The sequence below is a fragment of the Embiotoca jacksoni genome, unplaced genomic scaffold (genome assembly GCF_022577435.1).
Source record: "Embiotoca jacksoni isolate LCO1_2020_lvr unplaced genomic scaffold, fEmbJac1.0.p SCAF_24, whole genome shotgun sequence".
Taxonomy (NCBI): Eukaryota; Metazoa; Chordata; class Actinopteri; family Embiotocidae; genus Embiotoca; species Embiotoca jacksoni.
Window position 1 is genome coordinate 3,254,989 of NW_027185375.1, and position 144,179 is coordinate 3,399,167.

The following is a 144,179-nucleotide window of genomic DNA, read 5'->3' on the forward strand; positions in this document are numbered from 1 at the left end:
ATCTCCTGTTTTCAAGCACGGTCAAGAGTGACGAGACAACAGAGTAACAGAAGTAAACCTAAACCATACTGCCATCTGGTGACCAAAGCTAAACTCGCCATGTGGTGTGACGAGACAAAGTCGGCTGGTTCCGGCTCATGTCTTGTGGTCAGGTAAGGTTTAAGGATGTCAAATTTAAGATATGTTGGATGACATCTGGAAAATTACTATATAAAAAAAAAACACTGAAGGAAAAAGCTGTCAAACCAGGTCAGTGCCTGAAACTAAAGATTTTGGAGTTGTACTCTATGTTGGGCACATCAATGTTAAAGCATTTTGGCTGTTTTATTCAGTAAACGAAGTAAAATAAAAATTTGTATCTATTCAGATGTAACCGCTTTGTAATCAACAACATTTTGAATAGTTACTAATTTATTTACATATTACATTTATTTTGTAATTAAATGACCTAACTCTGTAAATGTAGACTAGTTATTACCCAACACTGGATACATGTACATACTGTACATCAATCTAAGAGGTACAGAGTTGACAGTAACAATGGATAACAGTAGCAGGTGTGTATATTGTAGATGATCTGACTTCATGAGTGTTTTCCTGCCATCTACAGAATAAATCCAAAGTTTGGCTGCGAGTTCACCAAATAAATGAGAAATCGAGGTCTATTTTCACTTCATATTTACTTTTTTATTCTACAACAACAGCTGTAATCATTGTTAACAAATAGAAAATAGAAATGCCCATCGCCCGGGATTATATAGCTGACGAGACATAGCACGACCGCTGAGGTCACACAGACTGAGCAGCCAACTTCTTTGCTCGGCGAGCTGCTCCAGACTTCCTCTTCCCTTTGGGCTTCACGAGGGGACGACGGGATACTTTTTTACCTCCAGCCTTGGCTTTGGATCGGAAACTGGAGGAGGAAAACACACACACACACACACACACACACACACACGTACACCGTGACTCAGAGGAACAGTTTGGAACATGCCCGTATTAAATAATGAAATCGTGCAAGGGGAGAGAAGATTTAACATCTGACAGCAGCGTTTCTCCGGCTCACCTGTTGCTCCTGTGCGTGTCTTTGAGAGGGCAGGTTCTGCGTTTGTGCTTCAGGCTGCCGCAGTTAAAGCAGCCCTGCTTTCCTCGATCTTGGCCGCACGGGTGGTCGGGGAGGGCACAGCGACCACAGGACTGGCAGTGTTTCCAGGCTGCAAATGAATGCGCACGTCAATACCAAACACTGGGTAAAGAAGTCACGCTCAGACTTTTACTATATTGGACTCGTCGTAAGCGTGTAGCAGTGTTCACCATGTCAGATGCGATTATGCAAAAATGTACGTACATGGTTTCACACATTTCTCACAGGTTGAGCAGTGCTTCCATTCACGGCCGTCCTGGAGACACCCGAGAGAAAATATGAGTCGTAACATGGGAAAAAAAAACAACAACAACAACCTTATGCACTGCCTTAAATACGATGACATGTATGTGCAGTGGTTTTATACCTTGGATGGGCAGAGGCTGCATTTGGCACAGTGTTTGTTCAGGGACCAGACGTATCGCTCACACGCGGAGCAAAATCTACAAGACAAAGGGATAATGTGAACACAATTTAGGAATACACTTTTGCACCGGCCCGCAATCGGCGTTAAATTTGTTCAACTTCTTTTTTTAGTTCATGAAATAAATAAATAAATTAAAAAAAAAAAATGCTCAAATGGATCACCAAACACGCCAGGCGGCCGTTAGCGAGCTACTCAGAAACGGGTAATGAGCTACTGGCAGCTTGCGAGTGATGAGTTAAGAGATCCCTTGTTTAAAATGGCTCAATTTTATACGACCTGAAATTCTGTTTAAGGTTTAGGACGAGGATTCTTTCACCTTACAACTATTCACACTACAGTCAATTGAAAATCACCAATGTGGGAGGGCTGAGCTGGGCACTCGGGAGGAAGGCCTCGGCTGAGGTTTAAACCCAGAAACCTTCTTGCTTGTGAGGCGGCAGTCAATCGCTGCACCATCTCGCCACCGCCGACCTCAGACATTTCTTTGCTATTTCTGGACCAGGACCGATTGAAAATCAACAAGTAGTTCAGAGCTGACAGAGCGAGCGTGTTTTACCTGTAGCCCTCGTCTTTGGGCAGGACGACGTCTCTGGCTGAAACATTGGTAAAGAGTCTGACAGGCGACTGCTTCCTGCCCGTCTTCCCATGTTTATACAGAGGATGGTTGTCATAGTCCACCTGGTTAGGAACAAAAGCAAATATTGGTTTATGGTCCATTCTAATCGTGTGTAAAGACGACGTCAGCTTATTAATAGTGAGGCCTCCAAAAAGAAGCACGGCCTGGAGCTTCTTCGTAGTTGAATAAAATCACAGTCAGGGCGCGAGTCACTGCCACTGTGCTGCAGCTGTGAGGCAGGTGTACCAAACATATTTATTAACAATGAACTGAGGAGAATCATCACTTATGTTCTTCCCTTTAATAACGGTCTAATTTGAACTCGGAAAAAAAATAAAAAATCAGTTTGCACTTTCGAATAAATCTTTTTAAACCAAACGCTGGTGGCCGTGTCAGCGTCAGAGAACTCGTAGAGTTCCCAAGCCAATCGGATTTACAGCTTTTTCCAAGCAGATGTTGCGACACGTCACACTAATGAGGGCCGTGTTTCAGGAATTATTGCACTGCAGTCATTGGTGATGTTATTAGTTTTAGCAGTGTATTACAAATCCTTTTTAAAAGTCTTTCTCAGTCGCTTAGGCTAATATTAGCCGGGAGCTGACGTTACTGCTGGTACCTGGTAGTCCAACATGGTGAACGAAGGGAGACACTCCAGAATGCGGGGCTCAAAGAAGTATGGGAAGATCCACATCATGGGCATGTCCTTGTTACAGTCGTCTGCACACGCACAAACACACAAACACACACACAATCAAACACTGGACTTACAATTTAACACAGCGGTTGAGCTTCTTTTAGCTCATTGTTTCGGTTTTGCAAACAGTACGCCTCGCCGGTTTGGTTCACTCTCACTGCTCGAAATAAACTTCCAGTTGGTGGCCAGCTGGTGAACATAGTGGAGTATTTTAGCAGAACTTTTTGATTGCCCCTTGCATGCTCGCTAACATGTTAGCCATACCCATTTTATATTATGAATGCATTTAAATGATATGTTTAACCCCGGTGTCCAAAAATGAATTAATACAACTTTAAATTGTTGTAAGTCAGCAAAGTAAAGCGGGTCTTGCTGTAGTTAGAATTGTGTGCGTTGTATTCCTTATTTAACACTGCGTTATTGCTGCGCCGTTTTGAAATCATCTAACTAAACGTATCGGGGAGCTGAGAAAAGAATGTGACAAACACATGAATGATAACGGCGATAACTCCACCGCGATGCTGACCAGAGCTCTGCAGTGTCCTCCACGTCTGCGATATCAGAGAGAAACTGTTGGCCAGAGGCTTCACCAGGCCGCCGAACGGCGGGTCAGCCACCATCACCGCCTTCTCCCCGCCGGTCTCTCTGAGGAACGTCTCCAGGACGGCGCTGGATGCCTGACAAGAGACGCGACCGTATCATACAGAGCTGAAAACTGAACGCTGTATTATACGCGGCCGGGGACGCAACTAAACTCTTACCTCTCCACCAAAGAAGTGATGGTTGAACATGTTGTAATGACAGTACTCATCCTGACTGTAGAACTGTCCGTATCTGAAACGCAAAGAAATCCTATTATGAGTGTTTTTTTTGTTTTTTTTTCTCTTTTAGCAGAATGGGAAACACAAACAAGTTTGAACGTAACTACTGTGTGCGCACTCCGAGCGAGCAAACGCACAGCGGATCCTGGGGCTGTGTATCCAGGTGACAATGAGTTGTCTGAGTGTGTGCAGCAGGCTGAAGCTTGTTCCACAGAAACACACCCTCCTGCATTTCCAAGACCGCACATTCTTTACAGAAACAAAACAGCAGAAACATCGTGCAGAGAACCCGGGTAAGAACGGCTTAAAAACCTCATTTAAATCACGTTCAGAGAGTATAATATATTCTGGATTTGACTATTTGTAATAGAAATGCGGCTTTTGGAGGGTGCAGAGAGGTCTGGAGGTTGTTCGAAAGTAAACAATGAATTGTTTGACTCGAGAAGAAACGTGGTACTTCGCAGCTGTACACGATATGTGCAACTTCTGTACATCGGAGGGCAAAACAGTCAGGAAGCTGTCGAAGCGTCTTCTATTTGCAAAAGATTCGGCTGATAAGCAAGACCACGAACCCGGACAGGGTTTCTACAAAAAAAAAAGCTTGGCATGATCAGACGAGGTTTTCTCAAGACTGCCCAGAAACCCGAGGAACCGGTTCACTCGGTGTACACAGCGAAAGCGAAAAGGCAAAGCGCTTTAAAAGAAAGTAAAAAAAAAAAAAAAAAAGATCGAATATCTCCGGGTAGAAGTCTGACGCGGTTGTCGTTTCGTTTCAGCCCTCAGAAATGGCAGAGAGAGAGTCACTGTCCGTCGGCGGAGGACGGTCAGCTGCGGCGAAGTCGGTGGAAAGTGATCTGGCGGCGCCCTCCGCGGGCATCCGCAGCCTACTGCAGGATGTGTCGTGCTTGACCCCGCTGGACTCCAACGGCGACGGCGTCGTTCAGCCTTTCCCGCGTTCGCCGAAACTACAGAGGAAGGCGGCCAAAGCCGAGCAGCCGTCTCAGGTAGAGGCGCGCGCCGACGGGCGGGGGATACCGCCTCAGGGATTTCACGTACTTCACACACGTTTCCGGACAACGGCGTGGCAGAGCTAACGGTGTGCAATACTGTCCCAGTCTGGAGGCACATGCACTCGCGTGACGTGGAACATCCACCTCCGGAATAGTTTAGGATGAAGAACGAATGAGATTGGATGTAAACAATCGTTAGGGCTTTGTGGAATCGTGTGGGACACTTCTCATTCTCTTTTCCCATTTTACCGACCGGGAGATCAATACGTTTAGGACATCGCATTAATCAATAAGTAAAATATGCGTCAGCTGCACGCCTAGTGTTCACCTTTTATTAATTCCTTGCAATTTTGTGGTTTGCGGTCACCTCCGTACACCGCGTTGCTCAACAGACGATTCGTCTGCTTTTACTTTGAAAATCAAATCACGTCTTTTTGTCAATTTTTTTTTTGTCAATCAAAAAAAACGAGGAAATTTGCAACACTCTCGACTGTGAGGATTTTATGCTTTACTGTGCAACGCGTGACACTTAAACTGAACGCCTGTCGAAAACAATCGATAAAAATAAAACCGTTTTTTGTTTGTTTTTTTTTGCTGGCCACAAATTTATCGTCAGCAATTCTTGAAAATTGATGTTGTGATGAACAGCTGATGATGCGATGACGTGAAAATATTCTCCGCAGGAGCAGTTAACCAGACGCAAGGAGGAGCTGCAGACCGAGAGATCCAAGACCGAGGCTCACATCCAGTCCCTGAAGAAACGCAAAGCAGACCTCTCCGTAAGTACAGAACCGAGCACCACCGGCACACGGGCTGATGGCATGCGGTTTCTGAAGTCCTTTTGTTGCACCTCCCGTCGTTCCCCCTGAAGAAGACCACAGAGGTGATGAAGCAGCAGGTCCGAGAGCACTTCGAGAACATGCGGCGTTTACTGAAGCAGGACGAGCAGGTCGTCCTGGACTCTCTGGAGCTGGACCTGAGACGGACACGGACCAGCCTGGACCTGGTTCTGAAGGACTGGACATGCCACCGGGACCAGATAAACAAGAGCATCAGCAGCACCGAGAGAGCGCTGGGCAGGAGCGCCTCGCCGGCGGAGGACGAGAAGGTCCGGTTCAAATCCTGCCCAACAACACCGTTTAAAAGTAGACACTGAAGGCAGGTGCTCATCTGCTGTGTTTAACAACTGCTTCCTCTTCTGTTTCCTTTTAAAGGGTCACGCTAAGAATGTGAGGTAAGACCATCCAAACGAGGTTTAAAGGTTTCTCAGCCTTTCCTCCTGTACGCCCGTACCTCGCTTTCATCTATGCGATCACTCTTCCAGTCCCAAGAAAGCAGACGCCTTCGAGGAGGAAATCAAACTGAACGGCGAGAGGTTCGAGAAGCTTCTTAAAACCCTCTCCTCCATCTCCAAAACCCTGAGGGCCCAGCTGCTGAGGAAGACTCTGCTGCTAGGTACGAAGACCATTATTTCTACCTGCTATCGGGTTCGTTCACTTGCAGCAAAAAAGGTGAGTGAGTCGGGTTCATTTGGGCAGGTGGCAACCGTGTTACACGTTCAACCGTCATCGAAACCCCACTATATTCAGTTATGTTGTGTTCTGTTCAGACAAACCGCAACGCTGCAAATGGTAGGTCGTAACAGCTGTCACTCATTCACTTACTCTGTGGTTGGCTAGAATTAAACCCGTGATGTCTGGTAAAGAGAACAGCCTTGTCAAATCATTTTTGGGCTTTCATTCTGACAGAAACCAACAGGAAATGAGTGAGAAAGATGGTTACCAGGTAAAAAAAAAATAAATAATAAAAAAAAAATCTCTGGATTCCCCGTTTCATTTCAGATTCCTCCTCCACTGTGATTGACAGGCAGAGCTGCCATACCCAGATCAAAGTGACCCCCGAGGGGCGGGGCCTGTCCTTCTCGGCCCCCGCCGTTTCAGGTCCAGAGCACCCCCTCCAGTTTGACAAGGTGTGCTGTGCTCTGGGCTCGTCTCCCGTCGCGGCAGGTCAGAGTTACTGGGAGGTCGATGTCAGCTGCTGCTCCGCCTGGGCTGTGGGCGTGGCCTACGGCAACCTGGCGAGGAAGGGCCGGGACAAGGGCCCCAAACTGGGCCGCAACAGGAACTCGTGGTGCGTGGAGCAGCGGGGCGGGAGTCTGACTGCTTGGCACAACGACCGGCACGTGGCGTGTCAAACTGTCGGGCAAGCGCCGCTGAGCAAAGTGGGAGTGTGGGTGAATTACAATAAAGGTCAGGTGATGTTTTATGATGCAGACACCATGGTGGTCCTGCAGAGGTTCTCGGCAGCCGTTACGCCGGTGTTCGACAGGGCTCATCACCAGTTCACCGAGCCCCTGTACCCCGCTGTGCGCTTCCTGAGGCCACCGCAGGACCAGATCTGGCCAAACCACCTGGAGTTCAGTCACTTCAACTCCCCATGAAGGTACAGTTGTGCCACGGAGGAAAAGGACCAGGACTAAAGCTCCAACGGTAATCTGGTGACATGTCCGCGTCACTTTCAACGTGGAACAAGTCTGAATGAATGCAGTAACTCTGATGGACGGGCGTGAATATTAGGCCTGCCAATCACAGCAGCCGAGGAAGCGACACACCAAAAATCTCTGACATTAATCAGAGGTGGCAGGTTTTGCAAAGCTGTTTCGGATAATTTGGAAAACAACACGTTAAAACTTTGGCCCCCACAGAGTCCTGATCACCTGCGTCCCCCACAGAGTCCTGATCAACTGTGGCCCCTACAGAGTCCCGATCAACTGTGTCCCCCACAGAGTCCCGATCAACTGTGGCCCCTACAGAGTCCCAATCAACTGTGGCCCCCAAAGAGTCCTGATCAACTGTGGCCCCTACAGAGTCCTGATCACCTGCGTCCCCCACAGAGTCCTGATCACCTGTGTCCCCCAGAGTCCTGATCAACTGTGTCCCCTAGAGTCCCGATCAACTGTGGCCCCAACAGAGTCCCGATCAACTGTGTCCCCAGAGTCCCGATCAACTGTGGCCCCAACAGAGTCCCGATCAACTGTGGCCCCTACAGAGTCCTGTTCACCCGTGTCCCCCACAGAGTCCTGATCACCCGTGTCCCCCACAGAGTCCTGATCACCTGTGTCCCCCACAGAGTCCTGATCACCCGTGTCCCCCACAGAGTCCTGATCACCTGTGTCCCCCAGAATCCTGATCAACTGATGCAAGTTTCCCTCGATGATGGAACAACCAACCTGCTGAGTGAATGTGTACTTAAAACCACTTTTACGGCCTAAAGCTTGTACACAGTGGTTTGTATACAGCTTTTACTCTGAGCAGCTACTTCGAAGAATACAACATGATATAAGAGAACAAAAAAGACAAACTAACCTGAAGTCAATGTCCAGCAGCAAACTTTTCATTGGCTCCTGTTTCTGCTCCTGGTTTCTCAGCTTGATCAGCTCCTGTAGTCTGACACAAACAGCAACAATCATTACTGATGAAAACATGAATATTTGTTTGAAATGACTGTCGTTTATTGAGATTTGACCACTCAAAATATTTGACTTGTATTTTGTTACCATTAGTTAAATAAAACAACTAAATCCAAATTGAAATGTTGAGTAATTTGTTCCAAAAAGGAAAACTGTCCACTGACCTCAGAGGAATTCAATGTTTAGATGTTTTAAAACAGATTTGTATTGATATTATAATGGGCCACAAATTATCAGTGTGACACATCACTGGTCCTAGTTTTGACTAAGAGTTAAAGCCTTTTGTCAACCATTTGAATTAAAAAAAAAATAAATCTCCTTTTATGCAACAGGAAGTATTCGGACCTCTTCATTTTTTTTAACCCCGTGTTGTACGTTTTTAAAAATCAATAATATAGGTATTTTATTCAACTGGCTTATACTCAATAACAAATGAAAACATTTATTTAAAATGAACCAAAAATCCAAAAGTGAAATCTGTCTTTGACTAAAGTATCCGGGCTCCTTGCAGTGACCTCCTACACGTGTTCAGCTCCATCCCTTTTCCATAAATTATCCTTGAGTTGCGTCGATAACGTGACAGAAGTTCGTCTGTTGTGAACTGAATGGATTGGACAGTTTAAAAATGCACACAGACACATCAGATCCCCCAGTTCGCGTTGCATGTCAGGAAAAAAACGGATCCATTGTAGACCTCTGAGATTAAACTGTCATGAGGCACAGATCAGGTCGAGGGTTAAAAGCCTTTCTACAGCTCACAGGAGCTCAGTGGCCTCAATAACTGCGAGATGGAAATGTTTGGAGACACCAACGATTCATCCAAGAAAACTCAAAGCTCTAATTGCTGCAAAAGATGCTTCTACAAACTACTGAATTAATGATTTGAATGTTTTTGCACATGACAGATTTCAGTTTTTGATTATTAATAAATTCATGTCGTAATTGTTATTCAGTGTTTGGTAAGAAGTGCAGTTTCATGTAAAAGCACAAAGTGTGCAAAAAAAAAAAAATAATGAAAGAGTCTGAATACTTTCTGAGTGAATGGTGACACTGCAGAAATTATATAAGGAACATGAATGGGTGAATAACAGAGTGGCATAACTAGATAGGGAGAAGATTCAACTACAGCCATCCAGAGAGTTCCAAACATCAGTGCTGTGTTTGTCACAATCTAATTACCTAGTTTAAATAACCTATAGACTCTATTTATGTTTTTAAGGTACATGTGTGGCCTGCAAATTATTGAGAGACGTTTCTGTGATTTGGGTGGACTGACTGGATATTTCAGATAAGACTCAACACCCTCCTCACCTGGGTGTCCCCACACACAGCACCTTCCTGTACCCCAGGCCGGCCAGCGTGTCCAGGAGAAAGTGTGCGCTGTGGTCGGTGAACAGGTACTGGGCGTTGCTCTTCTTGTTGTCCAGCGGACGCAGCAGCACGCTGGGCCTCCTCAGCTGAGCCGCGGTGACCGCTGAGGACCTGTGAGCGGAGTGAGCGCTGTGCTCCGCTGGCAGGAGCAGCAGCTGGCAGTCCTGACAGAACTTCTTCTCATGTAGAGGCAGAGAGGCAAATTTACGAAACCTGACGGACAAGTGTGCGAAAAGTTAGTAAATATTCTCAGTTTTGTGGCTTCTGAATTTGCTTGAGGTTAAAGTCGGTCCACAACAAATCAAGGGCGAGTATTTTGTCACGTCGCAGGCATAATTAACAATCTCCCTGTTCTTGTTTATCAGTGAACAACTGACCAGCTGCTTAAAGTCAGCATTCGCATGTGTAAAACTATATTTCTCTATGAAAACAAATCAAGTCCCTGTTACTTTGCAGGTAACCGACGTAGGACGGGTCCGTTAACAAGCCTCCTCTTCAGTCTGCAGCTGACTCCCCTCACCTGTTCGAGTACTCCCGCTGGGTGAAAGGAGGCCTCTTTAACTGGTTCTCCGCCCGTCTGGCCAACAGCCTGACTTCGGACACCTTTGAAGCAAGGAGGTTAAAACGAATGTGTCAATCAGATCATTCAAACGTCACACATCATATTATAGGTTCCTGACAGAAGTCCAGACAGCCTTACCTTGTCGTCTTCCCACTGGAAAAAGTTGCAGTCTTTTCTGTCACGACAGGCTGAGCAGGCGTAGAACCTCCTGCCTCCCTCTCCTCCTTCACAAACCTTCTCAAACAGCAACGTTGGACCTTAAAGGACGCAAAATGTGATGAGACCGTCGGTGCTGCCCTGGCATTCAAAAGGTGAGCCGAACACAACGATATTCATGTTTAACCTTAACGACCCTAAACACAGTCACACAAGAAGAAGTACGTGTTTAGCTACAGCTGGGCTCACATATTAGACGCACATGTCGCACGCGTGGTGTGGCGCTATCAAAACACACCCAATGACCGGGAGTGTTAATCTGGTTTTTTTTGTGGACACGCCAAGTTGTTTTATGTTAAATCCGTCCGCCGAATTTATGAATAGGCTTTAATTTACTCGTAAATTGAAATTGATCTTCTTGTTCGAAGTGTTATTAGATGTAGGAACCAAGCAGCGTTAAAACAGGTAATTTCCTAACGCAGTTTGGCGTCACGCTGCTACTTATCCCCGAGCTAACGTCAGACTTACCATGCGGACAACATGGCGCTGTTTTACCGCCCTCCGGAAGAACAATTTCTATTCCCAAGTCTTCTTCGTGTGTCTCGGTAACGTCCATGTCGTGAAGTTTACAAAGTTGAGGATTTTTTAACTTTTAACCTTTTAAAACGACAGAAATTCAGCCTGTCGATCGGAACATGCCGACATGTCAGTCGCGCAGATTTGACGTCATTGGGCAGCAAGCGTGTCGCACGAAAAGCTCACTTGGCCAGAATGCAAAACACGAACCGGAATCTGTAATCATAATTATTTGTTGATTACTCTGCAATTCAGGAATTCAATTTCAATTAAAATAGACATCCTTTTGTATCTTGGGGAAAGGTTATTGTAATAACATTGTGATAATTATTATTTAAAATGATTCTGTTTTGAAAGTATTGAATCACCAGTCATTGAGTATCCTGGCTTTTTTTTTTTTAGTCGTGCGGGGGCAAAATAAGATTACATTTTGCCTTTGACTGCTGAATATGCCTGTATGTACATTTCATTTAAAAAGAAAGAAAAAAAAAAAACTTAAAAATGTAGATTCAAATAATTTCGACATACATTTATGAACACTGTAAACACACAGATTTAGACCGATTGGCTTTATATGCGCAAATGTATTCGTGTATACAGTCCTATGACGGCAGCCACAGAATAATGCGCTTTGGTCACCGAACAGGATCGAAATCCAAAAGCAAGCAGCATGCTGCTCATTAAAAGTCGCTGTTTTGGTTTGTTGGGACTACAGTTCCCGTGTATCCCGCGCCAGGAGCGCAGTGGCGCTGTCAACCCGAGGACTCTGCCCAGGAGCAATCTGCTGGATGCTGAAGTGACAATATGCCCGCTGTTACCGAACCGAAAGGCAGGAAGCTCTGGACTTTTTTCCCCCTTCAAAGTAAAACCATTAAAATAAGCTTAATGCGCGAAAACACAAGATTTCTAAATCTTTTTATATTTTGTTTTGGCGTTGTAACAGATTTCAGATTTTTTTTTTTTTTTTGACTTCAATCAAAATCAAATTGTGTTTGATTGATTTCGGGCATTTTATATGAAAACACAAGATTTCTAAATCTTTTTATATTTTGTTTTGGCGTTGTAACAGATTTCAGATTTTTTTTTTTTACTTCAATCAAAATCAAATTGTGTTTGATTGATTTCGGGCATTTTATATGATATAGGGTATTTTACTTTTACTATTTAGGCTAAATAAAACTAGAACAGTAAGAAACAAGTAGGTTTGGTATTATTATCTATAGCGTTACAGTCATATCTGGGATTCTGTGTCAAAATAGATTCCAGTTTTGTTATTACGTTTACATTGTGCGTGTGTGTTCGAATGAACACAAATAAATAACACGGACTCGGTGGGGGGGAATCAGTCGGGGCACCAATTTACAGCAGATCTTTGCGCCTTGGTCCCTCTTGATAGTTTCTAGACTTCTCCGGTCCAAACATGTCCTCGCTTTTAAACTGACATTTATTTTGAAACGTCCCACCGTGAACTGTATCCTCTCTTGTTTCCAGCTTGACTTCAGTCGCGTCCCTCCACCGTGCGCCCACACCCAACCTGCACCGTCTGCTGTATAGGGAGGCAGCGCAGCAGCCCTGCAGTGTATGCGGGACATTGTCTTCTCAGTGCGGCGGTGTTTGGAGGTCTGCGCGGCCTCAGCAGCCAGGGACAGCCGGGCTTTCCGCAGCGCTCCCCCCCGGGCGAACATCTCTCTTTCATCCTGCTGGCTGCCACTGAGGCTCGTGTGCTCTGCGGCTGCTGGCATCATCCATGTACTGTCAATGTGGATAGAGGCTTATTTACTGTTTATCATCTGACTGGAGAAGACATCTGACTGGCACCATGAGCAGCACTGGTAAGACCCTTCTATTGTACAGCACACTGCCTTTATTATTGATAGTGATGGGGACGATCCCCGTAATGTCCTCTGGAATATTCTTAAAAGAATCCTTTCCTGTGAGTGCTCAGCTCATGCTATTTTTCATTTATTGTTTCATCACTATAATATCATTGTGCGGGGATTGTGTAATATAACATGCATTTTAAATAGGTTTGAGCACTATGTAATGCAATGCTAGTTGAAGGCTCATCTGGATGCACCTAAAAAAAAAAAAAGATGACAGTTATTTTAAATGTCTGATATTAGGACACAGTTTCAAATTACACCATGTGGGCTAATTAGACAGGATGTAGAGACGCCCACAGTGGCTCTGCAGTCACTCCTGCTATACTGAAGCATAGCCGTTAGTCTACATCGGGCCTGACTATTGGTGGGCTGCTGCCACAGCTGGCTTTGTCCCGGAGGAGGATTCAACTAATATAACAAGAGGCTGATCTTCATCCAAAGCCTGTGTACTGTCACGTCCTGCACCAACTGCACTGCACTGTGTTTTACATGGGCAAATAAATATCCGTAGTAAAACTCACAACAGGAATTCCAAACTTCTAAATATAATTTTTTTTATTTTTTTTTATCATGGGGCGTGGTTGTAAATAAAATGTCATTAAGACTTATAATATAGTATAGTGGCTTAAGACTGGACTCTAGATTAAGGTGTTTATGTTGAATAACATTGTAGTCTATGAATGAAGAAACTTAATACCAATGTTAGACGAGCTGACATTCCACCAAGGAGACCGAATGGACATTTTAAAGGACCTTAGGGGAGCTCCACATGGGCAATAGAGACCATTGTTTTCTACAAATGTGCAAAAGTACGAGAATTTGATTTTATAGAGGATAATATTATCATAAATCAAAAATTCAATAATAATCTCAGTCCAGAAATTTCAACATCGGAGCTATAATGTACAATGCATTTTACATACTAAATTAGATTACATCGTATGTATATTATCAATAGAGATTTGTGAGTCATTACCACATAAACTCAAATACTTGTGCCACACATTTCTAAAGATCCAACTTTGGATCTGATTTAGCAGATGACATTCACTCAGGTTGTATGCTAACGAGCTTGCTAACGATCTTTACACCATAAATACAAACAGCTGAGCTGTAATGCTGCATTGGAGTAATCAGTAATTTCTGACAGCTAAATCATTTTACCAGAAGCAAAATGGCTGCAGGAATGTTTAAATACTTTCAAGTTAGAATACCAGGAGCTGTTTCCGTTCTTCCTGGCATGCTGACATTGCACAAATATTGTGTAATATTGGCTGTTGTTAGACAATAACTTAAACTAAATACTTTTTTTTATTTTTAAGTCAGTCTCCCAGACTGCTGTGCTCTGTCTTTGCAATAATTCTAATCTGCAAACTTGGAATCAAAAGTCAGAAGTATAAAATCAGCATTATTAAGAACAGAGACTGCACTTCATCATAGATCTAGTTCTGATACAGAAAAGCATGGACAGCACTCGGTTTAATGAGAAGGCCGGTGCAGTTGTAGCTACTGATGAGAGTACTGCGGTGTATCTGTGGGTTGAGACAGAAGAAAGTCATTAGCACACCCCTGTAAACTGCTATAAAAACAAACGTAGCAGTTTGTTTGTCTGGGACTTTGTCTCCTGTCTTTGTGAAGCCTCACGTACGTTCGACTTTCCACCTGTTGAAGAATGTTGGCTGGATGTGTGAGTGGATATGAGAAGAAAAATAATTTCAGATGTCCACCTGTGTGTGATGACCGCTGGTCTCCACATGCCGGGCCAGTTTGCTCCAGATAAACAGTATTACCTGTTAGACAGATCTCACAAAAAAATTTTTAGTTTTGCAGACACGTCGATATTAATCCATAAAGTGGGAGTGTCTGAAAACAAGTACAGCAACTTATACATAGGTGGTTCCTTCATTTGGAAGCTTAGTGGTGCTGAAAGGAACTCTGGCAGCGTGTTTCGATGATTGATCATCTTGTTAGCTTTGGAAAATGTTGTTCTGGGATTGTTTCCTTTCATTAGCTTCAATTCAGTTTCAGATTCCTTGGGGGGAAACAGGACTTAACTTCACATTCTTTCAGGCCAGATTCAGAACTTTCCTGAGCCCACACAGTCCCGTGTCCTCACACTGGCCCCACCCTGTCCTGATCATTCCCCAATTCTGTCGCAGTTGTTTTGTCAATCCTGTTCTGATTGTTTCCTGGTCCTACCCTGATATTTTTCCAACCTTGTACTGATTATGTTTCATTTGAGGGTATAGCAATATAATAAACCTCAAACCTTTTGTGTGACAGAGACAGAAGTTTGATTCCCTCACAATTCTGTCTTCATAAATTTTCAATCCTGTTCTCATCTTTTTTATATCTTGTCAGAGTTCTGTCACATCTGGCATCAAGCTGGTCTGTTTCATTCCGGAGTAAAGGAATATCATTAACTACAAACAGTGTATAAGAATGAGGCTGCAGTTGAATAATTGAATGATTCATCCATCGTAACCCACTGTGCATCACTACTTCCATTGGCTGACTATGCAAATTAGCCACTGTTCACATATTACTGAAGAATCAATTTGGCAAATAAATGTTACTATGAGTTTCTTGTCCACCTCAGAGGCAGAATTTTCCTGATCCTGATGCTCACAGCTATATAGTAATATATAAGTTATTGACCTGAGGCCAAGATCTCTGTGATCCCTCGGGACTCTTGGATAAAGTACCAGCCCTGAGTTCAGATTATGTTTTCCATGGAAACAGACAGAGAAGAGAGGAGAGAGTTCAGTATTTACAGCTGTCTCAGTGTGGTTGTTTTGTGCCACTTGAGTTTGACGTTGTTTACCTGGTTAATCCACTGCGGTGGTGGGTTCACATTCAAACAAACCTTTAAGAACTGCCTTGGTATGATGACAGAACGTAAGCAGTATAATCAACCAGCAGGCTTGTTTGCATTCTTTTATTTCCACTTTATCTAAATTATTACCTGTTCGGGGAGAGAAACTGAAGTTACGTGAGATAGTGTTTAGTTCCTAGGCACGAGTTCCTAGTGTTTAGTTCCTAGGCATGTTCCTAGGCATGTCCCTAGCTGAGACACATTGACAGCACTGAGCCCCTTCACAACAGGAAATAATTATCAGTGACTAATAGAGAGGGATGGTTGGATAATCGCCTGTTAATTCCAGATCTGATTACTGCCACAGGTCACATAAGGAGAGGCCTGATCGATACTATTTCTCGCTGTTTCCTGCATGTTTGTATACATTGGAGTTCCACAGTGTGAACCTGCTGACCTCTTGGTGTTGTCCCTATGACTGCCTCCCTAAAGGAAGACAACTGGGATCAATATAATTACCATTCAGTCGATCTGTGCAGCCCTGTGGCCTCAGAAAACACCCAAAGAAAGATGATGAAAAATGTCCAATTAAAACATACTGAGACTGCTGGAAGTTTCTTTTAGGTCTGATCAGTTCACAATCCATGATATTAGTGAGATGATCCCAGCCCAGAGTTCTACAGAGGCTTAAAACCTGACTGGTTCTACCAAATACCCCGACAGAAAACCCAGTCGGAGACCTCGCAGCAATATTTTTTGCATTCTGTTTCTGAATACAAAATATCTAAAATAACTAGTTCTAATCCTGATGTATTGGGCTGGAACGAACATCTGCAAAGCCTTCTGGTGTTGTTTGCTTATCGCTTTTAGTGAAATTGGAATTTAAAGAAATGGCTCAACGTTTTGGTCGTTCAGCTTATTTGCTGTGTTTCAGAGTGACATGAGGTAACATGTCATGTTTAGTACTGTACCACGAATGCTGCGGTCCCAGGCCAAAGGATAAGCTGTTGTTGGTCAAACAATACCCCCATCATATTACTCATTTTCTAATTTTGCTTGTTTACGCAAAAAACAGTCATTAGAACATGTTACTTGTATTTTTTTTTTTTACTTTGCACAAAGCCATGCTAACTGCTGACACCTTCCTCCAGTCTTTATGCTCAGGCTAATCATGTACGGATCAAAGCTCTGTATTCAACGCATAGTCATGATATTAATATCCATCACATTATTTCATGTTTGCAAAGAAAATAAATACGTAATTCTTGATGATGCTGCTGTACACTTAACTCTATATACTATTATAAAATATATATTATATTATAATATCAAAATATTCAACCAGTGGAGTGACTATTACGACCAGGTATGAAGCTGGAACTCCTGGTGAAGTACTAGTTAGTGACCAAACACACACTCCCTCAAACACACCTGTATGATTATCTTTTGTCAGTTGTGACTCTGTTGCAGTAATGCTGCTTCCCCCTGCCTACGTGCAGGTAAATAATGTGTGTCACAAGTCAGAAGGTGCAGCAGTGTGCAGGAGTTTTGCGCTCAAAGGCATGTGCCTCCAGGGTGTGTGTGCACTTCACCTTGTGTGCTGCTGTGTCAAGAATGATTATCTGTGTGTTTACATATGAGCAGTTTGTGCTTGAGAGTTTACTTGTGGTGGTGGGTGGGAGGCAGTGTGAGCTGTGTGCAGACAGAGACTCGTGCACTTTACAAGGGGAGAGTAAACTGTATATATATGTATATGTATATGTATACAGATATATATATATATATATATATATATATATACATATGGATTGTGTATATACGTATACATATATATATTTCTCTCTCTCTCTCTCTCTCTCTCTCTCTCTCTCTCTCTCTATATATATATATATATATATATATGTATATATAAAAATATATATATATAGAAAAAGAATAGAGGCATCATTAATGTAATTAGTAAGATATGTGCTTCCCCTACTGTCTGCTGTGAAAGAAGCCTTTGAAGACATGTTTGTGGGCTGACAGCTCTGATCATATACCATCATACAAGCTGGTGGTTGTTTTAATGAAACTATCCCATACGAATTGCGTCTGACTGATGGATTTGCATGTTTTCCTTCATTTGACTTGGGCAACACATTTGGACAGACAAAGGAGTTTTTGCGTTTTGGCAAATCAGGCATACTGCACTGTAGCCATTTCTATTTCTTTCATTTGCATGTGGCCTGTTGCTGTAGAGGGGGACCACTGAGAGGTATTCAGCACAGCTTACGTGAAGCTTTCATGAACTGTGGGTTGTAATTTATGATCAGAGCTGTCAGCCCACGAACATGTCTTCAAAGGCTTCTTTCACAGCAGACAGTAGGGGAAGCACATATCTTACTAATTACATTAATGATGCATCTATTCTTTTTCTACTAAGCCTTTACAGTGAGATAATGAGACAACATGTGCAATACTAGGACTGAAACTGAAGCAGATTAATGGAATTAAGCCATCATTCCTGTTATTTACAGCAGTGCTTTTCCTTCTCTGACATGTTCACATGTATTCTGAGATAAAACGTGTTGTCTAAACATCTGTTACATTGTTTATTTAATTTTATGTTTTTATATGTTTCTCTGTTATGATCATGTTCATGCTGCATACTGCTGCAGTGCTGAATGAAATAACAGAGTCAACAACTGGTGGGCAGATCCAGAGTGGACACCGCAGCTCTTCTTACTGGGATAAATACTGGCTGACCTCACTGGTCTCTCTGCACTGGGGCTACACACACACACACACACACACACACACACACACACACACACACACACACACACACACACACACACACACACACACACACACACACACACACACACACAGTAATTAAGCCTGCAATGTGGTGTGGGCTCGTGACATTTCCCTGCAGCCTGCTGTTTTATATGGGCCTTTGATGAAGGCAGGAATGGCATGCTGTTTATCCTACGTGACCCCACCGACTGAATAGTTTGGTCACATCTCAGTTTTTGATGACCATTGCTGATATTTTTGGATTGAAGCTGATGTTATAATACTCTAATCTCATAGTACTGTGTAGAAATAATTCCACAGTTTTATCATGCGAGCCCCAGACATCTGACTTTGGATGGAAACTTTCTGTCGTTCTATGAAATGCTGTATTGTTTTCATTTCTGCATTAGACCATCGAGGAACTAGTTGCTATTGACCAGAGTAAAAGGATAAAAAAATATTTATTCTGTGTTGAGCATAAACAAAATCTTTGCATAGCCTGAAGACAGGAAGCACAAAAGCAGAACAGGACACTTGAAATCTGTATTACAAGTGAATATGAGTATACAACTAAAACAGAAATGTGCCTTTTCTTTCAAAGGGAAACCAGTAGCCCGAGGCTTTTCTAGCTTTGCTGCAAAGATCTGTAATATCCATTCAGTCATACTTTATTCATGTCTCACACACCCAGTATGCAGCATGGAGTTCATTAATTGAGTCCTTGTGACATTTAGGTGTGACAGCAGTCATCAAGCTCAGCCATGCATTTCACAGGGAGCTGTGCGATACAGTGCACATATATTACAAGCTGTGTTCAAGCGGCCGTAGCATGTTGACTAAATAACTAGGCAGTGTTAAATGAGCTGACAGTGTAAGGTAAGTGTCCGTCCATGAGATGGCTACTGCCATGACATAGACAAGAATGATCTTATTTTATTACATGAGTGAATTGGAAGGTTTTATTCAAAAATCTTGTTTTAAGTGGGATCAAATATGGTGGACATCCACTGTGTGATTTTGGAAAGTTTTGTTCACGTGTGCTCTTGCTCACTGAAGCCACAAAAATAGCCCTATGACACTTTTCATAGCGCAAATGGCTGCTACGCTGCCCTTTGACCCGGTTTGAGCTGGTAGAAACGCAAGCAAAATATTACCTTAAAATTGACACCAAAACTGCACCACACCGACTCATCTTTAAGGACCCTTGTTGCGCTGTCCTGCCCATCTCAAAGCAGCCGGATTCATGTAGAACCACGAAAATAGTAACTTCACGCAAATGCAGAAAAAAAGCCCCTTGCACTGTACCAAACTGCAAATATGGTTTTGGATCTGCGCTTAGACCAGCTTTGCACCGGCACAAAAATAGTAGCCTGGTGCAAAACTTCACTCCGTGAAGATGGGTCCTACCTTCCTCCACAGGGAATCGTTTGCAGATGTTCCATCCTAATGGGCGTAGACTTCGGATTCATTTTAACCAATCAGCCTGCGTCAAAACCGGCCGACTCTCCCACCATTGCAACTAGCTACAGTGTCCACCAAAGCGTTTTTCCTGAGCACAGAGGATTTTAACATACAGTGATGTATGGCACAGACAGACTCTTAATGCGACACTATTATAAATTACAAATAATGTTCCCTCTACCAATACATAAAATAAAATATATTCTCACCCCCATGCTTTGCTTATTGAACATGGCTGATATACTGTAAATCTGAGACCTCAAAGTGTTTGATGTATGAGATATTGAAGCTTTCATTTAATACCCGCACTCTCAACATGCAATCTGACAAACATATCCATGCAGCAGAGGTTTCTCTCTGGCATTAGAGGCACCAGAAAAAAATATTTTTCAGTAAACCATGTGGGTCCTGGTGGCCACAGGCTGAGCAAGGCAACTACAGTAGAAGAGCTTTTCCCCCATCACATAATCTCGTGACTATTGTGAGATCCTTGGGAGATGCTCCCATGCCAGATGAGTTATGTAACCCTTCCAAGGTGTTTTGCATTCGTTCTGGGGTCTTTGTCTTTCTGCTGGGCATTCCCAGAATATCTGCACAGGGAGGTGTCCAGGGAGCATCATGGTGGGACATTTGCACTCTCTGCCCTGGGATAAAAATGGCTAAAGACAGAAAAGAACCAGCAGAACCAAGCAGGCCTGCCTCATTGCGTGATAAAATCTTTGTGAAAACTTGCTCTCTATTTTCAGCATTGTACATTGCTGCATGGAAGTTGTTGTTGTTGTTTGCCGTTGCGGCAGGGATTGTGAAATTGGCTAAACACATAGAGGCAGGACAGGAAGAGAACATCACCTGAAATAGTCGGCCAATGGCAGGTTTATACCAACATTAGTTAGTCTCACTAGGCACATCGTCACTGTGTTCAATGACGATGACGGAACATTGAGCTTCACCTCTCAGCAGTCCACTATAACCGCTGCAGACATCACGCTAATCATCAATGTTGACCTAACTCTTCGTTTCACCATCACTTGTGGTTATACCTTGAGGCACTCCAGTTTCTTTATGCAAAACTTGTTTAAATGCTGTCAAGACTCAAACTGGAAAAACCTTGTGACTTGTTAAAACTTGTATTGTACTGAGTTTACCTCAGCAGGGGAGGAATAGACCTGTGGAGATGGTGGTTTCATTTCTTCTTTAATTTTCTCTCAATGTTAATGCCAAGGTATTATTTGGTCTCTAAAGGAAATATATCATTCAAAATGAGTAGGCATGTCGATGGTCTCAAGATACAGTATTTGAGTGTATGACTAAATTAATTTTGTTCACCTTTTTTTTTATTTATAAGTTCAACAACTAAACTGGTAGGAAACATTGAAAGCTCTTCAATGAAGGCCGAAATGATAGAAAAAGTCTCAAAGGTGAAATGGACCTGGAGAAAGGAAATCCACGAGCATAGCACTTCCTTTTCGGATCTTTGGTGGTTTCCTGAAAGTGACCTTTGCTAGAACCTGACTGAGACTGAATTTTGAAAGTTGAAATATTAGATGAAAATATATTACACAATATTTTTTGTTACAATAGAAAAAAACATTTTCTTCCTTGAATCTGATTATTAAAGAATTGTGTCCACTGAACATTCATCAGTACTTATCAGTACTGTCTGGTAGAGTAACTGAACGTGGAAAACAGTGTGTAAATGATCTCACACACGTCATTGTCATTTCTGCGCTGCAAATTTCATATTTACCTTTTAAAGAATTCACTGATACCAACATATTTGTGATAACCCAAAGTAATCCTTAAACCCTGGTCCTGCTGATACAATGGACGCCTATAACCATTAAGACCCAACCACAAAGCATTTCAAGGAATACATTTTCTGAGCAAAGTTGCTGATAAGCAGATTTGCTCATGGGGGAAGAAATCAGTGCTAACCTTGTTTTATCAAACCTCGTTGATAGTGCCAACCTTTGAGGAGTAGGAGAGCGATCTAGACAGCCTCAAACAGAGGAGCCTAGAACCACCTGTGTTTGATCCTACTCTGCCTGAGTATGAGTTGTTCCACAAAAGAGACATTGTTCTGATGAGAAAGAAGTCAATGGTCCAAATATTTCTCGAGAATAAACTATGTCAATTTACTATTCCATCAGCGACCGAGCTAGCCCGTTAGCATGGAGAGCTACAGCACCTCACTAGCACTAACAATGGCTGTGTCTGATATCACCCCTTTGTTAACGCATGCATCACTCCCTAGGACAACCAATGGTTTAATAGTGTGCAGAAAAATTCGATTTTGGACACTTACTAATCATCATCATTTTGCAGTCTCACTGAAAGCTGAGCGTTGCATTATGGGATTCTTAGCAGAAAGTAGCGTCCATGCCACAGACACTACTTTCTTTGTCTGATTGTGGAATCTTTGAGAGCACTGTTTAGTACACAAATTTGCAGCCTCAGAAACTGGACACTGAAATAAAATGGTTGACAGTAATGGATTTTGGACAGTACAGTAGTTCACCCACAAACCACACCAGTAGTCATTGTGCCATCAAGCGTAGTCATCCTGCTTTTTTTGTCAACTCATTTAACCTTTTTGGGACTAAGGTGGATTTCTGATTTTAAAAGAATGGCTCCACAACGATGCTAAAGTGAACGAACCTGGCTCTGTGGAGAAGGGACACTTAAACCAACACTTTAAATACAACAGGCCGGAGGAACAGTCCTTGCTCCTTAAACTCCAGCGAAAACAGAAGATTTAACTTTTATTTTATTTTTGATGAATCAAAAAAATTCTAAAGTAGATCGTGAATAATTGTCTTATAACTCATGTTGCTGAATCAGTAGGAATGAAGCACAACTTGCAGTTGGTGACCTCGATATTCTAACCTTTTGGAAAACTTGGCTGAACCAAGTGCACTGTGCTCTGCCACCGTCTGTAAATGGTGGCAGTAAAGGGAAAGTAAGAAAACAGACAAAAAGATCAGTGTTGTCAGAACCAAAATCTTAGTCAACAGTAAACACATTGTTTGTTGTGTTTGTTTTTAATAGATTTTTTTTTTTCTGACATGTTCATACTGTCACAATGTTTTCTAACTCAGCTCTTTCTCTGCAGTTTGTGGTATTTTGGTCTTAAAGAGCCCGTGGTTTATGATGTAAGTCTCTATAATAACTCAACTGTTTCAGGGTGAAGAACAACATATACCTGCCTGAGCTATTTGTGGGGACTGTTAAGAGGAAAGGACATGTTGTCCTTTGTTATTCAAATGCATCATGGAATGTGTGCAGCTACCTTGAGAGCTAACTCCACACTTTAAGTCTGGATCAGATTCCTGCTATGTGGGGAGAAGCAGAGAGACGCAAAGATCAATGAGTTCAGTGAATTATTCATTAATTCACCTTCTCCTGAGTGTGTGTGTGTGTGTGTGTGTGTGTGTGTGTGTGTGTGTGTGCTGTGATTGATTATTTGTGGAGACTGCATTGCTGTCTGGGGCTGACCAGTGTTACTCACACTGCTGTGTGCTAATATGTATTATAATATAGACTAGGATATACATTATTGTTGTGCTCTTCTGCCAATTAAATAAATAAGCCCTAAACACGCATTTTTCCTCCAAACCGTTCTTCAGCAAATTAAAGAAAGAAGAGCAAATTATTCTCTTTCTCCTCCTACTTTCTTCTCTTTTCTTTTCATATCCTCTCCTTTTCTTTCCTCTTCCCCCATTTCCTTTCAGTTCCTGAAGTTTCTTCAAACATGCCACCCTCTCCTCTATTCTATATCCTTGTATCCTTTCCTTTCCTCTTCTCTCCTCCTCCTTTCTTCCCGTTCTTTGCCATCCTCTCCTTCCTTGGAACTTTCCTCCAATATTATCTGTTTTAATCTCATCTCCTCCACTCCTTCTTTTTTTTTTTTTCATATCTCCTCTTATCTTCTATTTAATGTTATCTTCTATTTCTTTTTCCTTTCCTTTCCTTTCCTTTCCTTTCCTTTCCTTTCCTTTCCTTTCCTTTCCTTTCCTTTCCTTTCCTTTCCTTTCCTCTGATCTTGTCTTGTTTCCTCCCTTCTGCTCCTTTTTCATCTCCTCTCCCTTTCTCTTATTTTTCATTTCCTTTCATTTCCTTGGTCTCTCTGAGCATCCACACCTCCCCTTTGCATGAGCCAATTAACCAGAATCGCATTGTGCGCTGTGCTTTTCTTAAGCAGTTTTAAAATAGGACCGTAAATGTGGGTCAGACGAATTATTTTTGTGTCTGGTGTTAATTCTCTGCTTCAGACTGGAGGAAAAGTGTTGCGAAGACAGAGATTTGCTTCATGTTGCGGCTCCCTGGGGGTCACTAATCCTGAACATCAGCTTTAGTGTGCAGTACTGTATCCCAGTGATGCTCCACTGTGTGTGAGCAGTAGAATTTCTACACTTAGGCAGACAACACAAGGATTGAAATATAGTTTAGAATCCCAGTTTGAGTTTACTGTTTTGATTCTGGAAATAGACTTTGTCAGAATTTCTTCATGTCGTGTGCGCAGTGAATTATTTTTATATGCTAAATATACTGCACACTTAATTACACACTGCACTGCAGGGTGTTCCCCTGATTATAAGCACATCTCAATTAAGAGAGCATGTGTACACACACACACACACATGCTGGGGTGATGTTTTTAGACAAATCTACTTTATTTTTTTTTATAGGACTTGTATGTAAATCCTGATAACCACTGATAGAAATTTTAATAAAATTTTTCCTGGTTTGCATATTAGGAAAACAATATTTTTACATCAATACAACAGGGCATTGATATTACTCATAAATAGACATGAATATGTTAATACAGTCATAGCCAACATGCCATAAATGGAGTGTTCATAAATTTCCAAAAATCAAGCAACCAATTTTAAATATTTTGTAAGTACAGTTTATGATCAATAGATTTCTTTCTAACATTTTACCAGGCAAGTTTAATGACAGTAAAGTTAAACAATTTATACTATTTTTTTCATCAGTGATAATTCGCTATTGATGCTTTTTGGAAACTCAACACTTCCTGTTGTTTCGTTGAATTCTTGATTTTTGTGGCATGATTATACGACGTAATCATCTTCTACCCACTACTTTGTTGTTCTGAGGTTCCCTTTCCAACGCAAAAGCAGTTTTCACTCACTATTTAATTGCACTCTGTTCTACTTTGCCTTTTTTTAATCAGGGTCAAGCTGTGAAGTGAAATGTAACACCTTAAAAGCTGGTCAGCTCAATAGACATACTTTTTCCCTGATAGGCTTCAGAATCGTATTAATTCATTTCCAGGCAGTTATTATACCGTAGGACAACATTGCAGATATTTCACATTAAAAGCCTTCCAGCATTGTAAAACATAAGCAGAGAGGGATGACTTTCATTGATGGTACCTTAAAAAATGGCAGTGAAGAATGAATGCGATAAAATAGTGAATGAGCAAAGTCATTCTTTATAAAGGGAAAAGATACATCAGCAAATATGACCTTGTTGTTGTACTAATATATACCGAATTTAAAAAGCAATCCATTTTTAAAGAAGCAATTCCAGCCACCATTTAGAGTTTTGGACCCGGCCTTTGGCAGGACTTGGCTATTATGTTTGTACCAGACACAGCTATTATCTGGTTATTGTTGAGGAAAATTATGAAAAAAATAGGAAGAAGGATAAAGAGGTCAAAAGGAAGAAAAAAAGGATGATGAAGAAGAAGAAGAAGTGAATTGGGACTCGTTCCAGGTCACCTGACATTTGCTGTAGTGAGTCTTGTAACTCCTTATTGAACATTGATATGCGGTTGCTTTGTTGTCTCACTTGAACACACATCCACACATCCACATACATCCACACGCACACCACCGAACCACCCTGGGTACAGTGATTGTAATCTTGGAAATGGAGCTGGTAAACGTCCTGAGCTCAATTTCATGACATCCATTTATCGCTCCCATTTCCCTCCTTCCATTCAGTTTAACAGATATATAGACTGCAGATCTCCAAATCACAACAATTACTATTTCCTACAAAACTTCAAGTAAACATTGGGTTATCTAGTAGACTATCCACAGCAGCAAATAATTCAGATGTTTTTCACTTGTACATTTTGAGCCCATATTTATTTGCTTAAAATGGCTGAAAGTCAGATTGGGTTTTTTTACTCAGTCTTTGGAAACTCCAATTGATTCTGAACAGTGGTCTTTTGATCAACGTCAAAACGTAACTCTTCTCGGAGTTGTGACCATACACTGTACAGTTGACGTAGCTTCTGGGTCTGAAAAATGAGGTTGATGTTGAAGTGCCTCCAGTGGCAATATCACAGAGTGCCACTAGAGGTTGGTTTCAAAAGGTCGCTCCTTCTTATTAGTTTTCTAATCTTAGTTATCTGAAAATAATCCCTCCATGAGTTCGAAAATGAGACTCAAAAAGCTGTGTTTTTGGGGGTGCATCAGTTTGATTGACAGGCCTGTGGTGCAGTCAGGTTACAGCTATTGGCGGGCGAGACGTAGTATCTTTGGGTTCAGATCAAGTCAGATCCACCGTTTGACCCTCCCCCCCCAAACACACACACACACACACACACACACACACACACACACACACACACACACACACACACACACACACACACACACACACACACACACACACACACAGTTGTGGCTTCAAACTGCTCCAAACTAGCAAGATGGCGACGGCCAACATCCAAACTCATAATGGCTGTTCACAATACAATGGGTGATGTCACTGTTGGTTGCCACTTGGTTGTAACTCAGAGGAGGGGTGCAATTTTGGATTTAGGTCACCTTGCGTGGGATCTCTGCTGGCCCCTGGTGAAGCTTTTTTCTTTTTTTTTTTCTCTCATTTTGGTGAGTTAAATTACAAAGTAGAACATTGAATATTGTATTCCCCACCTGTCCCTGTAGTTTTAATGCTGGTCTTTTATGAGTCAACCAAGTACAATCAGTATCAACTCTTTCTTCAGACATCTACAGTATTGATTATATCTTCCACATCATCCCCATATACATATACTTTTTAACACAATGTGAATATGACCTTTATTTTTTTAGCCTTACAGTATATAATTAAAAGGAAGAGAATACAATCTAAAGTTAAGTAGCATTTTGCTCACTTAAAAAGACCCTTTTGGATGTCTGAATCTAAGCTACTTTTTGCTCAGTATGTTTTAGCTCAAATTGATGACCAGGAGTTGGACTTGGGATTGGGGTCAATGGTGCATTGCAGAGGCACACACACACACACACACACACACACACACACACACACACACACACACACACACACACACACACACACACACACACACACACACACACACACACGTATGCTCACAGAAAGAGAGAGCAAGCCTCTGTGATCCGTCAGTGGGGGGGCTTTTAGGGCTCCCATCACACTCCGTCACCCTTTATTCGACCCACCAGTATTCCCACTGATATGGTCACCTGAGCCTTTGAAGTGGAGCTTTTTATCATAGAGTGGTTCACTTTAGTGCTGCAGGCTTGTCAGGTACTAACCTGATATATAATGACCCAGTGCTTTTCTACTAGGGTTACAACACTGCAGGGTGTAATTGATTAGGCCCAGAATGCTTCCACATACAGTATGTTAAAAGGTACGTAGTGACTCTAGGAAAATGCTGGGAGTGGTGAGTGATATAGATAAGGCCAAGGTCAAAAGGGAACTCATTAGAGCAGTATTATAGCTCTCGTCCGTCTTTCTTTATCTACATTTTGTAATCTCTGCATGGTTGCTGTCAAATGTTTTCTTTTTAATTACTAATTGTTCATTTGTTTCTGAAATAGTATTTATTTATTTTATATAATAGCGCTACTGTACTGAAGTCTGTTGCTGAGATCTGGCTGTGCGGTCACATTGAAAAAAAGAAAGTCTCATACGGAAGACTATCACACAATCTGATATCACATCAGAGCACGTAATATACCATCAGTCCACGGCACGTATGATTATGTGTTAGTATCATGTTTTTTGTGTGTTATAACAGGTTGAACATACAGGTTGTAAGTAAACCTTCCGGTTTTCCAAATGTTTAAAGAGAAAAAGAAGAGAGGATTTAAACATCCATCTATTTACAGACCTACTTCCAGTTTCAACTTTGACTTGCCTGTTACCATCGAGATCTATTTTCCAAATTGGACTTCAAGCTCTTGTTTAAGTCTGGTTTAAGTCTGGTTTAGCAACACGCTTGCAATAAGCTTCATCCATACGGACAACTCTACATTTTTAGCTTATGTTGACATTTTACAGTCGATTTTTACAGCATTCACCAAAGTTATGACTTATGTTCAACCAGAAGAGCAACTTCATAGCAAAAAACATAAGCCACAGTTGTAGTATTAGTTATGGACATTGTAAGATTATTGATGTGTCAGATGTTACCACTCAGTTTTTGTCTTTCTTACCCTCCTGGACGTTGTGGCAGTGACATCACCATGTTCCCACTTCTCATCCTTTAATGTGGCGAGTACAATATTATAATAAATCAAATTATTTTGAACTGGAGTTGTCTTCTTTCCTCTTGTTCTTCTCCAATGTGTAGCTGTCCAGATCAATTTCCCCACACGACTCATTAAAGTACTCCAAAATCACAATGGAATTAAGAAGGCAATTTGTAATTTTACCTCCTCTCCTGTTAAGAGGGTGGAGGTAATGCACATGATGCTTTTGAGAGCTGCCATAAAACAGCTAAGAGAGAATCCCTGAGACAGAATCCCTGAGTAATATCTTACTGCTACCCTTTCAGAACAGTGGTCTGAGTGATGTTTTTTTGTTTGTTGGTATGCCTGTACCAAATATAAATATGGGAGAAAGTTTTAGATGCTAGATTCTGATATGAACTCACCCAAAACATTCTCCCAGGTGAGTCAGGTGTGGAGGAAATGCATGCTTTCTCTCCTTCTGTCTCCTTCAGTCCCTCCATGTCCCTCTGTAGAAGTACAGAACAGCGCATATGCAGGATGACAGATTGGACTGACAGCAGCATCCTGCAGTGTGCACAAATCTTACCTCTGCAAAATAATCTGCATGTAGAAAAGTGAAGTGCAGTGAAGGTTTAGAGAAGAGAAGGGAAGTTAGAGAATCTCTCTGTGACTGTGAAGATGTTTTGTGCTAAATCTAAGTCTCTGCAGATACTGTATCTGTCTCCCTGACGCTCAGTGATGTATCTAGCTATGAAAGACGCCACAAGCTGAGCTGCTGCTTTGTTACTGTATTTGCTGTCTGGCAGATGCTGTTTCCTTTTTCAGCACTTGTTTCAGTGTGATGCCAAGACTCGCTTCTCAGGAGTACATTGCAGAAAGCTTGCACACCGATTATTGCACAGCCAAACCCAGACAGTCATTGATCGCAGCCGGAGGGGAAAAGCTGCTGAGTCATTGTTTTTGTAAGTTTTGTAAAAAGCCTAAAGTGTCATTTTTGTTGTAATATTTGGCGTTTTGATCCTCGTAAATGTCATCATGGCTTCATTATTTTGGCTCGGCTGGAAACTGCAGCGTTCTGTTTTTTTTGTCTTGCATTTGGATTCTGTTGTAGACGCTGCTTGGCAGCTCGGGCTGGGTGATTTGCAATTCAGATCCTGTGTCTTTTTCTCTCACTTGCAAACACACACACACACACACACACACACACACACACACACACACACACACACACACACACACACACACACACACACACACACACACACACACACACACTGTTGCGTCACATGACACAGTCCACCACGCACGCTGTTTCCCTGCAACTTCCTTCTATGTACTGAACACTTCCTTTGGGTTGTGTTCTAGAGACGATCCGTCACAGCTTCGGACGACAGGGAAAGAAAGAGGAGAGGAATGGAGGATGTGTGAGAAAGAAGGAGGCAGTGTCACAGATGAAATGAGGACATTCTCGGTCTGTCTGGCATGTGTCTCTACTCTCTGACAATCTCAGTTCTTATACACTCCTCTGGTACATCCTGTCTGGTATTTCTGGTAGTTTTTAATAACGTCCTCAATGGGCTCCTGCAGGGTTGGCAGGGTGGGAACCATTCATCTGCCATGCAATGACAGCTCGTTCTATCTACCAGGGTTTAAGAGACATTTTGTGTTTGTAGGCAAATCCTAAAACCCCCAAAAGCTAATGTAGTGCCGTGACCCCAAAAATCTACAGCCATGCTACAGACTCTGTGAGGCTAATGTCACTTTCTAACATGCAAATGTTAGCATTTTAACATTTGCTAATTAGTAATTCAGCTGAGGCTCATGGACATGCTTTTATTGCAGGTACTGGGTTTGTAAACCAGTGACCTGATGATGCTATTAGTCTGGGGAGGATGTTTAATCTGAGAATCATGAATGTGTTCAGAAGACGTGGAGATATTTGACTAAATAAGTGAAACCCTGATCTGCATTTAGACCTGAGAAGTGAGGGGTAGTAACCATAGTAATTAGAATTCATCCTCTCTTGACCAGAACAAGACATTTTTTTAATCAAATTTACTTTCTATCGGTACAGCAATAGTCAAAATGTTTCACTCACAGCCACAAATTCTGAGCTGGTATTTGAAGGACAGTCAAGATCACCCATATCTTCAGGACACATCTTCTGGGAGCAATGACTGTTTGTACCAAATTTTGTGTCAGTGCATCACTTAGAGATATTTGCTTAGATAACTAATAACTCACTCGTTGCTCCTAGTGAACATTTTGTGGATTCCCTAAGTCAGTGCAAGATTCATCACGAATGTCCGTACCATTAAATAAAATGTAAGTCCATTTTATTTTTGTCAAGATATTTTAGCGGACATTTCAGGTGGTCACCAAAGTCACTAAAATTCATCCTCTGAGCAACGTGTATTTCCGGACCAAAGATGTGGACCAACCAACCAGTGTTGCCATCCATAGAACGTCAGCGCTAGAATGTAATAAAAGTAATATTTAGGAAGATCAGCTTTAAGAGGAGTTAATTATTTACATCATGGCAGAATATTTCCCATCAGGTCATCTGGTTCAGTTATGTTCTGAATGCCTGGCTCGGTGCCTAATGAGTCACGGTGCCTGATTACTTCACCGTTGTGGAAGTGGCCATTGTTTCATTGGAACGCAGAACATGGAGAAGGTCCAGCATCATTACCGTTAACCTGAGGTGACCTTACACCAGCTGATTGAAGAATGTCCTCATTGTTCCTCTACACTGAACATACAGCGTTCAGTCACATGACGCGCCCATTCGCTGTACGCGTTGGCCATCGAAATTGTTTGAGAGTAATGGACAACTTGAGAGTTAATCACGCATACATGATGTGGAAAGACTTTTAGACCATCATGTTGCCTCATCATTGTATAAATACAAAAGTATTTATAAAAAAACAAAAATTCAATTAAATTCAATTCAACTTTATTTATATAGCGCCAAATCACAACATAGGTTATTTCATGGCACTTAACACATAAACGTCCTTACAGCAGGACGTTACAATATTATACAGAGAAACCCAACAAAATGAACACTGTAACCATAGTTACGCTTACAAAAACTACCAGTAACATTATTAATGTGGACCAGGATCAGAAGGACAACAGGAGCTCAAGGCTTGAAATAATTTGGATGGACATGTATTGAACAGATTCACTGCAATTCACTGCAGTATTTTTATCACAACATACGTGTTTAACACACATGAATCCCAAAAATACAAAAACTAACATGATAAAGTGCACCCAAAAAAAAAAATCCAGTCAATGTCCCTGAATTCTGTCTTTAATCATCAAATAGATGGCTCAGTTCTTGGGGCCCCATTAGTGTTTGTAAAGTTTCAGTCCTGCGTTGTACTCATGGAAATGAAGTGGAGGGATTTCCCTCCCCCACTTCACTGAAGTGAAGTGGAGAGGGAAACCCATCCTCATAAGGTGATAGTCTGTTGGATCCTCCTGTTGGCTGGCTCGCCATCCGGTTAACTGTATACTCTTCAGTGGGTGTTCTTCTTGGCATTGGACTTCCTCCAAAAATCCTCTCTATTTCAAAACCTTAGCGCTGAACAGTTTGAATCCCTGTAGCTCCTGACAGGACAGGAACATTTACTTTAAACCTCTTAACCCACTTTATGCCACTTACAATACTGCAACTTCTTCGTTTTATGATATGTTTGCATTATTGTTGTTCACATTGTCCCTGTACGGTATGTCAGCTCCGTATTTACCTCTTTCTGTAAAGGTCTGGTTTGATTACCCCAACAGCAATTAATCTCTAAGCCTACGTGTTGCCTTCTTGGATATTGATTAGATATCACCTCAGGTCAATGGGGGGTGGGGGGGGGGGGGGTGTTAAAGGCTGTCTCCAAATAGCAACAAACACACAGCAGCTCAATATGAAGTAACCTTGACCGTGAATCAGATATCGGTACAAGCTTCAGTAAGTCTGTGTAGAGCTGTACTTTATATACATGTGTAAAGACTGCAGAGCAAAGCAGTCTTGTTTGTTGTTGCTACAAAAAGTGAGGCCACTAGCTTGGCTACATTTCTTAATACTGTGTTCTTTATTTCTAAATGGAATATATTTATTTTTATTTTTTTTAAGTTGAAGTATCTGCATTAAGCGTGTTCCCTCTGACTGTTTTTGCATTTTAAAAAAAACAGTGAGTGGAAATATAAAACAAGAAAAGACAAAACATCACATATTTTTTCCTTGTCTGAGGGGAAAAAAATGATGTTTTGTTAAATGCAACTAAAAGCACTGGAACTTTCTTTGAGAAGAAGTGATGAAGGAGGATGTATCAGCGTGATGGAACAGGAGAGAAATGATGGCAAACAAAAACATTTCCACTGTTTCAGGTTTGACTCAAGGACTTTATTTACGTCATCTTGTTGTACTTTCTCCTTCTGCCATCGATTAACGGCAATGACTGCAGAATTAGCAACGCCAGTGTTCATTTCATCGAACCAACTGTAATATTCTCAGAAGTGGACGGAAATGTGCACGAATTAGAATCTTCTTTTGCTGATTCCCTGAAAATTTTGTAAACATTTTTGCTCCTGGCTACTGTTACATTTATTAAGCTTTCTCAAATACAGAAGATAAATATCTGTAACTGTGATGTTCTTGGATAGTTTTGGTATTATGTTGTTTTCAACAAATGTCTAGCTACCCGTCTACAATGACTTGTTTCACGATTCTATTCTGGATCTGGTTCATTTTGTGCTGCTTCAGGAAGATTGCGCATTTTCATAAACTTTTTTTTAGAGATGCCTGTTTGCTGTTGATGTCATGAAGTGATTAGCTTAACGTTTACAAAGTGTCCCACACTAATGTTATGTTCAGAACAAACGCGAGGTGAATTTGACCTTACTCGCTACAACTTTTGCGTTACGGCCGCTCAAGTTAAATGTTTTCACGTCGCACGGACGCCAATTTCTGTCCTTTCACATTCGCTGACATTCACGTCTTTGCATTTACTTTGTATGTAATCAATACGCGGGAATAATTTGCTTCGCGTTCGGTCTGAACACACCATAAGATTGAAGATTTCGCTCGGTCTGTCAAAACCATGTCAAAGTCTTTCAAATAGATCTGTAAACTTCCATTTTTTATTTTTTTTTTTGGGGGGGGGCTCTCCTGAACAATAAGCCTCACTAAAGCTCAAGGTATTGGAAACTGAGAGTCAGATAGTTCATAGTTGAGTTAGCTACTTGTCTCTGCAGGACACCTTTGTGACGGATATGTAGTCCTGATATGTAGCAGCCAACTTTCAGCAGCCAGATGGTGATGTCACACACACAATCAAAGAGTGACTGATGACATTGACGTTTGCCATTCAGCATTCAGGTGTGTAAATGAAAGTTTGTACTTTTGGGAGAAAGTTATTCTTGTGTCACATTGTGAACTTATTGGCAAATCATTTTTCATATTCCCCACTGGCTTTCATTATTATCCCCTCACTTTTGAGAAGTGACCTTCAAACTCTGGTCAGCTGGCATGTCAGTCCAGAAACTGGTCTCTCTTCAGGTAGATGTGTAACAGCTAATCAAGCTAAATTACTGTGTTTTAATTTCGTCAGTCTCAAAGACAAGGACATTTTCTGAAAGTTGAGCTATATAGTCAGAATGGACCCAATTATCAGAGTGAGGCCCAGGCTTGAAAATATTATAAAAACATGTATTATTGCTGCATAAAGTAGATGCTCAATCTCTACTACATATTTTTCTCTTTCAGAAAGTATGTTGTTTTTACTTGTAGAGGTTTGATCCAAACATTAGTATTAATGCAATGGGACGCTTTGGAGCAGGTACTGAAAATGTATTTATGAGCACAATTTTCCATATTCCCAATCCTGAAACATACAAAGAGGAAAAACTAATTACTGTATTATTTTCCCTCCAAAAACATTCTGAACACCAGGTAGGTAATCACTGAGCTGTCAGAGTTGGACTGGGAGGACTGGGACACACCCAGTGACAGATTACCAGGAAGCGGTGTCGTTCCCTTTGAGTTGCACATGTTTCTATTTATAACAGATAGCTGCAAATAACTCAGAGATGTGGAAGAGAGAGAGAGAGAGAGAGAGAGAGAGAGAGAGACATAGGGAGTCATATGACCTACAGCTCATTCCAGAGATAGTGACGGACAGGGCTCTCACTCTGTGCTCCCATCTATTATTACACCAGAGCAGCAGCGCGTGCAGAGGATGTGTCGCAACACTGCCAGAGGACTCTGAAAAGATTTCTGGGATATTCTCTGTAATAATTAGCAACAAAGGACACAACAATATATCCCGTTTGGGATAAACAACAGAGTGACAATGCCAGAGGAGAAAGGTAATAATCCACTTTTAATAACCTTTAATGAGCTATATGTGCTGTGTTCACCTGCCAGAGAGATGAGAGAGTTTATTTCTTGATTTATCTTTTAACACTGTTGTTATTCTGACTCGACACTTTTAAACCAACGACTCAGAAATGTGAAACTCATACACGTGTGTTTAAGGATGTGTGTGTTTCTGTGTAAATTGTGCAAGAACTACAGCTGAACCTGTTATATAATCCCAGTCAAAAGCTTTGGTCAGTTTTTGTGTGAATTCAAATGTCAATGACAACAACAAGCCTGTGGGAGCGAGCTGAATGCTTTTCACTGCAGGTTCATATGATGCCTGCCTGCAACATCCCTGGCAACAACTCTGTTGTCTTGGTCCCCTGCCTGCATCTCTAACACTGGGAGCTCAGCCATTTGGGCTGCTGAGAATGGGGTGGAGGCCAGTTGCTAAGAAGAAATCTGTGATATCCCTATAGTTATTTACTCTGTCTCTTTGGTATTACACAACAAGGTGACCTTTTCGGGGATTTCAATTTAAAATTTTTACTGCACCTTTTGTATAAACCTTATGGGACTCATGTTTCTTCACCCAGTATATTTAAGCAATAGCTCATGACAGGCTGTGTATAGTGTAATTATAGTGAAGCGGAGGCCTGGAATGAGCTATTGCTTTTATAAATTGGTGACCAAGTATGGGAATATGAACTTTATAGACACATCCCCATCTGAACTATTTTAATTAACGTGTTCATACCTTACGCTATGTGGCTGCCCACACCTAGTGTAAGGTGGTTGGTATGCAACATACTCATCATTTGGCTTGTTATTTATATTCATTTGTGTGTTAACATTTATTGTCCGGCTGGACAATGAAAAACTGCCCGGCATCAGTTGTATGGCTTTGAAAACTGCTTGGCTTCCATTTTTGTTATAGGTACAGATGTGCCGCTTGGCGTGGTGTATTCACCGAGTTGTAGTTGCCAATAAGCTCTGAAGGTTTTTACACTAGTGGCCTTCTACAGCCATGACCACTATCAAGACTATAATGTCAAGACCATGAACAGATCATTTCTGAATGGCGGACCTGTGGAGGCAGTGGTTGGTGTATTTCTTCTGCGTTCCGGTTTGCTGGGCAAAGTTGTCGCAAGATGATTAACTCCCATTGGCTCTCGAGTGTACCTTTAACACACAGCAAATAATTTTGTGTTTCATTTTAGGCAATACTTTAACAGCAAGACTAGCTAATAGACTACCCTGCATATGGTATAGTTATACAGAATTTTGAAAAAGCTCCGTGGTTATAGTCTTAACCAAAAGAGTAAGCACTAAGCCACCTTACCAAACATTGTCGAGACCGCAGATAACGTTTGTTTTTAGGTGAAGTTTGACGGACAGTGTGCTTTGAGAGGTTTTAGTCTCGGTGAATCAAAGCAGAAAGAATCATCAGTCTTCTCAAACAAATCGTCTTGTACTCTATTTATGTGGGTAATTGTGATTCTTTGTATCCTCGTTGAAGGCCAGTGTTGCATACTGGAGCCCGTTTTCCTCTCTTTTGATGGTGAATGATGCAGGTTCGAGCTGTCCACTGTCTTCATTTCTCCTGCGGCCGAAATTAATTTAAACAACAAAACCACACTTTGTTTACTCGCCCTTCCGAAGAGTTAATTATCGCTTTGAAGTCATCTTCTGATATTGATGCATCATGAACTGTCGTGTCGAGTCCTTTCTTTCTGAGGGTTTAAAAAAAAAAAAAAAAAAAACTCAATCTGAAATTGCACATTACAGAGGATAACACAGAAGCACCTTTGGCCGTCTATTACAAGCTTGTTTAGTTTGAGCTATTTTCAACCAGACGTCAATAAAAAGTGTACTTTGAAGTAATAGCATTGTATTTTATAATTATATTTATATTTTGGGGGATGTTTAAATCTAGCAGAAAACTAACTAGTAGCTATAGCTGTCAAATAAACTAGACTAGGCTGTGGTATGCGAGTACTTACTTTCCACTACTGACCCCAACCCATCTGGCTATAAAACCTCAGTCTGGGTCTGGTTGTTGTTTCCAAATGAGAGCAGGGAAGTGTGTGCGCCCCACAATCACAACGTGACAAAGCTCGTTAAGTTTGGTGGTGATGATATACAGGCGACACACACACACACACACACACACACACACACACACACACACACACACACACACACACACACACACACACACACACACACACACACACACACACACACACGTGCTTCTGCACACAAACATACATACTGTCTAATGATTTCCAGGAGAGAAACATGTGTTATAAGCTGTAGCATATTGAAGTATTTTGTCTTCTACTTAAATGAAAGTTGTACATTATGTTCTGCACGTACACATGCATGCTCACACACTTCCAGGTATGTAGGCTCGATGCTGAGCTAATAAGCACACACCACTTCAGGCTAGTGTCTCAGTCCCAGCCAAGAACAGTGTATCCTGGGCGTGTGATGTAATGGCTGGCTGGTCATCAGCAGTCACAACGACGCCCGTCACTATTTCAGAGCTGCCAGTAAACAAACCATCTGTGTGTCCGTCTGTTTACTGGCACTGCATGTTGTCATTAAGAAGGAAAAGTAATTTATAAAGCTGGTGTTGCTCCATATTTTTGTCACTGTCATCACTGTCCCACGTAAAGACTTAAACCAATTATGTGTTTGTCTCTTCATGCTTTCTAACTGCCAAACTCTGTAATCTTCTTACTGAAGATATTAATCAATCAAATGTCATTTTAAAAAAAAGCTTCAACATTTCCTAACATGGCACTGTAGTATTTAGTAAATACTACTAGTAGAAAATGGTGCATTTGTTGGGGACAGTTTTTAGTGTGGATTAGGACACATTTCATGTGTGAGTGAGTATTTGGGGCAGCAGGACAGAGTGTGTGGGATATGGCTCCCTGATTGATGTGCTTTTAATCGTTTTATACAACGATGAAGCTCCAAAGCACAGATACACCCGGCTTTGGATACACGTACAGGAATTTTGAGTGGGTTGTATCCATTGCTGATTTGGGTCTTGTGGGATTTATTGACAATAAAAACATAAAGAATATCATTATCACCTTTTTTGCTTTGCTTTTAGGATCAGCTCCAAAGCAATCTATACAATTAAGTCTCAAAGAAGTGCTATTTTGATATCATCTGCTGCCATGGTTTGTAATTTCTTTTAAAACATGATATTGGGTGAGGATAACATGTGACGAAAGATCAATCAAAACCAGTTGGAAGTAAATTGATGAGGAGGACTGAAATGGAAATATGTATTGTTTTGATGCTATTTGTTTCATCCAGAGTTTTCTTTCCCATCTGAGGTCAATGGAACAACCCTGTAAACCCAACATGGACATATTCTCATCTTAAATTCTTATAGCAAATAGCATTAGCATTAGTTATTTTTGTTTACTTGACAAATTACTTCAATACGAGCTCTTCAGCAGCTAAATGCTGTGCTATGTTCACCAGCCAGTTGATACATTTTTCTTTTTGCTGCTTAGCAAGTACAGTTGGTTTACCATGTTTTTATTTATTTATTCTTTCATGAAAACAGCTGTCTGCTGTGACAGTCTCCAGGTTGATGAGAGTGATGAGATTAAGCAAAACAGTAAAACTCTGAGCCATGAAACCAAAACAATAAGCTGACGGGTACTTAAACACTGCAGAACAGAAACCTTTGCTGCTATGAGCAACCTCTTTCACATTGCTCAGATATTTGACCCAGTATTATTAAAAAGATAAAATTTAGTGCAGCGTTAAAAATTACAGTTCCTCAGTCATGAACTACGGCCTTAATGTGGCATTAATTTACTTCTAACTCTAAGTAGCAGGTGAATTATGTAACAATCAGTAATTGGGGTCACTCTGTGTTCACTTACTGATTGTATAAAGTACCTTTGTGCACTTCCAGGTGGAATGGTTCCTGTGGATGTTGATAATGGGCTGTGTGTAAATCCAACTACAGCTGTACTGCCCCCCTCTCCCTTAGGTGAGAAAGCTGCTTGGCATATGCCCGTGTTTTTGCACCAGCTCTGCTCAAACCGCTGACAAAATGCTTTCTACAGAGGGCCTCTATTCATGAGTCATGCCGTTTCTCTCTGGGTTGAAATAGATGGCCCGCAAAACAAATGCAGCTCCAATTGCTTGCCATCTATTTACTCCAACTCTTTCAGTCCTGCCTACACTGCCCTTTGTGTTCCTCCCGAATCAACTCTTCTAATCATGAACAGTTATTATAGCATCGTTCACGCTCATTTTCAGTGTAAACACACTGACTGTATGCAAATGCACTGTGACATGTTTAGCTGTTCATTCAGTTTCAGCAGCCTAACAGTAAAGCCTGCTATTATCAGCCTTTTTCCCTCTGTAGTAGTTGGATGTAAATCATGAGGTGTGAAATCGGAACGTAACTTTAACAAATTACATATTTGGTTGAATATTTGTTGGTTCCAATGAGAAAAGCTTTTCAAATGCAATCCTGTTGATTCAGAGCACCATTACGGAGAAAGTATTGGTAGTCACATCTGTGATTGAACATTTCAGTCATTCTGGAAAATATCTGCAAGGAATTACTGCCATTCAGCCAGAGGAGCATTAGGGTTCATCTCAGAGGTGTTTGAGATCAGGACTATGTGAAACTGGGACCAACTGACCATCTCTCGATGGAGCTGGTTTTGTGCTCCAGGGCAAAGTTATGTTAAAAGAGCAGAATGACTTCTTCAAAGTGTTGCCATATAAAGCTGCAAGCACACTCGTGCATGAAATGTCACTTTGGCAATGTTCAGACTGCCAGCACAATCCAGATTGTATCTGGATTGATTTTTGAAATTCTGAAGAGCAAAAAAAAACTCATGAAATGCCACATTGGTGGCGTGAGATGTGTTTCCAATCAGATTTCTACAGATGCGTCTCAGTCCGGATGCTCTGCTGGCCCGGATCGGATTTCTTGCGTTAACGCGACACATGGTGACAATTTTTTTTTTTTTTCGGAGAAACGGAGTGCCAGAATCTTTGCTACTGCTAGCAGAGTGCTTAGAGAAAGTGTTGATTTTTGGTGCTGTGGAGGGCAACGATAACAACACTCCACTGACAGAGGCCCAAATAAACCGTCTGCTGACACTTCTGTGCCGGCAGCTTCCGTGTTGGAATGCCGCATCACCAGCGTAGCTGCGCTTATGTCGTTACCACAGCAACCCATGCAGATAGGTTTGTAATGTCTAAACACACAATCCGATCGGCTCACTTGCAAATAAGAGTGCAGACAGTGTCGTAAAGATCTGATATGAGAAAACAAAGTGGAGTTTGAACATACGTTCTGCTGCAGCACTGACATTTCACAAAATCCAAGCTTTTGTCTTCAGATTTAAAGTACAGATAGTTTGTGGACGGTATGCTGTTGGATCCTATTTAGAGTGTCCACATGCTGATTCAATTTCTTAACCAGTTAATTTAAAGAGAGCAATAATATCGTAACTTGTTTGGACCTCGGAGTGTGTTAGCCTCAGGCAAATACATGGACGTGTTCCAGTGGAGCCAGCTGCAGCAACACGTGGGATCATATTTGTAGGCTGTGTCATCCACGTGGAGCAACTATTCATCAAGTCATCTGTCACAGGAATGGCAGGAATCATATGTTTTCACACAAAGGCCATATTCATTAGAGAGCACACGAGATACATTTTTTTGTTTCACTTTTGGCTTCTATTTACATTTATGACATCTTTAAAAATCTTCTGCTGGCTATTCTTACTTTTATTATAAATAGTATTACTAGCATATGTAGTGGGCTTTTGCTTCCCTCACCTTTGTTTGTATGATGTGCCCTTATCTCTATGAGGACTGAGCCAGCAAGGCAGCCCTGGTGTCACCTGCCAGAGAGGTTGAAGGTCAGCTTTCTGTCGTGTTTGACCTGAGAGTCAGCAATCAAATGCTGTACAGGTCACGTTACAGGGGTGACCACACAGGTGGATTTAAGGAGAGCATGGAAAAAACACGTACTCACATAGCCGAGTCTAAATGTTATGGTCTTATAAGCAAGGTTCATCTTTAGTTCCTTCTCCATGTTTTACCACAGGGATCGTATTCTGTGAACTTGGCCTATAGGCTGCGTTCATGTCTTTTTCTTGGCTTCTAACGAGGGTGACATAATGGTGTGAGTTTTCTGTTCGACCGACGGACAGGAAACTCCTAAACAATGAAGTAATGGCAAGGTAAGGCCAAGTGTCAGCAAGCCCTTAAAACCTCTTCACATGTTGATAATCATATTATCTACATGCAGGACCTCAAGAGGATGTGAGTACAGCCAATACGGCTGTTTGATCTCTTACATTTTGGTTAATAGGTCTTTAAAATTCTGCACACTCTCAGTGTGTTGTGTTCCTGGGCTAGAATCTTACATGCATGCAGGTAGCAGTGCACATTTTTTGGAGTTGCCACATTGGTTATAAACTTAAAGAGCCTTGAAGAAATTCTGGTCGGGAGATATTCATGCTAACGTAATTCGTACACTAGAATAAGCAACCCAGTAGCTATCATAATTATTATTCTACAACCACAGAAAGTAAATGATCTGCACACACATTCACACACCAAGGTGCTTGCATGCCATCGCGGGGTGTCTTGCCCAAGGACACTTCGGCATGCGGACAGGAAGACCCCAGGATAAAATTGACAACCTGTCATATGACCGATCCTCTTTACAATCCGAGCCACCGCTCCTGCTGCGTGTGCAAAAATTGCCCATGGGATCACTGGAGTACTTAAAAATTGTGAAATTGTGTTGATATTATAGTTAGAAGGAAAATGTTCACTGACCACAGATTTTGACAATTTTGTTCCTTCAAAAATATGTGATCGTGCAGTGCAATATCCTATTGTTGTGACTACAGGAATATCAAACTTCTTTATGGCTATCTTTAGCTTCTCACAGAGAGACATGTGCTTTGTAAATCAACCATCCACCCCAAGCACCTCCATGACAACTCCAAAGCAGTTCAGAAAAGAGGCGCTTCATTCATGAAATCCAGCCAATGATTATGTTTTGCCTTAATGTAGTTGGGAAAACAATTTAGTTATGTAAAAATACAATTTCTAGGAGACAGGGTAGAGTATAATAGCATTTCTGGAAGTCACATTTGAACTCCCTCAGTATTTTTTTTTTTTACAATTTAAACACGTATAATAAAAAAAACACATTAAAATGATTTCTTCTGTGTTGCAGTCAGAAACCCCTTTAGAGAGGTTCTATATGTAAACTGGTCAACACTTAAATTATTTGACAATATATTAAATATTCTTTTTATATTGTTAGAACATGGCTACAAGTGGCCTTGATATGACATGATATGCACGTAGAACTTCTATTCTAACCAACGAACTCATGAATAACCTGTTAACTACCATTGTTTGATGGCATTGCCATGAAAGTGTTTCCCTATAAGAGAGTGCTAGCCCCCAAGGTCAAAAGCTTGGCCACCACAAACTGCTCTTGCTGTGGTGATATGAGCATTTTGATCCCCTGCGCACCCCTGCAGCCTCTGCAGATGGTTCACACCAGGAATGCTGCAGAGCACCATGGGATCCCCGTGGGTTGAGGGAACTCTATTTTTAGGAGGTGCTGGAGCATGGCATTGGCTACTTGTAAAGGCAGTAGATATATAGCAGCTTGTTGCAAGAGATTTCATACATTTTGTTTTACTACTGTTTTAATTTGAGGAGGTTTCCCAATTTCAATCCGAAGAAAAGATCAATTCTGTTAAAGTGTTTTCAATTTGCACCTCCCAATAAAAGTGACAAATGACTGAAATATTGTATGGGTTTTGCATTGCAGAGAGTTACCACAAGGTCATGTGTAGCTACATGCCTATGTTTGGGCAGTTGTATGGTATACGTGTGCAGGTGGTAAGCTGCCAACCTCCATCAATGGTCAGTGTGTGTTCCCAGAGGCTCTGCAGTGGTGTGACTCTATGTGGGACAGACATGTAGTGTTGCATTGCTCAGATAGCTGCCTGCTTGGCTGCGACCTTTGGGACAACGACATCAGTAGTGGCCGTCCGCCAGAACACACACCAGAAAGGCTGATTGATGATATGGACAACTGGGCCCCCCCCCCGAGAAGACGGGGCGCTGGCAGGAGTAGGGAGGATGGGAGGGGGGGAGACTGTCAATGCTGCTACACTCAGAGCACAGTTACTCTCTGTCCTCCTTAGTATAAAGGAAACTCATTTTCTTACATCATCCCATTGTCTAAATGAATTATTTCCACTCCTTACTTCTGCTCTCCTTAACCTTAGACCTCCCAACTAATAGTTGCCTGCAGGAACTGAAATAATGCCATACTTTTGGTGACTTCAAACTATGTATCACCAGGTGATTGAAATGCATTGCGGGTGAGAAATTCTTATACTTATTCCACTGAAGACGTGTCCATCACGTCGCATGCCTGATTTGGTCATGTTTCCTTGATTTCTGCACTTCTGTCGCAGGCAAACGTTGTTACGCGGTTTCTTTTTCGTCCTTTTTGTGTTTATTGTTGTCATTTCCTACTTTGCGCTGCAGCCTACAGACAAAGTTAGTACAGCCTGCTGTGTTTTAGTCATTAAAAACATGAATCCTCCTATTTATTGTGTAACTATTTCACATACTGTGTCTGTAGCAGGAGGAGAATGCATTTCTTGTCCAAATTGAGAGTGCGGGGGTCGACGATGATGATGCAGTAAAGTTTTTTTATGACCGGTAGTTTGCACATGTTTTTTTTTTTGGTTTTTTTTCAGTTTTATTTTGTTTTCTCGACAAACTTCCTGCCCGGCCGATCTGCTTTAATCTAGATTGCAGCGGTCTCTGAGCGCTTCCGTCTGAAATAGACTTGCTGCCTATCTTTAGCAGAGCAGCACCACGAGGCGCTTCTGGAACACTGGTGAGACGGACCGTGGCGCTGCCGGTGGGATATGAAATTAAGCACTGAATTTAATAACAGCGATTCAGTCACGGAATGCATCAGACACGGAACCAGTGGAAAATACCCTTTATTCAGCAGGGAAATGGTGATAATGGTACCGTCTTCTCCTAGTTGGCCTACTTTCAGGAAAAAGGTGCAATATATACTTATGGCAAAATATTAATTCTTACCCTAATTACATTTTGAAATCTTTGAAACAATATGATAGAAATACTGCACTGCTAAGAACCCTAACAAGGGCACAACATCACAGTGATTTTAACATGAATTTTGCAGAACACTCATTCATTTTGTCAGCTTACTGTATCAACAGCAAACTACTCAATACTCTCCAATGACAGATAATCGGACCCCTATCAAAGACCACTACAGCCATCTTGGTTACTGGCAGCCTTAATGTCTGGAACAACTTGCTGGATCCTACATCTGGCCCAAAACATCATCTCCTGTCTCCTCCTCATCTCCGCCCTCCTCTTCTATTTGCTGGTTGAAGAGGAAGTAGCGACACTGGATCCCCCCCAACAGGTGCAAGGGTTCAGCAATGCATGTCAGGTCAGATCAGAGGGCAGAACTCTTCTAGCTTCCCTGTGACTACCATCCCTGCTGCCTACCCTCCTCCCAACCCTTTCTGGCTTTTGGACCATTGTCTTTTACAGATGGTTACAATCATCTTGGCCTTTTTACGAGAACACAAAACTTTCCCCTATTAAATTCTTGTCTTTATTGGTTGGCGTGCCCACATGTTCGGTCAACACGGGTAGCTTCAATGACGCTCCACCTCCTACTGACAATAGAATCTAGACAAGATTGTCCAAAATACATATTCTTGTCTTGATTCAATTTAATAGTCAGCATGTTTTCAAGTCACAGAACGGATTGGAATCTGGGCATGGATGGACCGAATGAAAGCAGCTCCTTGGTTTTTAGCATCATCCAAAGAAAACTCCATGAACAGTTTCCTTTTTCTGTATTTTGATTATATTCGCTGACCTCAAGAAAGTCTAGTATCACCCAGGTAGATTTTTTTTCTTTCTATTAGACCAGAAATCTGCAACTGGCATTATACTTTTCAAAAACTCTAGCATAAGGCGTAACTCAAAAAAGAAAAATGGCAGGTTATCTTCTGAAGAGACCTAAGGAGGTTTGGGAAGCTGTGTTTGTCTTGGACACACAGCAAAAACACACTCCAAATATGAAAAATGACTTTGTCCCTTGTAAAAGTTGCTGAAGAATGTGTTGCTATAAATCTGTAGTGGCTGTTTTTACTCTCCTGTCAAGTATCTCCTTGCAAAGCAGGTTGCGAATGGGCGAATAGCTTTTTGCATGTACAGAGGAACATGAGTTACTGTACAGACTGGGACTATTTCTCTGCAAACAACAGACAAACACAGTTTCTGTATGCTGCTTCCTGCAGTCTTATTGTCACAGTGAAGGTTGTTAAAGCTCATTCATGGTTTCCATGTCTGCAAGGATCCACGTGTGTAGTGTAAATTGTCTACTAAGGACGTCAAATTTTGTAACCACGCAGACTGTCAAACGATTGCAAACGATTCAACTGTACAAGTGCCAGGAAAATAAAATGGATGTTTTTTTTTTAGGTGAGGATGTGCGAGGAGATTCTTTGTTGCACACCTTTATAATTCATCATGAAAAGGGTACAAAGACACATAGATAGACACATAGATTAAAACCCTGGCTAAACCACCCTCTTTGAATTTGCCACCATCACTTTCACAGCCGTAGGCCCCCAAGTTCACCATTGTGAAATGATAAATGTGCATGAGCCAACAGGACAAATGGAGTAGGTCTGTTTGTAATTGTGGTAGTTTTGGTAAGTAGGTACTGCCAGACCTTTGAGGTGCTTTGATTTGTATTGTTTCCTTTGATGGCGCCCAAACACAGCGGGATATTCCAAATTCTCCAGAAATCCTGCGCCATGTCCGCCCACTGTGAGTGCGATGGGAAAGCAACAAACTCTGGCTCGTGTCTACTTTGCAGACTGAGACATACAATTTTAGTAAGAATGGAATTGCGTGAACATCCGCGTTCAAACAGTACACACGGACATGATTGAATTCCTACAATTTTACACATCAGTCTAATATGTCTACCCAAGCCAGAGTTGGCGTTAAGGCTTCATAACTTTGAACTGAGACTTAAACTGAAACCCTTTCTTGCACGTAGTTGCTGTACAGAAATACTGGGCGGATGGATAAACTTGCTTTAAATTCCTGTTCGATTGCTCGTCATACAAACTAGATATTGTAAATGATTTCATGCATATTTGATAACTTTGGACAGGGCTATGCATGTAGTTTCCACCAGCCTGCAATCCTTATGCTAAACTGGCCTAACCATGTTCTGACTTCAGCTTTACTTAAGACACTTGAGACTGATATCAATCTTCTAATCTCAGTCCTGGATGTAATTTCCCAAAATGTTGACAATTTCCAAATGAAATAACCTTTAGGAAGTGACTCGCTTTGATTCAATTAGTAAAAACTTTTGTTTTAACGTTATAGGGAGAAATGTGTTGGGATTACTACTAGCTTTAACTTAATCTAAGTCAAAATAGTGTGCCAATAAACACCCAATGAAGTGAGCAAACCAGAAGGATAATGTCCACCAGAAACAAGTTCTTGGTTCGGTTTCAAAACTCAGCCCAACGCTATTATCCCTACACTTCTCTCTCTGTTGCTTTCCTTCAATCAATTCATTTGATGAACTCCCCTTTGCAAGCCCAATTATTGGTAACCATGGAGGCCTGATGAAACCGGTCTGACAACACAAATGTTTCCTGAGAACACAAAGGACCTTTTATTCAGCTGATGCTCCAGTCAGTACTGAAAGGCAGATCAGTTTGTGAGCTCCTTCTGCTCAGATTATGATGAAAGGGGAAAAGAGCGACTTGTACTGATGATACTGTTGGGATGGAGATGTCCTACTCTCTGTCTGCCTTTTTGCGATGTCACAGATGCCTTCGAGGATGTTGTTCTGCTCAGTTTGATGTTTTTAATTGCTGGTGTTGAAATTTTTTCTTGGCACACTCTCTGCTTCCTGTGTGGAATAAAGGACGGTAACTGCTTGGAAAGTTGTTTGTGTTCATCAGCAACTGTGTTAATGCCGACTTTCTACTGCGTGTCTGAGCGAGACATGTTTCGTCACACTCACCTCCCTTATGGGGACGTATACTGGACCATGTAAATCATTCCGTTTTAGAGTTAAGACTGGGTTTAGGAAGCGGATTTAGGCTAACACACGTTTGAATCGAAACACCTGAAACAGATTTTGAGTTTCTATAGTGATATAACTTGGAATAAAGGAGCAATTTCCTCTGGAGATCCACAGTATTATTACAGGGAGGTTTTAGTTTTGCAGTATAAATGCAATAATATTTGCAATAGTGGTACTCCTGCAGTCATGTGACCTTATCTAATCACTTAAATTGACAAAGAATTGCAGATAGATAGAAAGCCAAATAATAACAGTGCAATGTGTTTTAGTCAGAACCAGTAAGAACTCTAAATACTAAGTTCAGCCTTTCCTGAACCAAAAAAAATCAATGCAAAAACCAAGAAAAAAAGACATACACACGCACTTGTATAGGCTAACAATGAGGTTATAGTTAGGCTTGTAGTTGTTTAAAGCAGTAAAGTGGTTTAAAGGGACAATGGTACACATGTTGAACCCAAGACATGGGTCCAACCTGGGTCTGCTGGAAAAAAAAATTCACGTGACACGAGTAAAAGTGAACGTTTTTTGTACTTTGAGGAATGAATGGCAGGTAAAGTCCACACTGTGGCGATGCTGCAGGCGATCATCTAGAAGTTTTTTTTGGCAGTTTATTTGTGGAAGGTGTTCACATCATACATGTGCACTTTACAACACAAACCATCAGACTTTGTACTGGTAACATGCTCTGAAGACCGCTTTCATGTAAAAACTGAACCTTGTCAGACTCACGCTCAACCCTGGTCATGAGGAGGGTTGTGAAGGAGGGTCGTCTGGGGCTCAAACCACACAAATAGACCCCCAACATGTATTTAAACCATTTCAATATTTGGTGTAAATGGGGTATGAATCTCAAGGGATGGAAACAGCATGAAAACTTGATGTCTCAGTAAATAATGAAAAGAAAGGTGTTTGAGTGTATGTGTGCGCGCACGTGTGTGTGTGTGTGTGTGTGTGTGTGTGTGTGTGTGTGTGTGTGTGTGTGTGTGAGCCAAAAAACAAAGAGAAAGAAAGACAATTTATATTTTTAAAACCTCGTCTGATGTGACATGTTCGTGATGTTTTTGATATTTATCGATCAAAGAAGTGTTTTAGGACTTTAGTGAAATATGACATCATAAAAAAAAGTTAGATTTATTTGTTTATTCAAGTAAAAGAATGGTGCATGAAGTTTGAAGAACCAAATGGGGACAAATGTACAGCGTATGAGTAAAGGGGTCACTGAGTTAAAGCAGGTATTTTTGGATTAAAGCCATATTTTTTTTAATCATTTTATATATTTTCAAGCTAAACATGTGCAAATTCTTCACGATATATGTCATTTAACGGTCAGTTCTGTCAACACAGAGTACTTACTGCCTTATATGTATTAGATTAAGATCTAAATCAGCCTTGTCCCTGTCCCTGTCTGTCTCCTGCAGTGTTTCAGCAGCAGGCTGTCCACAGCCCTGTGCAGCAGCAGAAGCAGAAACAGAAGCAGAGTGGAGGAGGAGGAGGAGGGCCGATCCCCTGTCAGAACTGTGGGAAGCCCTGCAAAGGGGAGGCACTCCGAGTTCAGAACAAACACTTCCACATCAAGTGTTTCGCCTGCAAAGGTATGGAAGAGCCAAGTCTCACCTCTCCCGTGTGCTCTCACCCCAAAACCACAAACCACACACTAAACTGTGTATGTTAGGCTGGCAGTATATATATATATATATATATATATATACTTCATAAAGGACATTGTTAAAGAGCTTTTTGTTTCAACAGAATCTATTATATGCAACCTGACAAATAAAAGACACAAATATGTATGGCAAAGACAACCTTGAGAGTATTTTTATGAGAATAAATACTGTAAAGCTTATAGGATAATACTCAAACCAGGAAAACATATTTCCTAATATGGTAGAAATAAAGAAGAGAAGCAAAATTTATGGAAATGTCATACAAATACTTGTTATGCTCGCAATTAATTGTTATGAATGAGCCAAAAACAATCTCTAAATGTAGGAAATTACTTAAAGTGTAATTGGCCTTGTGTCTTCAAATTACATGTAACACATATTGTACACACTAGTCAATAATCGGATAATGTCTAGGTGAAACAGAAAGGTTATTACAATCAAGTTTAGAATAATTCTATGAATTATTTGTTTTTGGATGGTGAAGGCTCTCTAAATATTGGTGTATTGTCATTCTAATTACATAATCTATATTTTCATCTTCACGTTTTTGCATTTGTAAAATTGATTAGCCATTATCATTGTTGGCCCTCAAATTCCATTTAATACTTTAAATAGTTTAATAGTTTAAATTCTGTAAGGATTTCAACCATGACTAAACACAAACAAGAATCTGCTAACACACCTTTGCGCCAATCCATTATTGTGTGTAAAATCATTTGTAACTGCAATCACCAGTGCAGGCAGCACTAATCCTGGAGTGCGTAATTTTTTTTTTTTTTTTTTTTTTTTTTAATAATATTCATTCTTTAAAATCAAATTGTGACACATGCAGATCCTGTCTTATGTTTTGGCTCCATTCACTCACAAACTGTGTGACGCTAATAGGCTAATCAGAGTTTAATGGGGTGTTGCGATGGTAACTTTTGTGCAGAAGAACATGAATCAGTCTCTCTTTGCTGTCTAACTCGCTCGTGTCGTAGACGTAGGCTATTTTTCCTGGGGTAGGGATTTTTCCTGGGCCCATGCCTTCCCATTTCCAAGCATGCCTTCTTCCTTTATAACTTTTAAAATTAAAGCAATCAAGTTCAATAGATGTTGGTGATTGGTACACATTATATTTATTTTTGACAAAATATGCAGTTTTGGAACATTTCAAAAAAAGACTAATTCAGATAGCCTACATTGCATGAGCTGTTACTCAAAACCATAATTATACAAGGTGAAAATGTGAAATAAATACCTGTGAGACTATTTGACAAATACCATGTCAAATGCAAGTAGCATATAAGATGCTACGGTTTTAACCTGCACATACACAAGCTCAAGTTGCATTTGAGAAGAGATACGTTGTATAAGTGATAGTATAGCAGCATTGAGAGAACCACAGAGTAAGTAGCTATATTAACATAAAATATCTACCTAGCAGAGGGGAAATCTTGCGCACACATTGAATTAAAATCCTGCTGGCAACACTGATTACAATGTTATTAATAGTTGAGCAATAAGTTGAAATTCACTCCAAACTCAGTGCTGATGTGTTGGGTCATATCTGCAGTTAAAGAGTGGGAGAGGGTGTGTGTATTGTGATTACGGATAGGGGTGGGGGGTTGCTCTATGTATATATATCTGGTGGATGGCTGCAAGTGTCAGAAATGTGAGCATGTTGTGTGTGTGTGTGTGTGTGTGTGTGTGTGTGTGTGTGTGTGTGTGTGTGTGTGTGTGTGTGTGTGTGTGTGTCTGTGCTTACGGGTGGGTGTGGGTCTCATGTTTTTGGGGTTGGTTTTATTTGCATGTGACTGGAGTGTATGTTTGCACCCCTCCCAGCTCTGGCTCTCAGCACGAGCCTTGTGTCAGACCGCTGTTATTGTCAACACACTCCCTGGTTGCTAGGCGACCACCAGGGTCAGTATCAGCAGCTTCCTGCAGTTTATCACCTTCAATCTTTCTTTGACCAGCAGACTCCCTGTCTGTACATTTACACCACACCACACCACACCACACCACACCACACCACCTCCTCCTACTCCTCCTATTTCTTCAACATCATGAACAAGGGATGAGGCAGCAGTGTGTGTGCATTTCCATGATGCATTAATGATGAGATAAGTCATATGCAATTAGTGATCCTCTTATTTAAGCATGACCTTAATGAATTATTCCACTTCATCACAATTTGGACCTTTTTTTTTTTTTTTATAGATTTGGCCTTTTTTTCTTCTCCATGATAATAACACTCATGAAGTTCACTGCTGGGAGAAAGTGAAGTACAAATTAGTAAACACAGCTCTGTTACCTGTTTTATGGATTTTTAATCAGCCTAACATGATCTTGGGAAGAAAGTAATGTGACTGGTTGGCTGAGAATGGTGTGGAATCATAGATTGGTCAAGGCTTCTTCTTCTTACTTATAAAAGCTTTTGATTTGCCATTTTGGTGGAGAGATGTCTTGAGCACAACTAACTACCACAAATCCAACTGCAGCACTACACCCTAATACATCCCATATAGCTAAATGTGATAGCCACTTTACAGCTACACATTTTATACACCAAAAAGCTGACAAAAAAAACAGTGTATTGGTGTCTAATTGAAATGCCTAACAGTATATAAAATCATTGAAATTAGCTTCACCTCCACCAGCTGCAAAATAAACTGCTGCTTCAGTAACATTATTGATAATAATATGATGTACTCTCACACTATTTACATTTTGTAAATAAAACACCATGTACATTCTGTTAAAAATACGTATACAAAAGTAAAACTTCAAGTGCATTTTTGTTTCAATATGGCAAACAAAAATGTTGTGGCAGAAGGCAACGCACATCACTACTTTGTATTTTCACATCTTCTAATATTTTAATTAATAAAAAGAAACAGTGCTTCCTTCTTTTAATTTGCAGCTGCTTAATAAAGAGACCCGATTAGTCAAAAATGAATTGAACCACAGTGTGTTGTTTTTGTGCAGCTATTAAGGAGTGAGACTCTCGTGTCCTAATTGAGCTGTGTTCGTTCTGTCGCGAAGAGCTTTTATGTTTGACTTAAAACAATGAGCAAATTGCACTGATTACACGCCTCGGCTCACGCTTACAAATCACACAGAAATTCATCAGAAGTTGATAGTTGAAACTCATTATTTCACAGTTAATGGTGGTCATGATTAAGGGACAAACAACCTGTGTTTGTTTATGGATGAAGTTATTTGGCTCCCTTTCAAAAGGGCTTAATGAGGATGCACGGACTGGTTCATTTAAAGTCGGGCATTCATGAGGTGTATTAATACCATGTAGCTACATCAGTCAGAGGACCTATGAAAGGGGACTGTTCACCCCACCCAAGTCCCACAGAAAAGCTCCAGGCCATTCCTCCTATCTATAAATCCAGAGTCCATTAATTGAATTTCCAACTAATTTGGGTTATTAAATGTGCTGATTATCCCGGCAGTGTCAGGGTTTGGTGGGCTGTTTGCTATTAAAACTTCCAGCTGTGGACTGACAGGAATGTGAAACTCGGGGATGGAAATAAAATAAACCGTAGCAGGCCGAGTAGCGATTCGATTGCTGTATCTGCACTTCATAACTGAACATCAAAGAAAAGAGAAGACTTCTGACTCAGCGCTAGCAGCCAAGTTCAACAAAGAACAGTGCTCACTTAGATGTCAGATTTTTCTCTTTGCACGTTCTTCAAGATTAGAAAAAAAAAAATCAGGTAAAATATCTTCCCTTTGATTTACAGACGATAAACACACAGTCCATCGAGGTCTGCTTTTCCTCTGACTAACTGCACTGTATTAAAGATATGAGGAACCTGGAAGAGTTTCCTGACCCCTGACTCTATCGCTGTATTAGCGCCAATTACAGCCAGCCTGGGTGTTAGCCAGGAGGGTGACAGTGCCAGGTCTGAAGTGAGGAAACATCAATGCTCAGCTATGTGCAATTAACACTGAGCATTAAGTTGATATGAGCTGATGCTAGCCTCTTTAGCACTGGCCTAACATCAAGGTTGCTCTGGGCTGCTCATAGTAAACATAGCCTGAGTGTTTTTAGCAACTTGTAAGTGCACTGTTTATCTGCACTGCTGGATTTACTTGCCCAAGGGACCCGGGGCAAATATGAAATGTGGGGCTCCAGTGACCCCTTGTTGTAAGACAAATTTATTAATGGTATTTTTTTATTCTACAAGGCAGTAGACAACTCAGAGACATGATGAAATGATCATCTAGTAACAGTGGTGCATGTTAAGGTCTAGGATATACTTGTATTAGATGAGTCAGTCAATGGATGTGAGAATTGACCAAGTGTAAAGACTAAATCTGTGGAGGCCAAAGCACTGCGTCCGTGCATCTTCGAAACGGCAATGCTTGTCGGGTACTCCTGTAAGTAGTGACCGCAACCTACCTACAGTGCTCCAAGGATGGACAAACCATAAAGAATCAAAAGGATGTTGAGAGTTGATTAATTGAGGAGTACCCCAGGGTTCAGTCCTGGAACCTATCATATTCACTTTGAACATGCTCTTCCTCATTCGTAGGTTCCCGTTAATTTTTACACAGATGACTTTTGAATATTTAATGGGGAGGCTCTCAGCTACACTAAAGTGCTCCTATATATATGCTACAGAAAAAAAACACAACTTCAATGTCATCGCACTTCACCACCGGCACTGGTCACTAATTGGTCAGCCCTTAAGAGTTGCTGAGCGAATTTTAATGCGAACAGACTGTCCAGACTATAATTAGTGGAAAACCAAAGCTGTGAGCAATAGTCTGGTGGAGCCAGGCAAGTCTTAGCTGTCCCTGTTGTCAGAATAATGACAAGTGGATGCCGTGCTACTGCTGATCAGGGCTTTTAGGCTGAAGAAGAACTTGCCTAAGAACATCAGAGTTGAGTCTCTTTCCTCTTTCTAATGCATTCTTAAGAAACACTATGCATTTCCTGGTTTTAACTGATGTTCCCGGTGGCCTCTATTGTCTTTCCCTGATTTTTCTGTTTCTGTTTCTGTTTACATGATTTTTTTTTTATCTTATCTGTTTGTTTTGTTTTTTTCAATTTTATATCTTGCTGTGCTCCCGATGTACCTCATGGTTAAATCACTATAAATATATTTGTGAGTATGAAAAGTGCCATACAAATAAGATTATTTGATGTGCCGCATCAAGTCTGATGTGCAGTGGCTTTAACTTGCAATTTATAAGACTTAAATGATCTGCTGCTAACATCTTAGTGCCACAGTAGCACAGAGCATCTTGGCAGTCTTATTGAGTCCAGGCTCTACTGGCATGTAATGGATCAACAGTTCCTTACATAGCCCTAAATTTAAGTCCTGAAGCAAGGTGCGCAAAACAGTTTTAAACAGTTTTTCTAAATTTTGTTTAATAGTTTGTTGGGGAATTGTTTTTTTTTTAACTTGTAATGATGTCCTGTGGTTCATCAGCAGAAAGCATTGTCAAGGAATTGTACATTAAAATTTTTTTGTAATACTGGAACTAACTCATGCTCTCACGTCCCAACATACAAAGTCCCCACTGCAGCTTTTAGCTTGGGAGCATTCGATGAGCACTAATTGCTGTTTTCATGGTTGCTGCCGTCAACACTGGGCTGTGTGGTTGAGGAAGTGTGTTTTATTTAGGTACCAACTGTGGCTGTCTCTGTGTATCCTATTATGTCTGCTTCTCAGATGACTTTAAGCCGACACTGAGACACCATCAGTAGCTGAGAGCTGCAGACAAAATGACCTGTCAAACAACTCAGGTGGACTTTTATCCCACGTGTGCGTTTGCTCTCATATAAGAGCCATCACAACGGAGAATACTCATATGTAAAAATATGCAGCCACACCCTAATGTAGGCAACATGTAGAGTGTAAGTGCTGGAATTTTTTTATTTCCAGAAAAACTCCATTATGTTTCCACATGTGCCGCTTCTTTGTCAGCAACACACCGCATTCACAAGCATTCAAGAACACTCACTAACGCAGGAGTGGTGTTTTTTTTTTATTGCACTCCACTTGCTGCTCCATAAAGCTAAAAACAGTTTAATTCATGAAGTGGGTGTAGTCTATTTCTCCCAATGCCACATGAGCATCATAAAAAATGAATAAAAACAATGACTTTTAAGCATCAGTTCATCGCTGCCTGGAGACAATGGATGTTTCCAAACTTTGTACCTTTGAGACATGATGTATCTTCATCTAAGTCCTTTTTAGCGGAGTCAATTAATTGCTTGTTTCAACCCTTCTATTATGTAACACAGGGTTTGTCAGCATATAGTACAATCTGACTGTCAACCCCGAAGTGTCAGACTCAACTTTGAAGCCAACATGGCTGAACAGTCCAAGAAATGCTTGGAATAATGGTCCCATGGAAACTGAACAAACATCATCCACTGATTGAGACCATGTGACTGTGTGTGTGTGTGTGTGTGTGTGTGTGTGTGTGTGTGTGTGTGTGTGTGTGTGTGTGTGTGTGTGTGTGTGTGTGTGTGTGTGTGTGTGTGTGTGCGCGTGCGTGTGCGTGTGTGTCTTGAACTGAGATTGCTTCCAAGTTGAGGAGTGAACTGTCAAACTAAAAACTGTTGCTTTTGCTTACAGGAGTTTGTGTTTGAATAAATGCAGACAACAATAAACGGCAAAGTAAAATGTCACAATGATGTTTCCTGTGTGTTTTGTGAAATTACAGCTTGGACTTGGAAATATTTATGAATTGCATTGTTTTTTTGAACATCTGTCAGAGTGTGTTTGTTTTTTGAAGGGAACAGATGCTGCTGGCCACATGTGGAGATCCTCATGGTTGCATCAGAGCTGTTATAATAGCAGATACTTGTGATGTTCTCAGCAGGGTGTTGGCTATTGGACTGTCTCTTTCTTGGAAGCCAGCTGAACAGAACCGAGCCAGGGGGGAGTGTGTGTTCGTCATTGGTACTGACCTCACAAACACATGTGTATGGGAGGGGAGGGAGGGGGGAATGGAGCATATACACTCACTTAAACGATATAGAAGGTCAACCTGATATATTGGCTGTACTGTGCAGTCATTTAATTTACATACTTGTTAGATTTCTAACCATTTGCACCTTTAACACAGTTTAATTTGCTCTGTTTGTCTGGTTAAGGTTTTACAAATCAAAATCTAATCATAGACAACATGGATATTCTGATATCCAATTTTTAGTGGTAAACTGCATTCCTGGGAGAGATCCAACATTTAAAGGGGAAATGACTTTCGTATAACCTGGGTCAAATGATTTGGATTGGTATATATCATAAATGTACTTTGCTATCGTTACAATTAAAATTCCAATACAATGCTATTGTAAAATTTTGACTAAACGCTGTTACTTCTTTGAACTTCCCTATATTTAAGAGGAAACTATTGTAATATCTACTCCAACATAGAAATGACATTTGAGTTGTTATTACTCTTTAGAATAAGATTTTTTTTCAGATTAAGCTCGACCTTAACAATCAAATGTACACTTTGTTGTGTTAACATTTGAATATTAACAATCTAATAAAGTTATATATAATGATATATCGTCGATATTTTACTGCATACCTCTCGCTGAAGTACAATTTAGATGGAGGACTTTTACTTCTAAAGGAATATTTTGGAACTGTGGTTTTGGTACTTTTACTCAATTAAGGGATCTGACCACAATATAAATATGTCTGAGGGCTCTCCTTGACATTTAATGATATTCTCCTTCTTGTTCTCGTTCCTCCTTCTTTAAGGGTAACGACTTTCAGGTGGACTGCCAAATAAAATGGTTGAATAATCTGGGTTGTGTGTTATCTCAAATCCAACTACAAGTGTGTTAGAACACCAGACAATAAACAGACCTCCCCTGCCTATTGTCTCATTACAGTCGATTCCTGCTCGCAGTTTAAGTCATTGCAGATATGGATGCATTTACCTTGAAGAATCAACCTTGGCTTTTTTTTTTTAATTTCAAGTGCGGCCTCATTAGCCGACCAAATCAATGCCAACAGGCTAAAGAGAGTACAGTCAAGGTCGGGAAATGCACTAAGTGAAATATCAACGCCCAACATCGACCATCCCACCACACATACACATGCACACGGATGGTGAGTCATTGTAAAACATGAGTTGCAGTCAAGGTCACACATTCATAGCAGAAATCCCATAGCACATGTATATTTAACTCTGCTCACGCACACGCACAGACACACAGTGAGTCATTGTGAAACATGAGGTAGTGTCAAGGTCACCCTCAACATCACAGCTCATATATTTTGACGCCATGTCATGTCAGTAAATAAGATCTCTGCAGCTGCAATGCGTTACAATGATACATTTTCTCAGTTTTTCTCAGTGACACACACACACTGGACAGGCGTCCACAGAGGTGTTGGAGCTCGTTAATTCTCCACTCAGGGATGCTGAATTTGATTAGAATTATTTACATCTAAAACTTAACAAAGGAAGTTCTCAAATCTAAAATTGTGTCTAAATTCACACAGTTGTACACCAACTTCCTAAACTAACTGTCTAAAATTGGCAACATTTTGATTTGAAGCTGCATTCGTATTTTTTAATTTGTATTTATTTTCATTTCTGAAGTCAAAAATCACTGATTTGTTTTTAAGTTGTTTAGCTAACATGTGAGCCAACTCTAATTTACCCATTTAACACCCACAGAGCAACTTTAGGATTCACTCTGTTTTAGCTTTGTTTTGGTTTCAATGAACTTCTGATATCAGCAGCTTCTTCTGTCACAGCATATGCTCCACTGTGATCACCAGTTAGGTGCTAACTGTTTCAGTTAGCTTTATATTGCTGAATATGTGGTGAATCAATTACAGTAGTTCATCAGATCTTTTTGTGTTAAAATGGGTGCCTTCCGTGGCTAGAGATAAAGTCAAACCAAAACAATGAGCTGAAAGAGACTATGCTATATAGACTATAAAGAGAACCTGCAAAATTCTAGTGGATTTTTAACCACAAATGATGGGTATCATTTAGAAATGTTTGATACCAATACCAATGCTTTCACCTTGACACTTATTCCTGAACGATACTGTTTTTGAAAACAATTTTGTAAAATCTACTTTAACAAAAAAGACAAAAGGTACACGTTTAAATTTTCATTCAGTTTGGTGGTTGGTTGTGTATTTTCTGTAGCTGCAATTTACACATGCTTCCGAAAACACCTCATACACAAACTATCAATTGGAGTTAGTAGTTGTAGTTTCAAATCAAATTAGTCGGTGCCATAGAAGTATCAAAGCTTGGTACCAAGACATAAAAATGACCCTTTCCCATATTCATATGAATAATTTGCAATATAAAAGTATTAATAATGCCGCTTTGAATATTGATTGTTTTAAATCAGAAACTAATCTTACAAAAAAAAATTTAAAAAAATGAACAGAACTACAAATCTGAAAAGCCATTAGGTGCCAGTTTTTTTTAAAGGACTTCATGCTTGAGCTACATACAGTATGAGGTTTTTTTTTTTAAGCCCTAACCCCCAACACATGGTTTTAAGTAATTCTTACATCTTCTCCAGACCTTTGAATCTGCCACTATTTTTCTCTCTAGATCTTGTTTGTGGATGAATAAAACAGATGCACCATGTTTTATTTGTAAGTTACAACAGAGGAAACTTGTTGCTCATTCATCCATTTAGGCATGTAACTTCCTGACTGATTCTACATGCTGAATTTGAGGAAAGGCAGAAAAGACCTGACAGTGAGATCCTCCACTGCGGAGGAAGCAGATTTAACAACACACTGAATCCCTCCGAGAGCCTCTGAGTACATTCACATTATGTAACTGACTTCACAGTGCATGAGATAAGCCTTCAGAGATGGAAGTAATCAGTTTCCTGAAAGTAATCTGCCTTTCAGCCTTGGAAAATGTGGTAATCATGTTCATTATGCAGTTTAACCTTTATACTTCACACTAATGATCTGAGAACTAGTATCCATGTTACTTCTGTTATTGCCTTTAATTATGTAATTTAAAGTTGAGTTCAAGAGAAGCTTTTTTTTTTTTTCTTTTTTTTTTAGATTTTCCAGATTTCTACATACTTGTGGGTTGTAGCGTGACAGAAAAAATATATATAAAAGCGTTACTAGCCTTGGAAAACCCAACGAGCACGCGGTCCTGTATTCATACACACATTCCCGAGCACCACAAAACCCAGAGTTCAAAAGGTCAAACCCTGCAGGCACTCACTGGAGTTTTAGCTCGCTGCAGGCATGTATTCCCGACACATTCTGTTCTCAGCTGAGTCTCAGGACAAAATGACTTATTAGCTGCATTATGATCTCATCCGGCCAGGCTCAAGTCCAGGGAGAACCAAAATACACACACACCCCCTATTGTCATGGACATGGAATGGTTTCAAAATGATGAAATCACTGCTTGAACATAATATTGAGTTCAGTTTTTAGTCGGCTTTAAGGCTGATTCTGATTCTCTTTTGTTTATATTGAATGGCTGATGCTGATGTCTGTAATTTAACAATTCTTTGCTCATTAAAAAGTGACATATTAAGTGTAACTCTGAGAATCTCATTCCAGTCAAAGTGGAAAAGCCTTTTATATGCTAAAACCCTAAAATATTCTCCTCATTGTTTTGTGCAATGACGCTGCAACTATTGTGCATATTGGGATTTTTCAAAAGAAGATTAAACAGCTCTTGGATATACTGTATTTGTGGAAGTCATATCTGAGCGCTAAGTTTTCATGGCACAAGTGTTCCCCGTCCCCAGAAAAATATTACATTTCTCTTCATCACAATTTTACCCAAATAAGTCAACACGGGTGTTTTGACTTTAATTCCCTTGGGAGAAGCTGTAGTACATTACTATGAGACAGAATTACTTGCTTACTTTAACTTTTTTAATAACTATCAAAAATGTATTATTTTTCACAGTCTGTTTACTATAATTTCTGAAAGAGCATCTTTGAAAGTGAACTTCACTTTCTGATTGATTAAACCCAGTTTACTGACTTCCACATCCGACTGTGCTTCATTTCTTCAACCTCTCCCTTCCTTTTAACACGTCCCACGTGAACGAGGGATTACAGACCAATGGAGAGGAACGATGAAAGCTACGAGAAGGGGATGAGGCGAAGTCAGCCTTGACGATTTCCATTAGCAAGGAGGGACAAGACTGAAAGAAAATCTTCAGTCTTCCTCTCTTTATGTAACACACTCGGGCAAAAACTTTGGTCGGCATTAGAGGCAAGTTTCTAAGTGAGCCATGCTGCTGTACTGCAGATGAAACAACATGAAATGGTTTGGTTTTCAATCACTTTTAGAAGGGTGTAATGGTTTACGTTTGCTCTTTAAATGATGGATGGGCACCAACTTAAACTCATATGGGCCCAGCTGCTTAGCCTCTTAAGCAAATAAGTTATAAAGCAGTCAGCGGAGAAGCCTAAGTGCCAACTGGAAGTGCAGGTATGAATATACAGGGCTTAAAAAAGGAACTGATTGGAAACAGCACTCAGGACTGAGTGAGGATTTCTGTCTCCATATCTCTTCCAGCACGTGGCAGAGCTGTTTTTAATTCTTTTGGCCCAGTACGTGTCAGATCTCGAGTCTTCAAGTTTTCAGAGCTGTCTGAAGAGATTCTTCGGAGGTTTACCTGAACAGGCAAAGGACAGGTCTAAATCTCAATTCGGGAAGTGCACAAATTAAACCTTAAATCAAGTCTCGTGTCATTTAGGACAAGTCCAAGTCAAATCAGTCAAGGGAAATCAAACCCTTCAAGACAAGTCTCAAGTGAAATTCCATGTGTGACAAATGTCGAAAGCCTGTCAGAAAATCTTTGTCTTTTAAAACAGCTTCAAATTAAGTTTGGATTGACTTGAGACAAGACGCAAGGGAAATCTCAAGTCATTAGACCAAAGTTCAGATTAAGTATTGAGTTAGTCACTGCAAGTCTCAAGTCAATATCCTTTCAGTAATTACAGACAAGTTTCAAGTCATTCAAGAGAATCATGTCACTGGCAAAGTTATTTTTTATTGTTTTAGGATTTTACCGTCAAAACATGGTACTTTGCTGAGTCTCACAGCAGTCTGTCCAAGTCAAGTTTCCAATCCTTATCTTTGTGAGTTTGACTTAAGCTCCCCAGTCCCAAACGTATGCTTCTGCCAAGTAGGGAACTTCAATTACATTATTGTAGTTCAACCACAGTGTCGGGCAAAAGGGCTCAATGTAGTGTCAGACTTTGCCTCTTCATGGCTATTTAGCTTAGCATCATTGCACTTTTAGAAACGTTGTTTAAACAACTTTTCTTTGGTGGATCCTCTGTGGAAAGTTACGATGCCTTAAAGAGTTCTTTAAAACTCAAAACCCTTCATGACCCCATAATTACTTTTATGTCAGAGCCTTATATAAGACAGCCGTTGAGGAGTTCTCTTCTTTTTCTTTGTATCTCATCTTTCCCAACATCCTTCCCACCATCCATCCATCCATCCATCCATCAATCCACTCAGCTTTCCCATCTGCTGGTGTTTACTCCATCAGCCCTGAACATGATCTCATTCTGGACAGTTTGCCAGACATCTGAACCGGATGTAAGAGAGCCGGTAGCAGCCGCTGGAAAGTATGTCCTCCACTTCCTGAGAAAAACATTCCTGCTCGTATTGTTGTGGTTGTTTTATTAGCATACCGTGACCCCTGCTAGGGCTTGATAAAATAGTGAAATTGTGCAAAAGTTGTCCAACAAGTTCATAATTTACACGGGGTGAAATTTGGAAGGAGTGTCGGACTGGTACCCGACGAGCAGGAACATATGAAATGTTGTTGTTTCACTTTAGTGTATGGGACAAAGGAAAGACATCACAGGCATTGTAAACCCGTCTTTTTTGACAACAGTGTATGTCAGACACTTTTAAATTCTCCTAATCCTCGTAGGCGCATGCTTAATCCCACATGCATTTAGAAGTTGTGCAACATCACGGCAGAATTAGAGAAAATCTATCTCTAAGTCTGTCGTCTAAATAAGAACATCGACAGCGAGTGTAACCAGTCGAGGTTTGTGATGGTTGTTACATTGTTAATGTTCAATTCTAATTGGGTAAAAGAAGAATAAATCTGATATTGGTGTTTACTGTCACTGAACCTGGTGTGATTAGATTAAAAAAGGTACCGATTGCAGCCCATGAGGTGGACGGGTCTGTAACTGGTGTCTGTGCACAGACACTTGGGCTGTTATTGTGGTGCCGGTAAGAAATGTGTGTTTATTGGTCTGAGCCTGCTGCCAGTGAAGCGGACATCAGCTCACGCTGAGACCTTAATGAGAGCTGGGATACCCACCAGCACCGATGGCATGCACGTTTTCTACATGTGCCTGGTCATTTCTTTTCACACACCTGCAAAAGTATGTGCGTGTCCTGTAAAGCATTCAGTGTGTGTGTGTGTGTGTGTGTGTGTGTGTGTGTGTGTGTGTGTGTGTGTGTGTGATACCTCATACCTTCACATATCCCTGCCAGGTTGAAAAAGGATGTTTGAGTGTGTGATAAAAGTTCACTGAGCAGCGCCGGGCACGACACCAAGCAGCACAAACATCTCTCGTTTATCTTTCCTGCTGTTCTTTCCAGAAGTAAAGAAAGACAGGAGGGGTTCTGTTTTTGCTAAAGGAGTGGAAAAATAAAGCGAGGTTTCCCCCTCAGGGCGTGGTGGCTCCGTGATGTCATGCAGTTGCTATGGTTACCACGTGTAATCATTGTAAGTTCTTGTTATGTTTTGTTGAAAGCCAGACAAACAGACACGGTGCAGTATTTACACACACGCTAATAACACACACATTCTGGGTGATTTATTGGCCCTTAAAGCAGATTGAAAATCACTGAAAACTGGCTCTGCTCAACACAATGCATCCTTTTCCTTTTATTTCTTTTCAGATAAATGTCTACACACCATATAGGGTTATATGTGTTTTTCTGTTTTGTAAAGCAAAAGCCCCAAAGATTTTCCTTAAAAAAAAAAGAATAAATAAAAACTTGTCAGCCCTGAAGGTCTTTGTCCCAGGAAGTCATATCTGTTAAAACGCAACTGGCACTATTATTGAACAGGCTCTCAACAAAGGAATAAACCAAGATGAACAACATGGAGGCAGATTGTGAAGCAGTGAACTTTACTTTCAAACAAAACAGAGTCTGAAGTCCAAGCAGGATAGAAGCTGATAAAATGCTTGATTAAGCAGCAGAAGTTCAGGAAACCAAGCAACAATGGCCTCCACCAACTTTGAACAAAGACTTCTACAACAACTATTAGTAGCAGACTGGTGCTATGCCTCAAATTGTACACTTACGTACCAACACTTCGGTTGTTATGTTTTCACGCTGTCAAGTATGGAAACATCCAGTGTACTTTAAGTACCTGGAAAACAGTCCACTTTACCTTTTAGACCCGAAAGCTACGTCCTATTTTCTATAGGCTGCAGTCTATGGTCTTATATCTATAGAGCCGAGGGTCGTTCCTTTTGGAACTTACAGCTGTGAAGTTGTTGCTGATGGAACTTGCGGAAAGTTCATCAGGTGAACATTTTAAAAATTTTCCTCGGGCATGAGGGGTTAAAACACCAAGAAATTCCACCACTTCACTTTTACAAGGCCCACCTGGCAACTATAAACTCTCGTGGGTGACGTCCTTGTCACGTTGCTAATAGTGGCACAGTGGCTACTGTGAGGACTCTTAACATTTAAAACATGTGGTTGTTTTTTTTACAATGTTTTGTGCACTATAAAATTACATCTTCAGTGTCCATACAATACATGTTCAGTATTGCAATCTCAACAGCTATGCTTCTAAAGGGTGCTAAAGCTACTAAAATAGCTCATATATCACCAGGTCAGTTCGCTGTGTTTAGAAAAGACACCAGCCAGAACCAACCTGATGTTTGTCCTTGGGATTTTGGACTTGGACTGAGCTTGAAGTCAGTAATGTTTCAGTGGATGTATTTGTAATTTCATAGTTTTCAGTTTTAAAGTATTTCATTATGAGTTTTGTCTGATCTTCCTCTTCTCTTTCTTTTGACCTTTCCCTTGTCCACCTTTCCCTTTTCCCCTCTCTCCTTCTCTCACCCTGTTGCCCTTCCTTCCAACCCCCATCTCCCAGTGTGCGGTTGTGAACTGGCTCAGGGAGGCTTCTTTGTGCGGCAGGGTGAATATATTTGTACTCTGGACTACCAGCGGATGTACGGGACTCGCTGCTTCAGCTGCCAGGACTTCATCGAGGGGGAGGTAGTGTCCGCTCTGGGGAAGACCTACCATCCCCGCTGCTTCGTCTGCGCTTCATGCAAGTAAGAATCACTCATGTGGGAAGTAAAAATTCAAACCAGATTTATTTCACGTATGATTCAGCTACTTCTTAAGATGTTTTCTTACAAAACTCACATCTTTGACTTAAACAGCAGTAAGATGTGATATCATGTTCGCATGAAATTGAAGAAACATGGCTGGAACATAAGTGCTGTTTAAGCACATAAAGTTCTACGATGGCTGAACCGAACCCCTCAACTGATGAACATCATGCAATGATAAAAATCAGCAACAAAATGTTCACTCCCCTTCAATCTCCTAGAAATTAGTAAACACCATTTAGTTCTGCTATTTTCTGTGAGGTTCCCTCTATATTATTGTGCCTTAACACTGAGGCTGTTCTAAAAAAAAAAAAAGAGGCAAGTGCAAGGCAAGATAAATAGTAGAGCACATTTTTACAAACAATAACTTTTAAAAATATTTTCAAAATACTTTCCATTAAATGAAAGCGCTCCAAATCAAAACGAGGAGAGAGCTATTTAATATTTTTTTACACACATCATCGACAGCAGAACTCTTACAGTATTGGTGTCATTACAAGCAAATACAGCTATAATACACATACATGTACACATATAGGAAAGCACATGAAGACACGTGTCACTACATGTCATACAGACATCCTCACCTGTTTCAAGCCATGTGCATGCTTCTCCTGTCCAGTGTGTGTGTGTGTGTGTGTGTGTGTGTGTGTGTATGTGTGAGACCAGTGTTGTTTCTTAGGCCTAGGAAGGTAACGGGAGCCTCTCTCAGGCCGGAATTTTAAGTGTGGTCAGGCAGTGCGGCTACTTAGCTCATTCCCGCAGCTCGCGTGTTAAGTGTCTTTTGAACTCTGGGTGGGTTTTCTATGTGTGTGTGTGTGTGCATGTGTGTCCCTCCTATCATACGTTGGTGATCCCAATGCTGAACCTGAGATCAGAATGTTCCAATGTGGCATTTGAGGTTTGTAACGTGATCATCAAACTCTTGTGCTTCTCTTATAACAAATATGGCTTTTGTGGTGCTAAAACACAGCGACTCACTGTGAGCAGTTTAAAATAGGGCAGAGGAAAGAAAGCAGATGCAGTTGGAGATGATACATCGTGTGTGTGTGTGTGTCATGGTGGCTATCTGCGTTTTTACACCCTGGCAGTCGGGGTATCTCTTGGGTGTTTTCTGTGTCTGTGTTACTTCGCAATTCACCTGCAACTGCAACATGCACTTCACACGTGTACTGTGCCTGCATTTCACTATCAGAGGTCAGTTCACACCAACACTGATGCAGTGATGTACCAAGAAAAAACAGAAAATAATCCAACCTAAATGAGCTCAATTAATAGAAAAATAAAAACCCATTTCAATTAAATTGTATTTATTTGGCACCAAATCGCAACACAACACAGGTTATTTCATGGCACTTAACACGTTAAAGTCCGCTGCGTCCATCCACACTCGCTTCTTTTGATTCAGTAAGACCCGGTTGCTTCATAACGTACTGTTTATCAAAATAAACAGCAGAACTTTACAACATTAAACCAGAATGATAGCAACCCCCCCCCCCCCCAAAAAAATAAAAATAAAATAAAAATAAATAAATAAATAAACAGAATTACCATTGCAATTAGTATACGAATACCTCAAACTGGATACTGATGAATGAAATATGAAGTTTGATCAAAAGTATAGAGACTGTTCCTGTTGCACCCGAACAGAGCGCAGCGCTTCGCTGCACGAAGCAGAGGGAAGCTACAACCCAGTAAGTATTCCAAGTAACATTACGGGATCAACATCCGCACCTGTGCTACACATTCTTCTGTGTCCACCGGCATTTAACCGCAACATGCACTTCATGGTGCTGCATTCCATTCACATGCAACAGGAGCCGTCTCTGAACTTTTTCGTTGCCCCTCTTAAGCTAAAGATTTTGTGTAAGAAGGTACCATAATAAAGAAGTGTTTCACATACAGTGCGGTAGGAGGTAGATTTAGGCCAAGCCTCCACCCTGTAACCAAAACTTTAAAACTGATTTGAAGACTCAATGTCAGCTGTAAAAACTTTGCCATTGCTGGCTGTTTATTCTTGGGTAACCTATAATCTCAGCGTCGCAGAGTCTGGACGTGTCCCTCCCTCAGTAGCTGGCTGCGACAGTGTGACAGCAGCTCTAATATCACACTTCCAAGCAGTAGGATGCGGCACGTGGCAGTGAGTCAGAGATCCGCTTTGCCAAGGAATCATTATTCCTTCTCTATTTGACTCTGTGACAGCAGCTGTGGTGAAGCAGCATGCACAAACAACCAGGAGACATTATCATTGTTTCATTGTGTACACAGCATTTGTTTCTGAAGGGATTTTGGCTGGTGAGTGAAGATAGCGTCAGCGTGAGCACTTTGTACTTCCTTAAATGGCTACTGGATACTGCCGTAAAGAAAACTCCCAAACTGATGTAGCCTAAAAGGTCTAAAGGGAAGCGATTGAGGTGCCTTAAAGTGCAATACTACTGAGGGCCAGTAGGGGTGGGATCCAGGAACCCTTTGGCCCCAGTAGATTACTATTCAAAAATCATCAACTTCTCTCGTGAAATACAAAGTCAATAAAGTTTTATGGAAATGTTGATGTGCAGGTTTCCTCTGGTGAATGTGGACTTCAGCATTTCTGAAAATATGGCTACAGCCCTGCTTGACATTTCTCAAAAGTATTGACAGTCTGGCATTTTGCTCAAACTGTCCAGCAATATCCCCTCATGATGAGATGGACCCTCCTCCCTCATCAGTATATGTCAAGAGTTATTCAGGTGGTGTGGGAGGATTTCACCTGGTCTGCAGTAAAACCACCTCACGTGATTTTATGTGGCTTTTAAATCAATCTTTATATTCTATGATGATCTAAATCTTATTTCAGAGGAGTAGAATAAATTAATTCTAGGAAATCAGCACCCTCCACGCAAACTGTACAGTTCCACTCAAATCCCTCGTCTGATGTTCCTCCTGTTTTCTGTTTGTTTGCAGACAGCCGTTCCCGGCCGGCGACCGAGTGACATTTAATGGGAAGGAGTGTATCTGCCAGAAGTGTACCGAGCCTCTCCCTGCCAACAGCCCCGCACCCATACAGGCCGTCCACAGTCAGTGCTCTTCTTCCGTCTCTGTCTCTTTAAAAGCATTAATCATCGCAAGACCCAAAGTGATTGTTTCATTCCTTAAACTGACACACTCTTAAAAATGTGTTCCCCTCTCAGAACAGCAAAATGTATTTTGTTCATTTTGTTATTTCACTCAATTAAATCAGGGAACTCTACCACTCAGAGAAAGTCAACTTTAGTATATTAAAGTGTTATCAGAAGGCAACTGGAGAAAAAGCCTTTCACATGAGCTTTTAAAAGTCTTTCCTTTGGATGACACTTACATCCTGTGACCTGGATGACTGAGAATCTTCGCAGACATGCGGCACTTTAGTTTCATTCCTGTGTTCCTTCCTTCCCGTGTGCTCTGTGCAGACTGCTGCGGCTGTGGGAAGGAGTTCAAGAACGAACAGTCTCTCGTAGCACTGGACAAACACTGGCACCTGGGCTGCTTCAAGTGTAAAGTCTGCAACAAGGTGCTCAATGCCGAGTACATCAGCAAGTAAGTCAGTCTGGCTGTCTCTTGGAAATACATCACAATAAATACAATACTTCATTAATGCTGTTAGTGATGGTGAATTTGAGCTTGTTGGATGATAAGTCATGGAGGTCACAAATCTTCTTACGAGTTAGGCTTTCAAAATCTCTTCCATCCATGTTCAGGTCTGCAGTCTTAATGTACCTATAATCTCAAGTATACAGTATCAGGCAATGGGGAATAATACAGAAAAATAATTTGTGCCCTTTGATCCTGCAGTGTTATTTTATCGAGGCAAGTGTTTGTCAGATAGAGAATGATTGTAGAAGGTCATAAAGACCTGAATATTGAATAAATGAAAATGGCTGTGATCTGAGCTGGTAGGTGGCTGTGGAGTGTTTCACCATGACTGAATTGTAAAATGCGTGTTTACCAAATTTTACCAAATTTTTTACATTTATTTCACTTTTGATACTCCATGGGGACATATAGAGTCCCCATTAACCATTTCCTGTTTGTATCTTTACTGTGATCTGTACCTGCTGAGGGTAAAACTGCCACAGGGAAATCCATGTTTTCATTTCATCGCGTTGTATCTCACTGCGCTCAGGAAGAGTTGAAAACATTACACAAGCTTTTACCAGTCTCCACCGGCTAACTGTAGGTTTACGATTGATACGATAGTTTATTCAGTGGTGCTCTTCTTTAGCACATTTTGCATTTTGACCACACAATATTTATTAAGGTCTGGTAAAGTTTATTTGTATTTATTGCTGCAACACCCTGTCTTTCAACCTTGCATTTACCCTTTTATTTTTTTTTTAGCTTCCTGTACAGTATATACATACAGTAAATGTTAGTTTTTTTGGAAATAAGAATTTGGTTCTATGTCACAGTTTCAGTTTGTCTCGGAGCAAAGTGTCCAGCTAGAGAACAAAGTAGATGCAGTGCAGTGATTTTATGTACTGCACACCTCCTCTTTATTTGATCAGAATTAATTAAAATCCTTCATACATTTCTAAATAGGAGTCGATCGAAACATGACTCATCATAATGGAGCTCCTTTCTTGAACACCTGCTGAGTGCAGGACTCCGAGGCTCTGACGTGTCTCCTGTGTGATGTGAAGCGTATCTGATGGTCTGTTTTGCCTCTGATTTGCCGTCTTGTCCTGTGTTGCTCTGAAAGGGACGGGATCCCCTACTGTGAGATGGACTACCACGCCATGTTCGGCATCCAGTGTGAGAACTGCAAGAAGTACATCACCGGGAAAGTCCTGGAGGTACGTTTGGAAGAAATACTCTTTTAGAAGCTGTTAGTATGAAGCACATGGTTTAACTTACTCTTTGTGTAAGAGAAATAAAAGGGTGTAGATATAATAATGATGAATGATGGGATAGACTGAATAGAATACACAGATAAACAGAGGTAATTAAAAGAAGACTTTTCTTTTCTTTTGGTTGCATGATGACTGCACTCTCCATCCGCATGTCGAGTAGGGGATGCAATTTATAAAGACAGAAAAACAGCAGTAATTTACCCAAAAATGAAATTCAAATGACTGAAACATGTTATTAATTTAATTGACTTGACTGTAACACACATAACCCCACGTTAAGGCAAACCATGTTGTAAATTTGACGAGGTTCAGTTTTTCCTGGGGTCATTTTGGCACCTAATAGTTTTAGTCTTTTGTCCAAAACGTAAATCATCACCACACTGATATTTCAACATTAATCCTGACATTAATCAGACAGAGGAATCAACTTGTAAAGAGGACATACTATTGGCTGGTGATTCTGTAACTCCATGAAGAAGACATTGAAACAGAAGGTAGTTAATCCGATATAATCACAGGTCTTGTTTTCAAATGTTACTTTAGCTTTAGCTTCAGCTGATATTTTAACTTCTGCCAAGGTTACATTTCTGGTGCATTTCTTTTTGTTTGTTTTGTTTGAGGTTAATGGAAAAACTACTGGCTCCATTTTCATGAAACTTGGTGGAACAGTGTAGCATGGGTGCAGGACAAACCCATGGAAGTTTTCTGAACCCTGGGGCGGATCCAGGAATTACGTTGCAATGTATTATTTTCATTACTGTTGTGAAATAAAGGATTTGGCCGACTAAACGCCACACATCTTAAATTTCAGTAGATGGTAGTAAAGTTCAGTAGCGACAACATTTTTTGGAAGATTCTAGAGATATGATGACTCCGTATCACAATACACATTCGCAGTTACCAGCAATCCTCTGGGATGCACATGTACATGTACAAACTTGATACAACAAGCTGTCAGTATAGAGGACTCAGGGAAAGTGTTTTTTTTTTGTATAGGGGAGAACTGGAACCAGTACAGTACACAGTGATGTTATAGGGGAGAACTGGAACCAGTACAGTATACAGTGGTTGTGTTTGCAGAGTTGCAAATCATAGAAGAGTGGACTGCTGTCCTTGGTGGAGGTCTGTGTTCTCAGAGAGAGCCTCTTGTTTGTCATAGTCATAGCTGACATAATTAACTCACTAGAGTGTGCTCTCTTCAGTAAGGTGACTTCTCAGATTCATTCTGTCATTGTGTTCATGTTTCCGTGAGGCGGTTCAATGTCTGAATATCTATTTCTCAGTTCTGTAGTGTCAGGTCCAAAATGTTTCCATATTTGATTTATTTGAATAATCACTGAAAAATCTGATCAATAGCGCAAGTCTCAGTAGATACAGGTGGAGCTGCTCAGCCTATATAAACAGTTGTTAAATGTCTTTTTGATGAAATCTGAGGAACTAGAAGTGGCTGAAGTCATATCTTGGTTTCAGGGTTCCGGAAGTAAAACAAAAGTTGGTACTGTGAAGAAAACCTCCAAAGCTTGAATGGAAACGTCCGGTTGTATCATTAGACAAGATGAGCAGCTGCATTAGAAAACATTTGGTTTTGTTGTAAATAGTCAGAGGTACAAGATTGTACATGTAACATTGTGAGCAGATAAGAAGGCAGTGAAAAACATGAGCATATTAACAGTCAGAGAGAATTTATAGAAACATGCTCCTGAGCTGCGTTATCTGTGGGATCTGTCAATTTCGTAGCTTTCCCCACATTCTGGACTAAAAGTTAGGATATCTCATCCTTTGTTGCTTTGATTTTGACCATTGTTTTTCGACACTGTCTCTCTTTAGACCTGACTTCACAGAAGTGTGATACTAAATCCCTGATGTGCACCTTTAAATGGCATTGGCTATCATACTGTTGTTGTTCTTTTTTTGTTGTTGTTTTTTTCTGTCAGATCTGCTTTGTATTCTTCATACTTCTCCTTCTTATATTTCCACTGATTCCAGTGTTGACCTGATTTTCCCAAAGCAAGCATTAACATTTCATCAGTTGTCGTAAACACAGACACATGAGAAATGCTTCAGTCACAGATGTCATGGTGCATATAAAACGTACGATTTACAATAATAGACTTACCTAAAAACAACCACAGATACACGTTATACTCTTTCATGTAATCTTTGGTTTTATTGTTCATACAGACTTCTGTTCCCCGACTTTAGCCTTTAAGGCAGAGGTCTAGGGGTCCGCGGAGATACCTCAGGGGGTTGTGAAATATTTGGTTGATTAGACAATTTTTTCCCCCCAATTTTTTCCCCACAAATTTAAATGTCTTTAAATACACATTAACATGAATCCAACATATTGTAGCGAATGGATAAATGGAAGCAGAAGATGTTATCTTTCGGTCAGAAATGCACACATTCAGCGACACATAAGGAGTTCTCTCAAGCTGGACACCGGTTCACTCAGCGCAAGACTAGCCTGGACCTGTCCCTCCAAGCCTCCTGCACACAAAGAAGAGGACCCGCCCCTATCGCTGCTGTGCAAATCACAAGGCCCAGTTTAATATAAAGCACAATTTTATACACTATATATAGTAGGGGGTCCCTGCTTCATCTCTCTATCAGTTTGGGGGTCCTCGGCCTGACAAACATTGAAGGCCCCTGCTTTAAAGCATTGCCTCCTCCCAGAAAACAAACGTATTATTGTAAAACTGCAATAAGTCTTAGGATAAGCACTGCTAAAGGACATACTCAACAAACAAATGTCCATTTGCTATTATTATTCCGTGTAGCTCATACAAATATAAACCCAACGTATCAGAAAACAAACATCTGCTAAGCCTTTAACTGACGGTTGCTCCATGTGAGCCAGAGACAGATGAAGCTCCAGAAGGTGATGATGCAACAGACATAATGTTCGATAACAACATTATTACACCATCAGATGACTGAGTTGTGCGGAAAAGTGGGAAGTATTGATATTGAGAGAGTAGCAACACTGCACTGCAATAATACTGCAAGTAATACTTCAAGTAAAAGTGGTGCACAGAAAATATCTGCAAAGATACTTATAGAAATGTATCTTTTCGTTCAGAAAGTCGTCAGTACGAGTGCTGTGCAGAATCCATTGGTGTAGTCGGTCAAGGTGAAGTTTGTTTTAACCCTGTCATACACTCTTTTGTGCTATTATTTTGAAAATTGCCTCATATTTTATTAGCTCATGATATCTTTAGCATATAATATTTTCATCTAAAAGGAAATTTGAGTCTTAAGTTGTCGAATAAGCTAAATGTAGTGGAGTATAAAGTGCAATATTTCCCTTTGAATTGTAAAATATATATTTTCTTAAATGCAGCGCACACATTTAACACTGCACTTGAGTAAATGTGCATGCCATCTTTTCAGTGTACATCAAAGTAAAGTAGTTAACCACTGCAATCAGTCTTTGCACAGACCTGGGGTCATCATCAGTAACACATTTTTCTTCTGAGTGTGAGCACAGGGCAGCTTCAGAGGCTAATGGGGTGAGCCGTGCTGAAATTACATTATTCCCTCTGTTGCTCTCTGTGTGTGGGTCCACAGGGAAGAACCAACCAGCCAGGATCGGCTCTGTTGTTGGACCGGCATGACTGTTCGGCACAATCTCTTATTTTATGCTGGGCTAATGGCTTTGACCTCACTCTCCACTGCACACACACACACGCACGCACGCACACACGCACGCACGCACGCACACACACACACACACACACACACACACGCACACACACACACTACCTCTTCCATCCTCCTCCCTGTGCCCCTCAGGCAGGTCATCCTTTCAATATCAGTCACTCGGAGCTACCAGTCGGCCACTCCAGTCCTCTCTGTGCCATAAAATAAAACGACCCGACTTGCAGTTCTAGAAAATACCGCCAGCCACAGATTACACACTTCATACTCCTGAAACGTCACCGGTGTCCGATGCGGTGCATGTTTTTTAAATGTGTCATCAGATACGAGGGTGTTTGAAAGAACAGACACATCATCCCCAGCGTTGTCACTGTCATTGAGTCATGAGTGTGTCAGTATGTGTGTGTGTCAGTATGTGCGTGTGCACGCGTGTGACCTGATTCAGTTGTTGTGCCTTTTTGAAGTGTGTACGTGTGTGCGGAGGCAAAAAGAAAGAGAGAGTTAAAGCGAGCGCCGTGCTGATAGCTGCACCTTATCTGGAGCAAAATAGTCTGAATCATCGGACTGCACAATGGGGACCAAAAATCTGACTCTGGGGTGAGATTGTTCCATTTTTTTATTAGGATTTTTCACTCATCCTTGGATCGTAGGACTAAATTCCAGTGTTGTGTTTGAAGACATACTGTAACGACACCTTAAATTAGAGGTACACTGTCTTGTCTTGGGGGCATTTTAGTATGAGGAACAATCCTGAGGGAGCAATGAATTAAACAGAAAATCCAAAACAAATAAGGTAAGGAAAGGATGTAAGTTGCTATAGGGAACTAGGGAATATTGACACTGTTCACTCACTGCATACTTGCTTTGTTTGTTTAGTGAGTCATGCTGAATTACAGAACACATTTCTTATTGCCATCGTGAAATGTAGAATATTTGGCATAATTGCTGTTCCACGGTGAAAGATATCATGATATGAGTATCCGAGATGGCTGGCAGAAGTTATTTTTAATTAGCCTGACCTTTTCAGTGTTCCTTCACTATAGTTTTTTATTCCAGTAAACTTCACTTTTTATAGATTTTAGTCTGAGACTGATCAGGATTCCTTTCCTGAATCCTTTCAATATATCTTTGACACTTTAATATTGTGTGCTTTAGAAAATGCTTTATCCAAGAAAGTTTATTGGCAGCAGTAACACTCAGTTGCAGACTAAAAATATAAAACTTGACACTTAATGAATGGATAAATGAATGGGAAGTCAATCACAGGCATCATCAACAGATCAAGAAAATAAGTTATATGCTAGCAGAAAGTAATAGAGTGAAGTAAAAGATATAATCACACAACTTGAACAGAATACGTAGATTAACTCTTTGTAATCCCTGAGGGAAAATTTGTCCTGATGGAAGTAACTGAAATTCCTTGTACAGAGTCTAACAGCACCATTAGCAGTGAGACATAGCTCTCTGTCACAACAGTAATGGATGCCTCGTTTCCTTGGAGATGTCCACGTGTCAGCTTTCCCAGTTAAATATTGCTAAAAAAAAAAATAAAAAAAAAAAACCAGCATCAGCAGCTAAGATTCAATACTTCGCAACTTGGTTTTGCAAAGTCCGACATTCAAAGTATGTAAAATCAAAGTTTGAACTCCAAAACCACAGCTAAAAGTCAAACTAATATCAGTTGCTTCATATTCAGTGTCACCCTGTATGACCAGACAGGGCATCAGTGGAATAAAATTACAAAAGTGTTGGCATTTCATATCAGGAACTATGTGGTTCCAGTTTACAAAGTGGGCATGCCTTTATATTTGCAATTCAAGTAATTCCCCTTGCTTTAGTAGTCTTAAAAAGTGCACGGTTATTTGGTTCAGTTTGCTCTATGAGATTATTAAATAAAACTAAAGCCAGTCAGGTGTATTTTGCAGCAGTGCATGCAGCCTCGCATGGCTAGCTGAGTGGATAGAGCCAGAGGAACATGCTCAGTGAGAATGAGGCAGAGATTAACAGAGCTGGATGAGAGGAGTCGCCTGGAGAGGCTGGTTGAAATCAGTGCGGTGGAATGTGGGTTTTAGTGAAGCAGGCTGTTGTTGTACAGTAATGGAGAGAATGGACACGGGATACTCTCCCTAGGTGGCAAGAGGGACTAGAGGAAGAAAGCTTTTAGACCGGGGCTCCTGGATGCTCCCGCCATGACCTGGGAACAACAGAGCAGCTTTATGGGGGCAAACAACAATCTCTCTCTCCGCTTCTGTTTCTTTCCTTTCATCATATGACAGACTCTCACGTTCTCTCCTTTCATAAACACCTACCCGCTCCCAGTGTCCGTGACAGCGGCAGAAACATTAGAAAACAGAGTGAGAGCGTGTATTCTGTCTTTCTCTCTGTTTGTGTGCAAATGACATCACCTTCATTTGCTATTGTGTTGGGCTAGCATGTGTGTACCCAGTTCTACAGGGACTGGAGCCAAATCAGCCGAACAGGACTAAAAGCACCAGCACCTATAAAATGAGTGTGTGTTGTGGTGGTATGTGTACTGAGAAGGCAGTGGTGGAACAGTGTCAATTTGCGTCTTACATTTTTTTTCACCCTTTTATTACCTTATTCCTTGAAAACGCTCCCCCATGAATACATTTTGCCTGTTTATGAACCACTTTTTATGGTATGTGTCACCCAATCATGGTGTCACCAATATCTAATTTTAGACAGCTGTTTTAAAGAGAACTGGCCACTGCAGTCCTTAAATTCCTGTGAAAGCTACTCCCTGGGTTAAAAAAAAAAAAAGCCTGGTCGGCCATTCAATTCAATTCAATTTTATTTATATAGCGCCAAATCACAACACAGGTTATTTCATGGCACTTAACACATTAAAGTCCTTACGGTTGAACTTTACAACATTATACAGAGAAACCCAACAATTCAACAATTCCCACATAAGCTCATAAGGCCATCCTCATGCCTCCATGTTTTTGGGCCTAAAGAGCATCATCACCAAAGTCCTTCTCCAAGACTTCCAATGGACTCCCCACACACTAATGTTAGATTTTCTTGATATTGTTGGTATAATTGGACCAAATTATGTTAATAATAAAAATATTTGGGATTTGTGAAGCCCCCAAAAAAACATTTTCCATTTTACAGCCACTCTTTCTACAACACTATAATTGTTTATTGGACAAATGCTTTTTTGGGGCCGGTGTCCTTCAAATGTTAAACGTTGACTTTGAGATTCATGGGCCTCTGTGCTAACAACACACATCCTTTGCCTATTTGTAAAGAGTAATTTACCTGAAGTCAGCCATATATCTCCAGCCCATCTGAATGTGGGCCAGCCATTGGATGAAAAGTCTGTGTATGTATTACCCCATTTCACCCGTATTAACATGCATCTGTATATGGACACATCACGATACTGACATCTGAATCACAGCTCTTTGCATTCACACATGGTTTTATAATGACCTCTTTATCTGGGCCAACAATTGTAATATGCAGATTAGCCAAGTGCCTCCCACTTTAAGAGTTCTATTGCAACAGTAAAGTCTATTAAATACTACTAAAAGTGTATTTTGTAGTATGAGTTTGGAACAAGTAAATGCATCCAGTTACATTTTGTGATTTTAGTAAAGTATGCTTTTCTTAAAATCACTTTCACACTTTGTAAAACTAAAATTTGAAATGCTGAGGTATGAGCTATGGTTTACAAAGTGTAAATTATATTCTGTAGAAAGAAGACATAAGTTAACAAATACTTAATTTGGCTTTCACTTCCTCGCGTATCTCTCTTGGCTCAGCAGCACCCAGTTAATGCAGTGTGATATCATACCTTATATTGCATGCAAACTAATAAAAACATGAAATCAAACATTCAATCGTGTAATCCCTCTGAGATGTTCTGGCATGTTTAATAAATACAGGCGCAGCTCTTTGGTATCCTTTATTATTTTTACATCAGACCGCGATGGACTTCTCAGTGTGTTCGACTTACAGCTGTTCTACCTGTGCTGGTCCGCACTTTGAAGCTGTAACTGAGAGACCGAGCGTTCAGAATGCCACGACATTTGGTTGAGATCAAAGCGTCTGCACTGTGGGGACGTATCGCATCAATAACTGGAGCTGGCAGCGGGGGAAGAGGTTGAATGGAAGCTGTTTTGTTGTTTGACGGCGGCTCATTGTTGTGGCATTCATCTCTTACTCTTCCAAGATGTTAGTCAAGTCAGTTTCCTGTCAGACTAAAAGTGTGAGTAGATGCTGTGATGTCTGATTGCTATGAGAAGGCCTTCTGCACAGAGTTAGCAGTGTCAGTTGTCCTTAGCAGAAGGTGGTTTACCTCTGCAACGAGTTCCAGGTAACAGATCATTACTGGGAGGTTTAAGAAGCAAAATCTCCTGACTGGTTTCCGCAATTGTGAGATGAGAAAATAGAGAGAGGATAATTTTGTCAAAGTGTGTGTCGTGTAAAGAGGTAGAAAAGGCTCGGCAGCTCTCACCGATCCTTTCACCATGCTCCCACTATCTCCCATCACTCCAAACTCTGCATGAGCCTCCGCAAACAAACGTGAACCAACCCCCTGACCAGCTCTAGCCCCTCGGTAGAATGTCAAGTCATCAGCTTTGAGGTTCATCCCCCGTCCAAAACGTCCTCGACCCCTTTTCTTCCTTGACATATCAGTCCTGTAGTCCATTGAATATGATCATTTTCCTCTCATGCAGCCTCAGATTCGGACAAAGGAAGGATTTGATTGCAATACTATCTCCTTTCCGGCCCTCACATACTTTCCATGTTTGAATTTCAATCCAGTTCCGGCCTTTTATCTCCAGGCCTCAATGTTCCTAAGTCAACTTCCTCTTGTCTCTCCGTCTCTGTCTCTTTACTTGTCTCAATTCAGTTCAAGTATGAAATTTTGGCACGGCGTCCGCAAGCCTCTGCCAATTTTCAAGCACCTGCCCTTTTCTTTTTCTCTCAGTAATACCTGGACCGGGAATCTTATTGCTCATTTTTAGTCAGCTAATGTCTGACCCTGGATAGCCTGTCTCCTCTCGATCGGCTGTCCATTTGGGTCCAGACAAGCATTAAGAAGGGTGTTTTGCAAGCAATAGGGTGTTGACCTCCAGTTTTCTGGTACCGTTCCCTTTTGAGATGACGCAGTAAAGTGAAGGGACCTCAGAGGCGTTGTGTGTAATTAGGCCGCACATGTTGAACTGAGATGGGATGCCATTTAGAGGCGTTGATCAGCAGACTGTTTTGTGAGGAGAGAAAAATAATGAGTTCATTGCAATAATCATCCATCTTGAGTCTTTTATTCATGATTAAGTCCATGAATCATTTGCGTTAGAACTAGAGGAACTGCCCAGAGTGAGATAACTTTACTTGATTCCAATGATTTTTGTTGTCTGTGTTGTCACAAAACAAGACAGAATATGAATTTTTTTTTTTTTTTGTTGAAAATCACAAGTCAGCAGGATGAATGTTTTTGATCACCCAACAGAATGGAAGCCTTATTAATATTGAATGTTTTGGAGGAGAAAAAACAGTTTTAAACAAAGATTTGCCACTTTTACTTTTAAAAATCTGTTGTAGGAAAGGGCATAATTCTTGAACAACTCCTTTTGAGTTTTGGACCTGATCTGAAATAAACCTGCAGAAAACCTACCCAAACTGAACTTGCAGGTGACAAGAACAAACACCAAATGCAAGGACAGTCCAGACCAGATCCGAACTTGACCCAAGTATAAACCCAGACAGGGAGAGAACACCAATACTGGCAGCAACATTTTCACCAGACCGGGTCTTGGTTACAAGGGACCAAATGGAGCCCTGAAGACCTCTATATATTGTGGTTTCACAAGCCCTGAAAAACCCAAGTCAGACAAATCCATCTTCTCTGTGACAACCCCCTCCCATCACACTGCCTTGTGGATTCTTCTTCAAGCTCTGGCGATAACATGTCACCCCATTAGCTTCTAAATGTCAAGCCACCTAATAGCACCATCCTGCTAAATACATCCATCATGATACATGGTCAACTACTGAAGACGCATCGTGAAGATTTATTGGGAAATAAATAAGAAGTCTTACACTTTCTGAGTTGAGTGTTAAAAACCTGCAAAGTACCCTTCACCCCTGGTTTTGAAACGTGGTGCAAAAATAAGGATTCATGAATAAATTCAATAATAATAGATTTGGATTAGTCGCAAGTATGTAAGTCTTCTTCATGAAGTCAAACTGATTATTATATTTTCATTCTTATTGTACTTTAACACCTGTCTGTGCATTGACTGCTACAGCAGTGCTCCTCCCACAACATAATAACTCCACCTTGTGGCCAAATAATAAAACACAAGTGTGGTGGTGGCATAAAAAAATACTAACTATTCATCTTTGTTTTGTGGCTGCTGTGTTCGTTGTAATGACTAAATAATTGTACATTTTAAATTCCACCATGCACTGAACAATAATGCAGAACATGTGGAGACATTTTTCCGTAAATGTGTTGGAGTTTGAAAAGCTATAGGGTGCTCAGAGATTGTAATAAGCGTTGCATTATGGTAAATGTAGGCACCAGTGTTTCCGGAGCTTGACCCATAGTCACCAAAAAGCCGGGTTATCTTTCCACCTCTGCTGTTTTGGATATAATACCTCTTTTGCAAGTCCTCCCAATCTTTGTGGAACTGCAATGCTCAGTTATCCTTCGACAGTTTTTCCTGAGTGAACCTGCTACATTCTTCTAACCTATTCTCATTTCTCGGTCTACAGGCTGGAGAGAAGCATTACCACCCTTCATGTGCCCGCTGTGCCCGCTGTGAGCAGATGTTTGGAGAGGGTGAAGAAATGTATCTGCAAGGTGAAAGCCGCCTTCGTATCTTTTATTTTAGCTTCAAACATTCAGAGCAGTTAGTGTAGCTCGTTCTGCCAAACCACAAAGCAGATGACACATGACAGTATATGTATTTGATGATAAGAAGCAGCAAATTTTCTACCAGTGACATCATTTTTTGATTTACTCTAATTTATTGATTTATTCTCTTCGCCCTTTTACTCCTTGTCCTGTTTCTATTTTATAAACCTACAATGCCTCATGGGTTCCTAATAAACTGGGTTGGCAGCTTGGTGGCTGAATCATACAACCACGTGTGCCTGAGTCACACTGAAACACTCAGAGATGTAATTTACTGCTGCTGCTGCGGCACCAGCTCAGTGGCAGTGCCTTGGGTGGCCAAGTTTCCTTCAACTTCTGACATTGAATTGACTTGTGACTTGATTTAGTGGTGAAAATAGCTCTCTTACTCCATAACCATAAAAGTTGCGACAATAGATGAGGAAATGAGTTATACATATACAGTATTTTATGGTCTTGACCGTTTCATTTAGAGGAAAAGAGAAACATTATTTTAAAAATATGTTCCTTTTTTTCTTTTAGCTTCACCACAGTGGTAATTTTGGTTCACCTGCTTTTACTTATTTTTATTTTTTTTGCCAATGCCACAATGTAAATTTGTTTTTTTGCAGCAAAACAAATAAATACAGAAATAGTGGTTTGAGCTAGCTAATTGAGTAGATTTCAGAAAAAACAAAATAATTGTTATTTGTTTCCATATCGTACTAAATAACCAATTTGGAGAGTAATTTGTGTAACACTAAAAGTCCACAGTACAGCTCTGTTTGGCTGGAGGTAAAGCGCCTCTTTGAGCTAAATGCTTACTCAGCATGTTAACAGGTCTCACAGTGTTGACACTAACAATGTAATATGCTGTAAAGCAAGACATGTTTAACATGTTCACCACTATTTGAATTATGTGTTAGTAAGTTAACATTTGCTAATTTACAGTGAACACAAAGTACGGCTCAGACTGATTACTTTTGTCGGTAAAATGGTGCTTAAAGGTGGTAAATGAAAAGTCAGGGTATGACCTTTATTATTTTATGTCTGAAAATATTTTCATAACAGTCCATGCAGTAGTTTCAGATTTCAGTCTGGACCAGACTGTTGCAGACTAACTTTTATGACACTCCAGAGCTGAGAGCTGCGAACAACAACATTCAAAAACAGATGGAACATGTTACAGTTGCTGTGTTTTTCACTGTGTCCTCAGGATCTTCTATCTGGCATCCTCCATGCAGACAAGCTGCTAAGCAGGAGGAGAGGAGTAAGGTGGGTGGAAGACATACCTGAATAAAGAAGAGATAAATCTCTTGACTACTCCACAGAGGCCAGTTTGATGCTGATACATTGAATAGCTGGATGGGATGTGGGTTTTTGGTTTATAGACCTGTGCAAGGCGAGGTGCAAAGCTGTGATTATAACAGAGTTAAGTCGGTTCATTTATTGGTTCCTGGACTTCCTGTAATCTCGTGATGAGCCCGAAACACCCCTTAAAAACCTGTTGAGATTCCCAGACCCCTGGTTAGATAGCTTAATGATGTAGACCACTTTCTTGTGGACTTAAGTGGTTAAGCAGGTCTATTGTTTGGTGCAGGAGAAGTCATGTACTGAAGTTTCTCACCAAAAAAAAAAGACACCTGCAATGACTGTGAGCTAAAACAGTATCGCTGTGGACCACAAAACCAAAACAATGATCTGAAACACAGTAAACAAGCTCAATGAAGCTCCATATATCTAAGTGCAACTGCAGACTAGAATTTAAAATTAAGTTCTGTGTAGTGATATGCTGACACATCACGTGTCCAATGACCACTGCAAAAAATTTAAATTGAAAAGTAATCGTAATCAAGACAATCTATTGTTCTTTGAATGGGAGTTAGAACTACAACAATTTTGGGCATTTTAATTCACCTTTTTAAACGTATAAAATAAATCAAATTTTTGTGGAATAAATTCTGTGTTATGTCCAAATAGCACCCTGTTATTACTGTCTGTCCACTTCGGTCTTTACTGGTGCTAAATGTGTTATCAAGTTGGTTGTAGCAAGTTCTTTGGAAGAGACCTCAAGACCACAATACTATATAGTTACTATGGAGAAGATGCAACTGACCAATCACAGTGAAACAGAGGCGGGGTTTAAATGACTTTAATGGATGGTTCAGCGCAAATAGAAAACATAATCTCTGTAATAGGAGTTTGCACAAAAATAATGTGTTCATAAATACAGTGGTAATAGCTCCTCATCAGCAGCAAAAAATGTCATTTATGAAAGCTTCTTTGGTTTTAGCATTGCATCAGCAGCCCTGCCGCTCCCATCCTCCTTCATCATCCTCACCCCTCTCCCTCCCAGAAGCAGGTCCGGATACAGCTCGATGATGTCCCTGAGCGGCAGGTCGGTGCGCCTGTGCGTCCTTGCAACCCCCAAAATCCCACTCCACCCCCCCTCCCTCCACAATCATCTGCTGCATGGGTTGATCATAACTGTTTGACACCGTATAGTGCTGTCGTCGCTTCATGTTTTGAGGCAGCCACACCCACTGGACATCTAATATAAAGACACAGTGCTGAGCGCCGTCTGATGTCTGCTGCGATGCAGGGCTGACATATGTGAGCGGTCAGTGACTGATGATGCTTATGATCAGTCTGCGCATGTGCACTGATGGGTTAATGAGCAAGTAGAGGTGGCTGATGTGGCAGCAGTCGCTGTAGAGGGTAACGCTCGCACAGCTTGAACAGACAGAGTGGACATACCTGACGTTTCAAGATAATTCCGCAAGATGATGAAGCACAAACTGTAAAAACAACCATTGTTATCCTTCTTCAAACCTTTAATCACTCCTAAAAGGGAAAGTTCACTCTGTCTTTCAGTTTATGTGCTTTAACAACAATTGATTGATGCTGATCGGCATCACCAGCGAAGCCTAAATTATAGAGCCACTGTACTCTGTGTGTGGGATACACTACTCATGTGCTGTTTGAACGTAAAGAAATTAGGATGTCTTGTGTTGCTTGTGTTGAAAAAAAAATTTGAAAATCCAAAAATTATGAAAGACATCCAAGCAAAGCACATTCTTCTGTGAGATTTACAACATGTTGGTATCCCATGAGGACTCTTGAATGTTTAAAAATAATATTTAGCTATTCTATTGGATATAGTAATTGTGATGCAATCAAAGTAGGTAGTCAGATAACATATGACCACAAAATCCATCTAAGGAGGAGGTTGGGGTGGATGGATGGGTCAACAAAACATTCATTTGTTTATTTGCTATTTTAAAACCACAGTCAATGGCTGTATTTAATATCGTGTACCTCCGTTAGTACACTTGCATTTAGTCCACTTGTGTAGTTTCAACAGGGCAGAGTGGTCTCAAATAGCACACTGTCATTCTGTTCTTCCCATAATTAGAGGCAACATTTGAATGCATCACCTGCAACCATATCTGACATATGTATTTGGCGAACTTATCTAAATATGAATGTGTGTTCGTGCTCTCTCTTACATGCACACAATAAACAAACCGATGGCTTCTATCCAGCAGTATAGTGGTGCTTCGGGAAAAATAGCTTTGTGTGGACAAATTGTATTTGTATTGTTCTGAATTCTGCAACCGCAGCAGCTCAGCCGCTGCAATTAGAAAAAAAGGTTGGTGGTCTCTCCCGTTGCTGCGACACAGCCATGGTGGCCACCGCTGAGTATGGAAAGTGTCCATTGTTTAATCCTTAATTTGTCGACCATTTTGAGTGCACCATAATACACTGCATTTTTCCAAACTTGACAGTTGGAATGCAGTCAAAAATAATAACTGTAAGTATACAAGTATGTGATTTGAGACACAACAAATATTTATTTTAAAGGGATACTTTTCCAACTTTCGACCTGCTTTGTATCATCACAATGTGGGTAGTGAATTAACCGCGTGATTATTATTGTAACTATTACAACAAATGACATCTAACCTTAATAAAGTACTTACTTTAGGTCCATCTACAATTTGAACCTCACCATGTTTTTGCATAAACCTAACCAGATATTTACCACAGCCTTGTTACACTGTAAATGGGTTAGTTATTTACTTTTAACCTTTTAATAGTTTATCTGCCGCCCACTGCCTGCTGCCTCCTTTGACTCGTATCACAGGGTAGAGATAAATCATAATATAGTTGTTTAGGTTGGAGGACTTACAGTATACTGAGTGTGCAGGTCATTCTCATCATACATGTAAAGAGAGTTCCAGCACTCTGTCATGACCAGTGTTCTGTTATTAGTCTCCTCCAGTTCTGACCTTTTCACCGCGACAAAAAGTCAATAAGAAGTGACTTCCACCTACTGAGTGTCTTTAAATTGAACTCTATAGAACTCTCAATAATTTATATTTGGTGCAATTTATTTCACATCTAAACTCCCTTTGAATTTAACACACAGAAAACAGATATCAAAGTAATCATCTAATTCTCTGAAAGAAAGATGAAGATATAGTGTAAGTCTAGAGTCTGAGGGTAATTTCAATTGAATTAGTTATTAGTTTGTGATTAGTTTGGATTCTTTTTAGAAGTAATATAACCCTTGCCAGGTGTAGAATTTGAAAATGCTTTTATTTGTTTTATATCACTGCAAATGTGACCTCTGGTTTTTTTTGTTGGTGGGACACAATAAGCTACTTTTAGGAAGTCACCTTTGGCTCTGGGAAATTGTGATGGGTGTTTTTCACTGTTTCGACACTATAGACAAATCAATGAATAAAAAGAAACAAAAATCATGAAGGAATTCATACATTAATAATATATTATTCTGTCGTTGCTGCAGTAACAGGTTGAAAATGCATCCACTATTGTGATAACTGTAGGATTCATGTGCTTCAATGACGAGTGTACATGCATCTTTGAGGAAAGGCTAATGTGTTTCTCTAAAGGAAAAGCACAGGGCAGTTTTTAATAAAAACAGTAAAATATCGTAATCTACATCTTACGAAGCATGAGCTTTAATGGATGACAATAAATATATGTGGCATCGTTGGATGGCCACCATTCTCAGCCTCCCATCATCCAGTCTCTTTAAACAATATATTGATTCATTTGTTGTGTGTGTTCCAGGCGACCCGGACTTCATCTGAGAGCATCACTTCAGTCCCAGCATCCAGCGCCTCAGGCTCTCCCAGCAGAGTCATCTACGTAAGGAGTGCACCACCTCTGCTCACCACCAGTGGGCAGTAGCTGAATGTATACAACGTATACAAATGATGTGTAGTGGTTATTTTATACATCTGAACTGAAGAGAACATGTGATGGATAAATAACAGTTTTGTCTTCTCTTTGCTGCCAGGCCAAACTAGGAGAGGAAATGCTGGACTACAAGGACCTGGCAGCCCTTCCAAAGACCAAGGCCATCTACAACATAGACCGGCCTGACATGCTGTCCTACTCTCCCTACATCAGCTACCCATCTGAGGAGAGACACTACGGAGAGGTATAGCAGCCTGTCTCAGCTGTCTTTCTTTAACTTTATATTTCTCTAATCCAGTGGAGGAAATTAACTCCCTTTACTCTCATTCTGTATCTGTATGATATAGCTATCATCAGCCCCTTTTACATTCCAGAGGGAAATTTAATATAAAGTTGATGTATACTGTAGTAAATTAAGGGTACTCAGTTTTACAGCATGAGGTGCCATGAAAAAAAGGTCAGAGATTGTTCCTGTCGCACCCTTTATCAATATCAGCACCTGTTTTGCAGGCGTTTTTGTGACCACTGTGCACATTTGCAATTTCACTGTGGAGAGCACACATTTAATTTTGTGTCAAATTCCAGAAATTGGCAACGAAGACCGTTTGAATGCTTCAGAAAGCCTAGAGCACTGAAGCATTAAACTGGGAGAGGTGCTTTGAATGCCATTTTTTTTTTTAAATTAGTTTGTTTTACATAAACTTCCATTTTATGATAAAAAAAAATTTGGATGAAGGTCCTCTAAATTTCTTTATTGAAAGAATTGACACTGGCCTGGGCAGCAAACAAGTTTTTACAGATAAAAAGCAAACTACGTTATGTAATGGTAATATACAGTACCTTTGGTGTTTCTGTAACAGATATTATTTGTCAAGTTTTGTTTTGCTTCTTAGAATATGTACAGCCTCTATTCTAATTTGACTTAACAGTATGTGGGGGAAACTGGTGTGATCAATTAAATAATGATTTTCTTTGAGTAGAGTTAATTTGTTTTTCAGGGTTCACTACTTTTCTGTACACACCAATGACAGAACAGAATTTGAATTAGCAAACCTCCTTTTCCAGCTTCTCCCTTGTCATGTTCTGTTTTTTTGGTTGTTTTTTTTTCATTTTTCATCTTGCGTCATCCTCCCTCACTCTGTACTAAGTTCACTCCTCAGCGCTATGCTTGCTTGTCTCTCACCAGCTCATCCATTCCTCTGCAGTGCCGTCGCAGTCTGACCGCCCTGAGCATGTAAACTGAACTGTGTACTTTAGACACTCTTCATTAATTTCATCCACCCTTCAGGAATGTCCTCACAGTGGACGTCATTACATTACATTACATTACATTTCATTTCATTTAGCTGACGCTTTTATCCAAAGCGACTTACAATAAGTGCATTTCAACCATGAGGGTACAAAACCCAGAACAACAGGAATCAAGAAAATACAGTTTCTTCAAGAAAGCCAAACTACAAAGTGCTATCAGTAAGTGCCATTTTAAGTGCTACTAAAGTTCTACTGTTCAAGGTAAAGTCGGAAGAGGTGTGTTTTTAGTTTGCGGCGGAAGATGTACAGAGTTTCCGCTGTCCTGATGTCGGTGGGGAGCTCATTCCACCATTTAGGAGCCAGGACAGCAAACAGTCGTGATTTTGTAGAGTGTTTAGCTCAGTGAGGAGCAACAAGCCGATTGGTAGAAGCAGAGTGGAGGGAGCGGGCAGAGGTCGGATGGCGCTAACAGGTAGACCTGCCAGGAGGGAGTTACAGTAGTCCAGACGTGAGATGACCAGATCCTGGACCAGAGCCTGGACCAAAACCTGGACCAGAACCTGCGCCGCCTTCTGAGTGAGAAGAGGACGTATTCTCCTGATGTTGTGCAGCATGTATCTACAGGAACGCGTCGTTGCAGCGATGTTGGCAGAAAGAGAGAGTTGACTGTCGAGTGTCACGCCGAGGTTCCTAACAGTCAGGGTCGGGGATAACACAGAGTTGTCCAAGGTAGTCGTCAGGTTGAGGGTGGGAGAGTCTTTCCCCGGAAGGAAGAGCAGTTCGGTCTTGTCGAGGTTGATTTTCAGGTGGTGTGAGGACATCCACTGAGATGTCAGTCAGACAGGCAGAGATTCACGCTGCTACCTGTGTTTCAGATCGGGGAAAAGAGAGGATCAGTTGGGTGTCATCAGCATAGCTGTGGTAGGAAAAGCCGTGCGAGTGAATGACAGAGCCGAGAGAGTCGGTGTACAGAGAGAAGAGGAGGGGACCCATGATGGAGCCTTGAGGGACACCAGTAGTGAGAGGACAAGGTTCAGACACAGATCCTCTCCAAGTTACCCGGTAGGTGAGGTCGTTGAGGTAGGATGAGAACAGGGAGAGAGCAGAGCCTGAGACACCGAGGTCCTGAAGGGAGGAAAGAAGGATCTGATGGTTCACTGTGTCAAATGCAGCAGAAGGTCTAGAAGGATCAGGACAGAGGAGAGAGAGGCTGCTCTAGCAGTGTGAAGCTGCTCAGAGGCAGCAAGGAGGGCAGTCTCTGTTGAGTGGCCTGCCTTGAAACCAGACTGGTGAGGGTCAAGAAGGTTATTATGGTGGAGATAGGAGGAGAGTTGGTTAAAGATAGCTCATTTGAGAGTTTTGGAAAGAAAGGGAAGAAGAGAGACAGGTCTGTAGTTGTTTACATCAGCCGGGTTGAGAGTGAGTTTCTTCAGGAGAGGGTTCACTCTTGCCCCCTTCAGAGAGTTCGGAAAGCAGCCAGTTGACAAAGAAGTGTTGATGAGATGGGTGAGAAAAGGACATGGAATGATCATTCACAGTGCTGGATGGTTAACTCATACCCTCACATATGAGTTCGTCCTAATCACTGGCTTTCTCCCCGTCTTCATTTGCAGTCCCCCCAGCTGCTTTCTCCTACTCCTACTGAGGTAGTATGATGCACTGTGTCTCACTGTGGATGTCATACACTCCTCACTATAACATGTCTTCCTGTGTGTGTTCCCGTGTGTGTCTGTGTGTCTGGGCACAAACAAGCTGCATTACTATTAATATTACTTGGCTTTTTTAGGGGAATAAAAAGCTTTGAAATGTTTGATATTGTATGGTTTAATAGTTCATACAGATGATATGATCATATACTCAAGGAATAGATCTGGATTATTTTAACTTGGGTCTCATTCATAGTTTTGGCCATCATTTATGTCAGATATGATACCATTACACTTACCAAAGAAATAGCAAAAATCTAGGAACATGATGACATTCCTCCAACAAAGCCCAGGGCGAGAAACATGACCAGGTTAACAGCCAGATGATCTAAATAACTTTATTTGGAGGCATAACCCAGAATAAAAGTACACGCCAAATGTCAATTAAAGTCCCTCTTTGCATAGAAAAATGGATTGTGCACATAATCGCAGTACACCACAGTAGGTCAACATTAAACCAAAGATGGATTATGAGATAATTGAAATAATATTACTAATAGGAATGATGGCCAAAACCCGTCACGTAAGTGAATTATTATTTTCATGCAAATGTAAAAATAAATCCTATATTTTTTTCCTTTAATATAGTTTATGCCAATTACTCCTGTGAATTCCAAGTACAGACTGTCGAACAAATGAAACCAAAATAACCCGAATGCATAAATACTAGAGGCAGGTGAATGTAAATTGGGAAAAAAACTGACTGTTAAAATAATCAGAATTCGCCAAACTAGATTCAGCAGAATAGCCTTAAAACTTCCGTCTAAGTATAGTAATAAGACCTTTTGTCATTATTAAGCAACATTTTCAATCAAAAAGTTGTGAAAAATGAGTTTTGATGTTGAGAAGTGACGTTAAAAGCCCACTGCTGATTGTATATCACGGATTTGGAACATGTCTTTTTCCATTGATTTTCAAATGGCACATACTTAATATTAAAGTCACTTCAAAAACCTTCAAAACTGTTTTTCTCCATTGGTTGGGCCATGTTTTGAATCAGTCAGATTTGCTCTTGGACAAAGCAACAAGCATATTTATATTGTATTTACTGGTGTTTTATTTTATTTGTATACACTGTACATTTTTGTAATTATTTTTTTTATGACGTCTATTTTATTCTGTCATTTTTTTTTTAATTGTTTTTACCCTGTATCTTCCTAATCCATGCTGCTGTTAACAGTTGCTGTTAAAAAATTGCTCCTTGAGGGTTTAGTAAAGTCTATCTATCTATCTATCTATCTATCTATCTATCTATCTATCTATCTATCTATCTATCTATCTATCTATCTATCTATCTATCTATCTATCTATCTATCTATCTATCTATCTATCTATCTATCTATCTATCTATCTATCTATCTATCCATTTCCCATGAAACTGGTGTTATCTTTGTGTCTTCTGAGATCCTTTATGTGCCTCATTAAGAATATGCCAGAGATGGAGTCTAGCCTACATTCCTGTCTGATATTGTAATAAAGGACTGAATCAGAAGAATGCTGACTTTCTATTTGATCTTTATGTGTTTGTGTATCCAGGGTGATGGGGAGAAGTCACCCCGTCAGCGGAGGCCCTCCAGTCCCAGCTCCAACAGCTCCCTGGGGGGCTACGGACGATACACCCCATCCCGTTCACCCCCCAACTACAGCCGACCAGGTATCAGCCAGACTCCACAATTCATATCCTACTTTTGCCTTGAACATTTTTATTGAATTTGTGAAAGGATAATATTACCTACAAATGATGTTCCATTACATGGGTACTCTTTGACATTATTCCTTCTCAGTGACTAATAGGGAACAAGACGGTGGGAAAAATGGAGCACTGTGCTATTCAGGAGAAAACATCTGCTGCAAACCTCCCAAATGATTAATGATTCATCACTTTCCTATATTTTGAAAAGATTCCCCACTGGTCACCATACAAACCACAAATTGAATGACATTCTCCGCCCTGGAGATACAATTTTGCAACCCATTTATTACACTGTCATCCCATTAGGTGACCTGACATCTCCTGGTAGATAGTGGGACATCACTGCTTAACAAGAAACAAAGTAGAATTCACAGTGATGAATTGTAGTATTGTTAAATGGAGTGTGAAACAATCCAAGCATTTTAAAGACATTTAAAATGCATTTTGCTGGCTAACAATTTGCCGTTATTTGGAGTATATATTAAAAAAGAAAACGACAGCTAAACTTAATCTCATTTTTGATAATATAATGCAACTTTGGCCAGGCTCTTGAATAAAATTCAACAATGTAAAAATATTCCATAACAAGTAAAATAACTGCTTCCATTGTATGAAATTGAAATACTCAAGTATAGTACAAGTACCTCAAATTTGCAGGGGACAGTCCTACAACAAGGTCTACACTTGTTCACACCCATAATTTCACAGTGGATCATTAAGATCAATATTTAAGGCATCACTGTATGCAGTCGACCTTTTAAAACGATCCAAATTTATTTCCACGGATTTATTCTATTCCCCCTTTTTATGCCAATTTGCAAAAAGATTTTAGGCAATTAAAAAAACTCAAAACCTTCATAATTTCATCCATGTCTCCTGTGATCTGATTGGACATCCAGGACCAGAGGTATACCTTGGCGGTCGATACAGCAGCCAAGCCCGTGATTCCAGTTCTCTCACTTTGCCCCCAACCCTCATGGGGGGTGTGAAGTACCCCTCCACCTGGGCCAGTGACTCGTCCTCCCTCCCTGTGTACAATTCTGGTGGGGCTGAAGGGACTGGTGGTGGTGGTGGTGGTGGTGGTGGTAGCAGCGGCGGCATGTACTCACCCACACCAACAGGTGTCAGTGCAGGCTTGTCTTTACAGCTAAACCCCACCACCCTGGCCATGCTGCAGCAGCACAACTACATCCCTTACTTCAGAGGTATCAATGCACGCTTTGGACCAAGACTTGGTCCAATACAGACTATGGACAAGTTGCTGGAATCATTGCTGATGTTTAACCTCAGAAAAATCAGCCTTAAACTGTTTCAAGAACTACCAAAAAGCTCAAATTTGAAAAGCTATTCAAAGTGTCCCAAAAATAGGGCTGCCAAGGTGTTCCCTAGGCAGAGGGATACCATGGCAACCATGAATTTTGGATCAAAAACATCAATCTTTATTTCTTGAAAACATGTAGCAACACGGTTTTCAGTCCAGCAGCAACAAGCCAGTCCACTGTCTATTTGACTGAGATCAAAGGTCCTACAGAATGGAGTGCTGTGATACAAACACGGAATTGACCTCACTTGGCATGGGCTGTGGTTAAGCACCAAATTAAACGTGTTGGAAAATCTCACTCTGGGTCTTTGGGTCTCTCTGGGTTCCCCATAGACTCATGAGCCGTAATGGGAAACAGAACGTCAGTCCTTGTGTGCGCTGCATACTGTCTATAACCTCTGTTTGATCACTCGTGAAGGTCTATTTTCATTTAGTCTTCAACTAAAGCCATGAAACTGCTAATGCTATTCACGATATCACACATTCCTGAAGTCAACATCACAAACCGGATCTATACACATTCCCCTTGCACGCTGTAAGCCCCGCCAAAAGGCTTGTCCAACCAGCTCCCTTTGCTTCATCTTCTCCCCATTCCCTGATCTCCCTCACCCCTCAGGGTTCAAACAGGACCCTGTACCTGACCCTAAAGCTAGGACATCCCTGCATCTCAGTTTACCTCCTCCTAACGGTAAAGATCACAGCAGTTTTACTCTTTTCTGTGTCTCCCCTTCCCCTAGTGGAATGGTTAGCAGGTTTTGTGATGTTGTTGTCCGGTATCGTGGTGTTGTTGGGTTTCATGGGGTGCATCAAGGTACATTCGTAGGACCACTAAGTTTTCCCATTCTGCTTGCCCTGTTCACTTGTGTCTGTGGGCGTGGATGTTGTTGTGCATGGTTTAACTTGTTGTAGACTTGATTGTGACCCTGAAACATTTGGCATTTTCTTTTAAAAGGAAGGTTAAGGGGTGATTTTATGCTTGCGCTTGTTTTTTTTCCAATTGTTGACCCAATTGTTTGCCTGCCACTGACCTCTTATCTACCCTGTTGTTTTCCCTGACTGATCCCTTGTTCAGTGTCACTTGTCAGACTTTATCCTTTGGTGTTCATCCGCCTTTATGCTCAATACGAATTTGGAAGGGACGGCCGGTGTTGTGTTCTGATGACTGATAAAAAAAAAGGTGCAGTAAAGACAGTTGGGTGAGAAGCATTTGTTAAACCTACTGTCTTTAACAAAAATGAATAATGCCAAGTAAGTACAGAACATTTTTGTCAAAATTTCAGTGAAAGCATTTCTGGTATTTAAGCCATGTGTAAATGTTATCAGTCTGTTAAGAGCTGTTAAGAAAATGCCATGACATAGTTTAAAGGAAACTACAGTTCATTCCTACTTGCATTCCAAGTCCAAACCTGCTGCCATCAGTTCAGTAATTAAAATGTAAAATCTAATCTTAATTCCATTAAGAGTTAAACAAAAATTGCCCAAAAACGTGATGAACTTTCAGACTATCAGGTCAGTAAAATGTATTTGGAAAAGAAAATGAAGTTAGATAGTTAAATTATCTCCCGAACTGCTTGTTATAAACATCCATCAGTGTTCACCACTCGACTTCCCGCTTCCATCAGGTTCTACTGTATCTCCTCTAGTTAGGAACTTTAGCATTCGGCCTCCTGGTAAAGTGATCAATTTAATTTAATTTAGTTAAACTGCAGGCTTGTTAGCTAGTTAAAACTTGTGTGACTGTCAACTTGTGTTTGTTGCCTCATTATACATTTAGTGATTTTGTCCCATTCCATAAGCTTATCCTTTACTGTCATTGCCGACACATGGCTATATTCTTCCTTAGATTTTGTTCTTGTGTTGTATTTGTCTGTTGCACAGAGGGCAATTTGAGGCTGGTTGCCAGGTGTAGTGGAGCCTAGAGATTCTTGTTTGTATTTATGCAACAGGTTCATGTTTTAATGAGCTATGAGGTTTCCTCACAGACATTACTGTGTGTACTTACTGTAAGCAACACTCTGGTTGTTCAGATCTTTTGGCCAATGATGGAGGTTGAAGAAGAGTTGAGAAAGGGCCTTCCAAGGATGAATAATGCATGCTTATGTTTTCATCCCCCTAAATCCTTGTTAATGGTCCCAAAACCATCTCCTAAATCCTGTTGTTGTGCTATTGGTTTTTGATTAATGAATGGTTTCACCGTTGTGTAATCTGCTCAGATAAATGGTAATGCATCTCCTCCCGAACTCCCTTAGCCTCCTGTCTTAGCTCCAGATGTTTGTATGGAAGATCTGGCCTACATTTAGACCTGCACTAACAGTACTCTGGTGTGTATGTGTGTTTATGGGCATGTGTGTGTGACAGTGAACGAGATCACTCCGACTTGCACGGCACTGCTGTGCGTGTCAGTGATCTCATCCACTTGCATCCAGATCGCTGCCGATGATCCCTCTCTGTCTGAGGGGAGAAGAGTGTGTTTTATCAGCTAACACTCTCTCTCGTGCACACACACACTCTCGGTCTGTCTCGCTCTGTTTCTTCCTCAAAGCTCTGAATGTAGAGTGTTTATAAGTTTTGGCATCGAGGGTGTCAATGACTCCATCACCCAGCCTGCCTGTGATGCAACACAACGGAGTGAACCCTGCATTTGATCATAGACACACAACACACACATACATGCAGTCAGCAAAATTGGCCTTTATGCTACATTCTTACACTTAATACTTAGAAAACAGACATGCAAATGTACAGATAAGATGCAAGTCGTACGGCAACGTCAACAGTTAGAGTTAAACCAATATAGTAATCCTCAGAGATATGCTCATAAGTGATGAGAGCAAAGTCTTAGAGATCATCCATCCCCCCTCAGGTAAATCATCGTTGTTTGTGCTGGTGCTAATGCGAACAAGTTCGGTGTTAAAACACTTGAAAGAATTTGTCCCTAAAGTTAAATTGGAAATAAGTGTAGAGTACAGTTTTTGGGGGAATCCTTTATAATTCAAATGAGGAGCTCTGTTTCCAGGAATGGTGTAGGACTGAAAACTGGCTCAGTTTGAAGGACTCTGCAAGTTCCAAATAAATCACATCAGTGGCTTTCATTAATGACTTCAACAGAGTCAATGTGCTATTGTTACTGGAAAGCAGTTCCCCTCGTCCTGTGCAGGGTTGTGAGGGACTGAAGCCTATCCCGACACAGGGCACATCATGTACAGATCAGAGGTCTGATACATGAAGTCAACCCCTTACAGTCACAATGACACTGACAGCAACTCTTCATAGAAAGGCCCCATAGTGTCAGTGGGATCGAGAACCTTCTTGATATTTCAGGGAGTGCCTACTACCTGTCATTGTTTGTACAAGTATTTGAAAATTTGTCGAAGTAGCCTGTGGTACTGTTAATCTCATCAGACTATAAGCTCTGATGTTGTCTGGAACACTTTGACTCTTGAGATATTAGAGATCTGTCTTGAAGCACAAGGTAAAAAGCTCTCTTCATCTTGACAAGTTTTTAGACTTTTTGTGTTTTAAGCAGAAATTGTCAGAAAAGTTACCACACGAATAGGTGGTGCCATTGCAGTTGCAGGATGTCACTTTCTAATCTTTCAATGGCTGCTCATTGCATTATTGTGATTGCATAGTCCCAACTACTAACATTAAATTCCAAAAGCTGACTGCACTGGCCCTACCCATTCATGTTACCAGCGGTGTGTCACACAGCTAAGACCAGCATCTCCAAGTCTCAGACCTTGTTTGGGATCCCAAAGCATGGGTGTCTCAATGCAGATGAATGGTAACATCTCCCTCAAAGGTTTTAGTGGAGGCTTGACGGTTAGCAAAGAGCATGGCTACGTTTACCTAAAGCCCTAATCTAAAAACCATAAGCCATAAACAAGAACAGAGATAAAAGTGACTGAGCGAGCTTTTGTGAAAGATTGCTGATTTCAATTCTTTGTAGTACCCTCCTTCTTTCTGCTGCTTTGCAATGAGAGGAGCAACAGTAGGTGGTGCAGGCACTTAGCATGTCTTCCGGTGAAGCTCACCTTAGTGGTCTCCAAGCAACATGGCAGTCCGGAGTACGGGACAGGGGAAAAGACATTTGTACTAAAGTGTACTAAATGGGAAAAGACATTTGTACTAAAGTTTTCTACAGGGTGTTTTTTTTGCATTTCATCACTTGATCGGTATGTAGACTGAAAAGACATCTACCGAAACTTTAGTGAATTTATTCAGAATATAGTTTCAGTAAACTTTCCACGGAAACAGTAAATGGCTGGGTTATCAAGTCACTGGCGTAAATATTATAATTGCATCTTCATTTTTTTTGCTTTATACTTACCATAATGCTGCCTTTTTGCCCCCAACACCCTTTGTTTTCTCCCAATCCCTTTCCCATTTGCCTTTCTTATCCAATGCGCACCAACCTCCGTCGTCAAACCAAGGTAGTGAAAGTGGTCGGAGTACCCCCAGCTTATCCACCTATTCTGATGGCAAATCTCCCTCATCTACTTCTACATACGTGGCTGCTCCGAGGCATTTCCACATACCAGGTAGGCCATAACCGCACCGCTTGGCTCGCAACTCAGCTCCGAATTTTCTCTACATCTTTACACGTTCTATAGACTTGGCTGTCGTAACTGAGGTGATTTACAAGGTAAGCTATTAGGTCATAATCAAACAACAATCAAACTTTCCATATATAAGTTGTGCCAACTTCTTGAGGAAATTAAATGTTGCAGTAATGATTTCATATTAAGGTGTAATTCGGTTTAATTCAATTCAATTTTATTTATATAGCGCCAAACCACAACACAGGTTATTTCATGGCACTTAACACATTTAAAGTCCTTACAGCAGAATGTTACAATAGTATACCGACTAGTACATTAGCACCGAGCTGAAAAGCACTGTTTTACTCACTTTTACTGTGGTTGAAAGTTTGAAGTCTGTTGCACCTTCAACCCACCTAACAGTGGCGGTCAGTTTACTGCCCACACTGTAGTTCTCCATCACTGCAACAAGGTTTAAACTTAAACTCCTGGAGGTCAGCTACTGCAATAGTCTGGATGGTCTTAAGATGATTTGTGTTTTTAAAGAAAACTAGTCTTAACCAGACCTCTTTCTTTCAGGGTAAATGCATAAAGTATTGCCAAGCATTGACCGGAGTGGGCTCGTCATTACCAAAATGATTACACTGGGCTTCACGCAAGAACACTTTTATATTCTATGCTCAAGCTATTTATTTTTGCTGTGACGCTTGTTCGTACGAGTGTTCCAGGTCCGCTTTAGCAAATGGATCGTACACGGCTAATTCAGCTTTTTGGAAGCCACCTGTAAATCAGTATACTACTGAAAGCTACCTGTTCTGCTCCGTTAGTGGGCAAGGTGCATTCACAATAGTTTCAAGTTTTTCTCTCTTACTCAATGCCAAGGCCTCAAGGACAGATGCAACTTTTAGTGAGAACACTGAATGTAAACTCAACAGACAAATCCCTTTATACAGTTGGTTCGGGCATGAGGCCCAAAGTCTTTCCTTTGTACTTTACAAAGCAGCACTTGTTGTATCTAGCTTTGGATTGGACCGCGTACGTTTCTTGGTTTGTTTTATTCCTAGTCTTCCTGCTGTTTGCTAATTTCAAAACAATGTCTGTTTGACACGGAAATGATCAGAGGTTCCATTATTTAGGAATACATTTACAATACATTGGACAGTAGTTGACATTAAACTGTATCCTTCATTGCTTGTTTGTCAAAGATTGAAGTCTGTTTTTCCAATACATTGTTCCCTCTGACAATTCCACTGTCAGTCATGCAGAAGGGAAAAACCCCACTCATGTTGGAACCAAGTTAAGTTGAAAAAACAGCCAATGATTATCCACTGAATGTTTTTCATAGTCTTTGTCCTTATTGCTTCTATATGGATATTGTTTCAGATGCTAGCAGGCACTGAAACAAGTCAGAGAAATGACCCACATGTGTTGTTTTATTGTGAGTCATGTTTCTGCTGTGGCTGAATGTGTGACAGTTGTTGCTAAGCATCTCTGTCAGAGGTCTGTTCGTGTCCTCTGACACTAAAATGGATTAGATTTGCCTCAGGGGACAACATACTGCCCTCATCATCCTCCAGAGGTACTTCAGCTAAAGTTACAGTAAACAACAAGTCTTAAAGCAACTTTAAACCTTTTTTATTCATTGTTGTAATGTTAATATTATTAATTGAGGTGCTCTTTTGAGTAATTGTAATTTGAAATTCTTGAAAGACATCTACTACAAGTAGACTGTTTAACACTTGGAGACCATGCGTGGTTTCTGATATTATTCTTTGAGTGTCTGCATCAAATAACCTCCCATTCCCCTTCAACAAAGACCAATAATTGAATATATTTTGAATATGTTGCATGAATACTATTAGACATGCTAATGTTTCTGATGTGCCATAATAAAAATGACAAATGTCTTGAGTTGAATCAAGCTATTCTGCAGCCCCCGTTTTGCTTCTTCAAAATTTCGCATCCCTCAGTAACGGCTAACTCATGTTTCCTTTTCTCCATTCTCTCTCTTTCTTTCTCTCCCTTCCATGTTGGCTTCTTTCATTTTCTTTCCTCTGCTCTATTCCCATCTTCAGAGACTATGGTCAAAGATAATCTCTATAGAAAACCCCCCATCTACAGACAGCATGGTATAGTCCACTTCCTCTTTAACACCACCTTCTCTGGTCTGGTCTCTGCACGATGTGTAGCATGTCGCCTGTCAGTCATCTCGTTTATCCCAGTTCCCCTCTGTTGTCTTCAAGGCCCGCACTTGTCTATAGACTCTATGGATAGCCATCCATAGAGCTGGTGTAAGATTACTGCACCCAATTGAGATAATAGACACGTGCAGAATCTACAAAGTTGGACAGTGGCCAATAGTATGACAAATTAACAAAAAAAAGCCAGTGAATTTTGCAACCCGAAGGTTTTGAAGAAGGAGAAGAAAAAAAAAGGCTCTATGATGGTACCTGCTGTGTAACCCACTCTTTGAGAGCAGTTGTCCCTCCTGGAAACAAACCTAAATGCTATAAACATGCAATATAGCAATTGTTATCAGCCTACCCCGGCATTGAGACCACATCTGGCACTGTGCTGAAGACAGTGCATGGGTCTGTTGGTCCACTGATGTGGGTTTGTCACTCCAGTGAGTAGATTAAATACTGTAGATCCCAGGAAGATCAGTTTAAATGTTAGACCGTTGAGTCTGAGGGCACACTCGATCTAAAAAGAAAAAAAAGAAAAAGAAAACTAAAAATTTTAATTGGAACCACATACTTCCCAAACCTCGATGAAGTGGTTTAGTTCCCTGGAGCCATTAGTGTGCCTAAAAAAAAGTGCCTGTTGGATTGTCAAAAAGCATATGAAATATATGCTACACAGAAACTGGTCATGTCTACTGTGAAAAGATTCTGACACTTTTTGTATCGGACTCTAACAGGCCATTCACAACAGGTATGAATAACTTTCTCCTTTAGACATCTTTGGACAAGGCCTCATAATCTGGTTTAAAGCATATTTACCCTTGAATCTTAGTATACTGTCGCTGCTGTGGGAAGATTTTTTTTAAATCTTTGACATTGGATCTTATAGATTTCAGTAAACAAAATCCAGAACCATGTTAACCTGCGGGTTGGCAATAGGGTTAGCACTTCAGTTGATACATTTATCTGAGAATTTGACTATCAGTGCAACAGTGACTTTTTCACTGACATGACTGAAAGGTTTGACCCCTCGTGCACTGAAGCAGCAGTTAAAGGTATTTCAAAGTAACGACAGGGAGGAAGCTCTTTGATTTGGGTCCAGAGGCACTGTTATTTTGCTGACCTTAACTTTAATGTTAGGAACAAATTCTGCAAAATTGGGTTTATCTCTAATAAACATTGCCACATCAATAATTCACTTTGATAATTCAGCCCATTTGGGACTGAAGCTGATTTGGATTGTGCCCCTAGGCTGTTATTTGACTCATCCCGTTCATGCATGTCTGCACTCATCTCACCAGCTCATTCGTTTGCTTTTAGTGGTGACTGTGTGTACACTGTGAATGGTTGGACACATGAATCACATTGTATTGTGGCATCAGTGTTGTGTTGATCAACGTTTCAATCACTATGTCTCTCCCCTAATCACCATTTGTGTGTGTAAATTATAGCGTTCAGTCCTCACTCTTGTTGCCCTCGAGGTATATGTTGCATATGTAAAGAAACACCGTCTAGCACATGGCAGGGTCACCCAGAACGCATGAACACGGGAGTTCAAGATGCTTATATCACCTCTATCACACAAGGAAAAGTCATCTTTATCAAACACGACAAGTAAATCAGCTGCGTATGGCATAGTGCCTCAGATTTATGAGCTGGCTTTCAGAGGCTTGATTGTATGCATTCAAGCAGACATTAGGTCACCGACAAAATTTTCTCTCTGCCAAGAAAAGGCTGCTTCTAAACTGTTAGACTGTGTAAGCTGGATTTAGTTTTGGAACGGGCTACATCTACTTTGTGGGAATTTGGTCTACTGATCGAGGTATCTAATACTTCAAGAGGGTTCAATATGGAATCATGTAGAAAAATTCACATACCGTTAAATTATACACTTCAACACAAAGTATGTTGAAGGTACGTCAAAAGCAACACAACATTGTTCAACATGTTAAGTTCAAAGTATATGCACAGGTCACTGTCCGCAATTTAAACTGCCTTAATTTTGACAATGCATTTTTCTTGACCTGACAACCTGACAATACACTTTAATGAACACTGCATTCGACTACCCAGTGATATGCAGTATGTGCATCTAACTGATAGCTTGCCAGTATTGCTGAGACAGCATCCAATGTATTATAACTACTATGGGGAAGTTTACTTTTGAAAATATATAATATTGAAAAGGTTACAGACAGAACCTTGTTAAAATGGAATCTATTGTAACCTTTGTAATTACCTCATCAAAGTAATATCAATTATTACATTTGATTACTTTTTCATTACCAATGTCTTGAACACGAACATGACATGAACATGAATGACAGAATTTAATACAATTTCTCCATGGATATTACTCGTACTTGGCCCATTTTGCTGTGTTGGGGAATCATCGACATCCAATGCAGGGACCACGAACTACACTAATTATATTTTTTTATCCTCATAATTTATTGATTCCATCTGACAATTTTTTTTCATTGCCCTAATGACTCACATGTTTTTTTTCTTTATGACACCTAAATTGGTGCTCTCTTGACCCAAGGGTGTTGCTAAAAGTTCAGGCCATCAAATTGTCTAAAATGGAGCAGTTCATCCTGTGGGGATAACTCGGGCCCTAAGCCAAAGTCACAGAAGTATACCACTTTGTTGGAAATTTGGGGCTGATGGGGGGGACCATGACTATTCAAGACTACATTACATGTCAGATCATTTCCAATCATCCTCAGAGGACCATGCATATCCAACCAGCCTGGATGCTGAGATGTGTTGCTCACTAATGGGTCAAACTCCCACAGCATAGAGTGTAGCCCTTTAGATACAATGTTGATAACTATGTAAGTGGTTGCTATCCACTTTTTTTTTTTTACATGGCACATGTGGAGCTCCCTGCAGATGCTGTCTGCAGCTGATGATGTCATGCCTCAAGGGTGATTTACACCAGAGTTAATAGTGCAGTAGAGTGGAGCTGAGAGGCAGATAATCCAGCACATTAACTGTGACATCCTGTAACATCTGACTGTTTTACAGCTTCTAGAACATCTTGGCAGGATGGTGAGGATAGCAAGGTGGGTCTGTGTGTACAATATGTGTATGTGTCTCTACCTGTCTGTCTATCTAAGTCATTTTCTTAGACTTTACAAATACTGTACATCCATTTACTAATTCACTAACTCATACTTTGCCATCATCCATCACTTCTGTCCATCTCTCTGTCCGTTTCTGTCTCCGTCCACTCTCTCCTTCTCTCTGTAGAGGACCAGTTGGATGATCTTGAAGAGTGAGATCGATGGTCATATGGGTCCAGAAGAGCTGGATCCCTGTAAATCCACCTGCAGTCTGCCCACTGACACCTCCCAGCCCAGTGAGTAACCATTCACCAGCTCAGCCAAATACTGAACCATCGCGAAGGCATACAGTAAGAAGAAATATATTTTCTTCTCTGTAGATTTCCCCTACAATAAGTCTGCATCTTTACCCGGCTATGGAAGGAACGGCATCTACAAGGTGGGCGGCCGAATTTGTGTGCTAACAGGTCATGCAGTAGGACATGAGAGTACTTTAAACTCTCGTGGATATAAGGCAGATCAGCCACGTAATTTCACACATGCAGAGGAAACATCAAGCCTAAAGTTTTTGGCAGGGCTCAAGCCACAGTGGAGGCTGCCTGACGCTGGAGCATTTGGGACTCCGAAAAGTGACTCGTAAAGGGAAACGGGGGGCTGTCTATGACCTAACCGAGCACACCTACAGGTTAACCCTTAGAACCCTATGAAAGCAAAGTGCGTTCAAATTCACTCCTCTTTCCCTCAGTTGAATACTGACGACAGATGCATCCTCTGAAACTGCACAACTTGCGCTTTCCAAAAAGTGTCTGTGCCTTGTCTGCATGACGAAGCGTTGCGGAGATGATCGAAGTTGAAGTTACGTCGTTGTTACACTCTGCATAAAGCTTGTGTCCATCTCCACCCCCGCGACTCTTAATTAATGAATTCCTGAAGTCCAACTCGCTTTACAACGTACTGCCTATCAAAATAAACAGCAGAACTTACCCTTTCTGATGACACCTGTTGTTTCTCTGTACGACAAAGCTTTTTCAGCTAGTCCAGTTTTTAAATCACAGCTGACCCCTGTCTTCACAACAACATAGGACTGCCATTACATCCAGTTTGCATGCAAAAAAATTACGAGAGTAATAACAATGTATTTGTGGGCCTACACTACAGCTGAGTTATTAGCACATATGCCCTCAGTGTGAGTCCCTGGTTTGGGCCCTTGGCCACCTGCGATCATTCATGACATTTATTTTCCACGAGGCATTAGGCACATATTTTTCCAAATTGCTGAGTCATACAGTGTTCCACAAACATGGTTCAGATATTGCCAGATTCTATACAATCTCCACTACACAATTATAAAAAGATACATCTGCTGACAATATTTTCTGGTAAAGACACATGTGAAAACACAACAATTTCATAAGACAAAATACTTGTTTTCATCGATATAAAGGCTAGTATAAATAATGTCTTCGGATAGCCTAGACTGTCCTGAAAAAAACAAGATATAGCAAGAATGGTTAGCCCCAAAAATGACCAAGTTATGAGCTTTAAAGGGAAGGTGGTGAAATGACTCTGAAAATGGCCTCGCGTTCAAAGGGTGACCTTCTCTGGGTTTGGCTGCATCATGTGACTGAGGTTTTGGGAGGATCCGACAGCTTTTGCCTTTCTAACCACTAGATGGAACTGTTTTATTCAGGTTCTTTCCCTCACTGTTGTCACTGTCAAATATGTTCCACCACGGCTTTATCAAATCAGCACCCTGCAGCTCTGCACAGCCTCCCACTCTCTACCTCATCAACACGGGAACCCTCAAAGTAACATTTAAAACCATTTCTAATGTTTTCCTCCATCTTTAAAATCAACCTCCTCGAGCTTCTCTCACAGTTTTGGTGTCAGATTCCTCAGGGGTCGGTCAGTGCCGTTCACTCTACACACGCACAGCTCCGGTTTATTATGAGGACGTTGGGGGTATTTTGTCTATCATCCACTGATGTGGTATTGCGGCTCTCCCTCTGCGTTTGTTGATGGATGGAGCACAGGCAGACAAAACAGAACAGAGGAGGAAATGAAAACTCCGGAGCCATGGTGTAAAGTACAGTGAACTATTTTTCACTTGCTGACATTACTCTTCGGTCTTGGTGACATGGTGGATTTAGAGCGGTGGAAGTAAAATGAAGGGAGACAGATTTTTTTTTTTTTTCGATTAAAGTAAATATGAAGTATGTAACGTTATACTTATAGTAGAATATAAACCACCTTTGTATTTACATTGCACACAAATAGAATGACAGCTCATAAAGTGTCTATTTAAAATAATTAAAAAAAAAATTGATTTAAAACACATCTTTAAAAACTGCAGATGAGATGAAAGATGTTGCTAATTTCCAACATCAGTGCTTCCTTCTTTCATCAGTTGCCTTTTAGTCTCTCCAAACAGAGGGATGCAAGCTCACTATCAGACAGCGGCGTTTCTAGGAGCTGATACGGTCTAGAACTCCGCACACAAGGTGTGGCCAGGGTGTGTGCGTGTACCTGGCAATTTCTTTTGGGTGGTTCACTACATTATATGATCACTGCGAACATAACATTAAATTGATTGTATAGCGATTGCTCTGGACAAAATAGACACGGGATGGCTGAGAGAATTAGATGATTCTTCATGACCGCTGTTAAAGACCCGCTGGCCATCTAAACCTCGGCCTGGAACACACTGCCGGCCTGGCGTGTGCGTTACCTGTTGCTGCGTGACATTATTTCATTTCAGCATCCGTATTAACAAATTAGACACTGCCTGCCGAGAGCCGTTCTCCCCCGTGTCTCACGTCTCACATGTGCGGTGTGTCCTTTATAAAATACAACCGACGCCCGATGGACATTATCAAAGAGAAACCCATTGAATAGAAATAGACGTTGAATAAAAACACTGTCACCTGGTCTACATTAGTCAATAAACCAGTGGATCTCAAATATATGGGCAGCGCTGTCTTTAGAGTGCTGCCTACTTTTTCAGCGTAGTGTCGTTAATGCTCTGTGACCTCGACAGCTGAAAGAAGAACTTGTATACTAGAGGATGTTACTCTGCTCTGTCTACTCATAATCTCTACTGGTGTTTATCCACACACAGGTATCAGCAAGGGTATTAGGTCAGGTACTGATGATTATAGATTTGCTCCTCTGTCAGAAATGATGACACTTAGGCTATCAGAGTGACGTTTCACTCTCCCTTTCCACTGATCAACCTAGAAAAAAAAAATGTGAGCAAATCATGGAGCAAAGCAGGGACCGAAAAACTTTATATGAACCCTGGCTTTTATAAAGACCAGCAGGCTTCTTGGCAGCATGACGCAGAACATCTAAATTATGGGTCTTGCTTAGTGTCTGTTTAATGTGTGTGCTCCTGCAGGCCGCTGAGATGGTGGAGGATGAAGTGGACCCAGACTCCCAGAGCTGGGGGGGCATGAGAGGTGAGAGTGAACATGAACTCAAAGCTGTTAAGCTTCAGCTCTTGTCTAACTTTTTGATTGGTGCATCAGAAAAATGTTTAATATATACTGTACAATACAGCCAGTGCAGTCTGAACATTACTTTTTTTTTTTTTTTACTATTCAGTGATTGTAAATCAACGAAGAGGGGCAAACAGCAGAAAGTCCGACCCCTAACCTAATTCTGTTGATCATTTGTCTCACTTATGAACAGACTACAGTTAAAAATCCTCTGAAACTAGCAGAAGTGCTACAATCCAGGGCTAGCATAGCATCACAATGGAAGATACCATGGTGTCTGTTGATGTCTGTTGGTAGCAGACAGTCACTGAAAATAGAGAACCACAATAAATCAACAAAATAACAATCGACACCTGCAAATTTGATATTTAAGTCATTGTTTAAATGTTTTTATTTCTAGCAAAAATGGGTTTGGATTTACTGAGGTTCCATCTTTTAAAATCTCAAAATTCTTTGCTTGCGTTAGTCTATTTGACAATCAATTGAATATCTTTGAGTTTTGACCTGTTGGATGGATGAAACAAGCAATCTAAATTTGTCATTTTGGGGTCTGGGTAATTATGACGGGCATTTTGCACTATTTATGACATCATTGACCAAAAATTTCATCAATAGCTTAATTTGTGGATTAATCAGTGATCAATATTAATAGTGCAGCCTTTCAACCACCTAAAGTAAAGTTGAAAGTTGTTGACTATTTAACACTGAATTTCCTTTTTGTTTCTATTTGATAACATAAAATCTCTAAACTTTGTATGACTTTGTATAGATGTTTTGTTCCCTTTTCAAAGAAAGAACGAACGTTTCTCTAAACTTCTGTGTTGGCAAAAATCAAGGTGCAGTCATTCAAATTAATAACTTGCAGTCTTTAAGATATTAAATTAATTGTAAATTAACATTTGAACATATTTCAGTGTGGCTACAGACCACATCTAGGAACTAAAAGGAAGACTGCTCCAATAAAGGTGTTGAATGATATTTGATGAAAACTGACTGAGGTAAAACATTATTTCTGTAATGTAGCTGTCGATACTTTGAAGGCTGGGTTTATGATGCTGCTGTTAAATGATGACAACATGTGGAGTTCTTCAGCGTTCTATTGTTGGACCTCCTCAGCATCATTAAAACTGTCTGTGCTCTCTTTGCATCATAATTACTGAAGTCAACCAAAAATAAGGCAAAATGTGAAACTGAACTCATGAAGGTTTTATTATCTTTAGTTTTGTTGCCATTAGCAACGCATGCCACATAATTTTATGAGCAAAGATTGGACATTTTTAACAGGAATTAAACTTAACCTCTCTAATCTAGTGTTTATGCACACAGTCTGGCACATTTGGCTTAAAAAGATGCAGACATTTTCTAACACAGTTGCTCATCTTTTTGTTGAGTTTCATGTCCATCCAAGTGGAGGTGCTCCAATATCAGTCAGTTTATCGCTTCTATGCAGAAACTAAAGGGAACTTTCCAAAACCTGGTTTCCCAAAATAACCACTCAAACGTTGCAGTTATATTGTTACAAAAGCTCACAGGGTCAATCCCCAAAACAGAATCTTTCCCTCCAGGTAATTACATCAGCAATGTCTTAATCTATGAAACATATAAAGGCCTTTAAAACCTTAAATCTAAGGTCAGTTTATAATCTCTGATTACATTACATATACATTGTGACCAAGCATGTGGGGCCCTGCTGCTCTGGCTACAGATCAGTTACTGGAGGTAACAGTGTGGAGAAGTGATGTCATTTTTCCAGCTGCAGAATTACTGCTGTCTGTTTACAAGTGCATGTGTGTACAGTCTTGGCTGTATCTTAGGCGAACAGAGAGTTGACAGGCTTCCAACCTCATAACAGTGTGTGTGTATGTGCACAGCAACCATTTATAGTGCTTTTTGACGCCTTTGAAACCCAATATTTTTGAAGAGATTTGGGTCCATGAGGTGTAATTTATTTTCAAGCTCTATTATCCTAGTTTTCATAATAGGTCAGCAATTCAAATAAAAACTAATTGTTCCACCAGATTAATTCTCTCCCTCTCTCTCGTTTCCCCCTCAGAGTACAAGGTAAGAGTTTGTTCATACTTTACAAACATACTTTAATATTCTTGGCAGCTTTGTTTAGACATTGGATTATAATTGTATTCCCTAATAAATCTCCCACAATACTTACTTTGTATGTGTGTGCCAGGTCTACCCTTATGAAATGCTGTCAGTGACGCATAGAGTGAAAGTGAAGCTTCCCAGAGACGTAGATCGCACCAGACTGGAGGTGAGCTCTAATCTTCCTCTGATGCTCTGTCTGACCTTCTGTACTCAGGTCATTATCAAGCCTGAGAAAATGTGAAATCATGGCTCACAGAATTATTTAGTCAGGACTTTGTGGTTTGGGTTAAATAGCTATGCAGCTAAGCCAGGTGGGATAAAAGTATCAGCCAAAGCTCAGAGAAGAGCCATTTCCAATTATTTTAAAGGCAGATGAAAAAAAAAAAAAAAAAATGAAAAAAAAAAAAAAAAAAAAAGAAGTTTGATGTTTAGTATACACACTTTAAGGCCAAAAGTGCACAGGAGTGTGTTTTACTTTTTTGCAGAGGTGTAGTAAAACCAAGTCAAGTCAGTAACAAGTCCAAGTGTGAGCACTTCTGTCTGTGTCAAAACTCAGTCCACACCAAATTTTGCAAAAAGAAAACAAACAAACAAACAAACAAACACAAAAATGTAATTTAATTAGAGAAATTAGATTAGAAACGAGGAGAAAACGCCCATAGCTACCAGTGAGGACATCAAAGTTCACACAAATTGTCCACGGTGGGTTTTTCCCAGACTTTTTACTGATTTAAAAATTGGTGGCTTGCAAAGGTGCAATTTGGAAAATGAACTGTTTATGAAATTGGAAGAAAACGTGATTTAATATCTAATCGAGATTCACTATACATTCCAAAGGCATATCACTAATTGAGCAAATTGGGCAACTATACCCTGAGGTCCTCCAAGTTTCATAAGGCAACAATATGAGGGCAGGTAACAATATGATGTCCAGCAATATAATACGTATTTAGTACAATCAAATTCTGTGATTGAACATTAATTGAGGTCAGATTTAATAGTTTTTTTTTAGTTTTTAATAACTAAAACAGTGATAATACTTCTGTTTCTGAAGCACTGTTGCGGAGTTAGGTGTCATCTTACATCCACGATGTAATAGATAGAGCTACATGGCTGCATGTTTAAAATCCAACACATAATGTTTAGTTAATACCTTTAACTCAGAGGAGTTTGGGACCACTGTTGTTTAGCGGTATATTAGCTGCCACTGCTCAGTCTTGCTTTTCTTGCTATACATAGTGCATTGCAATGTATTGCTGTGTATCACGTTGTTGGATTGACTGTTGTATCTCACAGTCTTTCTCAAATAAAATTAAATAAGAATTTGGTTTAACTGTGTGGCTGCAATAAGGTTTTAGACAGTCGAATGTACGACCCAAGCAGCAACCTCTGGGGATGAAGAATGAAGCAAATGCTTGGGTGCCAAAACCTGCAGTTCCACAAATGGCCATTTGAGGCTGGCTCCAAAAGCAAGTCAATCCCCATAGACCCCCATGTTTTTCCATCTCTGTGGTAACAGTGTGGGTTGGTCTTTACTTGTTTCAACGTGACAGTGCTCCTGAGCACAAGCCAGCTCTATAAAGAAATGGGTTTTCCCAGTTTGGCACAGAAAGGAAGTTGACTGGCCCGCACAGAGCCCTGACCTCAGCTTCATCGAACACCTTTGGGCGATAAAGCCTGGCTCACAGCTGGAATCCGCCCAACCTCACCAATGCTCCTGCAGGAGCAGCCAGGGTCCAATATCTGGTGGAAAGTCTAAAACCAGAAGACTGGAGGCTGTTATAGCTGCACATTAATGCCAGAGGTTTTAGAGCGACATGTTCAACAATCACACAAGGAAAATATTTAGGTTGAAACAGTGAAGCAAAAAAAAAAATTCAATGCACTCCAGGATTTTATTGAGAAATGTTTGTCTAATTTGTGGTAGTGTTCCTTTATTTCGTCCTGGGTCAGACTAAGTTTAACCCACATGCATGTTGTATAATATTAAAAAAAAAATCAACATAATTGTACTTAATGTCCCTTAATAACTAATTTCCTGCAGCTGTTATTCTTACACTACCCATTTACAGATTTTGAATTGAATTCAATGTGTGCTGCTGAAAACAGGAAATGTTTCAGTCATTAAAGTAAGCCTTTTTGAAAACTTCAGATTGTTGTTAGTCTTGTGGTGCTGCGCTGCTGGTTCTGTTGTCGTCAAAAGAGAAGTAGTCTCCTCCAAAAACACCCTCTTTTAAATATTTCAACCTTCAGTAACCTTAATATGAGAACTCCCAGTGAGTCGGTTATGGGAAGATTGTCCCAGGAGGAGTTAGACCGCCGGGACGTCAAGGTGTTACTGACGCAACAGATGCCCTCTGTGGTTGGGAACGCTAGACTGGAGTCACACTATCAATAGTGTGTATAAGTGTTTGTCAGAGAGAAAAATGCTAACCTCTGTTTTACCTTTCATTGATGCTGATCTTTGACCCCAAACTGGTGTAGGTTTACGCAAACTAATCAGCAGCTAAACTCCCACCAAAGCTCAAACCAGGGCCATGGAGTCACTTTTCCATGAAGCAGTTCAGCCAAATGGCATTTGAAAAACTGCTCTAACTGATATTTAAACACATACACCATGAACTGTGGTTTATGCAAATAAATAATACCAACAGTCAAAATCTGTCTACACCTATTTAAACTTTATGTTGCCAGATTTTATTTGTCAATACTTTTATTTTCAACCAGTTTTATGACAAAAGCTCACAAATATTCGAAATTATAAATATTTGTATTCCTATAAACATAGAAAAATATTATTATTAACATTTCTTTAAATATATCAAGCAAAAGTGATAATGTATGTACGTATGATGATGAAAGTGTAGGATCTGCAACCATACGCAGAACTAAAACGTCATTACCACTCACATATAAAGAACCCCATAAATACAGTTAAAGTTACTTTCGGACATTCTGTGTTCCCAATTTCATCTGAAAACCTGTGAAGATGAGGCTAATTACCGAAGTAGACCAGCTTTAAACAGCTTTGTATTTGCTCAACAATATTACCTTAACAACATTACAATCAATTAATTTGAGCTTGTCCATGCTTATAAACTGAATTTAGGCTCTATTATATGAGAACCAAATAGATCATACTAGCAGTTCCCTGGACAGAAGTTTTGGACCACAAACTATGGTCACAGCTGTAAAACTGTCACTTTTTATGGTTTCTATGGAAAAAAATATGCATGTAAAGTTTCTCTAAAGGTTCCAGGTTCCATGGAGCTACTATAGTTGGTTCAAATTCTTCATGTATTATATCAGTAAACACTGATGACTTTATTATTACTCACTCATTCGTCCTGTGCTTTCAGCATGTGTGACCCTCAATATTAATGCCCTTAAAAGGCTCAACTCGCACACAATAGCAGAAGTCCAGTTTCTGGATCCAAACTCTCTAGCATGTTACATATCTGATAATAAACCAATCAGTCATGTCACAGCAGGTGTTTTGCTATTAATAGCTGACATAAAATATGTTTTGTGACATCACTGATTGGGTTGTGACCAAAGTTTGAAACCATTGGTATTGGCTTTACAATCTCTAGTAATGATAATGTTATTGTATCACGTTATCAGATTTTTTTTTGTTTTTGTTTGTTAAAACATTTTAGTCACTAAATTATTATCCTGTATGTATGACAGGTGAAAAATTACAGGGATCTGGATATTTTTGCCTCAAAGTGAAAACCCAACAGTGCACATTCCTCTTTCTGTTGGCTGATATGGAAAGCAGGTTATTTCACAGGTTATTTCCAGTCTGCTTTTAGTTTGCTGTCTGTTATCACAGAAACACTAACTGCTGTACACCATTTTACAATAAAGCAGCTTATGCTTTTGTTCTGGATCCAAATCAATACCATGTATGTTATTGTTCCATGGCATATTTCTGACATTTACAGAGTTAGTGGGTCTTGGCAGCATGAGCCAAGCCGGGAGTCTGAATAGCACTTTTGTTTGGAAACACTTCTCAGACACAGAATTGAATTCGGTGTGTTAAACCTGAAGACAATGGAAGGCCTGCTTCTGTGCTAAACAAACATCTTTAGATTAGATGGCTTATGTGAGTCCAGTCTAAGAGTTTAAGCTGCTACTGACTTCCCAAACAGAACGAGTGGGTGAGAAAAGTCCAACTGACCTAGAGGCATAAATAATCTCACTGGTTCAGGAAGCTTGATTAAATGAACCACAGAAACAGATGTTTTCGTGGCTGAGTGGAGAATGTGGTTCATTAGCGAAAATTCAACGAGGAGAAAACCGGAGTTTAGGCTTTGGCGTTCAGTGTGGATTATAAGCAGAAAGGCCAGAAATACAACCAAACGGAAATAGATAGCCTACGTGACCTAAAGTTAATACCAGATTTTTGCTGCCCACCAAAACCAATTCCGTAGCTTTAGACGTTTTGAGGGGAGTAAGAACACAACTTGCAGCGGTCAGCACGGCCTCCTACACCAAGAAGGGCTTGGTTGGAACCTGTTGGTCGACTGGGGACTTTGAATGGAGTGCCTGTGTGGGTCCTCAGCAGTCCAAATTGTGTTAGGTTAATTGATGATTATAAGTTGGACAGAGGCATGAATGTTAGAATGAACAGTTGTCTATCTTTATGTGTTGGTCCTGGAATGTCATGGCGACCTGCCCAGGGTGGACCGCACCTTCACCCATATGTTCCGTCATCGTCACCCTGTATGGATGGATGGATGGAAAACTTTAGAAAAGAAACTGTTACTCTGTCTTTTAGACTCGAGTTTGTTCATGCTGCTGTTAAGTTCATTTTAGCACGTTGCAAATACACATTTGATTGAATTATATCACAAAAATAAGAGTGCACTAGAGTTTATGTGGTGTAATTGCCGCTTGGGGATGTTACTTGTTTCCCTGTTTTAATTTGCAATTTGAATTATATACCAGGAACTTTTTTTTTTTGCAGTAGGGCAAAGAGGTGGACAGCAGGCTACTTCTTTAAGTTAACTACAACTACTTAAGGTTGGAGAAGAATCCCAAATTTTCATCATCAAAACAGCAGATGGTGAAATATGTTTTGGGAGTATTCTGTTCATCCCACCAGACAAATTTCACACACTTGTCCCTGGAGCCTTGTGGTTGCCTTACCAAGATACTTTTTGGTTTTTCCTTTAACTTATCACACGTGTAGGTTGTGTGAAGCTGTTAGTACCATGGATGTTCTCTGTAAGTAAGTATGTTTTTTTCTGCTGGGTTTTACTTGCAGAGACACCTATCTCCTGAGGACTTCCAGCAGGTTTTCGGCATGACCCTGGACCAGTTTGACCGCCTGGCCCTCTGGAAGAAGAATGACCTAAAGAAAAGGGCACGCCTTTTTTAGACAGAAATAAAAAAATTTTAAAAAAAAATGGCTGATCAACATGTCAACAAGCATCTGGAAGGAAACAGAAAATAAAAACCACCCATCTGACATACCTATATATGCACCGCCATGATAGCCCTACTGTCCACCTGTAAAACGCCCGCCATCTGCCTGTGAAGCCGCGGGGGGTCGCTCCGTATCGGGACATTTCCACGACGTCGGCGCAGCATTTGTCGCTTTTTGTATGCAGTGTGGTCCCAATGTTTGACTGACAACCTTACAGACGAGGACGAAGAGCTGCGTTTGCATGGCCTGTGTTGATGCACCTCGTCTCCAGTGTGGTTTCTGCATCCGCCCCTACCCTCCCCCACCCCGACGCTTTCTTACACTCCGACAGAAACAACAGCTTTTTCTCATTCTCGTGCAGGCCTCTCTCCAGCTCGCTGTGGTTCTGACTGTTTTATGTGCGCCTTCTCTCACTGTCAGTCTTGACTCCCTTTGTATCTCCAGTTTATTTTCCATTTGAGAGGGTTTACCGCCTCGTCCGTCTCTACACATCATCTTTTTGCTGCCTTTCTCTCTATCGCTGTGTCTTCTTCCTACACCAAGTGACTGCTGCATTGTCAAGCCGGTTAATTTTTTATAAACTTGCCGTTACTTTAGGACAGTGAAGAGACTGCAGACTTGTACACATTCACTGCTCAAGCATGTCAAGGCCAAAGACAGGGAAAAGAAACGACTTCAGCATCTCTGATCTTTAACTTCAAAAACTGTCATAAAGCACCTTATCATACACTTCTGTTTTACATTTTCCTTCATGCTCTTTTCATTTGGACAAGTTGGCCGGGAAATTTTGACATTCGTTGCCAGATACGTTTAAATGCAGCTCCATATCTTACACAAGCCTCTCGTAAATCAGCACAGATAGGAGAGCCAGGGGTTGGAGAGCAGCCATAAATGGCAGAGAATCGCAGATAGGGTGAGGGGATAATAAAAAAAAAAAATTAAAAAAAGGAGGGGTAGAGTAGAGAAGGTTTCACGGTGTGCGAAGGTGTCAAACATGAACATGCCAGAGTGACATGCACGCACATCAAGAAAAAAAACAAATGAAATTATTTTTATAAGCTATTTTTGATCTCTGGAAAGGATCATTGAATGCTGATCATGAGATGCAGCTGAGAGAAATCATGATTTTGTTACAAGAAAAAAAAAAGCCCCCACTGATTTTGTTCAGCTTCACAGGTCTTGCTAAACCTCAATACTCTGTGTTATGTCTCCTCAGATAGAGATTTAACTCCTCATGTGTTTGTTGTTTGAAAGTATTGTTGAGTAAAAGCTACATAATTAAGCTGAAGTCCATCAGCTTTGCCTGATTTTCTGGACGTAATTGGTTTATTGCCAACTAACATACTGCAAACTGTATGTGAACATATACTGGACATATACCAGATATATCTGTCTGTATACAAGCCATGGTGTATAACTCTTTAGGCATGCATGAGGATGGGAAAATGGGGTTTGTCCACTGACCTCATATTAGAGATGTATGAAAACATTATCATCAATGTGGTTTGAGTGATTGAAATATTTTCTGGTCTAATTAAAATGCCCGAGTCAGCTGCTTACATTAGCTTGTGTTAGGTATTTATTTTATTACAATATTAAGGAAGGGTTTTTCTTTAGAAAATCTTAAGGGTGTAGTGTCAAAGCATCACAGAGAGGAGCGCTTTTGAAGGGAAAAATATCAAATTTGGAGTTTAATCTGAGTGTCAAATCAAATGTTGCTCCTGTAAGTAACACACTAACTATTGTCATAAATCGTCATGTCCTCTTTCTAATATTCATCTGCTATTAAAGTGCTTTATCCAAACTACCAAGTCACTTTGGGTTGGACTGCTTGAGTTTGTGCAGTGAATGTTAAAAACCTATTACTTCTGGATACCTTCAAGTAAAGTGTTTAAGGTACAGGTGTGTGGATGTTTTTTTTTTTTTAGACCAGTTTAGTTAGTTTTATATAACGTCATCGAAGAGGGGATCGTCTTTCTGAGATGGAAACGTTTCTTTGCACAAGTGAAGCACTGTAATTGGTCTTCAAAATTATCATCAGAGAGGGTTACAGAGAAATGTATACAGCTGTGGCAACATCGGCATATTAAGATAGTGCTATAGATAGCTATTGTGGTATTTAAAGTAACCCTGTCTCCTGAGATTACAGTCATTTGTGACAGAAAATATGTTTTTAAAGTACAACTGCCACCAGATATAAGTTGTAATTGTTTGATACAGTAACATTGGCAGGAACACTTTTAATGACTCTATCTGTCAGGTCACAATATGGGTTTGTTTTTTCAATGATATTCACTCCTGCTGACTAAATCCTGATTAATGATTTATGGTTATGTTCGAGTAACTCCAACCACATGGTTAACATGAGGGGACATTGTGGTTAAATATAAAAAAAATTCAGCAGTGACATCTTTTATCTTTCATTATTTACCCAAAGCTATCTTTATCCACCTTTGCAGTGTTTTTGTAGCCTAAACTGAACCTATGATCCTGCACTTCATCGCCCTATATCCACCCTCTCTCAGTGGTGAAAAAAGTATTCAGATACTTTAAGAAAAAATAAGTAAAAGGACCAAAACAAGTTACTTAAAAATGATCTAATACAAGTAAAAGTGCTTCAACACACATTTTTTTACTTCAATAAAAGTAAAGTATATTACAGTATCAGCTCAAGTATCAGCATTATTAGATCGCTGATACTGTTCCATCAACCAGCATTAGTAATGGTTAATGTTGTAGTTCATTGAGGTGGAACCACTTTGAACTACTTTCATGTAGAGGTAGTTTAGTCCAGTTGATCCAAACCACCAGAAAAATCTGAGGGATAACATGGGGATAAATTGTAAAAGAGATGAAGAAAAGACCAACTTCTGATTTGTGTTACTGTATTTAAGTTTTTGGACCTTTTAAATCTCTAATCTTTGTGATTTTGTAAAATATGTGATAATTTGATCTCTTCAGGCCTCATTCAATAGAATGATACCATGTGAAAAGTTTAGAGAGTTTAGGAGAAATGTCTATTTGTTGAAACTGCAAACAACACAGACCCAACCCGACACTTTTTTTAAAAAGGTCACAAACTAAGTTTGAAAACCACGGGTCATCATCTTATGTCCCTTCAAGCCATTTCACTCGTAGCAGTTTGATAAATATGGGCCCATCTGTTTTGCAGCATTTACTATATTAAGTAAATACAAGCTTCTGTTTGACTCATAGTACAGAACCTTCCGCTCAACATCCAAGGCTTTACGACACGTTTAAATGTTTGACATAAGTCGTTGGACCACAAGTGTTCTTGCTGCCACTTCGCCGCCTTTTGATGTTGTTCAGTAGTGTTGCTGAAAATCTGCAATACTACTTTAGAGCAATAATTGCACTAATTCACTGACCGACAAGTCCCCCAACTTAACAACCATATATGGAAGAGGTTCTCAACTAGGTCATGGATGTGTCGGTGAAAAAACATAAGTTCAGGGGTAAAAGTCTTTTATTTGAAGTCCTTTTTTTCACATTTCCATTGACAACGCGAGACGTTTGCTCCCAGAGTTGTCATGCCAGTAAATATCTAATGAGCTCTAATTTTGTGCATCTATAAACAGGGTTTGGATGTAATAAGGCTGCCTTTCAATTTAGTTCAAGAAAAGTGATGCTAATTTATTTAATTCAAGATTAATATGCATTTTCATTTCATAATTCATACTTCAGATTAGATTTCCAAAACTTGAAGCTCATCACTGTTTTAACTGAAACAAAAAATGTATGATGAAGTAGTTCAAGGTAAGTCTGCCATTTCATTTAATATGGCCTTTTGCCCTATTTGCACTTTTGTTGAACCTTTTTATGTGTGTTTTTAATAATTCACAAAGGCATTGTGCATTACTGCACTTTAAAAAAAAATAATTAAACTTTAGGTTGTGATTTATTGACTTATTGACAAAGGTCATGAAGGTTAGGCCAGTTGACAAACCTATGGGTGGGTTTGATCTGACTCTGGTAAGACGAGGAGCATGCAAGCAGCAGTAGTAGATACGGTGAGACTGCAACTGATTTCAAACTGATCTTTACTAATGTAACTACGACAACAAAGGTCCTATATTTCAAGTCAAGCCCTGTAAAAAAAACACTGGTGAAAAATGTACAAAATGGGTAAGTTTAAGGGAATGTGGTTCAAAAGCAGGTTTTGTCTTTGGATATATGGTTTATATTTCCGTTTTTATTCATTCACAAAAATGCACCAATTACCATTTATTGCCAACAGTTAAAGGTCTATTGAAGTTGGTTTGTTGTGTCTGAAATGCTTGGGTCTGATTTGTTCACTTTTTGTTGCAAATTTATGAATAAATATCCGGTGTCCATCTTGTAACAAATGTTAAATAAAATGCAGTGTTGACTCTTTGATGTGTTCTGGTTATAAATGGCTGAAGTGAGCTCCCGTTACACTGTTATTAAGATAATGACCAGATACGGCTGCCAAGAACATCCTCTATCTCTAGCAATTTATGTGATGTGGTATTTTCATTGTGATCTTGTTTCTGTTTTGTCATATCCTACTCTCTAATCCTTACAAATCCAACCAAATGGCCATTAATATTCAATGTTTTTTTGTAATTAAATCCAAACTGGATGTCCCTTAGGGGAGTTCCAGGGGTCCGCTGCATCATTACAGCTCCCCCCCAACCACGTTGATTATCTTGTTAAAAAAAAAAAAAAAAAAACTGTTAATGACACCCACCCCCCTTTTTTTTTTTCTCTCGTTGAAAATTCCAGGATCTATTAATGTAAAAATATATATTTCATTTTGTATACCTCAATATAAAGTCCATTCTCAGTGAAAGTCCACTGGAGGTTTCAAGTTGCCAAATCACAGGCTCCGTATCAATCGTGCTCGTTGGACCCACCCCTATAAAATCAGGTTTAAGTGAGCACACAGAAACGTTTCCCTCTTCAGCAGATTAATGTGAAAACAGGCTTCTAGTTTTAAACCCCGTACAGAAATCATTCTGCTCAGACAAGCTTAAACGGTCAACTGTAGGAACAAGGAGAGAACTAAATGCTTTAATGGAGGGGCGATTTAAATAATTTCAATAGATTTTCATTGTATTGCATTAATTTGACAGTTAGCACCATGGAATAATTCATAGGGATGTGGGACAGGTGGCCAATACCAGGTCAAAAATATGGACGTACAGAAGATATCAGAAACAGTCTGTTGTAGCTTGTTGACTCAAGACCAGGCTGAATGTTTTAACAAAAGAAATGCCAAAACCAAACAATAGTTAAAATAATTCACTGGTGAATTATCTTCCAATACTGTTCTAAACATGTTGAATTTATTAGCTAAGAAGTAGTATTAGATATAAGTTCAGCTATCTTGAGAGGAAAAGGCTTTAACTTTTTACAATGTATTAAAGAATTGTTTTATTCAATCATATCAAGGATGATTTCATTTTCAATTGTGTAAAAATTTTAAATTTGTATATTAGAAATTATGTTACACCAATTTACAATTGCTTAAGTATTTTGGTATAAGAACCAGATTTTTTTAATCTAACTAAGTATCCTGTATCATTGACATGTCTTCTTTTAAAACGACTCAAACAACTGGAAAATCCAGTGAGCTGTGAATATTTTGAATTGTGGGTGGACCTCCTGTCTTGATAAAGATTATGTATTAGTACGCACATATTTCCCTGTGTGATAATGGTGGTCGCCTGGTCACAGTTGAATTCGTTTTATAGACAATAGGGCTGAAGGACAAACAAACACATTGTGTTTTGACCATAATTGAGGTCTTACGTAATACATCTGTGATACAGTTTGACTGAAAGCCTTCAAAAGTCAAACTACGTGGCTGCTTCTGCAGATCTGGAACTAATCTGGATCTGCAGAACCATTTCTGACAGAATTAAATCAATGAGTAGCACATGCTTTCAAAATCTTAATTCTTAAAAATGTAAAAAAATCGAACAATATTTCTTAAAAGTCATTGACAGGAATAAATAATTGCAATATGTTTTCTATTAGGTAAAAAGCAGCAGAAATCACTGTTTCTGTGGGTTTTGACTGTAAAGATGAGATAAAAGAAGCGACTTTAGTTGAATGTCTCAGAATATATCTCATCTAATGTCTCTTCAACAGTCTTAAGTGCTGTACGAGGTTGTAATGGAACTCTTTAGACTGGAGAACATGGCCAAAGTCATCTGAGGAGCAGAAACCAAACAGTTTTTTTTACTTCATTTCAAATATTGAGAAACACGTGTAGCCTCAATGGCTGTTAATAGCAGAAGACCCGCCTTCCTCAGACGCAGACTATGATTGGCCAGGGGCTGCTGTCAGTTACTCCCGGCGGTCTGACAGACGTACCCGCCCTTCCTCTATTGTCACCGGCCCGAGAGGAATATTTATTTTGAACATGGACAAGGACAAAAACGACTCAGGTGAGTTGTTTAGTGATTTCAAACGCTTAATTCGAGTCGACTTTCATTCATGAGTTCGGCGTCGGCTCGGTTCGGCGTCACGGAGGTTAACACGGAGGTTAAGCTGGTTTGGAGGCTTAATTCTGTTCTGACGTGTGTCTTCACTTCACGTAAAAGTGATTGGAGGATGCGTGTTTGGTTTGAGTTCATGTTTAAATGCTGAAAATGTTCGTTTTTTTTGACACTGAATTCCTGCTGGGACTGCTGCGGTGGAGCCAACTTTGCGTTGTTTGGTATTTAAACTGCACTAAAATATCACGTTTTGTGTGTTTGTAGCACTGCGCCATGCCTTGATGGTGATATCGTTGTCTTTAATGGTTTTATTGGTTTACGTATTTATTTTCGTTTTGTTTGGTATTTTCTTGTCATTGTAATATTTTCAGCCTCCTTTTTTTTTTTTTTTTAAATTGTTTCAATAGCATCCTTGTGATTTCTATACAACTAACCCAATTGTGTTGATGATATTGGATGGATTTATTTTATACAGCCTATGTAGTTGACTCTCAAACTGCGTTATTTAGATATATTTGAGTACACAGTGTAAAATGCAGAAGTGTCAATGTTGAGAATGGAAATACAAAGAGCCATGTGGTCAGAGAGAAAAGGATGTGAAGAAGGGGAGGAGGAGGAGGAGGAGGAGGAGTAGTAGTAATTGGCAGACCATGTGTGTGATGCCCCGGGCTGGAGACTGCAGGCTGCTCTCAGCATCAGCAGCCCTGCAGGAGGAGGAGGAGGAGGAAGGAGGAGGAGGAGGGGGCCAGCTGGGAGCCTGCATCTCTGTCAGCTCTCCACCCTGTGACCTGCAGACGTGAGGTCGTTGCGATGATTAAAACTCCAGCTAATGGACAGAAGATGCATTTGATTAGAGTTTATTTCAACATTTAAAAATACATGATTAAAAAAAAAAAAAAAAAAAAAAAAAAAAAAAAGGGGTTTTAAGATATGTTGTTAAGGTTTGTAACATCCTGGTAGTGGAGCCACAGTCATCAGCTGATCTGGCAACCCCCCCCCCCCTTCCAAACCCGACCCCTCCCCCCAACCCAACCCTAAATTTACTGTGACAGACTGTGGATGGAGGAGGTCGTTCCAGCGGCTCATTGAGGTGGGACAAATCCAATTTATCAAATACAATAGAGCGAGTGGCCAGACAAAGCATGAGATTAGAAATAATTAGGCTGGAACTGTTGATGGGATAAAAAAAAAAAAAATCAATTGGCACTGGAAATGACTTGTAATAATGTTTAGATAAGCATTGTGCCTTTTTTCTGCTTTTCAAGTGTTGCATTTCACCGTTATCAATTAATCTGCCAATTACATTTTTTCAGATTAATTGATGAAATATGAGATTAATATTTGACCAGCAGTCCAAAGACCTAAATTTACTAATCTGACAGATTACTTGGTTTTATATGAAATTTTTTTTTTTTTTTTTTTTTTTTTTTTTTTACCACAGCAGCAGGAGCAGCCCGATGAAGTTAATGTCTGTCGCTGAGTGACTGAGAAAAATCAAAATTACAACATCGGTCGGCCGAATGATTTAATGCCCTCTGGCTTGCGTTCCTTTCAGGGCTCCTACAGATCACAGGCCTAAATATAGGTCTCTAGATATTTCTCTACGCTGATTTTGTTTTGCAGAACTGCTTGTACGCTGTTCATGTTGTCCTCACGTTTTCTTACCTTTGGCTGCCTTGGCTCTGTCCGAAATCGAAATTCCAAGAAAGCGTTATACTTGCGCAACCTATGGGGTCTTTTTAAAATGTAATTTTACCCTCTGTTTGTGTGTGTGTGTGTGTGTGTGTGTGTGTGTGTGTGTGTGTGTGTGTGTGTGTGTGCGCGTGTGATTCTTGGTATTTCCTCGGTTGTTTTGAAGGCCAGGCCTGCCTCACCACAGGCAGTCTGCTTACGTGACAATGGACAATAGCAGGCAGACGCATCGTATACATCCTGTTGGCTCGTAGGCAGGATGGAGCTCGAAGCCAGCAGTGTAACCCGCGGACGGAGAGGAGAGCGCTGGTGATACTCGGTGTTAACATGGCGTACTTATTCTTTGCATAATCTAGGTCCTCGATCATTTCTGTCTGGATTATTTCCCCCCTTGACAGTTTGGATGTTTGCGCAGCGTAAACATGACAAAGCCCGGTGACGACTGGGGGAGGTTATTGTTTCGTTAATGTCACGGCCGAGAGCAAGCCAGTGCCGACATGCAAGCGTTTCCTAACCTTTAAAGTGTGTCGGCACGTTAAACAAAGCTGCGTCTGGGAACTCTGGCGCAGTCTGGTTATGCAAATTTGTGTTTTGTAATTAAACACGGTGGTTTTCATTTCTTCTGTTGTTTCATTTGAATAAATTCAAAATGCGTGACGAAGGAAAACTGCTCAGTATGTTAGAATAAATACAACTGCGTGTGGTTTACATCTTTACATCTCTATTTGCGTGTTTTCAGATCGTGTCAACCTGCTCACGTTCCAGTGCTATTAGCGTGTTTGCTCACGGGGAAAAGATAACAGCCCGAGCCACTTGTGACACCCACGCACACGGTTGAGTTGTGGCTTTGTTTCTAAGATTGTGCAACCTATGGTTCTACGGTGGCAAGTTTACACACACAGTAGTCGATAGTGTGTATTTCCATCGCTTTAATAGTCAACAATAAATAGTCGCTTTAATAGTCAACGACAGTGATCTCACTGTTTTCAAGTTGTTCTGGATTACTCGATTATTTGATTTTTGATCGCATTGCGTGGAATTTGCTCTCGAACTGTATTTTCTCCTTGCATAAAAAAAAAAAGAACCAAATTTATTCAAAAGACCCACGCTGCTAGCTATAATTACATTTTTAAACAGATCAGCAAATGACAATCCACAGACTTTTCCTAGAATGTATAATAGAAAAAAAGAGACATTTAAATAATGTTATTTTCTTTTGTTCGTCATGCCTAAAGCCTTCGAAGCCAAACTTCATTTCAGTTGCCCGACATTTTTCATCAACTTGATCTTTTGAAAAGAGTTTACTTGAATCGTTATGAATGAGACATCATTCAAATCCACTTGATGAGATAATAACCTTTATTAAAATGTCTGAAGATACCTAAAATGAGATTACTACAAGGGACTTCTCTTCTGGTTTTGTTATTGCATCTTGTATTAATCTTGTGTTGATTTCTACGAATGCACACCATCAATGTTGTGCGGGAACAAAAGTCATGTGATGTTAAAATCAAGTATATCAACATTCAAAGGCGGGAAAACATGAAACATTCAGTGGTCTTACTGTTAAAATGAAATACTTACCTATGCACTATACATACGTATTTATTTATTCCCATTTATACACACTGGCTTTGAGTTTTTTTTCCATTATCCCAACCCTATTAACAATGTCGGTCTGACTTGTGACATCATCACTATTGAATTTCTGTGTGTGCACATGCGTGTGTGTGTGTGTGTGTGCGTGCGTGTGTGTGCGTGTGTGTGCGTGTGTGCGCGTGTGTGTTGAGATGCCATGGTAACCGTGTGTTCGGAGATTTTATACACAGCCCCCATTCCTCCCGTCAACAGCATTAAGTCGCTGCTTTCAGGTTTAGCTGGAAACATTGTAATCTCGAGTTCCGTTGTACAGGAAGAGGAAACTTTTCTCGTCGCGCCGCCGGGGTGTTACGGTGAATGCCGTCGTCGGCGTGACTGTTATGGCTCGTTTGACTTTTAGCTGCTGTGTTTCTTCGGTCCTCTCCTCTCCATCCTCACCGTACTTTCCTTTTGTCCTCCCTTTTGTTCCTCTCTTCCTTTTGTCTTGTTTCTCGCTCTCCGCCTCCGCCTCCTCCGCCTCCTCCTCCTCCTCCTCCTCCTCCTCCTCCTCCCCACTCCCTCATTCCTCAGTACTCCTACCCCACTGTGCCTTGCTTTAGGCCAACATTTCCAACCTGTCTCCAGTCTCTCTCTCTCTCTGGGTGTAAATCTCTCTCCTCTGTCTGGGTCCAGGTGTTTGCCTGCAGGTGAGGACTCAGCCCTCGTACTCCCACAGAAAATGATGAAACGTTCTCTGTAGTGTGTGTGCATGTTTACACTTTCCCTGTCCTCGTGTGTGTGCATTAACCTTTCTTCACATGCCTGTGTGTGTGTGCGTGTGCGTGTGCGTGCGTGTGCGTGTGTGTAGGCTTTGCTTACCATAACGTGTTTTAAATGCTTTTATGATGACGCATGTCTCACACCCACTGATTTGACCGTTTTGTCTACTAATCATTGTTCTAAATCGATTATAAAATATCAAACATGCACTCCAGATAGACTCACTGTCACTATTATTATCTGACCAAGGCCCATGCAGAGATACTATGTGCACTGTGTATACCTCCTGTCTCTCACTATTGAAGGAGCTACATCAGTGTCCACGTCAGTTGAGATCTTGGTGAGACCACGCTGTGATCTGGTGGACGTGTATAGCCACATTTCTTTTCAGCAGTTTGTACGCAAATGTGTCCCGGCATGTATTGAAAGACCATTTACTCAACTGATGTCCTCTGTGTAAGCAGAAGCACGCACTCATCGGTGCGCCGACAATGTCATATAATAGTGAAAAACAACACAAAGAAGCCAGTAGTTTTGATATCTTCCTCTTGTTTTCGTTTTTGGCAGATCAGCGGTGTAAGTGCTGTTTGTTGCACACTTATGACGAGCACATGCACGAACACATATGCAGGTGCGTGCATGGTCAAGTTGTGTCTTGCTTTTGACATTGTATGACCACTGTGATGGCAAGTTTACAATAGTTAGAAATACGTTGATTGATTTCATTTAATAAAGTCGACAAGACAACCTTATTATTTTCAAGAGTTGTTCTGGCTTAGTTTTTGAAGTGGTTCTGGGTGATTTCTGTCACAACATGTTCTTGCAAATGTTTCACAGTGGCTGCTGTCTGTGTGTTATAATACTGGAGGGCTTTTAATTTGAAACACATACAGGAAGTGACTTTAAAAGGCCGAAAGATGGTGGATCAAAATGAGGCTTTCACTTATTGTCATGAATCAGTCAACACGACAAATATGACAACTTTGACCTTTCCATTTCTTTTTTATTGGCTTCTTGCATAAAAAAAATGCTTCAGAGTAGATTTGATCTTGAAGCACTTAACAAAATGTAAATTAATTTTAACCGGATCAATAAAAGTGATAACATTTTATTTCCTCACTTGGAGAAAAAAGTGGTGGAGCATCATTCAATTCAATTCAATTTTATTTATATAGCGCCAAATTACAACACGGGTTATTTCATGGCACTTAACACATTAAAGTCCTCACAGTGAAACTTTACAACATTAAACAGAGAAACCCAACAATTCAACAATTCCCACATAAGCTAGGAGGGAAAAACTCCTCTTTAAGGGAGAAAAACCTCCAACAGAGGGAAGAAAAAACTCCCTCTTAACAGGAAGAAACCTCCAACAGAACCAGGCTCAGAGGTGGGCCTGGTTCTGCCTCGACCGGTTGTGGTTGAGAGGAGAGTAGAGAGAGAAAAGGACGGGAGAGAAAAAGTATGAAGTTAAGGAGATGTGATGGTGAGATATGAGTGTATAGAAAGTTAAAGAGTGAGAGGAAAGAAGCTCGGCGTGTAACGAGGTCCCCCAGCAGCCTCGGCCTATAACAGCATAACTAAGCGTTGGTTCAGGTCTACCTGAGCCAGCCCTAACTATAAGCTTTATCAACAAGGAACGTTTTGAGACTAATCTTAAAGCTAGAGAGCACAAACTGGGAGCTGGTTCCTCAGGAGAGGAGCCTGAAAACTGAAGGCTGTGCCTCCTCCCATTCTACTTTTGGAAACTCTGGTAACCACAAGTAGACCAGCGTACTGAGAGCGAAGTGCTCTTTCAGGATGATATGGTTCTATAAGATCTCTAAGATATGACGGAGCCTGGTCATGAAGAGCTTTGTAAGTCAGCAAGAAAATGTTAAATTCTATTCTCGATTTAACAGGAAGCCGGTGAAGAGAAGGTAAAACAGGAGAAATATGATCTCGCTTGCTAAATCCCATCAGTACTCTGTGACTCTCACATTCCAGTGTGTTAGCACAGTAGACCTAAGCAAATGATGTCGCTGTTTATTTGCATATAGAGCGAGGATGTAAGATCCACAATTTAAAACGCACGAAGAGATATTATAATGCTGTTGGGAACCGACACACTTACAGATATCCACTTGTGATTGGACGGCCCGAGAAGCATGCCGATGCCGGGTGTGAACAGGTTCAACGACAAGAAGCAGTGTACGTACCATTCAATATGTGCTCCTGACCACAAACATGACATAAATCTCTCTCTGTTTGTGGCATATTTTTTTTTATTTTTTTTTTTATTATTCTGAGTAAGTTTATCTGTTCTTATCTTGAGGTGCTTTTTCAGCTTTAGGTTGTAATTTTGGGGAGATTTAATAATGAGGTCGTTGCTAATTAGATGTTAAGGCAGAAAAATGAGTCTCACAGGACATTTCACTGTTTAAAGGTGACTTGGCAGAGCACATCCGTCTTTGGGCCGCCCTCTCTCCTCATGTCTGCCTCTTCCCGCCTGTCAGTGCTTGTGGGAAGACTGAGACGAAATGCATGATTGCAATGCCTGTGTGACGCGGCCGGGGTGCCGAACTTCAAGTCGGGACACGGCCGGCAACTGAAAGCTTACGACTAATGTGTTTGGACAGCCTCTGTAAATACAAGTTCGGCAAAACCGTCGTTCCTTTTTCTTCACCTCAGTCTCCGCCTCCTCTGTTTCGTGTGTCTCACGGCTGTTTGTGGAGCCGTGCACCCAAACTGAAACATCTGTTTATTTGACAGCCGCTGATACAAACTGTTAAAATAATTGATTACGCGATGCTGAAACATAAAGAGGTCGCTTTGAAGGGAAGAATTGCCCGTGTTGGATTTTCAATGTGAGGAGAGTTTGTTTACATTTGGGTGCTTCCTGCTTCCTGTAATCCTCCTGCTGCAATAGGCTGGAATAGGTAGCCGTGTCACATGATTAATCCGGCATTATTAAGCACTCGCTGGATTTGTTTTCTTTCGGAGAGTGAGAAAAGATGATTGATGTAAATTGCTCTGAGTTCGGAAGAGGTTAGCCTAGCTTAGCATAAACACTTGGAAGTAACACTAGAAAGCTAACCTGGTCCCGTCCTAAGTTCAAACCTGTTTAGCACTAATCAAGAATGTTTTAAACAAAAGAAATGTAAAGATTATTTTGTCGTTTGTTAAGGAGTTAGATGGTGTAAATATTTCTTACTGTAGTCCTTTAAAGTCTAGATTTATTTGAGATCATTTCCGTAAGGAACCAGATCATATGAACAAAGACAGTAGTTGATTTCCAACTTCAAGAATTTCCACGGCCGAAATGCAAGTTCATTCTAATATTGCTAAGTTCTGATTGGTCCACAGACACGTGCGACACGATGTATTTGTGAATACAGACCGTTCAAAAAATCGCTCGTGTTCAATGAAGCCAAACTGATTTAACTTTGGCAGAATGTGGTGCGTTCATGTCGGAGCCTTTGTTCAGAGTAAGAAGCTGATTGAGAAAACGGGTCTACAAAGCCCGGAAATGGAACGAGTCAATTCTTGTTAGTTCTAAGTGATCTCTGGGAAGAGTAGTGCAAACCCCAAGGTACGGTTTGACAGTAATTGTACTGGACCTTGGAGTGTTTTTTGAACTGAAAGATTTCCGTGCCGAATTCTGGCACACGGGGACGTTTCACCAAAGTGGAAGTTTGTGGTTAAACTGAAACAACAAGTTGTCAGCGGGGCCGTAACGTTTCCGTTCCCTCAAACGTCTCCCTGACATCTCACGTCGCGGCTGTCTGCGTCCGGACGGCTGTGTTTGGGCTGTTGGAGAGGGATCAGGATGTCTGTGCTGCGCGCGTAAAGTGTTGCTGCCAGTACTTCTTCACCTCCGCACATCACCGCTGCGACACACGCACGTTAACATTTTCAAAATGCCGTTAAAATGCACGTCCTTGCACGCGTGTCCATGCACCTGTACGGATGTCGGCACGTGTGCAAAAATGCGCCACGGACGGACACGCGTGTGCCAACACGTACCCAGGTTGTCCACTTTCGTCCCGCCCGTTTGCCCCCGCGGGCTCGAGGATCGGAAAAACATGTAAAGATGAGTGAAGAAACATCACCACAATGTACGCCGTTGTAATCACATCCTCATCTGTCCAACTTTTCTTTCTTTTTTTTTTTTTTTAGGTGAGATTAGAGTGTTGGCACTTCTCACTGTGATGCCGTATCGTCTCAATTTATTTATGTCAGAGATACGAACGAGGCGCCCTGTGGCTTCTGCACCTCAGCAGAAGAAGGCGGTAATGTGACGGAGTAGAAGCAGTGACAAAGTTTGTGTAGGGAGGACTTTCCCCCGCGAGACCGGTGTCTGAGGAAGCTAAACTCAACATGGATTTCCGGTTACTTATGTAATTTATTGTATTTAACTTATGAAACATAGCGTAAAGTGAATTGTGTGACGTACATACGTTACTTATGTAAAATGACTTATTTTAACCCAAATTAACTACCTTTTCTTAAACCTAACCACGTTTTTTTTTATCTGTGGTACCAAAGAAAAATCAAAATTTTAACCCGGTGATGGCACTTGCTACATGTGGGCGGAGTCAAACGGTTGACTCCGCCCGTTGAGCACTGCCAAGCAAAAGCTTAAACAGCAGTATATTGAAACGTAGAAGCACTTGACATGAACCGTTCTGTAAATTTCTTGTAATCATAAGTCCTCTTATAACAGCAACAATAAAAGGTACACTAGGTATGAACTTAGTTGAGAGTTACGTGATGTATCGGTTCAAATTGAGCATTTTCCAATGGCAGTTTTGAACTGGAAGTGCAGCGGCGGGCGGTGCTCAATGTGGGTGAAGTGCAACGTTTGACTCTGCCCACATTGAGCATCGCCCCAGTCTGCATACTGCGGTCAGGGGTACTTGAAAATGCAGGGGTTCTGGGGGTTCACTGTTTTGATATTATCTGGCTTAATCTCTAAATTGTGTGAAAAAAAAAAAAAAACATCTTGAAAGACTGTGCATTTTGGGTAAAAGTTGGAATCCTTGCTTGACACCTTTGTCCTCTTCTTGTGCTGATTTTCAGGTTGTGGTTGAAATGATTAGATTTAATTTTTCAGCTGGTTTGTAGCCTGGGGTTGTGGGAGGAATCTATTGAGGCTTAGCGCTGATTACAACAAAAACAACTGCCCTGCATATATGTGTATTATACTTGTGCTACTTTATTTGAAGCCAGATATTCATCCACAAACTTTTGTATGGGTGATGCATTTTTCAAGTTACAGTGAGCGTTAGGCATTCAAGTGTGTGAAGATAAACAGGCTTAGCTTTTGGTGATGAAGAATGTCTAAGTCAACATCAGCTGAAATATAACAGAGGTGTGTGTGTGTGGTGTGTAGTAAAGGAGTGTGTGAGTCAAACAGGTTAGAGGGAGTTCTTCTCCATTAAGATGTCATATTCCATCCAGACTGTGCTGGAGGGCAGGTACAAGAAAAGCATTAGTGACAAATGATGGAAAGGGGAGGCTTTCATTGTGTGTGTGTGTGTGTGTGTGTGTGTGTGTGTGTGTGTGTGTGTGTGTGTGTGTGTGTGTGTGTGTGTGTGTGTGTGAAGGCAGAACATGTCAAAGAAATTTAACAGATGGAACCCCAGAGCTGAGTCACTGTCTGAGGGGGATGAGCTGCTTGTGTGTGTGTGTGTGTGTGTGTGTGTGTGTGTGTGTGTGTGTGTGTGTGTGTGTGCGTGTGTGTGTGTGTGTGTGTGTGTGTGTGTGTGTGTGTGTGTGTGTGTGTGTGTGTGTGTTTGTATGAGTGTGCAGTCAGTTCTTCACACAGCTCAGTGAGGTGGGTACACAGGAGAGCCTTTGTCTAACTCTTCCTCTGTCTTTCTCATCCACTCTATGCATATGTCCGTCAACTGACAGCCATTATTTCCATTCAAACTCCCTGCATGTGCCCTCTTTCACTGCTGCTCTTCCTATTTCACCTCGGATTGTGCTGTTTGTTGTCTTTTTTTTTTTTTCAAATGATAGTAGAGACATGAGAATAGATATGTGTGAAGTGTTGCAGATGTCACTGTTATATTATCCATCCACTAGGAAGCACTGACAAGTGTGTTTTCTACTATAAAATGCCCATCTCAGCACATATCTTGGTCTAAACTCTGATCATGTACTGTTCATTATTTTTACACGAAGCATGGATCAAATCGGTAATGACGAAAGGTGTCACATATATTGACAAACCCCCTTAGAAAAGAAAAACTCTCTATGTGATTGTGCACATGTGTTTGGCCTCCGGGAAACATGGTTTTGAAAAATGTTCATGGTGTAAAGTGTGAAGCCCATGTAGATTCCCACCTACAGTATGTGAAATCTTTCCAACATGGGGAAACCATGTTATAATACAGTATGTTGCGACATGTTGTAAGCATGTGTCATACATGTGATCACGTGTCCCATGTGAAAAACATGGAAAAGTCTTTTTTTTTTGAAGGACCCAGGGAGAAGTATCACCCACTCTTCTTCATTCACCTCTATCGGCCATTTTAGTGTCTTTGAGCTAATTGTTTTGTTTCACGGGCAGCTGCTGTGCTGTCTTGGTTTATTTTCATCACTTTAATCAGTTTGGTTTTCATCTGCAGCAGGCTGCTGTTTAGCAAAAACACTCTAATAAACTCGCTGCACTACTTTTCCATTCCCAAATGGAATGGCTAAAGATCCAGATATTTATTCTCCAGAGTTGGTATGGACCAAACCAGAGGTAAAAACAGAATGAATATTGAGCTTACGTACTTTAACCGGAGGGAAACAGGACTCAAAAAGAATACCAATGTCAACAGAGAACTGTTTACTAATGCAATCGCTTTAACAATACTGCTGTACAGACTGAGTATAAGCAGGTTGGTGTGTTCACTGTAGAAAACTGAGGGAATAAAGTACACTCACAGCAGTTGGTATATTTACAAAATAGGGTTCGGCACCGACCGCACTGATTCGGTTCTATGTGGTATCTAAAACTGTCTTGTCATTCAAAACCAAATTTTCGATACCCAAGCAACGTCAATAGTGACATGTTTTCCTTTTAAAACGCAGAACTTTTGCTCCGAAGTGAACATCAGTGAGCCACAGCTTTTACCATTATGTACCTGCCACCTGGTCGGCCCTGGCATGTCGATTAAATCACTCGGTTTCACACGGCTGAATATATCTTACATTAGAACACATCTTTTCATGGACAAACTTTTGGCCACATATCCATCTGAGCTGCACTGCAATAACTGGTAACTTATCTGTGTGCAGCCAGCAGGCTATTCAATTCAATTCAACTTTATTTATATAGCGCCAAATCACTACATAGGTTATTTCATGGCACTTAGCACATTAAAGTCCTCACAGCAAGACGTTACAATATTATACAGAGAAACCCAACAATTCAACAATTCCCACATAAGCTAGGAGGGAAAAAAAACCCTCCTCTTTAAGGGAGAAAAACCTCCAACAGAGGGAAGGAAAAACTCCCTCTTAACAGGAAGAAACCTCCGACAGAACCAGGCTCAGAGGTGGGCGGAGCCATCTGCCTCCACCGGTTGGAGTGAGAGGAGAGCAGAGAGAGAAAAGGACAGCATAGAGATAGAAGAGAAGAACTGTTGGTGGAGACGACAAGCGCAGGGCAGAGACATGCAGCTCCATGACGGGACATCTGCAAAAGAAAGAAGAGACATGAGCGAAGGAACTGAATGGAGACAACAGACAATAAGAAAAAGCTATGGGAGAGAAAAAGATGGTGAGGTGTGAGTCAGTTAAAGAGTAGGAGGAAAGAAAAGAAGCTCAGCATGTAACAAGGTTCCCCAGCAGCATCGGCCTATAACAGCATAACTAAGGGTTGGTTCAGGTCTACCCGAGCCAGCCCTAACTATAGGCTTTTATCAAAAAGGAACGTTTTGAGTCTAATCTTAAAGCTAGAGAGGGTTTCTGCCCCTCAAACACAAACTGGGAGCTGGTTCCACAGGAGAGGAGCCTGAAAACTGAAGGCTCTGCCTCCCATTCTACTTCTGGAAACTCTAGGAACCACAAGTAGACCAGCGTACTGAGAGAGAAGTGCTCTGCTAGGATTATATGGTTCTATAAGATCTCTAAGATATGATGGAGCCTGGTCATGTAGGGCTTTGTAAGTCATCGAGATAATTTTAAATTCTATTCTTGATTTAACAGGAAGCCAGTGAAGAGAAGCTAAAACTGGAGAAATATGATCTCTCTTGCTAAATCCCGTCAGTACTCTTGCTGCAGCATTTTGGATCAGCTGCAGGGTTTTTAATGAGTAATTCAGATATCTTAACAACAAGGAATTACAATAATCTAGCCCAGAAGTAACAAATACATGAAAGAGTTTTTCTGCATCACGCTGAGGAAGGATTTTCCTGATTTGATTAATATTACGTTGATGAAAGAAGGCAATTCTGGAGATTTGCTTTAAATGGTGGCTAACAGACAAATCCTCATCAAATATGACTCCAAGGTTCCTCACAGTTTTGCTGGAGGCCAAGACAACGTCATCTAGAGTAACTAAGTGATTACAGAAAGAGTTTCTGAGGTATTTAGGACCAAGTACAATAACTTCCGTTTTGTCTGAATTTAGAAGCAGGACGTTTTTGGTCATCCAGGCCTTTATGTCTTTTAGACAGGCTTCAAGTTTTACTAACTGAGTAGTTTCATCTGGTTTTATAGAAAGATATAGCTAGCATCTAATCCTAGCATGTGAGACATTCAGGGACTTTGGGAAATTGTAGCGTCTTGCATAACTTACATGTGGGGCTTTTAGAGTACATGTTATTTATAGCTGCAGAAAACAACCTGCGTCACACGCTCCCCCTCTAAAGTGCATGGAAACTGAAGATTTGTATTGTAATGTGTAATGTCACTTTCTTTTTTCTTATATTGGATTATCATGAAATTGGTTTTGAAAAAAAAAAGTAGCATACAGGATTGAAGTCAGGTAAATAGATGGAGATAACTCATGGTAAAAGGTCTGTGTGTTCTCTCTTGAACTGCCTCCCCATAATCTTTAAGTCAAAGTTAAATTAGAGGAAAAAAGAAAACCAGCCCTAAAACTGTAACTTCTTTCATGGCTCATGCTTGACATTTCCTCTTTGTGAGTGTCTCTGTATATTTCTGCTTTTTGTGTTTCTCAGAAGTAGATACAAGGGCGATATGTGATATCAAGAGACAAAAATAATCCAAACCTGGTCAACCCTCTACCCCCCCCCCCCCCCCGCCACACACACACACACACACACACACACACACACACACACACACACACACACGCACACACACACACAACAAACCTGACCACCGAGTATCCCTCACATGGTAGCTATTGGAAGGGATGAGGAGATGGAGATCAAAGAGCGATGTGCCGTTAGCGCCTGAGCCACAGCCAAGGAAAAGTAAATGTTGTAAAGTGGTGTGGTTGTGTTCGGTCCAAAGTGCATTTAAAGAGAAGTCGTTTGAATTTCAACTTACTTCAGGGAGCCGTGTAAATGCGCGTTTGAAAGGTTAGTGTTCATCTGAATGAGGCACCCGGCTCCCTTTAAAAGCTTGCTGCAGTTTGCTAAATGGCTCGCTCAGATGCGAGGCGAAGTCAAAGATGGTCTATTTTGAGGATGAGGCTTTGGAGAGACATGAAAGAGCCAGCAACTAGGACTTCTTCCACGTATGATGTTTAATAGAGCAACATTTACCCGTCAATTTGGGCATTAGATCCTTCCTTTAAGACGTTACACTTCAGGATGTCGAGTCATGGGCCAGAGTTTTCTGTTTTCTGTATCCCACAAAGAGATGAAACACTGATGATGACACCGTCGTAACGCAACATTAACGAAGCTTTCAAGCTTTGGAAAAGCCAACCTTGCTCCACTGACTGAGCCGCTGATTCACCGAACTGCTTGAATATTTATCCACAGAGTCACTGTAACGGCGTATGACACGTCACCTTCCACCGAGGTCAACGAGTACAGAGAGTAGCGCAGCGGTAGTGATACTGATATAATACACTGCTGGTCCCACTGCATCAGTTTATTGTCTTGAAGGGACAGCATTGTGTCTAAGCCGTCCTGCTCTCTCTCTGCTCTCTCTCCCCCCCCCCCCCCCCCCCCCCCCCCCCACAACTGGTCGAGGCAGATAGCCGCCCACCTCCGAGCCTCTGTCAGCGGTTTCTTCCCGTAAAAGGTTTTTCCTCCCAGCAAACTCTTCTGTGAATTGTGGAATTGTTGTCCGTATAACGTTGTAAAGTTGTAAAGGACTGTGTTAAGTGCCCTGAAAAAAAACCCCCTGCTGTGCTGTGATTTGGCGCTATATAAATTGAATTGAATTGAATTGAAATGACCTGAATTAAAATGAGGGATGGGCGTTTCAAGCAAAGCTGCTATTCGTAATTTGCTCGGAAACTATTTGATTTTTAATCGAATTTTAAAACCGAATCAAACCATAAATGTGACATACGTGTGTGTGTGTGTGTGTGTGTGTGTGTGTGTTTTCCTTCTGGCAGCCCTGATGCTCGTGCGGTACTGCAGTGGGCAGTGTGCATCGACACTGTTTTACTTGACATGTCGTATTTTCACGAGAGATGTTGTTCTGCTTCGTGTTCCTCAATCACGCCATTTGCGGGCGTTATTTCATTTCAAAGCAAGGCTCACGTTTTCTCATTCACATTTTGCTGACGACATGCCGCTCATGAATATATAATTTTACAGGTTCAAGAATACGTTTTACTTACAAATACAGAGGAAACATTGGAGCAGAGATGAAGAGGAAATGAATTGTTTCTAGATTATTTTCAGTTTCCAAATATCAATATCAGTTTCAGCCTCAAAAGTTTTGCATCATTTGAGGTCTCAATTGCCGTATTGGTAGAAGTGCAGATAATGTAAAACCGGCTGGTTGTGCTCTGGCTCGGATTAAAATACCTTTTTTAGGGAACGTGACTTCTTTGTAGTTCCTGTAACACCCTTTGATTTCCTCTAAAGTCCAATTCAGGTCAAAATATTTTGAATCATGATCCTACATATTTCTATCTAAGAAAATCTGGGGGGGAGGGGGGGGGGGACACTGGTCATGTGTTTCTCCATTTAATGTCAGACTGAAGTCAAAACCTAAAAGGCGAATAGATGTTGCTGGTGATTTACATTGTGTCATCACATTTTTCCCCCTATACCTCATGCACAGCTGTTCTTCTGCTCGGGTGTTCACTGTGAATAACGCACACACGCACACACACACACACACACACACACACACACACACACACACACACACACACACACACACACACACACAAAAAACATTGGGTCCCTTAATTTTTTCATCAACATCATTTGTCTGCCTGCCCTCGTGGAATACCTTTCTCTCTCACACACACACACACACACACACACACACACACACACACACACACACACACACACACACACACACACACACAACCACAAACAGATGTTGCCTCCCAGTCTGTGAAACAAAGAATGGACGTAATAAAGTCAGAAGAAAGTGAGGCCTCATCTGGACCTCATATCACCTCCTCACGTACTGTACAGTATATTAATGCACCAATGTAGGTCAGGCCGCCGGTCCGGACTTGTTAACAGCCACAACTTCAGTTCCCTGAATGCCTCACAGTGCTCATAACAACACCTGCTTTCCCTTCACCTCACACTCCTCAAAGTCTGTAGCTCCTTTATTTACTGAGAGGAAACTGGGATTGAGCGGGTCATTGTTGATTTACAGAGCTGATCTGGAGCTCCTGAATCCGGGTTTGTAACATGAGAGTGCAGCCGGTGACTCATTTGGCTGCTTCTGGGGGGGGATTACAGATTTTGGGCTGTTGGTTTAGCAATTCTACAATGCGTATCCAGTGTATGGGGTCAAGGTGGAATGGAGACAAGAAACACCATCAGGTTACTGTGCTTTAATTTACATCTAATGTCACCAAAATACCGTTTATCGAAAGGCTTTATTTTGAATTGTCGATTTACCACATCGTGTCACACTGTGGTTACTAATCATTTAATAATATATAGAAACACAGAGAGAAACGGACAGAGCCTCTACACGCTGTATGGGGCTTGTTACAAATGTAGGGCATTTGATAAATATCCACTAACTCCTGTTTGGTTGGTGCTGAGCAGGGAGTGTACATTATGTTTATTACAGCTGCTTTCTATGGCTGAAAATTGACAGAATGAGCAGAAAACTTTCAGTATAGTTAAAGGGAACCGCAGAGCTCGGTGTCTCCGAGAGTTCGTCACCTTGTGACACCTTTCACATTATACAAACAGTCATTTTAATATATACAATTGTTGATTCGTGCAGCTTTACAATCTCTTCAGACACGCTGATTATTTACATGGGTTTCTTTAATTTCCTTTATTTTTTTTCTTTCTTACGTCTGAATCTTGGCTGTTTGTTCATTCCCAATGATGCTAAACCCTCTCAGACACGCTGCTTCCCTGCTGGTGGGATTCCATTTCCTGAATGCAGCATACAGGGTCAGACTGCCGTGTTGTTACAGTCTGATCACAGATACAGGCTGTTTATTAAAAAGCCTGCAGGGGCAAGCCAACTGAAAAAGAAAAAAAAGAAAAAAACACCGATCCCATAAAGAGTCCTAATAGCATCCAGAGACAAAACAGCACACACACACACACACACACACACACACACACACACACACACACACACACACACACACACACACACACACACACACACACACACACACACACACTGTATGGCTGCACATAAATACCATCGCGTACCTATCTCCTTCACATTCCTTCGCACCAGACCGCGAGCAGAACAAGACGAGCTCAGTTGTTTCTGGAGGCCGAGGCTTCACGGATCGGATGGAATGTGATGAGGCAGATTCACGCTGCGGTCGAAAAAAAACAAAACACCTTCCAGCTTCTGCGCAGGAATGAAATGCAGGAGATTCTTATACGGACACAGGCTTCATTTAGCCAACAGGCCTGCGGGACGCAGGAATGGACACGCAGCTCGTCTGGGTTTTGGCGTGCGTGTTTGTGTTTGTGTTTGTGTTTGTGTTTGTGTGCGTGTGCGCGTGCGCGCGAGACGCAGGTGTGTAGCTTCAGCGCCTCGGTGCTCTCCTTTCCCGTTCATCTTTCTCTTCACTTTTTGACTTTCATACCTCTGGTGCACGCTCTCATGTCGTTAATGTGCCGTCCACCCGTCCCTCACCGGCGTCTCAGTGTCTCTTCGTGTTACTTTCCTGCACATTCTTTCTTCCCCTCCCTGTAAAAATTCAACAAAATCCTAACAACTAAATTTCATTTTCACTTCAGAAATTTTCTCTCCCAACACGCAGAGGGGCAGAAACTGAAGCGTGAGGAAGTTGAGGAGGGAAAAAGGGAACATTTCAATCATGGAAGTGCTTGAACCCGGTCGGCCACAGGTGACCCGTGACAGGAAACGGTTAGTGACAGGTTTATAATGTCACTTCCTGCTGTGCTGAGTCACTCATTAAACTTCAGCAGACTTCTGAATGAATGAGTCCGTTCCCTGTTCTCGACATTCCTGAGTCGGTTTACTTCATATTTCAGATAGGCGAGGCTGATCTGGAACGACACATAATGGACCCCTCTGTTTTGTGTTATTACTCGGCTTTCGTGTAAAGGGAAAACGATGAAAAACGCTGTATACCCACGGACTAGCCGTCGCGGATATTTGATTGGATAGATTTCATCAATGGATAAATATAAGTGATTCACCGATTTTTTTTTTTTTTTTTTTTGCATAGTTTTTGCAACTTGTTTTTATCTGAGTGATGAATCTGATAATCTTGCCGACGCAGACCTGTTATAGCGTTTCATGATCTCAGAGTCAGGAGTGCAGAGGGAGGCTGGATTTGCACTGCTGCCTAAATGCGGTTCACCGCACGGGAATATGTCATTGAGATAAACAGCAGCATGCGGGTTCCCAAACCGATATCTTCCTTTCATCCAGGTATTTTGAATGTGAACAGAGGTTAACGCTGCGGCTGTAACTCTGCTAAGTGCAGAGTGTCTGTAGAAGCAGTGAGCCCGATCAAAGATCAGCGTGTCCCAGTGGGCCGCAGGTGTAAATAGAAAACGTGCGTGCGTGTGTGTGTGTGTGTGTGTGTGTGTGTGTGTGTGTGTGTGTGTGTGTGTGTGTGTGTGTGTGTGTGTGTGTGATTGAGAAAGGTCTCGCCCTGACCTCCGTCTCCTCTGTAGCCACGTGATCACCCTCTAACCAGCTCAGAGAGAAACAGCCAGTAATGTGTCCGTTGCCGTGATGACACCGACCGGCCGTTAGAAAACAGATGTGACGATCGAGTGAGGAACGCACACTCACGCTCACACGCTCTCACACACTCACACACACACACACACACACACACACAACAGAAGTGTGTCTCTATCAGATAATACTCAGTAGAATCAGCTTATCACTTCCCACGGCCGCTTTACTGGTTTGCTCTTTCTTTCTTTCTTTCTTTCTTTCTTTCTTTCTTTCTTTCTTTCTTTCTTTCTTTCTTTCTTTCTTTCTTTCTTTCCTCCCTCTCCAGCCTCTTAGCGCTTCATATTTGCCATGTGTGGCTTTTTGGCAAATGTAGTCCATGTTAATAAGCAGGGCCTGGCACTTCTTTCCAAACGAACGGTGTGTAAGTCTGCGTGTGTGTTTCTGCCAGTTACTATCGGTGCATGTGTGTCTCCAGTTGGCCGGCCCGGTCCAGTTATTATTTATACAAGGCCCGCGTGCTAACTGCGAGGCTGAAAGTCAATTTCACGCAAAGTTTCCATTCTGTTATTATTCTAACCCACTTCATCCCTCCTCTCTCTCCCTGCTAATGTCAGCTATTCTGGGCTCCCTTCACCATATTTACCCTGATAATGAGTGTGACACACCCTCACAAAATAAAAAAATAAAAAATTAAAGTGGGGGGGAAAAAGTGAAAGTGGGATAAAATGTGTTGGCTACAGCTGTGAAGGGCAGCTGTGGTATTCCCACCTGACCTTGAAGGGCGTGCACAGGCTTTTTGAATATAGGTTTGAGTGTGTGTTTGTTGGTAGATTCATAATGTTTGTGTATAGTTGTATGAGTGGAAGTGTGTGTGGATGTGTGGGTGTGTCCCGCTGCCACATTGAACCATCTATGCAGTGGAATCCCTGAGTAAACAGCAGCTCCACGGCGAGAACAAGAGGGTGAATGGAAAGCGGAGCCGAGCTCGAACAAGGCTTCACTCTTCTCCATCACAGACACTCCACAGTCAGATCGCGTGGTTCACGCTCCCTCTACACACACACACACACACACACACACACACAGACTCACAAAACCAACACACACACACGCACGTACACACACAAATGTGTCTTTAACATTGGCCCGTTAATCCAGGAGGTGCAGGATAACTATTTCAAGCAGAGCTCCAGACATTTTTGGAAAACCTCAGTGTGCCATTGTTGTAAAGAGCAGATTGAAGAAGCATTTTTATCTTTTACCTGAATTTAACTTTTAATAATCAATTAATATAAACAAATAGTTCACACATAGTGACAAACCCATGATTACACATCTATGGAGGTTCCCTCAGCCTTATAGAGCTTTTTCACCTATTTAGTAAACAGTTTTGGTTTTAAGGTCCACAGCCTGCTCCACGCTCATAGGCATCATTTTAATAGGCAGCACGAAGCTGTTTTCATCAATTTAGCTATGACAAAAACCCACTGTACGATTCATGATCGGCACCAACTGAAAAGCAGGAAAAGTTAGCGGTGAGCTGGTAAAAAAAAAAAACGTCAAATATGATGAAGAGGAAATACTGGTGGAGACCAAAACAAAACTAAAAGGTGAGGAAATATTGGACTTTTCATCATGAGGTAAGAAATACAACTCAGAAGTTGAGGTACACCTAACTAAATTAGTCATTATAATTCTGCAGCTGTACAATAAAACCTAAAGTGAAACCTGAAGGTTTTGTTTTGTAAAAGCAGGTCTTGATTACACGCCGCTGGTCCTTCGGTAGGCTTTGATTTCTAATAGTGTTTATTTCAGTGCATCTCAACTGGAGAAGTAGGAAGTAAAGTAAAGTAAAAGGAAGTAAAGTCCAACTTTTATTTTGAAGTCTACAGAATTGCTGATGTTGTGCTTTCATTTTGAAGGACACAGCGTATGTGCAGCTGTAGCCATTTGTCACGAGTAACATCCTAAACTAACATGGTCACATCAGTGGGTATTTGAGGACTTGTAAACGTGGTGAAACAGAAAGGAGGACTGAAACCTCTGTGTGCCAACGCATGAGAACAAAAGATGAAGCGGCATTTAGCGCCGGGGGCGGGGGGGGGGGGGCCTTTATTTTTTTTTGGTGGTCTTGGAGTGTTGTCTCATCATTCGGTCTTCCCCCCTTTTCGAGGAACCTCTCCAGAGACGTTTGTTTTTTGCTCATTTTTGTTGGGGTTAACTTATGGGCTTGGACGGAAGTGGTTCAAAATAAAATACTGTGCAAGATAATGTAAATAAAATTAAAATAAAAAAGTTTTTTATTCTTTCTGTGCGGCCCGGTACCAAATCATCCACGGTACTGGTCCACGGACCGGTGGTTGGGGACCCCTGAATTAATGGATATGATCACTCATTAGCAATAAGTGCAAATGTGAATAAATCCTTAACAATGAATGATGAGCTGAGAAAATGTAATCATCAGTGTCACTAAATTTATGATTGGACTTCCACTTCCTGGTGATTGAAACTGTCATGGTCGTAGAAGTAGTTAAGTAAGAGTTATTACATCATCACTTTCAAAAGCCACAGAAACAGTCATGATAACTGTGGTAACCGTGATGCATATAAGTACAGCGCCATGAACTCATTTAAATGGTGATGGAGTCACCTAGCTCAGGAACACATTATAAAACAAAGTACAACGTCCGTGACTGAGAGTCTTTAAAATAATGTGATTGAAATGATTTGAATCAGAAAAGTGAATTCTATCAAATAGAATACAAGAATTTTCATTTCAAGTCAAAATTAAATGAAGTCATCGGGTCTAACCCGGCTTCATTCTTTCACCGTGAGCTAGAGAGCTCATTTTGTTTAGACTACCACTCTGCATCCTTGTGATTATGTGGTTTTTAAAAGCTGCAGCGTGGTCTTTGTCATGCGCCGGGTGCTGCCTTGCGTATATTACATGTATCTGTTAGGCAGACATATGAAAGTCATCATCATTTTCTCATTACCTCATCATCTTCTCTCTAATACTCCTCTTTGTGCCTCTCATTAGGTTGTAAATCTGGGCCGAGCTCTCAGGATTTACTGCATAATTTGCGTCTTTGAAAATATGTGTTTCTGTTGGCGGTGTGTCTTCACCTCAGATTCTGGCCAGAGAGGAAAATAACAAAATCATTTCAATATTGTGGCCTCCTTTCTTAGTGCTGGCTTTTCAAATGGTGTTGCCAGGAATGGAAGTCACCTTCCGAAAGTAACCGTCCAGACTGTCTCATAGTGAACAGAGACCTCACTTGTCATCTAATTACCTTAAAGCCTTCCTATCCAATGGTCGTACAAGGCTTCTGAATCTGTTCGTCCATAAATATGAACTCTGCGAGCGGCTATATCCTCTGTGATCACTTTCTTTTGGATTTGTTCGAAGAATTGGTCGAGCAGTAATGGAATCAGTTATCAAAATGGAAGAAGCGTGCTGCCTTTCCTCCATAATCAACTCAAAATTGAAAACGTTTTCATCAAACTGACATATCTTGCTCATATCCTCCCAAGATGGCACACATCGGTTCTCCACCACTTTACAGCTGGCCAAGAGACGTATCCTGAACTTCCCTTACGAATCCCGGTCCCCAAACAGGATGGGAAACACCTGATAAACAGACCACCTCCACAAGAAGGCTTCCTGATCAGTTTGCCAAAACAACAGCAAGTGACTCCTCTAGGTTGTGAATGCAGAGGTCTCCTAGATCGCTGGTTCTCAACTGGTGGGTCATGACTCAAAAGTGGGTCGCGGGGCCATTTTGAGTGGGTGACAGATATGTGTGTGAACAAAATCTTAAAGTTTCTAGAACTTCTGCTGCTTTTATTTTGAGGGACAAACGCTTCTCATGACACAGCGTGCATGCAGGAGTAGCAGCAGCAGGTGCTGCCGGTGTGGTCATGATAGTTTTGATAAAACTGGCATCATCACATCTGTATTTCCCTCTCATTCTAGTATTTGTAAACCTTTTAAGATTACATTAGTGTGACTTTTAATTTACTTACTAAGATATGTCTGTCTTCTTCCATATTTCATAAAGTTAAATTTAGATACTTGAAACTTGATGAGCATCACCAGTTTCAACACGTTTGGAAAGTGTACATGCCTGTAGTTTAAAATAACTTCTTATTTCATTGGGGTTTCAGCCCTATCTGCACATCTCTTACACTTTTTTATTTATTTTTTTATTTACATTAAACATTTTGTTTATTTCATGCTTTCGACAGTGCATGAAGATATTCTGTAGTGCTGTGCAACTATTTGGTGAAAAAAATTTCAAAAATTTGACCTGGTGACTAATGAAAAATGTGTTTCCTGACGTTAGACCATTTGAAAAACCTGTTGATATACTGTCCTAGATCTTCCAGATGTCTGTTTGGTAACAGCGCTCCAAATGCAAAACTGCAAGGGAAAAGTCAAAAAGTGAGATCACGGGATTGCTTTAAAAGGTACAACTGGCTTTAATGTAAAAAGGGACGGTTGGAAAGTAAATTCCTCTTCTCAACAATCAACACACAACTTCCACATTACTGGGTGTTAGGAGTAAAAACAACCCTCCAAATCCCAGTTTGAGGAACAGATGCATGAGCCATCAGTTGCTCAAGCACTGCAAAGCCTTGTCTCACATCATGAGGAATTGTTTGACGGCTCTGAATGGTTGTGGTGGGTGTGGTTGTTTTATCTTTTCTGGTGATGTCAGGCAAACTGTCGAAATATGGCATGAGCTACAAAGTAGTCCACCAGGAATGCACTCAGCACCTTGCCAATGATGCTGTGTTGCATTGTGATAAATTTGATAAAAAATGTTTTTGCGAGATGTCTTCATTAAGAGCCCCTCAGCATCACAATGTTGAACCTATTGAAATGAAGGAAGGTTTGTTTGTTTGAATTTGGCTTTTTTTTTTTTTTAATTCAGAACATATTGCATATTCTTAGAAATCAGCCAAGCCTTGTGTGAGAGGAAGACACGGTTACTTCACTGGAATAACTCTTTAATCAATCCTTTTGTGCAGCTTGTTTTTGTTCTGTAATGCAGAACCAAAAGGGACTTCGTGAGGTTTCTGTAATAAGAAGGAACAAAAGCATTTCAGCTATTGATGAGATAGTGTTTCAGAGCTGAGCACGGCTGGTTCTCCGAGCATGACTCATGTGGACTTCAGATTTGTCCTTACATGGTCCCAGCTCTGATGTGGGTTTCTTCCTGCTCTCTTTGATGCTTGTAGAGAGTGTGGTGGCTGTGCAGTTATTTACACAACTTCTATTACGCTGGAAAGAAAAGTGTTTGAGATTAGATTTCACCTTCAGACTGGTGCTTGTTTTCTCTGTGTTTCTTGGAAGAGACCAAAAGGAGAGTGATAGCGTGGAGAGAAGGAGGCGAAATCGCTGGAAGAGATCAGTGTTGTCACACCACATCCCTGGATTGCCTTGGAAATTAATTTCCACTCTGTTTATTTTTAAAGGTTAAGTAGTATGTTGATTGACTTGTCGGAAAAAAATTCAACATGGCCGATATAGTCTCTGTGTATCTCTGTGGGTGTAACGGTCACACTGATAGGCTTAAAGCTCCAATTTTGATGTTCTTAAAACCTTAACCGTGTCTTTATTAGAGTCTGAATGTGTTCAGCCTATTTCACGCCAATCTGAATATTATATTCATGAGCGCGAGAGGAAAGCTTGCTTGTAAGCGTCATGTTGCAAATACAAATATAAAGCTTTGAAGATATAACCAAAACAGTCACGAAGGAATTAGGATTCATGAATTCGATATCATTCGTGGTGTCACACATCTTACAGAATTGAAATTGTATGAAGATGAACCCACAAAAATTTGTAACATCTATTAATACATTCAAAAATAGCAACAAAAAAAATTAAATAAAATCACTGAATACTCTGACTTTAACTAAATAAGCCAAACAAATACAATGTTGTAATACAGGATTCAGCAAGAACTATCCATAAATTATATTATAATAACAAATGTAACGTGAGTAATATTATTAAAACTGAAAACTGAAAACTGAACTTAATTAATTATGTATGAAATCTGGAGGCTGACTGTGCATGTTTCTCAGACGGGAAACACTGCTGGGATCTGGCTAAATACTGGTAGGCTGGAAGGAGACCGCACTGACCATTTAGGAGCCAATGGTGTGTGATGTAGCCCACTTGCACAGACACACACACACACACACACACACGCACACACACACACACACACACACACACACACACATTCACCTTGGTTGGTAACGAGCTGCATGCGTAATCCTCCGTGTTCAATTTCCTACCTGAATGCCAAACAGAGGCGTCAGCCAGCGATGCAGGTGACTGTGGGTCCAAACTCTGGTGTGTTTGTGAGAGTGTGAGTTTCATACGTATGAATCTCACACACACACACACACACACACACACACACACACACGCACACGCACACACAATGTCTTCGAGCAACGGTCTGAACTATAAATACCATGTGACACTGAGCTGAGGCAGGATGATGAAAACCTCCCCTGCTCTCTGTCCCTCCTCCTCCTCCTCCTCCTCCCTCCATCCTCCACTTGGACTCAGTGGAAAGAGATTAAGTCATTTGACTTCATTCCATCCCGGGATCACCCACCACACATTCAGAGCATATGGCTTTTATATTGCAGTGATGTGATTCCTTGTGCTCGCTGAATACTGGTGCCTCCTTTCTGCACTGTAAAAAGATTTCTCCAATGAGGTGACAGAATGTTATAACTTTCCAACAATGAGCCACATCAGTATCAAGTATAAGACTGTTGATTGTTCGCCTATTTAAAGGGAAGCATCATTTGTTGCAGTGTGCTTGCAGCTGTACGACGTTTGCATCCATCTATACAAGGAAGGGTTTGGCCAAGTTATTTTCATCCAATGGCACCCGTGCACGCCTGTACAGAAAACTTAAAAGCTGTGACGTCATAACCTCTGTCGTGGCGGCCAGACCATGTTGATCGAGTGTTTCTACCCCCATATTCTCCCACACTGACGTCGTGCACCATGTAAGCACAATATACCGTACACCGAAATGTTCAAGGTTGTAAAACAGAGGTGCCGTTAGCTCGCTTATCTCTCACTCCACTGCTCCAGGATTTTTTTTCAGACTCGTCATCGTCGGCCCAACCAACCGACTTCACACAGCTCCGAGTGGCGTGTCAACACGTAGCGCATAGGGTTAGGTACCAAATTGAACATGAGTGCATTTTATTGTTTATGAAATCAACTTTTCATTTGGAAAAAAAAAAGGACAGTTTTGGTTTGATGCTGTCACTCCCTTTATTTATTTATTTATTTTTTTAAAGCCTTCATTAGCGCAGCTCCACATTACATCCAGCAGCTGCAGGGTTTATTTTACCCAACTTGGATTCAAACCACATTTCTTTGTGGTGCTTCTGTAAAATACAGGATGCGTGTAAAATATGCAAACAGAGCAAAAGAGGAGAAAAGGGCAAACGTCAGGGTGCATGACTGAATAGGAAGCCCCCCACACCCGTCTTTCCAGTCATCCCTCATTAAACCATCTGGTCCTTCGTTCGTGTGTGTCTGTGTGTGTTAGGACATCTGTTCCCATTTGCAACAGCCACCAGATTTTTATTGTGTGTTTTTCCATGTGTGTGTGTTTGGGTCGCCTCAATTAAAGACGTATAAGCTGGTGGACCAACAGTCTGACATACAGGGAGGGGAGGGGCGCATAATGCTGACTCAGTGATCATACACACACTCACAATACTTATCATATTGGTAAAGAGTGGTGAAGTTGGAGTTTTATTTGTGTTTTAATAAGGCTGTATGTCGGAGGAGGAAAGCCAGAGTCGGATTTGATATCTGACTAGAACTGTGTCAGTATACAGATTTGATTTGAATTTGGTGAAACATTGTGATGGCAACACAACGAACACATTTTATTGGTCATCAGTACTGTGGCTGCTGTCATTTTTCAAGATAAGTGATTCTGTCTTCGTCATCAGTTTTTTATTGATCGGCCTTCTGGGAGGAACTTCCTATAAACAAAGCAAAAACATCTGTCCGATCATTCAACCAAAAAAAAACCTTCGATTGTTAATCATTCGAGTCTTCC

General features: G+C 40.8%; 3 protein-coding genes across 10 annotated transcripts; 2 read left to right on the top strand and 1 right to left on the bottom strand.

Annotated features, from left to right (window-relative positions):
* Positions 1–663: 663 nt before the first annotated feature.
* zcchc4 (zinc finger, CCHC domain containing 4) lies at positions 664–10,989 on the bottom strand. The gene is made up of 13 exons (XM_069159103.1): positions 10,799–10,989; positions 10,253–10,371; positions 10,073–10,155; positions 9,493–9,765; positions 8,078–8,158; positions 3,643–3,715; positions 3,408–3,558; positions 2,804–2,904; positions 2,128–2,249; positions 1,512–1,587; positions 1,349–1,400; positions 1,067–1,214; positions 664–913 (listed from the first exon to the last, which is right to left on the bottom strand). The coding sequence occupies exons 1-13, from the start codon at positions 10,884–10,886 to the stop codon at positions 790–792; spliced, it is 1,491 nt and encodes a 496-aa protein (XP_069015204.1). The 5' UTR covers positions 10,887–10,989; the 3' UTR covers positions 664–789.
* LOC138204009 (tripartite motif-containing protein 14) lies at positions 3,958–8,495 on the top strand. The gene is made up of 7 exons (XM_069159104.1): positions 3,958–3,995; positions 4,479–4,706; positions 5,396–5,491; positions 5,584–5,820; positions 5,927–5,946; positions 6,037–6,167; positions 6,554–8,495. The coding sequence occupies exons 2-7, from the start codon at positions 4,488–4,490 to the stop codon at positions 7,150–7,152; spliced, it is 1,302 nt and encodes a 433-aa protein (XP_069015205.1). The 5' UTR covers positions 3,958–3,995; positions 4,479–4,487; the 3' UTR covers positions 7,153–8,495.
* A 1,352-nt stretch (positions 10,990–12,341) lies between the features above and the next one.
* Positions 12,342–115,666, top strand: ablim2 (actin binding LIM protein family, member 2). Of its 8 annotated transcripts, XM_069159102.1 has the most exons (23): positions 34,417–34,620; positions 48,260–48,433; positions 63,606–63,789; positions 66,793–66,905; positions 67,278–67,404; positions 68,567–68,660; positions 79,128–79,215; positions 80,465–80,523; positions 81,605–81,646; positions 84,349–84,426; positions 84,578–84,721; positions 88,971–89,088; positions 90,027–90,332; positions 91,065–91,136; positions 94,882–94,989; positions 97,065–97,118; positions 100,203–100,240; positions 100,428–100,536; positions 100,621–100,679; positions 103,638–103,698; positions 105,791–105,798; positions 105,923–106,003; positions 111,110–115,666. In XM_069159102.1, the coding sequence occupies exons 1-23, from the start codon at positions 34,605–34,607 to the stop codon at positions 111,221–111,223; spliced, it is 2,247 nt and encodes a 748-aa protein (XP_069015203.1). In that variant the 5' UTR covers positions 34,417–34,604; the 3' UTR covers positions 111,224–115,666. The 8 variants fall into 8 exon arrangements, with proteins under 8 accessions (XP_069015197.1, XP_069015203.1, XP_069015199.1 ...); XM_069159096.1 differs by lacking the exons at positions 34,417–34,620; positions 91,065–91,136; positions 105,923–106,003; positions 111,110–115,666 and adding an exon at positions 12,342–12,678 and having other exon boundaries at positions 81,542–81,646; positions 105,791–105,911; XM_069159095.1 differs by lacking the exons at positions 91,065–91,136; positions 105,923–106,003; positions 111,110–115,666 and having other exon boundaries at positions 34,418–34,620; positions 81,542–81,646; positions 105,791–105,911.
* Positions 115,667–144,179: the final 28,513 nt, after the last annotated feature.

Bases quoted from the DNA above. Each gene is read 5' to 3' on its own strand.
- zcchc4 (XM_069159103.1), bottom strand. From the start codon at position 10,886: ATGGACGTTACCGAGACACACGAAGAAGACTTGGGAATAGAAATTGTT. The intron at 2,905-3,407 runs GTCAGCATCGCG...GTGCGTGTGCAG, and splicing joins GAGGACACTGCAGAGCTCTG to ACGACTGTAACAAGGACATG. The intron at 914-1,066 runs GTGAGCCGGAGA...TTCCTCCTCCAG, and splicing joins GACACGCACAGGAGCAACAG to TTTCCGATCCAAAGCCAAGG.
- LOC138204009 (XM_069159104.1), top strand. From the start codon at position 4,488: ATGGCAGAGAGAGAGTCACTGTCCGTCGGCGGAGGACGGTCAGCTGCG. The intron at 5,821-5,926 runs GTCCGGTTCAAA...TTCCTTTTAAAG, and splicing joins CGCCGGCGGAGGACGAGAAG to GGTCACGCTAAGAATGTGAG. The intron at 5,947-6,036 runs GTAAGACCATCC...TCACTCTTCCAG, and splicing joins GGTCACGCTAAGAATGTGAG to TCCCAAGAAAGCAGACGCCT.
- ablim2 (XM_069159102.1), top strand. The intron at 100,537-100,620 runs GTGAGTAACCAT...TCTTCTCTGTAG, and splicing joins CACTGACACCTCCCAGCCCA to ATTTCCCCTACAATAAGTCT. The intron at 100,680-103,637 runs GTGGGCGGCCGA...GTGCTCCTGCAG, and splicing joins GAAGGAACGGCATCTACAAG to GCCGCTGAGATGGTGGAGGA.